The sequence below is a fragment of the Metopolophium dirhodum genome, chromosome 3 (assembly GCF_019925205.1).
Source record: "Metopolophium dirhodum isolate CAU chromosome 3, ASM1992520v1, whole genome shotgun sequence".
NCBI classification, from domain to species: domain Eukaryota; kingdom Metazoa; phylum Arthropoda; class Insecta; order Hemiptera; family Aphididae; genus Metopolophium; species Metopolophium dirhodum.
In genome coordinates this window covers 35,580,760-35,688,636 of record NC_083562.1, presented here as the reverse complement: position 1 = coordinate 35,688,636, position 107,877 = coordinate 35,580,760, and the positions used below count along the sequence as shown (strand labels likewise).

At 35.8% G+C, this 107,877-nt stretch overlaps 24 protein-coding genes across 29 annotated transcripts; 3 read left to right on the top strand and 21 right to left on the bottom strand.

Moving 5' to 3' along the window:
• Positions 1-16,640: 16,640 nt before the first annotated feature.
• LOC132940716 (histone H1A, sperm-like) lies at positions 16,641-17,445 on the bottom strand. Its single transcript, XM_061008428.1, has one exon. The coding sequence runs from the start codon at positions 17,361-17,363 to the stop codon at positions 16,749-16,751; it is 615 nt and encodes a 204-aa protein (XP_060864411.1). The 5' UTR covers positions 17,364-17,445; the 3' UTR covers positions 16,641-16,748.
• A 2,122-nt stretch (positions 17,446-19,567) lies between these two features.
• Positions 19,568-20,005, bottom strand: LOC132940660 (histone H4-like). Its single transcript, XM_061008371.1, has one exon. The coding sequence runs from the start codon at positions 20,003-20,005 to the stop codon at positions 19,568-19,570; it is 438 nt and encodes a 145-aa protein (XP_060864354.1).
• A 2,408-nt stretch (positions 20,006-22,413) lies between these two features.
• LOC132940720 (histone H2A-like) lies at positions 22,414-23,166 on the bottom strand. Its single transcript, XM_061008431.1, has one exon. The coding sequence runs from the start codon at positions 22,835-22,837 to the stop codon at positions 22,460-22,462; it is 378 nt and encodes a 125-aa protein (XP_060864414.1). The 5' UTR covers positions 22,838-23,166; the 3' UTR covers positions 22,414-22,459.
• A 2,446-nt stretch (positions 23,167-25,612) lies between these two features.
• On the bottom strand, positions 25,613-29,814 carry LOC132940715 (histone H1A, sperm-like). Its single transcript, XM_061008427.1, has 2 exons — positions 28,351-29,814; positions 25,613-25,731 (listed from the first exon to the last, which is right to left on the bottom strand). The coding sequence occupies exon 1, from the start codon at positions 29,730-29,732 to the stop codon at positions 29,118-29,120; it is 615 nt and encodes a 204-aa protein (XP_060864410.1). The 5' UTR covers positions 29,733-29,814; the 3' UTR covers positions 25,613-25,731; positions 28,351-29,117.
• Positions 29,815-31,825: 2,011 nt separating this feature from the next.
• LOC132940718 (histone H4-like) lies at positions 31,826-32,374 on the bottom strand. The gene has a single exon (XM_061008429.1). The coding sequence runs from the start codon at positions 32,372-32,374 to the stop codon at positions 31,937-31,939; it is 438 nt and encodes a 145-aa protein (XP_060864412.1). The 3' UTR covers positions 31,826-31,936.
• Positions 32,375-34,782: 2,408 nt separating this feature from the next.
• LOC132940068 (histone H2A-like) lies at positions 34,783-35,460 on the bottom strand. The gene has a single exon (XM_061007477.1). It carries the CDS (start codon positions 35,204-35,206, stop codon positions 34,829-34,831), a length of 378 nt encoding a protein of 125 aa, XP_060863460.1. The 5' UTR covers positions 35,207-35,460; the 3' UTR covers positions 34,783-34,828.
• Positions 35,461-35,619: 159 nt separating this feature from the next.
• On the top strand, positions 35,620-36,000 carry LOC132940659 (histone H2B-like). Its single transcript, XM_061008370.1, has one exon. The coding sequence runs from the start codon at positions 35,620-35,622 to the stop codon at positions 35,998-36,000; it is 381 nt and encodes a 126-aa protein (XP_060864353.1).
• Positions 36,001-37,980: 1,980 nt separating this feature from the next.
• On the bottom strand, positions 37,981-42,155 carry LOC132940714 (histone H1A, sperm-like). Of its 2 annotated transcripts, XM_061008426.1 has the most exons (3): positions 40,914-42,155; positions 40,723-40,838; positions 37,981-38,099 (listed from the first exon to the last, which is right to left on the bottom strand). In XM_061008426.1, exon 1 carries the CDS (start codon positions 42,102-42,104, stop codon positions 41,490-41,492), a length of 615 nt encoding a protein of 204 aa, XP_060864409.1. In that variant the 5' UTR covers positions 42,105-42,155; the 3' UTR covers positions 37,981-38,099; positions 40,723-40,838; positions 40,914-41,489. The 2 variants fall into 2 exon arrangements, with proteins under 2 accessions (XP_060864409.1, XP_060864408.1); XM_061008425.1 differs by having other exon boundaries at positions 40,723-42,155.
• On the bottom strand, positions 42,156-44,746 carry LOC132940719 (histone H4-like). Its single transcript, XM_061008430.1, has one exon. It carries the CDS (start codon positions 44,744-44,746, stop codon positions 44,309-44,311), a length of 438 nt encoding a protein of 145 aa, XP_060864413.1. The 3' UTR covers positions 42,156-44,308.
• Positions 44,747-47,154: 2,408 nt separating this feature from the next.
• On the bottom strand, positions 47,155-47,832 carry LOC132940382 (histone H2A-like). Its single transcript, XM_061007936.1, has one exon. The coding sequence runs from the start codon at positions 47,576-47,578 to the stop codon at positions 47,201-47,203; it is 378 nt and encodes a 125-aa protein (XP_060863919.1). The 5' UTR covers positions 47,579-47,832; the 3' UTR covers positions 47,155-47,200.
• A 2,521-nt stretch (positions 47,833-50,353) lies between these two features.
• LOC132940361 (histone H1A, sperm-like) lies at positions 50,354-54,559 on the bottom strand. Of its 2 annotated transcripts, XM_061007909.1 has the most exons (3): positions 53,287-54,559; positions 53,096-53,211; positions 50,354-50,472 (listed from the first exon to the last, which is right to left on the bottom strand). In XM_061007909.1, exon 1 carries the CDS (start codon positions 54,475-54,477, stop codon positions 53,863-53,865), a length of 615 nt encoding a protein of 204 aa, XP_060863892.1. In that variant the 5' UTR covers positions 54,478-54,559; the 3' UTR covers positions 50,354-50,472; positions 53,096-53,211; positions 53,287-53,862. The 2 variants fall into 2 exon arrangements, with proteins under 2 accessions (XP_060863892.1, XP_060863891.1); XM_061007908.1 differs by having other exon boundaries at positions 53,096-54,559.
• A 4,968-nt stretch (positions 54,560-59,527) lies between these two features.
• Positions 59,528-60,280, bottom strand: LOC132940379 (histone H2A-like). Its single transcript, XM_061007933.1, has one exon. It carries the CDS (start codon positions 59,949-59,951, stop codon positions 59,574-59,576), a length of 378 nt encoding a protein of 125 aa, XP_060863916.1. The 5' UTR covers positions 59,952-60,280; the 3' UTR covers positions 59,528-59,573.
• Positions 60,281-60,364: 84 nt separating this feature from the next.
• Positions 60,365-60,745, top strand: LOC132940658 (histone H2B-like). The gene has a single exon (XM_061008369.1). It carries the CDS (start codon positions 60,365-60,367, stop codon positions 60,743-60,745), a length of 381 nt encoding a protein of 126 aa, XP_060864352.1.
• A 1,979-nt stretch (positions 60,746-62,724) lies between these two features.
• Positions 62,725-66,926, bottom strand: LOC132940362 (histone H1A, sperm-like). 2 transcript variants are annotated; one of them, XM_061007911.1, is made up of 3 exons: positions 65,654-66,926; positions 65,463-65,578; positions 62,725-62,843 (listed from the first exon to the last, which is right to left on the bottom strand). In XM_061007911.1, exon 1 carries the CDS (start codon positions 66,842-66,844, stop codon positions 66,230-66,232), a length of 615 nt encoding a protein of 204 aa, XP_060863894.1. In that variant the 5' UTR covers positions 66,845-66,926; the 3' UTR covers positions 62,725-62,843; positions 65,463-65,578; positions 65,654-66,229. The 2 variants fall into 2 exon arrangements, with proteins under 2 accessions (XP_060863894.1, XP_060863893.1); XM_061007910.1 differs by having other exon boundaries at positions 65,463-66,926.
• A 135-nt stretch (positions 66,927-67,061) lies between these two features.
• Positions 67,062-69,486, bottom strand: LOC132940371 (histone H4-like). Its single transcript, XM_061007924.1, has one exon. It carries the CDS (start codon positions 69,484-69,486, stop codon positions 69,049-69,051), a length of 438 nt encoding a protein of 145 aa, XP_060863907.1. The 3' UTR covers positions 67,062-69,048.
• Positions 69,487-71,894: 2,408 nt separating this feature from the next.
• On the bottom strand, positions 71,895-72,647 carry LOC132940380 (histone H2A-like). The gene has a single exon (XM_061007934.1). The coding sequence runs from the start codon at positions 72,316-72,318 to the stop codon at positions 71,941-71,943; it is 378 nt and encodes a 125-aa protein (XP_060863917.1). The 5' UTR covers positions 72,319-72,647; the 3' UTR covers positions 71,895-71,940.
• Positions 72,648-75,091: 2,444 nt separating this feature from the next.
• On the bottom strand, positions 75,092-79,293 carry LOC132940363 (histone H1A, sperm-like). 2 transcript variants are annotated; one of them, XM_061007913.1, is made up of 3 exons: positions 78,021-79,293; positions 77,830-77,945; positions 75,092-75,210 (listed from the first exon to the last, which is right to left on the bottom strand). In XM_061007913.1, exon 1 carries the CDS (start codon positions 79,209-79,211, stop codon positions 78,597-78,599), a length of 615 nt encoding a protein of 204 aa, XP_060863896.1. In that variant the 5' UTR covers positions 79,212-79,293; the 3' UTR covers positions 75,092-75,210; positions 77,830-77,945; positions 78,021-78,596. The 2 variants fall into 2 exon arrangements, with proteins under 2 accessions (XP_060863896.1, XP_060863895.1); XM_061007912.1 differs by having other exon boundaries at positions 77,830-79,293.
• Positions 79,294-84,261: 4,968 nt separating this feature from the next.
• LOC132940376 (histone H2A-like) lies at positions 84,262-89,318 on the bottom strand. Its single transcript, XM_061007930.1, has 2 exons — positions 89,264-89,318; positions 84,262-84,747 (listed from the first exon to the last, which is right to left on the bottom strand). Exon 2 carries the CDS (start codon positions 84,683-84,685, stop codon positions 84,308-84,310), a length of 378 nt encoding a protein of 125 aa, XP_060863913.1. The 5' UTR covers positions 84,686-84,747; positions 89,264-89,318; the 3' UTR covers positions 84,262-84,307.
• LOC132940657 (histone H2B-like) lies at positions 85,099-85,479 on the top strand. Its single transcript, XM_061008368.1, has one exon. The coding sequence runs from the start codon at positions 85,099-85,101 to the stop codon at positions 85,477-85,479; it is 381 nt and encodes a 126-aa protein (XP_060864351.1).
• Positions 89,319-91,552: 2,234 nt separating the features above from the next.
• On the bottom strand, positions 91,553-92,117 carry LOC132940367 (histone H4-like). Its single transcript, XM_061007920.1, has one exon. It carries the CDS (start codon positions 92,115-92,117, stop codon positions 91,680-91,682), a length of 438 nt encoding a protein of 145 aa, XP_060863903.1. The 3' UTR covers positions 91,553-91,679.
• A 2,408-nt stretch (positions 92,118-94,525) lies between these two features.
• Positions 94,526-95,203, bottom strand: LOC132940381 (histone H2A-like). The gene has a single exon (XM_061007935.1). The coding sequence runs from the start codon at positions 94,947-94,949 to the stop codon at positions 94,572-94,574; it is 378 nt and encodes a 125-aa protein (XP_060863918.1). The 5' UTR covers positions 94,950-95,203; the 3' UTR covers positions 94,526-94,571.
• Positions 95,204-97,722: 2,519 nt separating this feature from the next.
• LOC132940360 (histone H1A, sperm-like) lies at positions 97,723-101,899 on the bottom strand. Of its 2 annotated transcripts, XM_061007907.1 has the most exons (3): positions 100,656-101,899; positions 100,465-100,580; positions 97,723-97,841 (listed from the first exon to the last, which is right to left on the bottom strand). In XM_061007907.1, the coding sequence occupies exon 1, from the start codon at positions 101,845-101,847 to the stop codon at positions 101,224-101,226; it is 624 nt and encodes a 207-aa protein (XP_060863890.1). In that variant the 5' UTR covers positions 101,848-101,899; the 3' UTR covers positions 97,723-97,841; positions 100,465-100,580; positions 100,656-101,223. The 2 variants fall into 2 exon arrangements, with proteins under 2 accessions (XP_060863890.1, XP_060863889.1); XM_061007906.1 differs by having other exon boundaries at positions 100,465-101,899.
• Positions 101,900-102,601: 702 nt separating this feature from the next.
• Positions 102,602-104,488, bottom strand: LOC132940373 (histone H4-like). The gene has a single exon (XM_061007927.1). The coding sequence runs from the start codon at positions 104,486-104,488 to the stop codon at positions 104,051-104,053; it is 438 nt and encodes a 145-aa protein (XP_060863910.1). The 3' UTR covers positions 102,602-104,050.
• Positions 104,489-106,823: 2,335 nt separating this feature from the next.
• On the bottom strand, positions 106,824-107,377 carry LOC132940378 (histone H2A-like). The gene has a single exon (XM_061007932.1). It carries the CDS (start codon positions 107,318-107,320, stop codon positions 106,943-106,945), a length of 378 nt encoding a protein of 125 aa, XP_060863915.1. The 5' UTR covers positions 107,321-107,377; the 3' UTR covers positions 106,824-106,942.
• Positions 107,378-107,877: the final 500 nt, after the last annotated feature.

The following is a 107,877-nucleotide window of genomic DNA, read 5'->3' as shown; positions in this document are numbered from 1 at the left end:
AGGTTTAGACCGGCCCGAATGGGTAAAAAAAAACCGCAAAAATATTAGTAGTTTATTAAGGTATTTTCTTTTTTTTATTTTTGAAAATCTATTAACTGCATTATCTATAAATCAATTTAACCTGATTCATTATAAGTATATAAGTATATATATATCTTATATAAGTATATGATATATTTACAAATTAATATTATCTTAAATTATAATATATTTTTTTTTTTTGCTTGCTTACCGGCTCAAGTTTTGTCTGTTTATTAACATGCTAGAAATTATTTTCGATACTTTTCGAGCAGTTTGCGGTAATTTTATATTTTTAGTCGCACCACCTAACCACCCGTCTATTTTTTTTAGATCATATTTTTCCCAAATTAAAAGATTAATGTAAACATGCGTCACGAAAAAAATTAATTTTAATTTAGGTACTCAACTAAATTAACACAATACGCAGAATAGTTGAATCATACACGACTGTCGCAAGTTATGAAGTCCGTGATCAATGATAAATAATGAGAGCGTCAATCGGTTGTTGTTTTTAGAATTTGTAATCATTTTAGATTTTAGAAATTAAACTATACGATATTATGATACTAACTGTTCATTTTTCTTCACAAAATACACTTACACAAACAAACATACATAAATACATACATACAATGTGTACGTCCCCGCATACGTCTAAATATATTCCAACTATCAATTAGTAAAAATGTATCATTGTGACAATAATTTCTTAGTACATACTATAATATTTTCTGAAAATATTATAAAATTCCCAGACAGCAAATGTTTGACTAAAAATATTATTATAACATTATTATAGGCACGTTTTTGCACTAATAAAATATAATAATGGTAAAATGGCAACAACTGGACACCGGCCCATAGGGCTGCTTTTAAAATCAGACAGGGGCAAATGCCCACCTTGCCCCCCCCAAATGACGCCACTGTTAGTCCTTGGTAACCTATCACAAATATCAATTTTTCTTATCATCAAAAACATGCTAAAAAAAGCTAACAAATTCAAAATATCGAGCATGTATACTTGTTGTTATTAGCTCCATTTTAACCATTTTTATTTTTATAAGCAAATATTTGATTAAAAAGGATAATAAATGCAATAACCTTGTGTATTGCAACCGTTCCGGATATAATTGTACCTGACACCCCTCCCCCAAAAATTATAGTGATTCGACGATTCTGGGTTTCTGTTTAGAAGCTAACGCACTGTTTCGTGTATTTTGAAATAACATTCAATCACATTATTTATTTATTTGTTTATTCAAACATGACAACACAATAATTTAGAAAGAAAAAGACAAAAAACAGATAATAATTTATAAAATAAAACGGAGTGAGATTAATAGATACGTCATGAAATAGCAAATAATAAATTAAGTATAGTATTAATAGTAATTAAACATAGTGTATAAAGTGTAATATAAAATATTAATACATGATGATTCACGCGTAGTAATTAATATTATAATTATAAAAAGACTCAATAGAGTTAAAATTAAATAAATCTACATGTGTAGCAATAGGAACATTAATTGAATAATTAGTTCTATAAAATTGAGTATAAAAAGTATTTTTAGATATATTTGTACATTGTGAGACATACAAATTGATATAATTAAGTAGTTCAATAGAATTAACGAAACCATTAACCACATTATTCCATGACAAAAATTTTTCAGGGGACCACCTATATATATTTCACCAGTAAAATATTACTACATATTTCAATAATGTGAATTTAATGCCAAAGATTGTTGGGTGCAGAATTCGAGTTCAAATTTCGCGCGGCACCGTTGAGCGTCGGAGCACAACGTGCGCCACCGGAGCGTGACGTTTGGCACGGGATGCGCTGCAGTCGTTTTCGTCGTAGCCGTACCCATGACTAAATAGTCATGGCCGTACCGACGGCTCCCGCGGCCGCGATCACGATCGAAGTTATTGTATCGCTATTCGCTATTCGCTACCGTCGGCGTCACTCTTCAGTCCGTATAGTCGCTGTCCGAGTGCCAAAACCGCGTGTAAGTCCCGTTCGGCTTCGTCTGATTGCCGTCCGTCGTTTCACCACGCGAATATGTCGGCACTTCGTTTGTGTGTCGCGTTTACGCGGCGACGACAAGCCCGGTTGTCATCACCAGTTCGCTCTCACGGCCATTGCCGCTCGCTCGTCCGCCCTGTGCAGTGCGAACACGCGGTATCGCGCTGATTGCTTGGCTGTTTGTCGGATCTGGCGGCTGCGCCTGGCGTGCCTATCCGTACAACGCGTTTGCCCGAGAACACACGTCAAACAGACGATTCGGGTAAGACTTGAAATTATTATAATAATATTTAAAACTTAAAATACCGGAAAGCCGTCACTGTCGAATAATTCTAAAATGCTACAATGTCCACGACGGGACGTCTAAAATATAAATTACAATACACGATAAGTACATGGCACTACCGGCTGCCTGACTATCGTCTGTTTATTTATAGATACTTTTGTCCCGCTTTCTGGGGAAGTTTGATAAATAGGCACGCCATGATTTATTCCCGTAAACATTGACATTGTTATAAGTATTACTCGTATTACTGATAATTGATAAATAAACAATAGTTATCTAGGATTCTCGGTGGTTTCTCTATGGCTTCAATTGCGTAAAATACCGATTGTACCTAAATTAAAAATTCCGAAAGGCCCAAGTTGACATTATAGACGGGTTAACCATATGGTTTACTCAATCGTTCGTACTAATATTAATTTGTCCATTACCACGGATCGACCGTCAACAACACTTAATAATGAAACTGCCCCGTGCCCATACGATGGGTTATTTTTAGAATGTATTTATTTTACTTTAAATTTCTCGTTATCGACGGTAATACCCGCACAACGGCTTATAATGATATTAATATAATAATATCCATCGTATTTCTAGCAGGGTCTACTTTTTATAGTTCGTTTCGCAATCAGAGTCCAGAGTACCAGACTATTCGCCGCAATCTTTTCACTGTCTAAACTATTCGCCGCCGGACTATTTGCCGCAATCCTTTCGCCCCCCGAAGTCCGTATATCTGGTGGTCCAGGAGTTTGGTCCAAGTTTATATTTTTAAATAAAACAATTAGATTTGAAGTTTGTATATTTTGAACGTAAAAATTATAAGTGCCCAGTCCAATATAATTTTAATTATATTGGACATTTGGACCCCCGAAATTTCAGTTATGGCCTTGTGACACTTCCAGATTATTAGCCGTGGTCCATCCGGTAGGGACCAGGTTGAGACCTAATTACAGTTAGACATAATTTGAAAACACTATTTTGATAAGTTTATCAAATTTTATAGTTCTCCATGTAAGATGGGGTGGCGTTTTTCAATTTTGTTTTTAACAATAATTTTACAGAAATAGGTATACAAATAATACGAATATATGATTACCCATTTTTTATTTACAGTTGTTTCAGAATGAATAATAACCAATAACCTTTATGGTGGTATTTTAGTATTTATATAGGCACCCTAATAATTAACCCACCATGGTATACATACCTATATGGCTATATTCAAATTAAAAATGTCTGAATGAGTACGCTACATACAAGATTCTTATTTATATTATACTATTATGGAAAAAGCCTCGGAAAAAGCTCTTTGCAATATTATATTGGTAAATATTTACAGGTAAAAAAAAAAATTAATTGATCAACAATTTCAAATCCTTCATTCTACCTACTTACACATTGTTACAAATACATTTTACTAAATACGTTTTTAGTAATGGTTATGAGTAGAAATTATTATTCATTTATTGTTGATTGCCATTGGTTATTTGGGCAGATCAGGTACATGCATGTATCAAATCGAATTTTCGCACATTTGCCTAGGTACCAACGTTAGCACTAAGGAGTTGCACCTATAGCAGGTGCGGATTGCCTCCTTGATATTCTGTTGTACATTGTCCGCGGTCCGACGTAGATATCAGCCACCCTAGTTGCATTTAGTGCAGCGAGTTACACGCAAAAAGAGTTGAACAATCACAATTTATTTTTAAGTATTAATTTTTTACGAGGAACGCAGTGCGCAGGATCAGCTAGTTTATAATATAATTATTTATTTATCAGTCTTTCATATATTTTTTTTGTATAGCACAAAATATAATATAATAATATGGAGTTGTTAAAACTAAATGATACATTTATTTTGAAGTTAAAAGGAGGCCCACTAAGTGTATGGTGTCCCGGGGCCCAATTGATCCTTAATCCGGGCTTGCTCTGGTGAGTTAAATTAAATCATTGTGTTTTGAGTAACATTTTTAATGTGCCAATTAATATTTAATTGATTTAAATAATGTTTATTCATCTGCAGTAGCGTAGATACGGGGCTAGGTGTCTTAACTCCCCCCGCCCATCTCGTAAAGTATTCAAATAACAAAAGAATACCTAATTATTCTGAATATTTTTTTTTATTTTTCCATTCATTTTTAAAATACTGTTTTTTTTTTAACTCCAAAAAACTGTTTATATTTGAGACAAAACAAATTTTTCTATTATAAATCAGGCACATGTCTCGACTAAGTCATGACTCGACACTCATGAAGTCTGAAGAATAGTTTTTTTCTCTTATTTGATTGACGTCCAGTAATTTCTAACCATTTAACTATTCCAAAACTGCTAAAAATTAGAGGGCAAAAATATATTCTAAAAGTAATCGAATATGTTTTTTTAAATGTATTCAAATAGGTACCTACGTATTTGGAATACCTTTAATACTCATTTATTCGAAGACACAAATACACAATTAGGTACACGTTTACACGACTGCCCCCCACCATAAAAAAGGCAGCAATAACTATATTAACTATAAATAATACCTGTATTAATCTATTATGTATTTATGTTTAACAGCAAAGGAATATCATGTTTCTGAAATAATTAATATAAAAATTGTTCGAATATCAATAAAGTTTGACTATTATTTTGATTATTTACAACTTATTTATTAGTGTCGTTCATTATTTTTACATGAAAATATTTTTAGGTACCTACATTCTAATTTAATATCTATAAATCAATTATAAAGATATGTTATCTATTCATCGAAAAATACAAATAAGCTCAAAAAAAGTTTCTAATGAATTATCAAATAATAAGTGTAAGCTAGATTAAATTTCAAAATTATACAAAAAAAATTGGGCATGTAGGTAACCACTCTGCTGTACCTACAGTTAGACAGTGTAGGTAACTCATCATTGAGCACTTTTAATACTTACTTTAATGGATGTGCTAAATTTGAACTTAATGCTAAATAATTATATACCTACCTACGAAAAACAATTTTGAACGGATTATGGACTTGGTTTGTCAGCCTATATTGAGTGTCTATATTACTATGTATATCTTATGATATAATGAAAATGAATAAAATTAAGATAATTCATAACATTTATGTAAAAGTTTTAATTAACAGAAATTATTTAAAATATTGAATAAAGTAGGTAATAAAAATTAAAAATAACCTAAAAAGACCTAATAAATCAAACAATGTCAAAAATTGACTATCTAAATAAACTTAATAAACTTACCTAAAGGATTAGAAATTGTACTTTAATATATTATTATAATTAATTTACTTATTAAGACTTAAGAGGATGTCAGCACATAGGCGGAATTCCATTAAAATTTCGGGGGGGGGGGGGGGGGGGTTCTATCCCACACAAATAAAAAAAAATGGGGCTTTGTTTTGCGGGACTAAGCCCCCTCAAATCCTCCCGATTTCTGTCAGTGTTAGTTCAATATTATTGTTTCCTCTTTCACACGCATCATAGATAAAACGCATTTGCATAAAATCATTTTTTTGACTTTTAAGTAATCATAGAGTAAAATCACCTATTACTAATATTATAGAAGATAATTTTTCTGAGTGTTTGAATATATACGTATTGTACTATTATTTTTTATGGTTATTTGATTTAATTGATATACTGCCCTCCTAGTGGAATAAGCAGTAAGTGCCAAACTTTAAAAATTGAGATTAGTTCATATTTGGTATACCTAATTGGACAATTCGGTGTCTTTTTTTCCTTAGGAAAAATACCGTAACTCCACTAGAAATACAAAGAAATACCTTTAAAATGCATTATAAAATGTCGTATCAACCAAAATATTGTCAAATACTAGGGAAATACTCAGTATATAGCAATTCATAGAGAATAAAGCAGTATGTACAATGGAGATACTGCTTCTTTCATTAGTAAAATAATTTCCCAATGTACCTATATATTGCATAAATACCTACTAATAGCTAAAACGGGTTTGCACTTTGCAGTATGTACACTTTATCGTCTTTATCTTTTATCAATAAATGGTCGCGACTCGCGGTATGAATTAAATAGATAGTTATAAACAAAAACATATTTTATTGAGATAAATCCTCGGATAAATCAGATACCGTGGGACATCTACAACTATTATATTGTGATAGTTACTCTGGAGGTACTGCATTTTTTAAAGTTTCTTTTTCATTTTATACACAACTTGCCAGAGGAGCGCCCTCGGGTTTCTGTTTTATATATGGAGATAATACTAGATATAAAGGCAGTACCTATATCCTTAAAGATGAAAAAAAAAACCAAAATTAATGAACCAAGTATAAAAAAAAACTTTCAAAAAATTAAGGATGCCTACAACTACCTAATAATAGATGAAAAACGTGTGTAAAAATAATGATTTTTGAAAACAAAGAAATTGAAAACCTCATTTTCCCAACAATTCAATTGTTGGACATACTGCCTGTTCCACTAGGAGGTCAGTATAGTAGTATATTTGACTTTTTAAATTTAAAAAAATGTGTAGGTACATAATATTTTAAATGGATATTAAATTGTTTTGGAACAATATTTAGATAAGTGGATATGTAGGGGGATATGTCATACCATCAGTGCCGCATTTAGACATTTTGCACCCAGGTGAAAAAAATTGCTCTTCCCACGGAAAATATGTGAGATAGATCCTCATTAACCTTTTAGATTTTGAGCGAAGAAAAGAATATTTGTTTTACGAGTGCTTTTTTTTAAAAAATATTGTTTAGTAATTGCTTGATTCCTCCTCAAAGATATATTGGAATTTAAGTCACTTAAACCTTGCTAATAATTTATCATATAAGTTGTTTTTTTTTAAACATATGTAGGTACTTCATGAATAAATAAAATAAAATTATATAAAACTATGCAAATAAATATTTTATATTTTTTTGTATATAGTATTTTATAAAATTAATGTAACTATATATAGGACTGGAAGTGGTTAAAGCTATTTAAAAAAGTGACTGAATTTATTCGTAAAAGTGACAAAAAAGTGACCTGCATAAATTTGTTTCATAACAACTTATTAGTTATTAAACATTAATTATCTTTGAATCTCTACATACCTATAGTTTAATTGATTCTTACTTACTTAATTTTGTAGAAAGTACAAAAAATAATGATTATAATAAACACAAAATTGAATAGCAAATAATTAAATAATATTACCTATTTAAATTAATAATGTTTATAATATAGAATAATATTCAAGATCATTGTTTAGGAACTTCCTTTATTTTAATCATAAGTACAAAACTATATAATATAATATTTAAATTTTTCTTCTACTCTGTAGTGTTGCAAATTCTTGAATTACATCATCAAATTGAATATTAGTTGTTATATCAGCTTCAATATTCATGATAGCTAAATAATTTAGCCTTTCTTCAGAGGTACTAGACCTCAGATATGTTTTACTACGTTTTAAACATGTGAAAGACCTTTCCGTCGAACAATTACTAACTGGTGTGCATAACAGCATTCTCAGAGACACATCAATATAAGGATACATACCTATCAAATCATTTTTTCTCAGAAAACTATACATTTCCTGAATGGTTTTAGTGGCCGTATCACCGATAGATAATAAGTAATTATAATAAATATATATAAATATTTGTATATAAATAAATTACATTTAAGCTCATATACAACAGCATTATAAAAAAGGAGACATTTTGGTTTCATTAAAGTTAGTCTTAGTACAAATTGTTTATTTTGTTTATGCAGTCTTATAAATGAAAGGAGCTGCATTTTAGTATCATTTTATTTTTTGTAAATTAGATAGTTTTATTTAAAATATATACCTAATGAATATTTATAAATAATTACCCAACTAATTAAAGTAAATAATATTTAAGAACTTTAATTTAATTTATTTAATAGTTTATTACTTTTTAGTTTTTATCTACGACTTACCCAGGAATGACATTGTAAACAGTCTGCTACTTTTGAAAATGTTTTCTGATCTATCTTCTGAATGTCTATCTCAATTTCCTCAAGGACTTCTGTTTTAAAATATATTATAATTAATTTGAATGCAAATAGGTATATAATCAAAATTATAAAAAATATTAGCTTATTACGAGGCTTATTACCATTGTAAACAGGCTCAGCTACTTTTGAAAATGTTTTCTGATCTATCTTCTGAATGTCTATCTAAATTTCCTCAAGGACTTTAGTTTTAAAATATAGTTCGAGTCAAATACTGTACATGAGCTGTTGGGTATTTACTTACAATATTATTTTAATAATGTATTAATGTTTGTTTATGTTGGCTGTTTGTGTTCAGTTCTAGACTGTGTTTATAGACGCATTGTATCTAGTTAAACGTTTAATTCATAACTTATATGTATATCCTAATGATGGATAGAAATAATATATGATAATAATAATATTTATTAATTCTCCAACATAAAATATATACAAGTTAAATTACTATTAGACAAATTTTTTGTTGGATCACCTTCAAAGCCAAAGGCTGTGCTGAAGGTGAGAGTTCATGCAATTACAATATTAAATAAACATATCAAGAACATAACATAAGAGAAAATAAATAAATAAAGTAGATAATAAACAGTATAAGAAAGTAATAGTGAAATTACAATATAAAAATAAAATAATATAAACTATAAGCAATTCAAATCAAACTAAGGTATTTAATCCTAAAGACATAAGTTTTCTTTTTAATTGTATAAAATTATTAAATTCATGAATGCAAATTTTATATTTAATACTAAAATTAATAAACACAAAATATGGTCCTGACTGACAAAAAGTAGTTCTTAATATAGGCAGGGATAAATTAATATCTTTAACAAATCGTGTGTTATATTTATGTGTAGGAGTACTATTTGTGTTAGTAAATTTAAAAACAACCGCAAAAACATGTATTATATGGAGAGACTTCATATTTAATATTTTACATTCATTATATAATAAAGTTGTTGGAAAGAGTCTTGGCTTATTGAAGATATATTTTACAAGACAATTTAATGTTGTATTTAATTTTTTAATATGAGTTTGATGAGCGTTACCCCAAAATGCTATATCATAAGACACTATTGATTGCACTAGAGATTTATAAACTATTGTTTTTACGTTAACAGTTAAAATATTTTTCAAACATTTAAATACGTAAAAGAATTTTCGAACTGACTTTATTAAATTATCTATATGGACATTCCATTTTAAGAGTTTATTAAAATGTATACCTAGATATTTTACAGAGGATGTTTTATTTATTATAGGACAGACACAGTTATTTACTCCTCTTTTACAAAGAACAGTGTGTAAAATTAATTTATCAAAGTTTAAGTTATTATTATTATTTTTTATTCTAAAATTTACGAAGTTGGATTTGGTAAAATTAAGTTGTAATGAATTATTATCCAGCCAATTCTTAATTAAATTAATACTTATATTGGCTTCATGTTTTAAACTATTCAGACAAGAGTTACTAACAAGGAAAACCGTGTCATCAGCAAAACACAAAACCTTACCTCCTAAATTTAGGTTAAGCAAACCATTAATATAATATATTATAAAAAGTAGTGGCCCAAGAACAGTTCCTTGAGGTACAGAATAATTAACTAATAAGTCATCACTATAAACATCATTCATTTTAACCTTTTGGTATCTATTTCTAATAAATGATTCTAATAGTTTTAATGGAACTTCTCTTATACCACAGTATTCAAGTTTTTTTAACAATAAATTATGATCTACAGAATCAAAAGCTTTTTTCAAGTCTAAAAATATACCAACAACATGCTTTTTTAAATCAAGATTGTCATATATAAATTAGTAGCACAAAATAATGCATCATTAGTAGATAGATTATTCCTGAAACCAAATTGATTATCATTAAAAAATTTATGTCCATTTAGGAAGTTAACAAGTCTGGTTTTAATACATTTTTCTAGAAGCTTAGCGACAGTCAAAGTAAGAGTGATTGGTCTATAATTATTACAACTTCTTATATCTTCTGTTTTATAAAGCGGAATAACTATTGATTTTTTAAAGCTAGAAGGAAAATCACCTATGGAAAAGCATTTATTGAAGATAATAGATAAGGGTAATGATAATATATTAATTGATGTTTTTTTCAAAATAGTATTAGATAACAAACCTTGATAATAAGATGAAAAATCTTTATATTTCATAATCATACTACTTATTTCTATAGGGTCAATAGGGCTTAGAAAAATTGATTTTTCAATATGGCAGTTATGATTAAGTTCCTCAAATGTTTTGTATATAAAACCATCTTCTCTAATATTTGAGGCTATATTGCTTCCAACATTAACAAAAAATGAATTAAAAATATTAGCGATGTCTTTAGAGTTATTGATAATCCTACCCGATTCATGATTGATTTCTCTAATGATTATATGTTTATTAACTTTGGTATTCGAAGCTATTTTTATAAGATCCCACACTTTTTTAATATTATTGCCAGATAATTCTATTTGTGTTTTATAGTATGCATTTCTAGCAGTTTTTATTAAGTTATTTAGTATATTTCTATAAATAAAATAACATTTTCTATAATGAGTATTAAAAGGTTGACGCCTCAATTTATTATACATTTTTTCTCTTACTCTAATAGATGTAATCTAATAGAGAAATCCATGGTTTTAACTTGCACTTTTTATTATTATTACTTCTTTTAGTATGTTTATAAAAACTTGTAGATGCAAAGATTAAATCATTGATTTTATTAATAAAAATATCAATAGAATTATCAACATTTTTATCATCTAGTAGGATATTCCAATCTTCAATTCTAATTAACATATTCAGATGTTTAAAATCAATAGTTTTAAATTCAATATTTAAATTATTGCTAGCCATGGTTTTCTGAATATTTAAATCGTCAATATTAATATTTAATATTAAACTAAAATGGTCAGTAATGCTACTACGTAACACATAAGATGATACTTTTTTAATATTAAAATTTTTTAAAAATAAGTGATCAATACATGTATTAGAATGACTACTGATTCTGGTAGGATTATTACAAGCAGAGTAAAAATTATTGCTGTATAAGATATTCAAATAATCAACAGTTACAATATTATTTGATAATTTATTAATATTAATATCACCATACAAGTTTTGATTAACATTTTGAATATATTGTGATAAATAATTATTCAGAGAAAACAAAAAATCTTTCAAAATATTACTAGGTGATCTATATAGACCGGTCAGATAAAATAAGAAATTGTCTTTATTGATAGTTATTTCAATAGAATTACAATTAGATATAATATGTTTTCAGACATTTTTAATTTTACATAATATGTTACTTACAAATATTGATAATCCATATGATTTATTTAGTTTGCAGAGTGAATGTATAGATTCATAACCGTTAATCATAAAATTAATATCTTCATTCTGCCAAGTCTTGCTCAACACAATAACATCAAAACTATGATTAATAGAATTTAACAGTAATAACAGTTCATCAATATTAGCTTTCATTTTAGATTCTGAGTGAAACGATGAATGTATTGATTTTACAATGATGTGTGTTTTTTTTTTTATTTTTTTTTTATTTTTTTATTTTTGTGTCTGTGTACACGATAAGTAGTCGAAATAATGCTTCGATTTTCGACTTCAGTATCTTGTTCGATGGGAAAGTGAATATCGTTGGTGCATTGGGGAGGTCAAAATTTTAATTTCCCAGTAGTTTTCAAAAGCGATGTGAAAAACAAAAGAAAAATTAAGGAAAAACGGGAATTTTTACGCAAAATCGATTTTTAACAAAATCGATTTTGGTTATTGGTGTAACTCTAAAACAAATGACCGTAGATGCATGAAATTTTCACTGGTTGTTTATATTTGCATTTTCTATACACAATACAATTTTGAAAATAATTTGACTTTTTTTGAACTGTTTACGGACATTGTCAGTTTTCAGTTTTTTTAAATTTTTTTTCTATAAATATCAATAAAATTTTATCTGTTGAGTAAAAAAGCTTGAAAATTTAATAGAAGGCTCCTAGGTTATTGTTTCAAAGGCAGATGAAAAAAATTAAAAATCCTTAGTCACAGTTTTAAATTATAAGCATTTAAAGTTCAAATTTTGACAAAATACGGAAAAATCACGAAAATTAGCAAATTATTTTGATGAGAATTCATAAAAATTTTTCTTTTTAAATCTAAGATTTGAAAATGTAATATAAGATTACTCATAAGTTTGTCTACCTTTATCAAAATAAAAATGTCTAGAAGAAACTTAAATTACATTTTTATGAGCGTCTGAAATTTATATTTTTACAACATTTGATATTTACTCGATTTCTCATGTAACAATTTTCTTATTTTATTGTAATTAAAAAACGAATGACTGTAGATACTTGAAAATTTCACTGAATGTTTATATTAGCATTTTCTATACACCATAAAATGTTGAAAATATTTTGACTCTTTTTGAGCTGTTTACGGACATTGTCAGTTTTCAATTTTTTTAGTTTTTTTTTCTATAAATATCAATAAATTTTCATTTGTTGGGTAAAAAAGCGTGAAAATTTAATATAAGGCTCCTGATATATCGTCCTAATAGCAGTTGAAAAATATTAAAAATACATAGGCACAATTTTTTTTTATAAGCATTTAAAGTTCAAATTTTGACAACATTTATCAAATTTATAATTTATAAATTATTTTGTAGTTAAAAATTTATAAAATGTTTAACTTTTATGGCTAAGGATTGAAAATTTAAAACAAGGCTATACGTAAATAGGTTATATATAAATTACTTTATTCACAATAATATCATCAAATATACTTGGTAAAATCATAGGCTGACTGACCGTTTTCGCTCAGAATCGTTTTTCTTATACAATGATATTATATCATTGAATTCAAATTTAACACCATCCATTATAGTGACCCACTTGTAACCTACTGTACAGCAGAGCGACATCCACTTATCCACCTTTTTTACTAATATTCATACTAAAAATGGAAAGACTATTTACATAGAAATACTTATTTTCTAAACTATCAATATTTACGGTTTGAACATTATTTATATCTTTTAATTCATGTAATAGGTTATTTAAATTGTTAATCATTATAAAATAAAATTACATTTAAAATAATTACAATCACATCCATAACTCACTTATTTTCTAATCAGTATCTAAATCCATTAATTTATGAGAAGTAGTAATTTTTAGTAGTAGTAGTAATAGGTAATAATAATTTGTTAGTTTTGTCTATGTGCTATGTTAGGTTTACTATTAATTGTGTTCAGTGTTTGGTGGCAGACCGGTCCAGGCTACTAAGTGCAAAGGCATATATATTTTTACAAAGTTAAATTATATTTTACCGTTTAAGATATATTATTTAAAATATGGTTAGGTTAGGTTTTATGCCACACGAGCAAATATATACATTTTGAACCATGTTGGGTCAATGTTTTGTAGTTGACTTTTTATTATGTATATTAGGTAAATAATTATTGTAATTTTTTGCTTTTGCAGTAACCATTAACCAATAAACCTTTTTACTAATTAGTTTTATTAGGTATACCTAACTGATAATATTTGTGTTGATCAATGTTGTGTCTTTATGTTTGTCGATACTTCATATTATTTAAATGTTGTTATTTACTAAGAAAACAAGTTGTACAATTTTAAACATTAAATGATCAAACCGAGTAAGTATTGTGTACTAAATTTAAATTGTTCATCTTATGCATGAATTCTGAACATTTTAGATCCTGATGATCCTGCTAATTTATTACCGGCATCCCAGTTAGAACGTAAATATAGGGTTGTTCGAGGCCCATTTCAACCCAAACTTAAATCGTATCCACGAACAATGTTTGGAGATAGATTGCGGTGCTTTAATAAATCTTGGTATGAATAATTATTCAATTGGCTTGAGTACAGTGTGAAACTAGATAGAGCTTTTTGTTTTCCCTGTCGGATGTTCACCAATTCTTCAGGAATAAATGCCGGCTATACAGATTCTGCGCATTCAAAAGTTGGATTTAATGATTGAAAACTAGCTACAACTAAATTTAAAGCACACCAAACCTCAAACACACTCATTTAAATACCATAACTTCATTAACAAACTTTTTGCATTTAAATCCAATAGATATAGTTTTAGATGAAGAGAGAGAACTTATACATAGTCAAAAAGAACAGCAAATATTAAAAAATAGACAAATCATGCAACGCTTAATTGATATAACTCCTCTTTGTATTGGTGGACGTTCATTCCGAGGAAAAAATGAGAAGGAAAGTAGTTACGATAAAGGTCTGTTCAAAGATGTTGTTACACTTTTGGCCAAATATGATCCTCTTCTTAAATCTCACTTAGAATTAGGTCCAAAAAACGCGACTTATTGTAGTGATATAATTCAAAACGATCTAATTATATCCAATAAGTCAAGTTTCTAAAAAATCAGTTAAAACTTAAAATTGAAAATAAAAAATATCAATTATTGCTGACGAGACAAGCGATTTCGGACACCACGAACAGCTATCAATAGTTTCAAGGTATTTTGATGATGTACAAAAATGTCCAGTGGAGCAGTTTGTAGGTATGAACAGAACAATGTCAACTGATCCGCAGACTATTTTTAATGCAATAAATGATGTTGTTAACGACTATGGTATAAAATGGGAGATTTTAAATACAACCATATTAAAATATTTACCGAACATTGAACTTGGAAACGATATTATATTTGAAACGTTATAATATTACTATTCGTTTAGTATTTATGAACTATCGTCAGCGAGATTTTAAAAAAAAAATAAAGTAAATTACTGGACAGATGATGATGCCAAAGATAAAGCTTCATAATGTCATAAACGCAACGGGTGCGTAATAATTTATATTCTGCGCGTTTTTATGTTCACTAATGTGCTGTTGTTATCTTAAACAAATTGTTAATTATCTTTACGTTTGTTACCACCAAATAACTAGAACGGACTATTTCCGTGTTAGTATCGTATTCCAACCAAGTGTTCAGCAGTGAGTTATCATTACTTTGGGTTATAAACGATGTATAGAAAAAAATGGTGGCCCTGAGAAGGGCCTTTTTAAGATGTTTTAAAACTTCAAAAGTAAGTATTGTCAGTATTTTACATTGTTTCTACCCGAAATTTTAACGAGGCAGACTTTATCAATAAATCTCGTCTTAATCGTACTTTACCGAAATCATACAATAAATACGGGAAGGTAAAATGGGAATCTGTTTTATCAATGTGCTTCGATGGTGCAGCAACAATGTCGGGAAGTGTAAACGGAGTTCAAGCTAAATTCAAAAAGAAAAATGATAAAGCGTTCTTTGTTCATTGTCTCAATTTGATTTTAGTAGATTCAGTTGGGAGAGAAAATAGAATAACATTTGATTTTTTCGGTAACATTCAGTTGATCTACTCATTTATTGAAGGCAGTTGCACTAGACACGGCGGTATTTTGGAAACAATTGCAAATTCTTTAAACTTAATGTAATTAAAATGATGTTATTTTTATAAATCGTTTATACGTCACCGAGTTAGCAAATTGTCCGTGTCGATAAATATTTAATTCAATTCAAGTCTAAAATGGTAAATTTGAGCAGCAAAATAAAATAAAAACAAACTTACGCGTAAACACGGACTCTTCCGACGAAACGTAGAGCTGTGTCATATGTATCAAGGACCAGACGTTCAGATGTCCGCCGCCGAAGAAACAGCTGCCTTTGTCCCGCTCCGAACTGAAACTTGAAAGTATCGAAATATTTGATGAAAATAACCCGAACGTAACGAAATGTGCGAGTTTAAGTTATATTATTTACTGCTTAACGACTTGTCTTTCTATTCACGTCTCGGTTTATTATTTTTGTTCGATTGAATTATTTGAACGTCAACACAATTGGCGATTGTCACAGGCGATATAAATATAACATTATAATTTGATAATAAATAATATTCATATCGTTAATAACCATTGTGCGGGTCACGAGGAATTTGGTAAAAACATTCTAAAAATAACTCATCAATGAAAAACCTATAGAAATACCGATACGGGCAATAGTATCTCGACGTAATTAAATGTTATTATTAGTCGGTTATAAATAATATTGAATTTGGGAATTCCTTAACAATAATTGTAACCGATGTTTTCATTTTGATCGATTGCAATATAATCAAACTGCAACTGGGTACGTTTCACCCGTCCATAGTCTGAAACGACCAAACACGCGAACGGACTTTATAAAATATTATTTTCTAAATCACGCGTAATACAATCGTACACAGCTTACTGTAAATGTATGAAATATATTTATTGAGAGAAGTGCGAGTCATAAAATTGGTGGTCCTGAAAAGGACCGTTTTAAGGAAGGAAGAGGGGATAGTATTTTACTACCGCACTACTTCTTTTTGGGAGCTGCGGTTTTCTTGATCGGAGTTTTCTTCGATTTGGGTTTGACGGCGGCCGGCTTTTTCGCTTTGGCTGGGGCCTTCTTTGGTGTAGTCGCCTTGGGTTTCGTCGCAGCGGCCTTTTTCGCTTTTTTGGCTGCTGGTTCACCCGCCGCGGGTTTCTTGGCGGCTACGAGCTTCTTCTTCTTCGGTGTTCCGGCGGCTTTGACTTTTTTGACGATGGATTTCTTCTTCTTGGCTACAACGGCCTTTTTCGGCTTGACCTCGGCGACGGGCAACTTGAAGTGTCCCGAAGCGCCGGTTCCCTTGGTCTGGACGACGGTACCGTTGGCGACGGCGGCTTTCAAAAACTTCCTGATGAAAGGCGCCAGCTTGGCGGGATCGACTTTGTAGTTGGCGGCCAAGTATTTCTTGATGGCCGGTAACGACGAACCTTTCTTCTCCTTGAGCTCCTTGATGGCCGACGTGACCATCACGGCGGTGGTCGGGTGCAACGCAACGGTCTTCTTGACTTTAGAAGCCGACAACTTCTTCTTGGCAGGAGACTTCTTCGCGGCCGGCGATGCGGCGACTGGAGCCGGAGTTGTAGCGACGGTGTCTGTCATGTTGATGATGATATTGTTCAAGTAAATATTAAAAACGATGGATGATTCGCCTGTTCACTGCGGTGATACCAAACGGGTTAAAAAATGTGTAAATATATACAGTGCACCGTGCCAACTAGTAAACCAGTGTGATTCGCGTCGTCGTCCGAGCTACGGTTGTACAATCGTTTTTCACAATATCTCAACGGGAAATGGTGGTAAAAATCTGGCTTTGAACTTTTTGGAAAGCTAACTAAATTCTAAACGATCGCCAATGATTATTGCATCGCCACCCAGTACCACGAAACCACCACGAGTCGTTATTTCCACACTTCCGACCGCGTTTTCGTAAACCGTATTTGAAGGTCTGTCGTATGACTGAAACCAGTCGAAAATTGACAAAAATATTTTGGATGAATTCTCCACGAGTTTCCCGAGACCATAGAATTTGCAGATTTCCAATCGACCGATTTTCCGACGAACAGTGGCTGTTCGAATATGAAGGTTTTAGGACTCTGCTACGGCACGGTGTCACCGGCGTTTCTACCTGAAATTTTAACGAGGCAGACTTTATCAATAAATCTCGTCTTCATCGTACTTAACCGAAATCATGTTGAATACACAATTATAATAACACATTGTCAGAGGACTTCGGTCGAAACTCAGTGCAAATTTGCAACAATTTATGTTCATTTGTATGCACTTTTTGTCAGACCTACCGATGGACCGGATAACGTGATGAGACTTTTGAAAACTGATTTGAATACACTAATATATTTACTTGAGATCGATAACAACACATTTTCTCGTTCCTAAACTCCTATCGATTTTGTTTAAATATTTAATATTTTCCAAAATTTTTAAAATTCAAATAAAATAAATAAATAATCTTAAAACGTGTGCTGATCGACCTCAAGACAAGTAATCGTATTAACAACTGCAAATAAGTGTTCAGGAGTCTCATCGCGTTATATCTGGATAGACGAAAAGTAAAAAAAAAAAAGTAAAAAAATGAACGTGAATTGTTTACAGTTCACCTGCGCAACGTCGTGGCCTGTACGTACACGCATTAATTGTTGTCTCCGTCTTACAAGTGATAAAGTACATGAAAAAATTCACGCAATGCCCTCAATTAATATTTTAATTCGAAGTTTCGTTGTAATTAGTTAAAATAAAACCATGGATTATAATTAAGAATTTCCCAAATGAAATTTTATTTATAACCGCATCAATGATTTAACTTATAATGACATTTAATTACGCCGAGATATTATTATTATTCCCCGTCCCGGTATTTCTATAGAAACTAATTTTCTGAATTTTAGTTCTTACAACAATAATTTACATTTTCTACGTTTTTGGACACCCTTTTTGCCAGTATTCTCAATATCATTCTATGAGGTTTTTCATTGGTGAGTTATTTTTAGAATGTTTTTACCAAATTGTTTGTTATCGACGGTAATACCCGCACAACGGCTATTAATAATATGAATATCTATCGTGTTTATAGTACCTATACTATTATACATGGTCATCATGGTTACTCTATCATATTATGGGAACCGATGTTTCTTGCAATATATAACAATTATAATGTATACAATGAAATTCGAAAAAAAAAAACATTCTAAAAATAAATCATTAAACAAAAACCTCGTGGCTTATTCATGGTAGGTTCACGTAACGAATGACGTAGTGAAATAGTAAATCACCACTGGAATTCACAAAAAATAATCAACTGATCACCAAACCAAACCAGGCAGCAATTTATTCGATAATATCATTAGAATAATAGCTTTAGAACTCGATTAAGCAATTAATATTACAACATTATCCTGGGCTGGAAGAAGCAATGATTGACTCGAAAAATATATTTCTTGAAGCTTTTTTTGTAATATTGAATTCAAAGTCCCGCAATAATATCATAACAAGATTACGGTTACCAACGTAACGGTTATTTCTATGTTTTGACTTAGGGTAGTATTTCAATTGTAATCATGGAAAAACGTTCAAAGAACAATATTATGGATAATCTATTATATTCGGAACGTTATTCCGCGTGTTTTCTTAAACAAATTGGGAATTATCATTGTCGCCACCGAATATAACCAACTTGAACGGAATGTTTTCTTTTATTCTAAGGTTTTATAAACGATATACTATGGTCATATGGTGGCCCTGAAAAGGGCCTTTTTAAGATGTTTTTAAACTTCAGAAGCAAGTATTTAACCTCCGAAACCGTACAGAGTACGACCTTGTCGTTTGAGAGCGTACACGACGTCCATGGCGGTGACGGTCTTCCTCTTGGCGTGCTCGGTGTATGTGACTGCGTCACGGATCACGTTTTCCAGGAATACCTTCAGAACTCCGCGGGTCTCTTCGTAGATCAAACCGGAAATACGTTTAACACCGCCTCGGCGAGCCAACCGACGGATAGCGGGCTTGGTGATTCCCTGGATGTTATCACGGAGCACTTTACGATGACGTTTCGCGCCTCCTTTTCCCAGACCTTTTCCTCCTTTGCCTCGTCCTGTCATTTTGAATGTTGGAAATAGTGTTGGACAACTTGCTCGGATGTGAACTGAACGTTGACTGATACTTTTCTTCAGGTCGCAGTCCCTTTTAACCGTTTCTCTCGACACCGAACCACCAATCGGAACCATGACCGGTTATCCCCCCACCCCCGCCGCTAAAATTCTAAACGTTAAACATCGTCCAATGAGGACGACGCATACTGTTCCCATTTACGTATATATACCGGTCGACAGTGTGTTCGAACCACATCAGTCGTCCGACATCCACGTTTTGCACACCAACTCAGAACAATCTAATCCAGCAGCGCAATGGCACGTACCAAGCAGACAGCTCGTAAATCCACCGGCGGAAAGGCGCCCAGGAAACAGTTGGCCACCAAAGCCGCACGTAAGAGCGCACCCGCCACCGGAGGAGTGAAAAAACCACATCGTTACCGTCCGGGAACCGTTGCCCTCCGTGAAATCCGTCGTTATCAGAAGAGCACAGAACTTTTGATCCGCAAATTGCCGTTCCAACGTCTAGTGCGCGAGATCGCCCAGGACTTCAAGACCGACCTGCGTTTCCAGAGCTCCGCCGTCATGGCGTTGCAAGAAGCCAGCGAGGCATACTTGGTAGGTCTGTTCGAAGACACCAATCTTTGCGCGATCCACGCCAAGCGTGTCACCATCATGCCAAAGGACATCCAGTTGGCCCGTCGTATCCGCGGTGAACGTGCTTAACTTGATCATCGTCATTAGTTATCATACCTTAAAAAGGCCCTTTTCAGGGCCACCAAAACGTAATTATAGTCTGGCGATGGGCACGAATAGTGATTGTGAATATTGCGCTAGCGGCAGTATATTATTATTATTGTTGTACAGATTTTACAAAATAGGAGAATGATAAATAAACAACCCAGGCCAAAATTATGAGATGGGGAATCGAATAATTCAACGGTGTGACAATCTCCACGAGACCACGACGTTACATAATACACGACACTACCAGCCGACTATCGTCTGTTTATTTATGGATACTCTTGTCAAGATTTCCCGCGGAGTTTGATAAATAGGTGTACGCCATTTACCATGTAAACATTGAGATTTTTATTACCGATTATCGATCAATAAACAATAATTATCCAGGATTCTCGGTGTTTACATGGCTTCAATTAAGTAAAACACCGATAGTATCTAATTAAAAATTCCGAAAGACCCATGTTGACATTGTAGACGGGTATAATATGGTTAGGTATAACTTTCGTCAGTCGTTCACGTGTTGATGTTAATATTTTCATTACCACGGATCGACAGACAACAACGCATAATAATGGAAACCATACAAAGGGGTTATTTTTAGAATGTTTTTACAAATGTCTTGTTATCGACGGTAATACCCGCATCACGGTATTTACAATACAGTTAAGTACTAATCGCGATACTTTATCGCGTCGTCATTTCCCAAATAACCGAAAACAGATACCTATTAGAATATTTTTAGAACAACATACTTTAGAATATATTTTGTATTTCATTGTTTAATTGTCAATCATCTGATTACCTCGATAATTCGTGCTATATTCATTTCCGGGTTTATTTGATTGACGTCTTGTCAAATTATACAACATAACTAGCTTATTTTTAATGTCACAATCAGACCAAAAGTGAACAATCGTCATTGTGAGGCTTTAAAATATTTTGGTCTACTTACAGTTAACACCGGGCGATTCTTTTATCAAACAACAACCAATATTTCATAAAGTGTAAATATTTTTTTACATCGTTTCAAATCGCTTATAAAACAACGTTTTTATTAAAAAATTGTATTTTTTATCCTTATAATTTTTTAAGTTTTTCACTTTTTTGTATGACAACATAGGGTTTTAATTTTATATTCCAAAGCAGAGTATTTTACTTGGTATTTCGATACATGAAAATCGAATTTGGGACGAGTAGTTTATGAGTTATAAGTATTTAAAGTTTAGATGAGCGGAGTGGAGTGGTACGGGGTTACCCCGCGAAATGTTTGTCCACTTCTATGTGTCGAAATACTAAGAAAAATATTCTGCTTTGGAATATAAAATTAAAAAACACTATGTTGTATAAAAAAAGTAAAAAACTTAAAAAATTATAAGGATAAAAAATATAATTTTTTAATAAAAACGGTTGTTTTGTAAGCCGCCAGTGGTCAGCGTAGCCGTATTTGAGTAAAATCAGCGTTTAATTCTAAACATTCGTTTGACGACGAGCCAGCTTATGTTGACGGTGTACCCATAGTAATTCGATGGGATAATTTTTTAATACGATTTTTAAGGTTTAAGGCCACCCACAAGTGACGGCTTCTTCCTCGAAATATGAAGGAAATGGAATTAAGGCCCTTCAGAATCGTTATCCAAGTATATTTAATGTAAAATCGTGCCCGATCTCGATTGAAAAATTTCAAGGCATTCGCTTAAAAATCTGAAAGCAACGACAGCTACACGTGTAGTACTAACACAATCTAGTGTATCTGCTGGAAAAAAATTCGGACGGACCGTTTGTTTTAATTTTGGTGGCCCTGAAAAGGGCCGTTTTAAACTGTGTTTGTAGGGTAAGGTAGCAAAGTTAGGCCTTCTTCTCGGTCTTCTTGGGCAAGAGCACGGCTTGGATGTTGGGCAACACACCGCCTTGAGCGATGGTTACTCCGGACAACAATTTGTTCAACTCCTCGTCGTTCCTGATGGCCAATTGCAAATGTCTGGGGATGATACGAGACTTCTTGTTGTCACGGGCGGCGTTACCGGCCAACTCCAAAACTTCAGCTGCCAAGTACTCCATGACGGCGGCCAGGTATACCGGTGCTCCGGCTCCGACACGTTCGGCGTAGTTTCCTTTTCTCAACAGACGATGGATACGACCGACCGGGAACTGGAGTCCGGCGCGGGACGACCTGGTCTTGGATTTGCCTCCCTTCGATTTTCCTGCTTTGCCGCGTCCGCTCATGATTGTAATTGTGCTTGGAATGGTTCAGATTCGATACTAAATGAGACTGATGTGCGATTCGCCTGAAATTTTCGTATATATAGTAAAATTGTGGATAGCAATTCTGTGATTGGACAGAGATAACAACACTACGATACTACGTCACACCGTTCGGTTGACTTTCATTACCAAACGTTGTGGTTTTCGTTCGACATAACCGTGAAACGTACTCGTAGAGAAACTTCTATTTTCCGTTGTTATGGACAAATCGACGATTCTATTTATATCGTCATCACTGTGGGTTTTTACACCAATAAACGAACGGCATGTCGCTTGGGTTTGGTAATATATACCCCCAGTGATGTACTGCCAAATCATCACTCAGTACACAACGTTTCAGTCGTCAACAAGTTTTCTATTTACAACTATTCGAAATGGCTCCAGGAGGAAAATCGGCGGGCAAAGCAATGAAGAAGTCGTCCGGCAAGGCACAAAAGAACATCGCCAAGTCCGACAAGAAGCGCAAGCCCAAGAGGAAAGAATCGTACGCAATCTACATCTACAAAGTGTTGAAACAAGTACATCCCGACACCGGAGTCTCGTCCAAAGCCATGAGCATCATGAACAGCTTCGTCAACGACCTGTTCGAGCGCATCGCCGCCGAATCCAGTCGTCTGGCCCACTACAACAAACGTTCGACCATTACCAGCCGGGAAATCCAAACTGCCGTCCGACTCTTGTTGCCCGGTGAATTGGCCAAGCACGCCGTCAGTGAAGGAACCAAGGCTGTGACCAAGTACACCAGCTCCAAATAAGTCTCCCGTTTTGTGAAATATCATTACTCAACTAAAACGGCCCTTTTCAGGGCCACCAATCGCTATAAAATTTCTGTTCTCTAACAACCATTATTTTTGAACTAAAACTATCGCACGTAGAATATTTTGAACATTTGCAGTGTGTACAGAGCGGGGAGCACTGCGTGATTATCGGGATAATTAAAAAAGAAAACAACGAAAAAAAAATGCCGTCCGGTTACGTGAGAAATTTACTAAAACATCGAGTTCTTCTTTGATAGAATGATATAATATCGTGTGTATTATTATAAATGCGATGGATATTAATAGACGTTGTGCGGGTTTTACCGTCGAAAACACGAGATTCGGCAAAAACATGCTAAAAATAACCAATCTTATGGGCACGGCAAATTTCATTATTATTATTTAACTGTCGGTCGATCCGTGGTAATGAAAAAATTAACGTTAATATATATTTGAGCGACTGTGAGTAATAGCTATACCTAACCAGACTGTAATGTCAACATGGGTCTTTCGGGTTTTTAATTAGGTACAATCGGTATCTTACGTAATTGAAGCCATATAAACACCGAGAATCCTGGATAATTATTGTTTATTTATCGACTATCAGTAATAAAAATATATTTATAACAATGTCAATGTTTACTCGGTAAATGGCGTACCTATTCATCAAACTTCCCCAGAACGCGGGACAAAAGTATCTATAAATAAACAGACGATAATCGGCTGCTAGTGTCGTGTATAATTATAATGTATGTTTTATACGTCGTGGTCTCGTGGATATTGTTGCACTGTTGAATTATTCGATTCCCGACAGTTATCCAAATTAAATAATATAGTCCATCCAAATAACAAAAATGACCATCCGCCAAATTCTGGTTCAAGTGCCACGGTTGTACCAAAAGTACGACAACGGCATTGTAATATTTTTAACATTAAAAAAAGGGTTTTTTTTAATTTTTATTATAACATTATCATAATATCCCAGGTGGCAAGATGACATTTTATTTTATTTATGATAAAAAAATTATATTTTTATTTATATTTTCCACACATCTTACAATATTATTATTAAAATATTTTTACTCTTTTTGAGCTATTTATAGGTACAAGTAAATTTCGAATTTTATTAGATTTTTTTTTTAACCTCAAAACCTATAGATAATAGGTGTAGCTAAATAACACAAAATTACAACGTGCAAAATTTACAATTTCACAAAACGTATCATTGAAATATGTAGTAATATTTTACTGGTGACATATACATTGGTGACACTGATAAGGGCTCAAGAAAAATTGGTTGTTATTGAATAATAAACTCGAATGAAATTTTAAAATACATGACGTAGGTAATGCGTGAAGTTCTGAACATCAGCTGAGTGTCGTCAAACGCTGATTCAACCATATTTTTCAGCAAATAGTCGGGTGAAAAAAAAAATTCGGTGTCCGGTTATTTAAGGATTTTATCGGTCCCTATGATGTATATGGCAAAACATATAATAGTATACTATAAATACGATGGATATTCGTATCATTAATAGCAGCTATTACCGTCGATAACAAGGAATTTGGTAAAAACGTTCTAAAAATAAATCATCAATGAAAAACCTATAGAAATACCGATACAAGCAATAATGTACCGACGTAATTAAAATGTTATTATCATTTAAATCGTTTATACGTCACCGAGTTAGCAAATTGTCCGTGTCGATAAATATTTAATTCAATTCAAGTCTAAAATGGTAAATTTGAGCACCAAAATAAAATTAAAACAAACTTACGCGTAAACACCGACTCTTCCGACGAAACGTAGAGATGTGTCATAAATATTATATATATATATATATATATATTTCATGCCATCAGTGAAGGAACTAAGGCTGTGGCCAAGTACACCAGCCCCAAATAAATCTCTCGTTTTGAAATATCATTACTCAACCAAAACGGCCCTTTTCATTATTTTAATAATATTGTCTATGCATACTATGTAAGCTGTTTTATTTTACTTATGAATTAACAATATTCATTTTATTAATTTAGGTGACAATGATCCAGATGATCCAGTCCCATTGACACACTGCAGTCATACGGTTGAAGAATCTGAAAAAGTTCGAGTCAAATACTGTACATGAGCTGTTGGGTATTTACTTACAATATTATTTTAATAATGTATTAATGTTTGTATATGTTGGCTGTTTGTGTTCAGTTCTAGACTGTGTTTATAGACGCATTGTATCTAGTTAAACGTTTAATTTATAACTTATATGTATATCCTTATGATGGATAGAAATAATATTGTAATAGGTAATAATAATTTGTTAGTTTTGTCTATGTGCTATGTTAGGTTTACTATTAATTGTGTTCAGTGTTTGGTGGCAGACCGGTCCAGGCTACTAAGTGCAAAGGCATATATATTTTTACAAAGTTAAATTATATTTTACCGTTTAAGATATATTATTTAAAATATGGTTAGGTTAGGTTTTATGCCACACGAGCAAATATATACATTTTGAACCATGTTGGGTCTATGTTTTGTAGTTGACTTTTTATTATGTATATTAGGTAAATAAATATTGTAATTTTTTGCTTTTGCAGTAACCATTAACCAATAAACCTTTTTACTAATTAGTTTTATTAGGTATACCTAACTGATAATATTTGTGTTGATCAATGTTGTGTCTTTATGTTTGTCGATACTTCATATTATTTAAATGTTGTTATTTACTAAGAAAACAAGTTGTACAATTTTAAACATTAAATGATCAAACCGAGTAAGTATTGTGTACTAAATTTAAATTGTTCATCTTATGCATGAATTCTGAACATTTTAGATCCTGATGATCCTGCTAATTTATTACCAGCATCCCAGTTAGAACGTAAATATAGGGTTGTTCGAGGCCCATTTCAACCCAAACTTAAATCGTATCCACGAACAATGTTTGGAGATAGATTGCGGTGCTTTAATAAATCTTGGTATGAATAATTATTCAATTGGCTTGAGTACAGTGTGAAACTAGATAGAGCTTTTTGTTTTCCCTGTCGGATGTTCACCAATTCTTCAGGAATAAATGCCGGCTATACAGATTCTGCGCATTCAAAAGTTGGATTTAATGATTGAAAACTAGCTACAACTAAATTTAAAGCACACCAAACCTCAAACACACTCATTTAAATACCATAACTTCATTAACAAACTTTTTGCATTTAAATCCAATAGATATAGTTTTAGATGAAGAGAGAGAACTTATACATAGTCAAAAAGAACAGCAAATATTAAAAAATAGACAAATCATGCAACGCTTAATTGATATAACTCCTCTTTGTATTGGTGGACGTTCATTCCGAGGAAAAAATGAGAAGGAAAGTAGTTACGATAAAGGTCTGTTCAAAGATGTTGTTACACTTTTGGCCAAATATGATCCTCTTCTTAAATCTCACTTAGAATTAGGTCCAAAAAACGCGACTTATTGTAGTGATATAATTCAAAACGATCTAATTATATCCAATAAGTCAAGTTTCTAAAAAATCAGTTAAAACTTAAAATTGAAAATAAAAAATATCAATTATTGCTGACGAGACAAGCGATTTCGGACACCACGAACAGCTATCAATAGTTTCAAGGTATTTTGATGATGTACAAAAATGTCCAGTGGAGCAGTTTGTAGGTATGAACAGAACAATGTCAACTGATCCGCAGACTATTTTTAATGCAATAAATGATGTTGTTAACGACTATGGTATAAAATGGGAGATTTTAAATACAACCATATTAAAATATTTACCGAACATTGAACTTGGAAACGATATTATATTTGAAACGTTATAATATTACTATTCGTTTAGTATTTATGAACTATCGTCAGCGAGATTTTAAAAAAAAAATAAAGTAAATTACTGGACAGATGATGATGCCAAAGATAAAGCTTCATAATGTCATAAACGCAACGGGTGCGTAATAATTTATATTCTGCGCGTTTTTATGTTCACTAATGTGCTGTTGTTATCTTAAACAAATTGTTAATTATCTTTACGTTTGTTACCACCAAATAACTAGAACGGACTATTTCCGTGTTAGTATCGTATTCCAACCAAGTGTTCAGCAGTGAGTTATCATTACTTTGGGTTATAAACGATGTATAGAAAAAAATGGTGGCCCTGAGAAGGGCCTTTTTAAGATGTTTTAAAACTTCAAAAGTAAGTATTGTCAGTATTTTACATTGTTTCTACCCGAAATTTTAACGAGGCAGACTTTATCAATAAATCTCGTCTTAATCGTACTTTACCGAAATCATACAATAAATACGGGAAGGTAAAATGGGAATCTGTTTTATCAATGTGCTTCGATGGTGCAGCAACAATGTCGGGAAGTGTAAACGGAGTTCAAGCTAAATTCAAAAAGAAAAATGATAAAGCGTTCTTTGTTCATTGTCTCAATTTGATTTTAGTAGATTCAGTTGGGAGAGAAAATAGAATAACATTTGATTTTTTCGGTAACATTCAGTTGATCTACTCATTTATTGAAGGCAGTTGCACTAGACACGGCGGTATTTTGGAAACAATTGCAAATTCTTTAAACTTAATGTAATTAAAATGATGTTATTTTTATAAATCGTTTATACGTCACCGAGTTAGCAAATTGTCCGTGTCGATAAATATTTAATTCAATTCAAGTCTAAAATGGTAAATTTGAGCAGCAAAATAAAATAAAAACAAACTTACGCGTAAACACGGACTCTTCCGACGAAACGTAGAGCTGTGTCATATGTATCAAGGACCAGACGTTCAGATGTCCGCCGCCGAAGAAACAGCTGCCTTTGTCCCGCTCCGAACTGAAACTTGAAAGTATCGAAATATTTGATGAAAATAACCCGAACGTAACGAAATGTGCGAGTTTAAGTTATATTATTTACTGCTTAACGACTTGTCTTTCTATTCACGTCTCGGTTTATTATTTTTGTTCGATTGAATTATTTGAACGTCAACACAATTGGCGATTGTCACAGGCGATATAAATATAACATTATAATTTGATAATAAATAATATTCATATCGTTAATAACCATTGTGCGGGTCACGAGGAATTTGGTAAAAACATTCTAAAAATAACTCATCAATGAAAAACCTATAGAAATACCGATACGGGCAATAGTATCTCGACGTAATTAAATGTTATTATTAGTCGGTTATAAATAATATTGAATTTGGGAATTCCTTAACAATAATTGTAACCGATGTTTTCATTTTGATCGATTGCAATATAATCAAACTGCAACTGGGTACGTTTCACCCGTCCATAGTCTGAAACGACCAAACACGCGAACGGACTTTATAAAATATTATTTTCTAAATCACGCGTAATACAATCGTACACAGCTTACTGTAAATGTATGAAATATATTTATTGAGAGAAGTGCGAGTCATAAAATTGGTGGTCCTGAAAAGGACCGTTTTAAGGAAGGAAGAGGGGATAGTATTTTACTACCGCACTACTTCTTTTTGGGAGCTGCGGTTTTCTTGATCGGAGTTTTCTTCGATTTGGGTTTGACGGCGGCCGGCTTTTTCGCTTTGGCTGGGGCCTTCTTTGGTGTAGTCGCCTTGGGTTTCGTCGCAGCGGCCTTTTTCGCTTTTTTGGCTGCTGGTTCACCCGCCGCGGGTTTCTTGGCGGCTACGAGCTTCTTCTTCTTCGGTGTTCCGGCGGCTTTGACTTTTTTGACGATGGATTTCTTCTTCTTGGCTACAACGGCCTTTTTCGGCTTGACCTCGGCGACGGGCAACTTGAAGTGTCCCGAAGCGCCGGTTCCCTTGGTCTGGACGACGGTACCGTTGGCGACGGCGGCTTTCAAAAACTTCCTGATGAAAGGCGCCAGCTTGGCGGGATCGACTTTGTAGTTGGCGGCCAAGTATTTCTTGATGGCCGGTAACGACGAACCTTTCTTCTCCTTGAGCTCCTTGATGGCCGACGTGACCATCACGGCGGTGGTCGGGTGCAACGCAACGGTCTTCTTGACTTTAGAAGCCGACAACTTCTTCTTGGCAGGAGACTTCTTCGCGGCCGGCGATGCGGCGACTGGAGCCGGAGTTGTAGCGACGGTGTCTGTCATGTTGATGATGATATTGTTCAAGTAAATATTAAAAACGATGGATGATTCGCCTGTTCACTGCGGTGATACCAAACGGGTTAAAAAATGTGTAAATATATACAGTGCACCGTGCCAACTAGTAAACCAGTGTGATTCGCGTCGTCGTCCGAGCTACGGTTGTACAATCGTTTTTCACAATATCTCAACGGGAAATGGTGGTAAAAATCTGGCTTTGAACTTTTTGGAAAGCTAACTAAATTCTAAACGATCGCCAATGATTATTGCATCGCCACCCAGTACCACGAAACCACCACGAGTCGTTATTTCCACACTTCCGACCGCGTTTTCGTAAACCGTATTTGAAGGTCTGTCGTATGACTGAAACCAGTCGAAAATTGACAAAAATATTTTGGATGAATTCTCCACGAGTTTCCCGAGACCATAGAATTTGCAGATTTCCAATCGACCGATTTTCCGACGAACAGTGGCTGTTCGAATATGAAGGTTTTAGGACTCTGCTACGGCACGGTGTCACCGGCGTTTCTACCTGAAATTTTAACGAGGCAGACTTTATCAATAAATCTCGTCTTCATCGTACTTAACCGAAATCATGTTGAATACACAATTATAATAACACATTGTCAGAGGACTTCGGTCGAAACTCAGTGCAAATTTGCAACAATTTATGTTCATTTGTATGCACTTTTTGTCAGACCTACCGATGGACCGGATAACGTGATGAGACTTTTGAAAACTGATTTGAATACACTAATATATTTACTTGAGATCGATAACAACACATTTTCTCGTTCCTAAACTCCTATCGATTTTGTTTAAATATTTAATATTTTCCAAAATTTTTAAAATTCAAATAAAATAAATAAATAATCTTAAAACGTGTGCTGATCGACCTCAAGACAAGTAATCGTATTAACAACTGCAAATAAGTGTTCAGGAGTCTCATCGCGTTATATCTGGATAGACGAAAAGTAAAAAAAAAAAAGTAAAAAAATGAACGTGAATTGTTTACAGTTCACCTGCGCAACGTCGTGGCCTGTACGTACACGCATTAATTGTTGTCTCCGTCTTACAAGTGATAAAGTACATGAAAAAATTCACGCAATGCCCTCAATTAATATTTTAATTCGAAGTTTCGTTGTAATTAGTTAAAATAAAACCATGGATTATAATTAAGAATTTCCCAAATGAAATTTTATTTATAACCGCATCAATGATTTAACTTATAATGACATTTAATTACGCCGAGATATTATTATTATTCCCCGTCCCGGTATTTCTATAGAAACTAATTTTCTGAATTTTAGTTCTTACAACAATAATTTACATTTTCTACGTTTTTGGACACCCTTTTTGCCAGTATTCTCAATATCATTCTATGAGGTTTTTCATTGGTGAGTTATTTTTAGAATGTTTTTACCAAATTGTTTGTTATCGACGGTAATACCCGCACAACGGCTATTAATAATATGAATATCTATCGTGTTTATAGTACCTATACTATTATACATGGTCATCATGGTTACTCTATCATATTATGGGAACCGATGTTTCTTGCAATATATAACAATTATAATGTATACAATGAAATTCGAAAAAAAAAAACATTCTAAAAATAAATCATTAAACAAAAACCTCGTGGCTTATTCATGGTAGGTTCACGTAACGAATGACGTAGTGAAATAGTAAATCACCACTGGAATTCACAAAAAATAATCAACTGATCACCAAACCAAACCAGGCAGCAATTTATTCGATAATATCATTAGAATAATAGCTTTAGAACTCGATTAAGCAATTAATATTACAACATTATCCTGGGCTGGAAGAAGCAATGATTGACTCGAAAAATATATTTCTTGAAGCTTTTTTTGTAATATTGAATTCAAAGTCCCGCAATAATATCATAACAAGATTACGGTTACCAACGTAACGGTTATTTCTATGTTTTGACTTAGGGTAGTATTTCAATTGTAATCATGGAAAAACGTTCAAAGAACAATATTATGGATAATCTATTATATTCGGAACGTTATTCCGCGTGTTTTCTTAAACAAATTGGGAATTATCATTGTCGCCACCGAATATAACCAACTTGAACGGAATGTTTTCTTTTATTCTAAGGTTTTATAAACGATATACTATGGTCATATGGTGGCCCTGAAAAGGGCCTTTTTAAGATGTTTTTAAACTTCAGAAGCAAGTATTTAACCTCCGAAACCGTACAGAGTACGACCTTGTCGTTTGAGAGCGTACACGACGTCCATGGCGGTGACGGTCTTCCTCTTGGCGTGCTCGGTGTATGTGACTGCGTCACGGATCACGTTTTCCAGGAATACCTTCAGAACTCCGCGGGTCTCTTCGTAGATCAAACCGGAAATACGTTTAACACCGCCTCGGCGAGCCAACCGACGGATAGCGGGCTTGGTGATTCCCTGGATGTTATCACGGAGCACTTTACGATGACGTTTCGCGCCTCCTTTTCCCAGACCTTTTCCTCCTTTGCCTCGTCCTGTCATTTTGAATGTTGGAAATAGTGTTGGACAACTTGCTCGGATGTGAACTGAACGTTGACTGATACTTTTCTTCAGGTCGCAGTCCCTTTTAACCGTTTCTCTCGACACCGAACCACCAATCGGAACCATGACCGGTTATCCCCCCACCCCCGCCGCTAAAATTCTAAACGTTAAACATCGTCCAATGAGGACGACGCATACTGTTCCCATTTACGTATATATACCGGTCGACAGTGTGTTCGAACCACATCAGTCGTCCGACATCCACGTTTTGCACACCAACTCAGAACAATCTAATCCAGCAGCGCAATGGCACGTACCAAGCAGACAGCTCGTAAATCCACCGGCGGAAAGGCGCCCAGGAAACAGTTGGCCACCAAAGCCGCACGTAAGAGCGCACCCGCCACCGGAGGAGTGAAAAAACCACATCGTTACCGTCCGGGAACCGTTGCCCTCCGTGAAATCCGTCGTTATCAGAAGAGCACAGAACTTTTGATCCGCAAATTGCCGTTCCAACGTCTAGTGCGCGAGATCGCCCAGGACTTCAAGACCGACCTGCGTTTCCAGAGCTCCGCCGTCATGGCGTTGCAAGAAGCCAGCGAGGCATACTTGGTAGGTCTGTTCGAAGACACCAATCTTTGCGCGATCCACGCCAAGCGTGTCACCATCATGCCAAAGGACATCCAGTTGGCCCGTCGTATCCGCGGTGAACGTGCTTAACTTGATCATCGTCATTAGTTATCATACCTTAAAAAGGCCCTTTTCAGGGCCACCAAAACGTAATTATAGTCTGGCGATGGGCACGAATAGTGATTGTGAATATTGCGCTAGCGGCAGTATATTATTATTATTGTTGTACAGATTTTACAAAATAGGAGAATGATAAATAAACAACCCAGGCCAAAATTATGAGATGGGGAATCGAATAATTCAACGGTGTGACAATCTCCACGAGACCACGACGTTACATAATACACGACACTACCAGCCGACTATCGTCTGTTTATTTATGGATACTCTTGTCAAGATTTCCCGCGGAGTTTGATAAATAGGTGTACGCCATTTACCATGTAAACATTGAGATTTTTATTACCGATTATCGATCAATAAACAATAATTATCCAGGATTCTCGGTGTTTACATGGCTTCAATTAAGTAAAACACCGATAGTATCTAATTAAAAATTCCGAAAGACCCATGTTGACATTGTAGACGGGTATAATATGGTTAGGTATAACTTTCGTCAGTCGTTCACGTGTTGATGTTAATATTTTCATTACCACGGATCGACAGACAACAACGCATAATAATGGAAACCATACAAAGGGGTTATTTTTAGAATGTTTTTACAAATGTCTTGTTATCGACGGTAATACCCGCATCACGGTATTTACAATACAGTTAAGTACTAATCGCGATACTTTATCGCGTCGTCATTTCCCAAATAACCGAAAACAGATACCTATTAGAATATTTTTAGAACAACATACTTTAGAATATATTTTGTATTTCATTGTTTAATTGTCAATCATCTGATTACCTCGATAATTCGTGCTATATTCATTTCCGGGTTTATTTGATTGACGTCTTGTCAAATTATACAACATAACTAGCTTATTTTTAATGTCACAATCAGACCAAAAGTGAACAATCGTCATTGTGAGGCTTTAAAATATTTTGGTCTACTTACAGTTAACACCGGGCGATTCTTTTATCAAACAACAACCAATATTTCATAAAGTGTAAATATTTTTTTACATCGTTTCAAATCGCTTATAAAACAACGTTTTTATTAAAAAATTGTATTTTTTATCCTTATAATTTTTTAAGTTTTTCACTTTTTTGTATGACAACATAGGGTTTTAATTTTATATTCCAAAGCAGAGTATTTTACTTGGTATTTCGATACATGAAAATCGAATTTGGGACGAGTAGTTTATGAGTTATAAGTATTTAAAGTTTAGATGAGCGGAGTGGAGTGGTACGGGGTTACCCCGCGAAATGTTTGTCCACTTCTATGTGTCGAAATACTAAGAAAAATATTCTGCTTTGGAATATAAAATTAAAAAACACTATGTTGTATAAAAAAAGTAAAAAACTTAAAAAATTATAAGGATAAAAAATATAATTTTTTAATAAAAACGGTTGTTTTGTAAGCCGCCAGTGGTCAGCGTAGCCGTATTTGAGTAAAATCAGCGTTTAATTCTAAACATTCGTTTGACGACGAGCCAGCTTATGTTGACGGTGTACCCATAGTAATTCGATGGGATAATTTTTTAATACGATTTTTAAGGTTTAAGGCCACCCACAAGTGACGGCTTCTTCCTCGAAATATGAAGGAAATGGAATTAAGGCCCTTCAGAATCGTTATCCAAGTATATTTAATGTAAAATCGTGCCCGATCTCGATTGAAAAATTTCAAGGCATTCGCTTAAAAATCTGAAAGCAACGACAGCTACACGTGTAGTACTAACACAATCTAGTGTATCTGCTGGAAAAAAATTCGGACGGACCGTTTGTTTTAATTTTGGTGGCCCTGAAAAGGGCCGTTTTAAACTGTGTTTGTAGGGTAAGGTAGCAAAGTTAGGCCTTCTTCTCGGTCTTCTTGGGCAAGAGCACGGCTTGGATGTTGGGCAACACACCGCCTTGAGCGATGGTTACTCCGGACAACAATTTGTTCAACTCCTCGTCGTTCCTGATGGCCAATTGCAAATGTCTGGGGATGATACGAGACTTCTTGTTGTCACGGGCGGCGTTACCGGCCAACTCCAAAACTTCAGCTGCCAAGTACTCCATGACGGCGGCCAGGTATACCGGTGCTCCGGCTCCGACACGTTCGGCGTAGTTTCCTTTTCTCAACAGACGATGGATACGACCGACCGGGAACTGGAGTCCGGCGCGGGACGACCTGGTCTTGGATTTGCCTCCCTTCGATTTTCCTGCTTTGCCGCGTCCGCTCATGATTGTAATTGTGCTTGGAATGGTTCAGATTCGATACTAAATGAGACTGATGTGCGATTCGCCTGAAATTTTCGTATATATAGTAAAATTGTGGATAGCAATTCTGTGATTGGACAGAGATAACAACACTACGATACTACGTCACACCGTTCGGTTGACTTTCATTACCAAACGTTGTGGTTTTCGTTCGACATAACCGTGAAACGTACTCGTAGAGAAACTTCTATTTTCCGTTGTTATGGACAAATCGACGATTCTATTTATATCGTCATCACTGTGGGTTTTTACACCAATAAACGAACGGCATGTCGCTTGGGTTTGGTAATATATACCCCCAGTGATGTACTGCCAAATCATCACTCAGTACACAACGTTTCAGTCGTCAACAAGTTTTCTATTTACAACTATTCGAAATGGCTCCAGGAGGAAAATCGGCGGGCAAAGCAATGAAGAAGTCGTCCGGCAAGGCACAAAAGAACATCGCCAAGTCCGACAAGAAGCGCAAGCCCAAGAGGAAAGAATCGTACGCAATCTACATCTACAAAGTGTTGAAACAAGTACATCCCGACACCGGAGTCTCGTCCAAAGCCATGAGCATCATGAACAGCTTCGTCAACGACCTGTTCGAGCGCATCGCCGCCGAATCCAGTCGTCTGGCCCACTACAACAAACGTTCGACCATTACCAGCCGGGAAATCCAAACTGCCGTCCGACTCTTGTTGCCCGGTGAATTGGCCAAGCACGCCGTCAGTGAAGGAACCAAGGCTGTGACCAAGTACACCAGCTCCAAATAAGTCTCCCGTTTTGTGAAATATCATTACTCAACTAAAACGGCCCTTTTCAGGGCCACCAATCGCTATAAAATTTCTGTTCTCTAACAACCATTATTTTTGAACTAAAACTATCGCACGTAGAATATTTTGAACATTTGCAGTGTGTACAGAGCGGGGAGCACTGCGTGATTATCGGGATAATTAAAAAAGAAAACAACGAAAAAAAAATGCCGTCCGGTTACGTGAGAAATTTACTAAAACATCGAGTTCTTCTTTGATAGAATGATATAATATCGTGTGTATTATTATAAATGCGATGGATATTAATAGACGTTGTGCGGGTTTTACCGTCGAAAACACGAGATTCGGCAAAAACATGCTAAAAATAACCAATCTTATGGGCACGGCAAATTTCATTATTATTATTTAACTGTCGGTCGATCCGTGGTAATGAAAAAATTAACGTTAATATATATTTGAGCGACTGTGAGTAATAGCTATACCTAACCAGACTGTAATGTCAACATGGGTCTTTCGGGTTTTTAATTAGGTACAATCGGTATCTTACGTAATTGAAGCCATATAAACACCGAGAATCCTGGATAATTATTGTTTATTTATCGACTATCAGTAATAAAAATATATTTATAACAATGTCAATGTTTACTCGGTAAATGGCGTACCTATTCATCAAACTTCCCCAGAACGCGGGACAAAAGTATCTATAAATAAACAGACGATAATCGGCTGCTAGTGTCGTGTATAATTATAATGTATGTTTTATACGTCGTGGTCTCGTGGATATTGTTGCACTGTTGAATTATTCGATTCCCGACAGTTATCCAAATTAAATAATATAGTCCATCCAAATAACAAAAATGACCATCCGCCAAATTCTGGTTCAAGTGCCACGGTTGTACCAAAAGTACGACAACGGCATTGTAATATTTTTAACATTAAAAAAAGGGTTTTTTTTAATTTTTATTATAACATTATCATAATATCCCAGGTGGCAAGATGACATTTTATTTTATTTATGATAAAAAAATTATATTTTTATTTATATTTTCCACACATCTTACAATATTATTATTAAAATATTTTTACTCTTTTTGAAGCTATTTATAGGTACAAGTAAATTTCGAATTTTATTAGATTTTTTTTTTAACCTCAAAACCTATAGATAATAGGTGTAGCTAAATAACACAAAATTACAACGTGCAAAATTTACAATTTCACAAAACGTATCATTGAAATATGTAGTAATATTTTACTGGTGACATATACATTGGTGACACTGATAAGGGCTCAAGAAAAATTGGTTGTTATTGAATAATAAACTCGAATGAAATTTTAAAATACATGACGTAGGTAATGCGTGAAGTTCTGAACATCAGCTGAGTGTCGTCAAACGCTGATTCAACCATATTTTTCAGCAAATAGTCGGGTGAAAAAAAAAATTCGGTGTCCGGTTATTTAAGGATTTTATCGGTCCCTATGATGTATATGGCAAAACATATAATAGTATACTATAAGTACGATGGATATTCGTATCATTAATAGCAGCTATTACCGTCGATAACAAGGAATTTGGTAAAAACGTTCTAAAAATAAATCATCAATGAAAAACCTATAGAAATACCGATACAAGCAATAATGTACCGACGTAATTAAAATGTTATTATCATTTAAATCGTTTATACGTCACCGAGTTAGCAAATTGTCCGTGTCGATAAATATTTAATTCAATTCAAGTCTAAAATGGTAAATTTGAGCACCAAAATAAAATTAAAACAAACTTACGCGTAAACACCGACTCTTCCGACGAAACGTAGAGATGTGTCATAAATATTATATATATATATATATATATTTCATGCCATCAGTGAAGGAACTAAGGCTGTGGCCAAGTACACCAGCCCCAAATAAATCTCTCGTTTTGAAATATCATTACTCAACCAAAACGGCCCTTTTCATTATTTTAATAATATTGTCTATGCATACTATGTAAGCTGTTTTATTTTACTTATGAATTAACAATATTCATTTTATTAATTTAGGTGACAATGATCCAGATGATCCAGTCCCATTGACACACTGCAGTCATACGGTTGAAGAATCTGAAAAAGTTCGAGTCAAATACTGTACATGAGCTGTTGGGTATTTACTTACAATATTATTTTAATAATGTATTAATGTTTGTATATGTTGGCTGTTTGTGTTCAGTTCTAGACTGTGTTTATAGACGCATTGTATCTAGTTAAACGTTTAATTTATAACTTATATGTATATCCTTATGATGGATAGAAATAATATTGTAATAGGTAATAATAATTTGTTAGTTTTGTCTATGTGCGTGCTATGTTAGGTTTACTATTAATTGTGTTCAGTGTTTGGTGGCAGACCGGTCCAGGCTACTAAGTGCAAAGGCATATATATTTTTACAAAGTTAAATTATATTTTACCGTTTAAGATATATTATTTAAAATATGGTTAGGTTAGGTTTTATGCCACACGAGCAAATATATACATTTTGAACCATGTTGGGTCAATGTTTTGTAGTTGACTTTTTATTATGTATATTAGGTAAATAAATATTGTAATTTTTTGCTTTTGCAGTAACCATTAACCAATAAACCTTTTTACTAATTAGTTTTATTAGGTATACCTAACTGATAATATTTGTGTTGATCAATGTTGTGTCTTTATGTTTGTCGATACTTCATATTATTTAAATGTTGTTATTTACTAAGAAAACAAGTTGTACAATTTTAAACATTAAATGATCAAACCGAGTAAGTATTGTGTACTAAATTTAAATTGTTCATCTTATGCATGAATTCTGAACATTTTAGATCCTGATGATCCTGCTAATTTATTACCGGCATCCCAGTTAGAACGTAAATATAGGGTTGTTCGAGGCCCATTTCAACCCAAACTTAAATCGTATCCACGAACAATGTTTGGAGATAGATTGCGGTGCTTTAATAAATCTTGGTATGAATAATTATTCAATTGGCTTGAGTACAGTGTGAAACTAGATAGAGCTTTTTGTTTTCCCTGTCGGATGTTCACCAATTCTTCAGGAATAAATGCCGGCTATACAGATTCTGCGCATTCAAAAGTTGGATTTAATGATTGAAAACTAGCTACAACTAAATTTAAAGCACACCAAACCTCAAACACACTCATTTAAATACCATAACTTCATTAACAAACTTTTTGCATTTAAATCCAATAGATATAGTTTTAGATGAAGAGAGAGAACTTATACATAGTCAAAAAGAACAGCAAATATTAAAAAATAGACAAATCATGCAACGCTTAATTGATATAACTCCTCTTTGTATTGGTGGACGTTCATTCCGAGGAAAAAATGAGAAGGAAAGTAGTTACGATAAAGGTCTGTTCAAAGATGTTGTTACACTTTTGGCCAAATATGATCCTCTTCTTAAATCTCACTTAGAATTAGGTCCAAAAAACGCGACTTATTGTAGTGATATAATTCAAAACGATCTAATTATATCCAATAAGTCAAGTTTCTAAAAAATCAGTTAAAACTTAAAATTGAAAATAAAAAATATCAATTATTGCTGACGAGACAAGCGATTTCGGACACCACGAACAGCTATCAATAGTTTCAAGGTATTTTGATGATGTACAAAAATGTCCAGTGGAGCAGTTTGTAGGTATGAACAGAACAATGTCAACTGATCCGCAGACTATTTTTAATGCAATAAATGATGTTGTTAACGACTATGGTATAAAATGGGAGATTTTAAATACAACCATATTAAAATATTTACCGAACATTGAACTTGGAAACGATATTATATTTGAAACGTTATAATATTACTATTCGTTTAGTATTTATGAACTATCGTCAGCGAGATTTTAAAAAAAAAATAAAGTAAATTACTGGACAGATGATGATGCCAAAGATAAAGCTTCATAATGTCATAAACGCAACGGGTGCGTAATAATTTATATTCTGCGCGTTTTTATGTTCACTAATGTGCTGTTGTTATCTTAAACAAATTGTTAATTATCTTTACGTTTGTTACCACCAAATAACTAGAACGGACTATTTCCGTGTTAGTATCGTATTCCAACCAAGTGTTCAGCAGTGAGTTATCATTACTTTGGGTTATAAACGATGTATAGAAAAAAATGGTGGCCCTGAGAAGGGCCTTTTTAAGATGTTTTAAAACTTCAAAAGTAAGTATTGTCAGTATTTTACATTGTTTCTACCCGAAATTTTAACGAGGCAGACTTTATCAATAAATCTCGTCTTAATCGTACTTTACCGAAATCATACAATAAATACGGGAAGGTAAAATGGGAATCTGTTTTATCAATGTGCTTCGATGGTGCAGCAACAATGTCGGGAAGTGTAAACGGAGTTCAAGCTAAATTCAAAAAGAAAAATGATAAAGCGTTCTTTGTTCATTGTCTCAATTTGATTTTAGTAGATTCAGTTGGGAGAGAAAATAGAATAACATTTGATTTTTTCGGTAACATTCAGTTGATCTACTCATTTATTGAAGGCAGTTGCACTAGACACGGCGGTATTTTGGAAACAATTGCAAATTCTTTAAACTTAATGTAATTAAAATGATGTTATTTTTATAAATCGTTTATACGTCACCGAGTTAGCAAATTGTCCGTGTCGATAAATATTTAATTCAATTCAAGTCTAAAATGGTAAATTTGAGCAGCAAAATAAAATAAAAACAAACTTACGCGTAAACACGGACTCTTCCGACGAAACGTAGAGCTGTGTCATATGTATCAAGGACCAGACGTTCAGATGTCCGCCGCCGAAGAAACAGCTGCCTTTGTCCCGCTCCGAACTGAAACTTGAAAGTATCGAAATATTTGATGAAAATAACCCGAACGTAACGAAATGTGCGAGTTTAAGTTATATTATTTACTGCTTAACGACTTGTCTTTCTATTCACGTCTCGGTTTATTATTTTTGTTCGATTGAATTATTTGAACGTCAACACAATTGGCGATTGTCACAGGCGATATAAATATAACATTATAATTTGATAATAAATAATATTCATATCGTTAATAACCATTGTGCGGGTCACGAGGAATTTGGTAAAAACATTCTAAAAATAACTCATCAATGAAAAACCTATAGAAATACCGATACGGGCAATAGTATCTCGACGTAATTAAATGTTATTATTAGTCGGTTATAAATAATATTGAATTTGGGAATTCCTTAACAATAATTGTAACCGATGTTTTCATTTTGATCGATTGCAATATAATCAAACTGCAACTGGGTACGTTTCACCCGTCCATAGTCTGAAACGACCAAACACGCGAACGGACTTTATAAAATATTATTTTCTAAATCACGCGTAATACAATCGTACACAGCTTACTGTAAATGTATGAAATATATTTATTGAGAGAAGTGCGAGTCATAAAATTGGTGGTCCTGAAAAGGACCGTTTTAAGGAAGGAAGAGGGGATAGTATTTTACTACCGCACTACTTCTTTTTGGGAGCTGCGGTTTTCTTGATCGGAGTTTTCTTCGATTTGGGTTTGACGGCGGCCGGCTTTTTCGCTTTGGCTGGGGCCTTCTTTGGTGTAGTCGCCTTGGGTTTCGTCGCAGCGGCCTTTTTCGCTTTTTTGGCTGCTGGTTCACCCGCCGCGGGTTTCTTGGCGGCTACGAGCTTCTTCTTCTTCGGTGTTCCGGCGGCTTTGACTTTTTTGACGATGGATTTCTTCTTCTTGGCTACAACGGCCTTTTTCGGCTTGACCTCGGCGACGGGCAACTTGAAGTGTCCCGAAGCGCCGGTTCCCTTGGTCTGGACGACGGTACCGTTGGCGACGGCGGCTTTCAAAAACTTCCTGATGAAAGGCGCCAGCTTGGCGGGATCGACTTTGTAGTTGGCGGCCAAGTATTTCTTGATGGCCGGTAACGACGAACCTTTCTTCTCCTTGAGCTCCTTGATGGCCGACGTGACCATCACGGCGGTGGTCGGGTGCAACGCAACGGTCTTCTTGACTTTAGAAGCCGACAACTTCTTCTTGGCAGGAGACTTCTTCGCGGCCGGCGATGCGGCGACTGGAGCCGGAGTTGTAGCGACGGTGTCTGTCATGTTGATAATGATATTGTTCAAGTAAATATTAAAAACGATGGATGATTCGCCTGTTCACTGCGGTGATACCAAACGGGTTAAAAAATGTGTAAATATATACAGTGCACCGTGCCAACTAGTAAACCAGTGTGATTCGCGTCGTCGTCCGAGCTACGGTTGTACAATCGTTTTTCACAATATCTCAACGGGAAATGGTGGTAAAAATCTGGCTTTGAACTTTTTGGAAAGCTAACTAAATTCTAAACGATCGCCAATGATTATTGCATCGCCACCCAGTACCACGAAACCACCACGAGTCGTTATTTCCACACTTCCGACCGCGTTTTCGTAAACCGTATTTGAAGGTCTGTCGTATGACTGAAACCAGTCGAAAATTGACAAAAATATTTTGGATGAATTCTCCACGAGTTTCCCGAGACCATAGAATTTGCAGATTTCCAATCGACCGATTTTCCGACGAACAGTGGCTGTTCGAATATGAAGGTTTTAGGACTCTGCTACGGCACGGTGTCACCGGCGTTTCTACCTGAAATTTTAACGAGGCAGACTTTATCAATAAATCTCGTCTTCATCGTACTTAACCGAAATCATGTTGAATACACAATTATAATAACACATTGTCAGAGGACTTCGGTCGAAACTCAGTGCAAATTTGCAACAATTTATGTTCATTTGTATGCACTTTTTGTCAGACCTACCGATGGACCGGATAACGTGATGAGACTTTTGAAAACTGATTTGAATACACTAATATATTTACTTGAGATCGATAACAACACATTTTCTCGTTCCTAAACTCCTATCGATTTTGTTTAAATATTTAATATTTTCCAAAATTTTTAAAATTCAAATAAAATAAATAAATAATCTTAAAACGTGTGCTGATCGACCTCAAGACAAGTAATCGTATTAACAACTGCAAATAAGTGTTCAGGAGTCTCATCGCGTTATATCTGGATAGACGAAAAGTAAAAAAAAAAAAGTAAAAAAATGAACGTGAATTGTTTACAGTTCACCTGCGCAACGTCGTGGCCTGTACGTACACGCATTAATTGTTGTCTCCGTCTTACAAGTGATAAAGTACATGAAAAAATTCACGCAATGCCCTCAATTAATATTTTAATTCGAAGTTTCGTTGTAATTAGTTAAAATAAAACCATGGATTATAATTAAGAATTTCCCAAATGAAATTTTATTTATAACCGCATCAATGATTTAACTTATAATGACATTTAATTACGCCGAGATATTATTATTATTCCCCGTCCCGGTATTTCTATAGAAACTAATTTTCTGAATTTTAGTTCTTACAACAATAATTTACATTTTCTACGTTTTTGGACACCCTTTTTGCCAGTATTCTCAATATCATTCTATGAGGTTTTTCATTGGTGAGTTATTTTTAGAATGTTTTTACCAAATTGTTTGTTATCGACGGTAATACCCGCACAACGGCTATTAATAATATGAATATCTATCGTGTTTATAGTACCTATACTATTATACATGGTCATCATGGTTACTCTATCATATTATGGGAACCGATGTTTCTTGCAATATATAACAATTATAATGTATACAATGAAATTCGAAAAAAAAAAACATTCTAAAAATAAATCATTAAACAAAAACCTCGTGGCTTATTCATGGTAGGTTCACGTAACGAATGACGTAGTGAAATAGTAAATCACCACTGGAATTCACAAAAAATAATCAACTGATCACCAAACCAAACCAGGCAGCAATTTATTCGATAATATCATTAGAATAATAGCTTTAGAACTCGATTAAGCAATTAATATTACAACATTATCCTGGGCTGGAAGAAGCAATGATTGACTCGAAAAATATATTTCTTGAAGCTTTTTTTGTAATATTGAATTCAAAGTCCCGCAATAATATCATAACAAGATTACGGTTACCAACGTAACGGTTATTTCTATGTTTTGACTTAGGGTAGTATTTCAATTGTAATCATGGAAAAACGTTCAAAGAACAATATTATGGATAATCTATTATATTCGGAACGTTATTCCGCGTGTTTTCTTAAACAAATTGGGAATTATCATTGTCGCCACCGAATATAACCAACTTGAACGGAATGTTTTCTTTTATTCTAAGGTTTTATAAACGATATACTATGGTCATATGGTGGCCCTGAAAAGGGCCTTTTTAAGATGTTTTTAAACTTCAGAAGCAAGTATTTAACCTCCGAAACCGTACAGAGTACGACCTTGTCGTTTGAGAGCGTACACGACGTCCATGGCGGTGACGGTCTTCCTCTTGGCGTGCTCGGTGTATGTGACTGCGTCACGGATCACGTTTTCCAGGAATACCTTCAGAACTCCGCGGGTCTCTTCGTAGATCAAACCGGAAATACGTTTAACACCGCCTCGGCGAGCCAACCGACGGATAGCGGGCTTGGTGATTCCCTGGATGTTATCACGGAGCACTTTACGATGACGTTTCGCGCCTCCTTTTCCCAGACCTTTTCCTCCTTTGCCTCGTCCTGTCATTTTGAATGTTGGAAATAGTGTTGGACAACTTGCTCGGATGTGAACTGAACGTTGACTGATACTTTTCTTCAGGTCGCAGTCCCTTTTAACCGTTTCTCTCGACACCGAACCACCAATCGGAACCATGACCGGTTATCCCCCCACCCCCGCCGCTAAAATTCTAAACGTTAAACATCGTCCAATGAGGACGACGCATACTGTTCCCATTTACGTATATATACCGGTCGACAGTGTGTTCGAACCACATCAGTCGTCCGACATCCACGTTTTGCACACCAACTCAGAACAATCTAATCCAGCAGCGCAATGGCACGTACCAAGCAGACAGCTCGTAAATCCACCGGCGGAAAGGCGCCCAGGAAACAGTTGGCCACCAAAGCCGCACGTAAGAGCGCACCCGCCACCGGAGGAGTGAAAAAACCACATCGTTACCGTCCGGGAACCGTTGCCCTCCGTGAAATCCGTCGTTATCAGAAGAGCACAGAACTTTTGATCCGCAAATTGCCGTTCCAACGTCTAGTGCGCGAGATCGCCCAGGACTTCAAGACCGACCTGCGTTTCCAGAGCTCCGCCGTCATGGCGTTGCAAGAAGCCAGCGAGGCATACTTGGTAGGTCTGTTCGAAGACACCAATCTTTGCGCGATCCACGCCAAGCGTGTCACCATCATGCCAAAGGACATCCAGTTGGCCCGTCGTATCCGCGGTGAACGTGCTTAACTTGATCATCGTCATTAGTTATCATACCTTAAAAAGGCCCTTTTCAGGGCCACCAAAACGTAATTATAGTCTGGCGATGGGCACGAATAGTGATTGTGAATATTGCGCTAGCGGCAGTATATTATTATTATTGTTGTACAGATTTTACAAAATAGGAGAATGATAAATAAACAACCCAGGCCAAAATTATGAGATGGGGAATCGAATAATTCAACGGTGTGACAATCTCCACGAGACCACGACGTTACATAATACACGACACTACCAGCCGACTATCGTCTGTTTATTTATGGATACTCTTGTCAAGATTTCCCGCGGAGTTTGATAAATAGGTGTACGCCATTTACCATGTAAACATTGAGATTTTTATTACCGATTATCGATCAATAAACAATAATTATCCAGGATTCTCGGTGTTTACATGGCTTCAATTAAGTAAAACACCGATAGTATCTAATTAAAAATTCCGAAAGACCCATGTTGACATTGTAGACGGGTATAATATGGTTAGGTATAACTTTCGTCAGTCGTTCACGTGTTGATGTTAATATTTTCATTACCACGGATCGACAGACAACAACGCATAATAATGGAAACCATACAAAGGGGTTATTTTTAGAATGTTTTTACAAATGTCTTGTTATCGACGGTAATACCCGCATCACGGTATTTACAATACAGTTAAGTACTAATCGCGATACTTTATCGCGTCGTCATTTCCCAAATAACCGAAAACAGATACCTATTAGAATATTTTTAGAACAACATACTTTAGAATATATTTTGTATTTCATTGTTTAATTGTCAATCATCTGATTACCTCGATAATTCGTGCTATATTCATTTCCGGGTTTATTTGATTGACGTCTTGTCAAATTATACAACATAACTAGCTTATTTTTAATGTCACAATCAGACCAAAAGTGAACAATCGTCATTGTGAGGCTTTAAAATATTTTGGTCTACTTACAGTTAACACCGGGCGATTCTTTTATCAAACAACAACCAATATTTCATAAAGTGTAAATATTTTTTTACATCGTTTCAAATCGCTTATAAAACAACGTTTTTATTAAAAAATTGTATTTTTTATCCTTATAATTTTTTAAGTTTTTCACTTTTTTGTATGACAACATAGGGTTTTAATTTTATATTCCAAAGCAGAGTATTTTACTTGGTATTTCGATACATGAAAATCGAATTTGGGACGAGTAGTTTATGAGTTATAAGTATTTAAAGTTTAGATGAGCGGAGTGGAGTGGTACGGGGTTACCCCGCGAAATGTTTGTCCACTTCTATGTGTCGAAATACTAAGAAAAATATTCTGCTTTGGAATATAAAATTAAAAAACACTATGTTGTATAAAAAAAGTAAAAAACTTAAAAAATTATAAGGATAAAAAATATAATTTTTTAATAAAAACGGTTGTTTTGTAAGCCGCCAGTGGTCAGCGTAGCCGTATTTGAGTAAAATCAGCGTTTAATTCTAAACATTCGTTTGACGACGAGCCAGCTTATGTTGACGGTGTACCCATAGTAATTCGATGGGATAATTTTTTAATACGATTTTTAAGGTTTAAGGCCACCCACAAGTGACGGCTTCTTCCTCGAAATATGAAGGAAATGGAATTAAGGCCCTTCAGAATCGTTATCCAAGTATATTTAATGTAAAATCGTGCCCGATCTCGATTGAAAAATTTCAAGGCATTCGCTTAAAAATCTGAAAGCAACGACAGCTACACGTGTAGTACTAACACAATCTAGTGTATCTGCTGGAAAAAAATTCGGACGGACCGTTTGTTTTAATTTTGGTGGCCCTGAAAAGGGCCGTTTTAAACTGTGTTTGTAGGGTAAGGTAGCAAAGTTAGGCCTTCTTCTCGGTCTTCTTGGGCAAGAGCACGGCTTGGATGTTGGGCAACACACCGCCTTGAGCGATGGTTACTCCGGACAACAATTTGTTCAACTCCTCGTCGTTCCTGATGGCCAATTGCAAATGTCTGGGGATGATACGAGACTTCTTGTTGTCACGGGCGGCGTTACCGGCCAACTCCAAAACTTCAGCTGCCAAGTACTCCATGACGGCGGCCAGGTATACCGGTGCTCCGGCTCCGACACGTTCGGCGTAGTTTCCTTTTCTCAACAGACGATGGATACGACCGACCGGGAACTGGAGTCCGGCGCGGGACGACCTGGTCTTGGATTTGCCTCCCTTCGATTTTCCTGCTTTGCCGCGTCCGCTCATGATTGTAATTGTGCTTGGAATGGTTCAGATTCGATACTAAATGAGACTGATGTGCGATTCGCCTGAAATTTTCGTATATATAGTAAAATTGTGGATAGCAATTCTGTGATTGGACAGAGATAACAACACTACGATACTACGTCACACCGTTCGGTTGACTTTCATTACCAAACGTTGTGGTTTTCGTTCGACATAACCGTGAAACGTACTCGTAGAGAAACTTCTATTTTCCGTTGTTATGGACAAATCGACGATTCTATTTATATCGTCATCACTGTGGGTTTTTACACCAATAAACGAACGGCATGTCGCTTGGGTTTGGTAATATATACCCCCAGTGATGTACTGCCAAATCATCACTCAGTACACAACGTTTCAGTCGTCAACAAGTTTTCTATTTACAACTATTCGAAATGGCTCCAGGAGGAAAATCGGCGGGCAAAGCAATGAAGAAGTCGTCCGGCAAGGCACAAAAGAACATCGCCAAGTCCGACAAGAAGCGCAAGCCCAAGAGGAAAGAATCGTACGCAATCTACATCTACAAAGTGTTGAAACAAGTACATCCCGACACCGGAGTCTCGTCCAAAGCCATGAGCATCATGAACAGCTTCGTCAACGACCTGTTCGAGCGCATCGCCGCCGAATCCAGTCGTCTGGCCCACTACAACAAACGTTCGACCATTACCAGCCGGGAAATCCAAACTGCCGTCCGACTCTTGTTGCCCGGTGAATTGGCCAAGCACGCCGTCAGTGAAGGAACCAAGGCTGTGACCAAGTACACCAGCTCCAAATAAGTCTCCCGTTTTGTGAAATATCATTACTCAACTAAAACGGCCCTTTTCAGGGCCACCAATCGCTATAAAATTTCTGTTCTCTAACAACCATTATTTTTGAACTAAAACTATCGCACGTAGAATATTTTGAACATTTGCAGTGTGTACAGAGCGGGGAGCACTGCGTGATTATCGGGATAATTAAAAAAGAAAACAACGAAAAAAAAATGCCGTCCGGTTACGTGAGAAATTTACTAAAACATCGAGTTCTTCTTTGATAGAATGATATAATATCGTGTGTATTATTATAAATGCGATGGATATTAATAGACGTTGTGCGGGTTTTACCGTCGAAAACACGAGATTCGGCAAAAACATGCTAAAAATAACCAATCTTATGGGCACGGCAAATTTCATTATTATTATTTAACTGTCGGTCGATCCGTGGTAATGAAAAAATTAACGTTAATATATATTTGAGCGACTGTGAGTAATAGCTATACCTAACCAGACTGTAATGTCAACATGGGTCTTTCGGGTTTTTAATTAGGTACAATCGGTATCTTACGTAATTGAAGCCATATAAACACCGAGAATCCTGGATAATTATTGTTTATTTATCGACTATCAGTAATAAAAATATATTTATAACAATGTCAATGTTTACTCGGTAAATGGCGTACCTATTCATCAAACTTCCCCAGAACGCGGGACAAAAGTATCTATAAATAAACAGACGATAATCGGCTGCTAGTGTCGTGTATAATTATAATGTATGTTTTATACGTCGTGGTCTCGTGGATATTGTTGCACTGTTGAATTATTCGATTCCCGACAGTTATCCAAATTAAATAATATAGTCCATCCAAATAACAAAAATGACCATCCGCCAAATTCTGGTTCAAGTGCCACGGTTGTACCAAAAGTACGACAACGGCATTGTAATATTTTTAACATTAAAAAAAGGGTTTTTTTTAATTTTTATTATAACATTATCATAATATCCCAGGTGGCAAGATGACATTTTATTTTATTTATGATAAAAAAATTATATTTTTATTTATATTTTCCACACATCTTACAATATTATTATTAAAATATTTTTACTCTTTTTGAGCTATTTATAGGTACAAGTAAATTTCGAATTTTATTAGATTTTTTTTTTAACCTCAAAACCTATAGATAATAGGTGTAGCTAAATAACACAAAATTACAACGTGCAAAATTTACAATTTCACAAAACGTATCATTGAAATATGTAGTAATATTTTACTGGTGACATATACATTGGTGACACTGATAAGGGCTCAAGAAAAATTGGTTGTTATTGAATAATAAACTCGAATGAAATTTTAAAATACATGACGTAGGTAATGCGTGAAGTTCTGAACATCAGCTGAGTGTCGTCAAACGCTGATTCAACCATATTTTTCAGCAAATAGTCGGGTGAAAAAAAAAATTCGGTGTCCGGTTATTTAAGGATTTTATCGGTCCCTATGATGTATATGGCAAAACATATAATAGTATACTATAAATACGATGGATATTCGTATCATTAATAGCAGCTATTACCGTCGATAACAAGGAATTTGGTAAAAACGTTCTAAAAATAAATCATCAATGAAAAACCTATAGAAATACCGATACAAGCAATAATGTACCGACGTAATTAAAATGTTATTATCATTTAAATCGTTTATACGTCACCGAGTTAGCAAATTGTCCGTGTCGATAAATATTTAATTCAATTCAAGTCTAAAATGGTAAATTTGAGCACCAAAATAAAATTAAAACAAACTTACGCGTAAACACCGACTCTTCCGACGAAACGTAGAGATGTGTCATAAATATTATATATATATATATATATATATTTCATGCCATCAGTGAAGGAACTAAGGCTGTGGCCAAGTACACCAGCCCCAAATAAATCTCTCGTTTTGAAATATCATTACTCAACCAAAACGGCCCTTTTCATTATTTTAATAATATTGTCTATGCATACTATGTAAGCTGTTTTATTTTACTTATGAATTAACAATATTCATTTTATTAATTTAGGTGACAATGATCCAGATGATCCAGTCCCATTGACACACTGCAGTCATACGGTTGAAGAATCTGAAAAAGTTCGAGTCAAATACTGTACATGAGCTGTTGGGTATTTACTTACAATATTATTTTAATAATGTATTAATGTTTGTATATGTTGGCTGTTTGTGTTCAGTTCTAGACTGTGTTTATAGACGCATTGTATCTAGTTAAACGTTTAATTTATAACTTATATGTATATCCTTATGATGGATAGAAATAATATTGTAATAGGTAATAATAATTTGTTAGTTTTGTCTATGTGCGTGCTATGTTAGGTTTACTATTAATTGTGTTCAGTGTTTGGTGGCAGACCGGTCCAGGCTACTAAGTGCAAAGGCATATATATTTTTACAAAGTTAAATTATATTTTACCGTTTAAGATATATTATTTAAAATATGGTTAGGTTAGGTTTTATGCCACACGAGCAAATATATACATTTTGAACCATGTTGGGTCAATGTTTTGTAGTTGACTTTTTATTATGTATATTAGGTAAATAAATATTGTAATTTTTTGCTTTTGCAGTAACCATTAACCAATAAACCTTTTTACTAATTAGTTTTATTAGGTATACCTAACTGATAATATTTGTGTTGATCAATGTTGTGTCTTTATGTTTGTCGATACTTCATATTATTTAAATGTTGTTATTTACTAAGAAAACAAGTTGTACAATTTTAAACATTAAATGATCAAACCGAGTAAGTATTGTGTACTAAATTTAAATTGTTCATCTTATGCATGAATTCTGAACATTTTAGATCCTGATGATCCTGCTAATTTATTACCGGCATCCCAGTTAGAACGTAAATATAGGGTTGTTCGAGGCCCATTTCAACCCAAACTTAAATCGTATCCACGAACAATGTTTGGAGATAGATTGCGGTGCTTTAATAAATCTTGGTATGAATAATTATTCAATTGGCTTGAGTACAGTGTGAAACTAGATAGAGCTTTTTGTTTTCCCTGTCGGATGTTCACCAATTCTTCAGGAATAAATGCCGGCTATACAGATTCTGCGCATTCAAAAGTTGGATTTAATGATTGAAAACTAGCTACAACTAAATTTAAAGCACACCAAACCTCAAACACACTCATTTAAATACCATAACTTCATTAACAAACTTTTTGCATTTAAATCCAATAGATATAGTTTTAGATGAAGAGAGAGAACTTATACATAGTCAAAAAGAACAGCAAATATTAAAAAATAGACAAATCATGCAACGCTTAATTGATATAACTCCTCTTTGTATTGGTGGACGTTCATTCCGAGGAAAAAATGAGAAGGAAAGTAGTTACGATAAAGGTCTGTTCAAAGATGTTGTTACACTTTTGGCCAAATATGATCCTCTTCTTAAATCTCACTTAGAATTAGGTCCAAAAAACGCGACTTATTGTAGTGATATAATTCAAAACGATCTAATTATATCCAATAAGTCAAGTTTCTAAAAAATCAGTTAAAACTTAAAATTGAAAATAAAAAATATCAATTATTGCTGACGAGACAAGCGATTTCGGACACCACGAACAGCTATCAATAGTTTCAAGGTATTTTGATGATGTACAAAAATGTCCAGTGGAGCAGTTTGTAGGTATGAACAGAACAATGTCAACTGATCCGCAGACTATTTTTAATGCAATAAATGATGTTGTTAACGACTATGGTATAAAATGGGAGATTTTAAATACAACCATATTAAAATATTTACCGAACATTGAACTTGGAAACGATATTATATTTGAAACGTTATAATATTACTATTCGTTTAGTATTTATGAACTATCGTCAGCGAGATTTTAAAAAAAAAATAAAGTAAATTACTGGACAGATGATGATGCCAAAGATAAAGCTTCATAATGTCATAAACGCAACGGGTGCGTAATAATTTATATTCTGCGCGTTTTTATGTTCACTAATGTGCTGTTGTTATCTTAAACAAATTGTTAATTATCTTTACGTTTGTTACCACCAAATAACTAGAACGGACTATTTCCGTGTTAGTATCGTATTCCAACCAAGTGTTCAGCAGTGAGTTATCATTACTTTGGGTTATAAACGATGTATAGAAAAAAATGGTGGCCCTGAGAAGGGCCTTTTTAAGATGTTTTAAAACTTCAAAAGTAAGTATTGTCAGTATTTTACATTGTTTCTACCCGAAATTTTAACGAGGCAGACTTTATCAATAAATCTCGTCTTAATCGTACTTTACCGAAATCATACAATAAATACGGGAAGGTAAAATGGGAATCTGTTTTATCAATGTGCTTCGATGGTGCAGCAACAATGTCGGGAAGTGTAAACGGAGTTCAAGCTAAATTCAAAAAGAAAAATGATAAAGCGTTCTTTGTTCATTGTCTCAATTTGATTTTAGTAGATTCAGTTGGGAGAGAAAATAGAATAACATTTGATTTTTTCGGTAACATTCAGTTGATCTACTCATTTATTGAAGGCAGTTGCACTAGACACGGCGGTATTTTGGAAACAATTGCAAATTCTTTAAACTTAATGTAATTAAAATGATGTTATTTTTATAAATCGTTTATACGTCACCGAGTTAGCAAATTGTCCGTGTCGATAAATATTTAATTCAATTCAAGTCTAAAATGGTAAATTTGAGCAGCAAAATAAAATAAAAACAAACTTACGCGTAAACACGGACTCTTCCGACGAAACGTAGAGCTGTGTCATATGTATCAAGGACCAGACGTTCAGATGTCCGCCGCCGAAGAAACAGCTGCCTTTGTCCCGCTCCGAACTGAAACTTGAAAGTATCGAAATATTTGATGAAAATAACCCGAACGTAACGAAATGTGCGAGTTTAAGTTATATTATTTACTGCTTAACGACTTGTCTTTCTATTCACGTCTCGGTTTATTATTTTTGTTCGATTGAATTATTTGAACGTCAACACAATTGGCGATTGTCACAGGCGATATAAATATAACATTATAATTTGATAATAAATAATATTCATATCGTTAATAACCATTGTGCGGGTCACGAGGAATTTGGTAAAAACATTCTAAAAATAACTCATCAATGAAAAACCTATAGAAATACCGATACGGGCAATAGTATCTCGACGTAATTAAATGTTATTATTAGTCGGTTATAAATAATATTGAATTTGGGAATTCCTTAACAATAATTGTAACCGATGTTTTCATTTTGATCGATTGCAATATAATCAAACTGCAACTGGGTACGTTTCACCCGTCCATAGTCTGAAACGACCAAACACGCGAACGGACTTTATAAAATATTATTTTCTAAATCACGCGTAATACAATCGTACACAGCTTACTGTAAATGTATGAAATATATTTATTGAGAGAAGTGCGAGTCATAAAATTGGTGGTCCTGAAAAGGACCGTTTTAAGGAAGGAAGAGGGGATAGTATTTTACTACCGCACTACTTCTTTTTGGGAGCTGCGGTTTTCTTGATCGGAGTTTTCTTCGATTTGGGTTTGACGGCGGCCGGCTTTTTCGCTTTGGCTGGGGCCTTCTTTGGTGTAGTCGCCTTGGGTTTCGTCGCAGCGGCCTTTTTCGCTTTTTTGGCTGCTGGTTCACCCGCCGCGGGTTTCTTGGCGGCTACGAGCTTCTTCTTCTTCGGTGTTCCGGCGGCTTTGACTTTTTTGACGATGGATTTCTTCTTCTTGGCTACAACGGCCTTTTTCGGCTTGACCTCGGCGACGGGCAACTTGAAGTGTCCCGAAGCGCCGGTTCCCTTGGTCTGGACGACGGTACCGTTGGCGACGGCGGCTTTCAAAAACTTCCTGATGAAAGGCGCCAGCTTGGCGGGATCGACTTTGTAGTTGGCGGCCAAGTATTTCTTGATGGCCGGTAACGACGAACCTTTCTTCTCCTTGAGCTCCTTGATGGCCGACGTGACCATCACGGCGGTGGTCGGGTGCAACGCAACGGTCTTCTTGACTTTAGAAGCCGACAACTTCTTCTTGGCAGGAGACTTCTTCGCGGCCGGCGATGCGGCGACTGGAGCCGGAGTTGTAGCGACGGTGTCTGTCATGTTGATGATGATATTGTTCAAGTAAATATTAAAAACGATGGATGATTCGCCTGTTCACTGCGGTGATACCAAACGGGTTAAAAAATGTGTAAATATATACAGTGCACCGTGCCAACTAGTAAACCAGTGTGATTCGCGTCGTCGTCCGAGCTACGGTTGTACAATCGTTTTTCACAATATCTCAACGGGAAATGGTGGTAAAAATCTGGCTTTGAACTTTTTGGAAAGCTAACTAAATTCTAAACGATCGCCAATGATTATTGCATCGCCACCCAGTACCACGAAACCACCACGAGTCGTTATTTCCACACTTCCGACCGCGTTTTCGTAAACCGTATTTGAAGGTCTGTCGTATGACTGAAACCAGTCGAAAATTGACAAAAATATTTTGGATGAATTCTCCACGAGTTTCCCGAGACCATAGAATTTGCAGATTTCCAATCGACCGATTTTCCGACGAACAGTGGCTGTTCGAATATGAAGGTTTTAGGACTCTGCTACGGCACGGTGTCACCGGCGTTTCTACCTGAAATTTTAACGAGGCAGACTTTATCAATAAATCTCGTCTTCATCGTACTTAACCGAAATCATGTTGAATACACAATTATAATAACACATTGTCAGAGGACTTCGGTCGAAACTCAGTGCAAATTTGCAACAATTTATGTTCATTTGTATGCACTTTTTGTCAGACCTACCGATGGACCGGATAACGTGATGAGACTTTTGAAAACTGATTTGAATACACTAATATATTTACTTGAGATCGATAACAACACATTTTCTCGTTCCTAAACTCCTATCGATTTTGTTTAAATATTTAATATTTTCCAAAATTTTTAAAATTCAAATAAAATAAATAAATAATCTTAAAACGTGTGCTGATCGACCTCAAGACAAGTAATCGTATTAACAACTGCAAATAAGTGTTCAGGAGTCTCATCGCGTTATATCTGGATAGACGAAAAGTAAAAAAAAAAAAGTAAAAAAATGAACGTGAATTGTTTACAGTTCACCTGCGCAACGTCGTGGCCTGTACGTACACGCATTAATTGTTGTCTCCGTCTTACAAGTGATAAAGTACATGAAAAAATTCACGCAATGCCCTCAATTAATATTTTAATTCGAAGTTTCGTTGTAATTAGTTAAAATAAAACCATGGATTATAATTAAGAATTTCCCAAATGAAATTTTATTTATAACCGCATCAATGATTTAACTTATAATGACATTTAATTACGCCGAGATATTATTATTATTCCCCGTCCCGGTATTTCTATAGAAACTAATTTTCTGAATTTTAGTTCTTACAACAATAATTTACATTTTCTACGTTTTTGGACACCCTTTTTGCCAGTATTCTCAATATCATTCTATGAGGTTTTTCATTGGTGAGTTATTTTTAGAATGTTTTTACCAAATTGTTTGTTATCGACGGTAATACCCGCACAACGGCTATTAATAATATGAATATCTATCGTGTTTATAGTACCTATACTATTATACATGGTCATCATGGTTACTCTATCATATTATGGGAACCGATGTTTCTTGCAATATATAACAATTATAATGTATACAATGAAATTCGAAAAAAAAAAACATTCTAAAAATAAATCATTAAACAAAAACCTCGTGGCTTATTCATGGTAGGTTCACGTAACGAATGACGTAGTGAAATAGTAAATCACCACTGGAATTCACAAAAAATAATCAACTGATCACCAAACCAAACCAGGCAGCAATTTATTCGATAATATCATTAGAATAATAGCTTTAGAACTCGATTAAGCAATTAATATTACAACATTATCCTGGGCTGGAAGAAGCAATGATTGACTCGAAAAATATATTTCTTGAAGCTTTTTTTGTAATATTGAATTCAAAGTCCCGCAATAATATCATAACAAGATTACGGTTACCAACGTAACGGTTATTTCTATGTTTTGACTTAGGGTAGTATTTCAATTGTAATCATGGAAAAACGTTCAAAGAACAATATTATGGATAATCTATTATATTCGGAACGTTATTCCGCGTGTTTTCTTAAACAAATTGGGAATTATCATTGTCGCCACCGAATATAACCAACTTGAACGGAATGTTTTCTTTTATTCTAAGGTTTTATAAACGATATACTATGGTCATATGGTGGCCCTGAAAAGGGCCTTTTTAAGATGTTTTTAAACTTCAGAAGCAAGTATTTAACCTCCGAAACCGTACAGAGTACGACCTTGTCGTTTGAGAGCGTACACGACGTCCATGGCGGTGACGGTCTTCCTCTTGGCGTGCTCGGTGTATGTGACTGCGTCACGGATCACGTTTTCCAGGAATACCTTCAGAACTCCGCGGGTCTCTTCGTAGATCAAACCGGAAATACGTTTAACACCGCCTCGGCGAGCCAACCGACGGATAGCGGGCTTGGTGATTCCCTGGATGTTATCACGGAGCACTTTACGATGACGTTTCGCGCCTCCTTTTCCCAGACCTTTTCCTCCTTTGCCTCGTCCTGTCATTTTGAATGTTGGAAATAGTGTTGGACAACTTGCTCGGATGTGAACTGAACGTTGACTGATACTTTTCTTCAGGTCGCAGTCCCTTTTAACCGTTTCTCTCGACACCGAACCACCAATCGGAACCATGACCGGTTATCCCCCCACCCCCGCCGCTAAAATTCTAAACGTTAAACATCGTCCAATGAGGACGACGCATACTGTTCCCATTTACGTATATATACCGGTCGACAGTGTGTTCGAACCACATCAGTCGTCCGACATCCACGTTTTGCACACCAACTCAGAACAATCTAATCCAGCAGCGCAATGGCACGTACCAAGCAGACAGCTCGTAAATCCACCGGCGGAAAGGCGCCCAGGAAACAGTTGGCCACCAAAGCCGCACGTAAGAGCGCACCCGCCACCGGAGGAGTGAAAAAACCACATCGTTACCGTCCGGGAACCGTTGCCCTCCGTGAAATCCGTCGTTATCAGAAGAGCACAGAACTTTTGATCCGCAAATTGCCGTTCCAACGTCTAGTGCGCGAGATCGCCCAGGACTTCAAGACCGACCTGCGTTTCCAGAGCTCCGCCGTCATGGCGTTGCAAGAAGCCAGCGAGGCATACTTGGTAGGTCTGTTCGAAGACACCAATCTTTGCGCGATCCACGCCAAGCGTGTCACCATCATGCCAAAGGACATCCAGTTGGCCCGTCGTATCCGCGGTGAACGTGCTTAACTTGATCATCGTCATTAGTTATCATACCTTAAAAAGGCCCTTTTCAGGGCCACCAAAACGTAATTATAGTCTGGCGATGGGCACGAATAGTGATTGTGAATATTGCGCTAGCGGCAGTATATTATTATTATTGTTGTACAGATTTTACAAAATAGGAGAATGATAAATAAACAACCCAGGCCAAAATTATGAGATGGGGAATCGAATAATTCAACGGTGTGACAATCTCCACGAGACCACGACGTTACATAATACACGACACTACCAGCCGACTATCGTCTGTTTATTTATGGATACTCTTGTCAAGATTTCCCGCGGAGTTTGATAAATAGGTGTACGCCATTTACCATGTAAACATTGAGATTTTTATTACCGATTATCGATCAATAAACAATAATTATCCAGGATTCTCGGTGTTTACATGGCTTCAATTAAGTAAAACACCGATAGTATCTAATTAAAAATTCCGAAAGACCCATGTTGACATTGTAGACGGGTATAATATGGTTAGGTATAACTTTCGTCAGTCGTTCACGTGTTGATGTTAATATTTTCATTACCACGGATCGACAGACAACAACGCATAATAATGGAAACCATACAAAGGGGTTATTTTTAGAATGTTTTTACAAATGTCTTGTTATCGACGGTAATACCCGCATCACGGTATTTACAATACAGTTAAGTACTAATCGCGATACTTTATCGCGTCGTCATTTCCCAAATAACCGAAAACAGATACCTATTAGAATATTTTTAGAACAACATACTTTAGAATATATTTTGTATTTCATTGTTTAATTGTCAATCATCTGATTACCTCGATAATTCGTGCTATATTCATTTCCGGGTTTATTTGATTGACGTCTTGTCAAATTATACAACATAACTAGCTTATTTTTAATGTCACAATCAGACCAAAAGTGAACAATCGTCATTGTGAGGCTTTAAAATATTTTGGTCTACTTACAGTTAACACCGGGCGATTCTTTTATCAAACAACAACCAATATTTCATAAAGTGTAAATATTTTTTTACATCGTTTCAAATCGCTTATAAAACAACGTTTTTATTAAAAAATTGTATTTTTTATCCTTATAATTTTTTAAGTTTTTCACTTTTTTGTATGACAACATAGGGTTTTAATTTTATATTCCAAAGCAGAGTATTTTACTTGGTATTTCGATACATGAAAATCGAATTTGGGACGAGTAGTTTATGAGTTATAAGTATTTAAAGTTTAGATGAGCGGAGTGGAGTGGTACGGGGTTACCCCGCGAAATGTTTGTCCACTTCTATGTGTCGAAATACTAAGAAAAATATTCTGCTTTGGAATATAAAATTAAAAAACACTATGTTGTATAAAAAAAGTAAAAAACTTAAAAAATTATAAGGATAAAAAATATAATTTTTTAATAAAAACGGTTGTTTTGTAAGCCGCCAGTGGTCAGCGTAGCCGTATTTGAGTAAAATCAGCGTTTAATTCTAAACATTCGTTTGACGACGAGCCAGCTTATGTTGACGGTGTACCCATAGTAATTCGATGGGATAATTTTTTAATACGATTTTTAAGGTTTAAGGCCACCCACAAGTGACGGCTTCTTCCTCGAAATATGAAGGAAATGGAATTAAGGCCCTTCAGAATCGTTATCCAAGTATATTTAATGTAAAATCGTGCCCGATCTCGATTGAAAAATTTCAAGGCATTCGCTTAAAAATCTGAAAGCAACGACAGCTACACGTGTAGTACTAACACAATCTAGTGTATCTGCTGGAAAAAAATTCGGACGGACCGTTTGTTTTAATTTTGGTGGCCCTGAAAAGGGCCGTTTTAAACTGTGTTTGTAGGGTAAGGTAGCAAAGTTAGGCCTTCTTCTCGGTCTTCTTGGGCAAGAGCACGGCTTGGATGTTGGGCAACACACCGCCTTGAGCGATGGTTACTCCGGACAACAATTTGTTCAACTCCTCGTCGTTCCTGATGGCCAATTGCAAATGTCTGGGGATGATACGAGACTTCTTGTTGTCACGGGCGGCGTTACCGGCCAACTCCAAAACTTCAGCTGCCAAGTACTCCATGACGGCGGCCAGGTATACCGGTGCTCCGGCTCCGACACGTTCGGCGTAGTTTCCTTTTCTCAACAGACGATGGATACGACCGACCGGGAACTGGAGTCCGGCGCGGGACGACCTGGTCTTGGATTTGCCTCCCTTCGATTTTCCTGCTTTGCCGCGTCCGCTCATGATTGTAATTGTGCTTGGAATGGTTCAGATTCGATACTAAATGAGACTGATGTGCGATTCGCCTGAAATTTTCGTATATATAGTAAAATTGTGGATAGCAATTCTGTGATTGGACAGAGATAACAACACTACGATACTACGTCACACCGTTCGGTTGACTTTCATTACCAAACGTTGTGGTTTTCGTTCGACATAACCGTGAAACGTACTCGTAGAGAAACTTCTATTTTCCGTTGTTATGGACAAATCGACGATTCTATTTATATCGTCATCACTGTGGGTTTTTACACCAATAAACGAACGGCATGTCGCTTGGGTTTGGTAATATATACCCCCAGTGATGTACTGCCAAATCATCACTCAGTACACAACGTTTCAGTCGTCAACAAGTTTTCTATTTACAACTATTCGAAATGGCTCCAGGAGGAAAATCGGCGGGCAAAGCAATGAAGAAGTCGTCCGGCAAGGCACAAAAGAACATCGCCAAGTCCGACAAGAAGCGCAAGCCCAAGAGGAAAGAATCGTACGCAATCTACATCTACAAAGTGTTGAAACAAGTACATCCCGACACCGGAGTCTCGTCCAAAGCCATGAGCATCATGAACAGCTTCGTCAACGACCTGTTCGAGCGCATCGCCGCCGAATCCAGTCGTCTGGCCCACTACAACAAACGTTCGACCATTACCAGCCGGGAAATCCAAACTGCCGTCCGACTCTTGTTGCCCGGTGAATTGGCCAAGCACGCCGTCAGTGAAGGAACCAAGGCTGTGACCAAGTACACCAGCTCCAAATAAGTCTCCCGTTTTGTGAAATATCATTACTCAACTAAAACGGCCCTTTTCAGGGCCACCAATCGCTATAAAATTTCTGTTCTCTAACAACCATTATTTTTGAACTAAAACTATCGCACGTAGAATATTTTGAACATTTGCAGTGTGTACAGAGCGGGGAGCACTGCGTGATTATCGGGATAATTAAAAAAGAAAACAACGAAAAAAAAATGCCGTCCGGTTACGTGAGAAATTTACTAAAACATCGAGTTCTTCTTTGATAGAATGATATAATATCGTGTGTATTATTATAAATGCGATGGATATTAATAGACGTTGTGCGGGTTTTACCGTCGAAAACACGAGATTCGGCAAAAACATGCTAAAAATAACCAATCTTATGGGCACGGCAAATTTCATTATTATTATTTAACTGTCGGTCGATCCGTGGTAATGAAAAAATTAACGTTAATATATATTTGAGCGACTGTGAGTAATAGCTATACCTAACCAGACTGTAATGTCAACATGGGTCTTTCGGGTTTTTAATTAGGTACAATCGGTATCTTACGTAATTGAAGCCATATAAACACCGAGAATCCTGGATAATTATTGTTTATTTATCGACTATCAGTAATAAAAATATATTTATAACAATGTCAATGTTTACTCGGTAAATGGCGTACCTATTCATCAAACTTCCCCAGAACGCGGGACAAAAGTATCTATAAATAAACAGACGATAATCGGCTGCTAGTGTCGTGTATAATTATAATGTATGTTTTATACGTCGTGGTCTCGTGGATATTGTTGCACTGTTGAATTATTCGATTCCCGACAGTTATCCAAATTAAATAATATAGTCCATCCAAATAACAAAAATGACCATCCGCCAAATTCTGGTTCAAGTGCCACGGTTGTACCAAAAGTACGACAACGGCATTGTAATATTTTTAACATTAAAAAAAGGGTTTTTTTTAATTTTTATTATAACATTATCATAATATCCCAGGTGGCAAGATGACATTTTATTTTATTTATGATAAAAAAATTATATTTTTATTTATATTTTCCACACATCTTACAATATTATTATTAAAATATTTTTACTCTTTTTGAGCTATTTATAGGTACAAGTAAATTTCGAATTTTATTAGATTTTTTTTTTAACCTCAAAACCTATAGATAATAGGTGTAGCTAAATAACACAAAATTACAACGTGCAAAATTTACAATTTCACAAAACGTATCATTGAAATATGTAGTAATATTTTACTGGTGACATATACATTGGTGACACTGATAAGGGCTCAAGAAAAATTGGTTGTTATTGAATAATAAACTCGAATGAAATTTTAAAATACATGACGTAGGTAATGCGTGAAGTTCTGAACATCAGCTGAGTGTCGTCAAACGCTGATTCAACCATATTTTTCAGCAAATAGTCGGGTGAAAAAAAAAATTCGGTGTCCGGTTATTTAAGGATTTTATCGGTCCCTATGATGTATATGGCAAAACATATAATAGTATACTATAAATACGATGGATATTCGTATCATTAATAGCAGCTATTACCGTCGATAACAAGGAATTTGGTAAAAACGTTCTAAAAATAAATCATCAATGAAAAACCTATAGAAATACCGATACAAGCAATAATGTACCGACGTAATTAAAATGTTATTATCATTTAAATCGTTTATACGTCACCGAGTTAGCAAATTGTCCGTGTCGATAAATATTTAATTCAATTCAAGTCTAAAATGGTAAATTTGAGCACCAAAATAAAATTAAAACAAACTTACGCGTAAACACCGACTCTTCCGACGAAACGTAGAGATGTGTCATAAATATTATATATATATATATATATATTTCATGCCATCAGTGAAGGAACTAAGGCTGTGGCCAAGTACACCAGCCCCAAATAAATCTCTCGTTTTGAAATATCATTACTCAACCAAAACGGCCCTTTTCATTATTTTAATAATATTGTCTATGCATACTATGTAAGCTGTTTTATTTTACTTATGAATTAACAATATTCATTTTATTAATTTAGGTGACAATGATCCAGATGATCCAGTCCCATTGACACACTGCAGTCATACGGTTGAAGAATCTGAAAAAGTTCGAGTCAAATACTGTACATGAGCTGTTGGGTATTTACTTACAATATTATTTTAATAATGTATTAATGTTTGTATATGTTGGCTGTTTGTGTTCAGTTCTAGACTGTGTTTATAGACGCATTGTATCTAGTTAAACGTTTAATTTATAACTTATATGTATATCCTTATGATGGATAGAAATAATATTGTAATAGGTAATAATAATTTGTTAGTTTTGTCTATGTGCTATGTTAGGTTTACTATTAATTGTGTTCAGTGTTTGGTGGCAGACCGGTCCAGGCTACTAAGTGCAAAGGCATATATATTTTTACAAAGTTAAATTATATTTTACCGTTTAAGATATATTATTTAAAATATGGTTAGGTTAGGTTTTATGCCACACGAGCAAATATATACATTTTGAACCATGTTGGGTCTATGTTTTGTAGTTGACTTTTTATTATGTATATTAGGTAAATAAATATTGTAATTTTTTGCTTTTGCAGTAACCATTAACCAATAAACCTTTTTACTAATTAGTTTTATTAGGTATACCTAACTGATAATATTTGTGTTGATCAATGTTGTGTCTTTATGTTTGTCGATACTTCATATTATTTAAATGTTGTTATTTACTAAGAAAACAAGTTGTACAATTTTAAACATTAAATGATCAAACCGAGTAAGTATTGTGTACTAAATTTAAATTGTTCATCTTATGCATGAATTCTGAACATTTTAGATCCTGATGATCCTGCTAATTTATTACCGGCATCCCAGTTAGAACGTAAATATAGGGTTGTTCGAGGCCCATTTCAACCCAAACTTAAATCGTATCCACGAACAATGTTTGGAGATAGATTGCGGTGCTTTAATAAATCTTGGTATGAATAATTATTCAATTGGCTTGAGTACAGTGTGAAACTAGATAGAGCTTTTTGTTTTCCCTGTCGGATGTTCACCAATTCTTCAGGAATAAATGCCGGCTATACAGATTCTGCGCATTCAAAAGTTGGATTTAATGATTGAAAACTAGCTACAACTAAATTTAAAGCACACCAAACCTCAAACACACTCATTTAAATACCATAACTTCATTAACAAACTTTTTGCATTTAAATCCAATAGATATAGTTTTAGATGAAGAGAGAGAACTTATACATAGTCAAAAAGAACAGCAAATATTAAAAAATAGACAAATCATGCAACGCTTAATTGATATAACTCCTCTTTGTATTGGTGGACGTTCATTCCGAGGAAAAAATGAGAAGGAAAGTAGTTACGATAAAGGTCTGTTCAAAGATGTTGTTACACTTTTGGCCAAATATGATCCTCTTCTTAAATCTCACTTAGAATTAGGTCCAAAAAACGCGACTTATTGTAGTGATATAATTCAAAACGATCTAATTATATCCAATAAGTCAAGTTTCTAAAAAATCAGTTAAAACTTAAAATTGAAAATAAAAAATATCAATTATTGCTGACGAGACAAGCGATTTCGGACACCACGAACAGCTATCAATAGTTTCAAGGTATTTTGATGATGTACAAAAATGTCCAGTGGAGCAGTTTGTAGGTATGAACAGAACAATGTCAACTGATCCGCAGACTATTTTTAATGCAATAAATGATGTTGTTAACGACTATGGTATAAAATGGGAGATTTTAAATACAACCATATTAAAATATTTACCGAACATTGAACTTGGAAACGATATTATATTTGAAACGTTATAATATTACTATTCGTTTAGTATTTATGAACTATCGTCAGCGAGATTTTAAAAAAAAAATAAAGTAAATTACTGGACAGATGATGATGCCAAAGATAAAGCTTCATAATGTCATAAACGCAACGGGTGCGTAATAATTTATATTCTGCGCGTTTTTATGTTCACTAATGTGCTGTTGTTATCTTAAACAAATTGTTAATTATCTTTACGTTTGTTACCACCAAATAACTAGAACGGACTATTTCCGTGTTAGTATCGTATTCCAACCAAGTGTTCAGCAGTGAGTTATCATTACTTTGGGTTATAAACGATGTATAGAAAAAAATGGTGGCCCTGAGAAGGGCCTTTTTAAGATGTTTTAAAACTTCAAAAGTAAGTATTGTCAGTATTTTACATTGTTTCTACCCGAAATTTTAACGAGGCAGACTTTATCAATAAATCTCGTCTTAATCGTACTTTACCGAAATCATACAATAAATACGGGAAGGTAAAATGGGAATCTGTTTTATCAATGTGCTTCGATGGTGCAGCAACAATGTCGGGAAGTGTAAACGGAGTTCAAGCTAAATTCAAAAAGAAAAATGATAAAGCGTTCTTTGTTCATTGTCTCAATTTGATTTTAGTAGATTCAGTTGGGAGAGAAAATAGAATAACATTTGATTTTTTCGGTAACATTCAGTTGATCTACTCATTTATTGAAGGCAGTTGCACTAGACACGGCGGTATTTTGGAAACAATTGCAAATTCTTTAAACTTAATGTAATTAAAATGATGTTATTTTTATAAATCGTTTATACGTCACCGAGTTAGCAAATTGTCCGTGTCGATAAATATTTAATTCAATTCAAGTCTAAAATGGTAAATTTGAGCAGCAAAATAAAATAAAAACAAACTTACGCGTAAACACGGACTCTTCCGACGAAACGTAGAGCTGTGTCATATGTATCAAGGACCAGACGTTCAGATGTCCGCCGCCGAAGAAACAGCTGCCTTTGTCCCGCTCCGAACTGAAACTTGAAAGTATCGAAATATTTGATGAAAATAACCCGAACGTAACGAAATGTGCGAGTTTAAGTTATATTATTTACTGCTTAACGACTTGTCTTTCTATTCACGTCTCGGTTTATTATTTTTGTTCGATTGAATTATTTGAACGTCAACACAATTGGCGATTGTCACAGGCGATATAAATATAACATTATAATTTGATAATAAATAATATTCATATCGTTAATAACCATTGTGCGGGTCACGAGGAATTTGGTAAAAACATTCTAAAAATAACTCATCAATGAAAAACCTATAGAAATACCGATACGGGCAATAGTATCTCGACGTAATTAAATGTTATTATTAGTCGGTTATAAATAATATTGAATTTGGGAATTCCTTAACAATAATTGTAACCGATGTTTTCATTTTGATCGATTGCAATATAATCAAACTGCAACTGGGTACGTTTCACCCGTCCATAGTCTGAAACGACCAAACACGCGAACGGACTTTATAAAATATTATTTTCTAAATCACGCGTAATACAATCGTACACAGCTTACTGTAAATGTATGAAATATATTTATTGAGAGAAGTGCGAGTCATAAAATTGGTGGTCCTGAAAAGGACCGTTTTAAGGAAGGAAGAGGGGATAGTATTTTACTACCGCACTACTTCTTTTTGGGAGCTGCGGTTTTCTTGATCGGAGTTTTCTTCGATTTGGGTTTGACGGCGGCCGGCTTTTTCGCTTTGGCTGGGGCCTTCTTTGGTGTAGTCGCCTTGGGTTTCGTCGCAGCGGCCTTTTTCGCTTTTTTGGCTGCTGGTTCACCCGCCGCGGGTTTCTTGGCGGCTACGAGCTTCTTCTTCTTCGGTGTTCCGGCGGCTTTGACTTTTTTGACGATGGATTTCTTCTTCTTGGCTACAACGGCCTTTTTCGGCTTGACCTCGGCGACGGGCAACTTGAAGTGTCCCGAAGCGCCGGTTCCCTTGGTCTGGACGACGGTACCGTTGGCGACGGCGGCTTTCAAAAACTTCCTGATGAAAGGCGCCAGCTTGGCGGGATCGACTTTGTAGTTGGCGGCCAAGTATTTCTTGATGGCCGGTAACGACGAACCTTTCTTCTCCTTGAGCTCCTTGATGGCCGACGTGACCATCACGGCGGTGGTCGGGTGCAACGCAACGGTCTTCTTGACTTTAGAAGCCGACAACTTCTTCTTGGCAGGAGACTTCTTCGCGGCCGGCGATGCGGCGACTGGAGCCGGAGTTGTAGCGACGGTGTCTGTCATGTTGATGATGATATTGTTCAAGTAAATATTAAAAACGATGGATGATTCGCCTGTTCACTGCGGTGATACCAAACGGGTTAAAAAATGTGTAAATATATACAGTGCACCGTGCCAACTAGTAAACCAGTGTGATTCGCGTCGTCGTCCGAGCTACGGTTGTACAATCGTTTTTCACAATATCTCAACGGGAAATGGTGGTAAAAATCTGGCTTTGAACTTTTTGGAAAGCTAACTAAATTCTAAACGATCGCCAATGATTATTGCATCGCCACCCAGTACCACGAAACCACCACGAGTCGTTATTTCCACACTTCCGACCGCGTTTTCGTAAACCGTATTTGAAGGTCTGTCGTATGACTGAAACCAGTCGAAAATTGACAAAAATATTTTGGATGAATTCTCCACGAGTTTCCCGAGACCATAGAATTTGCAGATTTCCAATCGACCGATTTTCCGACGAACAGTGGCTGTTCGAATATGAAGGTTTTAGGACTCTGCTACGGCACGGTGTCACCGGCGTTTCTACCTGAAATTTTAACGAGGCAGACTTTATCAATAAATCTCGTCTTCATCGTACTTAACCGAAATCATGTTGAATACACAATTATAATAACACATTGTCAGAGGACTTCGGTCGAAACTCAGTGCAAATTTGCAACAATTTATGTTCATTTGTATGCACTTTTTGTCAGACCTACCGATGGACCGGATAACGTGATGAGACTTTTGAAAACTGATTTGAATACACTAATATATTTACTTGAGATCGATAACAACACATTTTCTCGTTCCTAAACTCCTATCGATTTTGTTTAAATATTTAATATTTTCCAAAATTTTTAAAATTCAAATAAAATAAATAAATAATCTTAAAACGTGTGCTGATCGACCTCAAGACAAGTAATCGTATTAACAACTGCAAATAAGTGTTCAGGAGTCTCATCGCGTTATATCTGGATAGACGAAAAGTAAAAAAAAAAAAGTAAAAAAATGAACGTGAATTGTTTACAGTTCACCTGCGCAACGTCGTGGCCTGTACGTACACGCATTAATTGTTGTCTCCGTCTTACAAGTGATAAAGTACATGAAAAAATTCACGCAATGCCCTCAATTAATATTTTAATTCGAAGTTTCGTTGTAATTAGTTAAAATAAAACCATGGATTATAATTAAGAATTTCCCAAATGAAATTTTATTTATAACCGCATCAATGATTTAACTTATAATGACATTTAATTACGCCGAGATATTATTATTATTCCCCGTCCCGGTATTTCTATAGAAACTAATTTTCTGAATTTTAGTTCTTACAACAATAATTTACATTTTCTACGTTTTTGGACACCCTTTTTGCCAGTATTCTCAATATCATTCTATGAGGTTTTTCATTGGTGAGTTATTTTTAGAATGTTTTTACCAAATTGTTTGTTATCGACGGTAATACCCGCACAACGGCTATTAATAATATGAATATCTATCGTGTTTATAGTACCTATACTATTATACATGGTCATCATGGTTACTCTATCATATTATGGGAACCGATGTTTCTTGCAATATATAACAATTATAATGTATACAATGAAATTCGAAAAAAAAAAACATTCTAAAAATAAATCATTAAACAAAAACCTCGTGGCTTATTCATGGTAGGTTCACGTAACGAATGACGTAGTGAAATAGTAAATCACCACTGGAATTCACAAAAAATAATCAACTGATCACCAAACCAAACCAGGCAGCAATTTATTCGATAATATCATTAGAATAATAGCTTTAGAACTCGATTAAGCAATTAATATTACAACATTATCCTGGGCTGGAAGAAGCAATGATTGACTCGAAAAATATATTTCTTGAAGCTTTTTTTGTAATATTGAATTCAAAGTCCCGCAATAATATCATAACAAGATTACGGTTACCAACGTAACGGTTATTTCTATGTTTTGACTTAGGGTAGTATTTCAATTGTAATCATGGAAAAACGTTCAAAGAACAATATTATGGATAATCTATTATATTCGGAACGTTATTCCGCGTGTTTTCTTAAACAAATTGGGAATTATCATTGTCGCCACCGAATATAACCAACTTGAACGGAATGTTTTCTTTTATTCTAAGGTTTTATAAACGATATACTATGGTCATATGGTGGCCCTGAAAAGGGCCTTTTTAAGATGTTTTTAAACTTCAGAAGCAAGTATTTAACCTCCGAAACCGTACAGAGTACGACCTTGTCGTTTGAGAGCGTACACGACGTCCATGGCGGTGACGGTCTTCCTCTTGGCGTGCTCGGTGTATGTGACTGCGTCACGGATCACGTTTTCCAGGAATACCTTCAGAACTCCGCGGGTCTCTTCGTAGATCAAACCGGAAATACGTTTAACACCGCCTCGGCGAGCCAACCGACGGATAGCGGGCTTGGTGATTCCCTGGATGTTATCACGGAGCACTTTACGATGACGTTTCGCGCCTCCTTTTCCCAGACCTTTTCCTCCTTTGCCTCGTCCTGTCATTTTGAATGTTGGAAATAGTGTTGGACAACTTGCTCGGATGTGAACTGAACGTTGACTGATACTTTTCTTCAGGTCGCAGTCCCTTTTAACCGTTTCTCTCGACACCGAACCACCAATCGGAACCATGACCGGTTATCCCCCCACCCCCGCCGCTAAAATTCTAAACGTTAAACATCGTCCAATGAGGACGACGCATACTGTTCCCATTTACGTATATATACCGGTCGACAGTGTGTTCGAACCACATCAGTCGTCCGACATCCACGTTTTGCACACCAACTCAGAACAATCTAATCCAGCAGCGCAATGGCACGTACCAAGCAGACAGCTCGTAAATCCACCGGCGGAAAGGCGCCCAGGAAACAGTTGGCCACCAAAGCCGCACGTAAGAGCGCACCCGCCACCGGAGGAGTGAAAAAACCACATCGTTACCGTCCGGGAACCGTTGCCCTCCGTGAAATCCGTCGTTATCAGAAGAGCACAGAACTTTTGATCCGCAAATTGCCGTTCCAACGTCTAGTGCGCGAGATCGCCCAGGACTTCAAGACCGACCTGCGTTTCCAGAGCTCCGCCGTCATGGCGTTGCAAGAAGCCAGCGAGGCATACTTGGTAGGTCTGTTCGAAGACACCAATCTTTGCGCGATCCACGCCAAGCGTGTCACCATCATGCCAAAGGACATCCAGTTGGCCCGTCGTATCCGCGGTGAACGTGCTTAACTTGATCATCGTCATTAGTTATCATACCTTAAAAAGGCCCTTTTCAGGGCCACCAAAACGTAATTATAGTCTGGCGATGGGCACGAATAGTGATTGTGAATATTGCGCTAGCGGCAGTATATTATTATTATTGTTGTACAGATTTTACAAAATAGGAGAATGATAAATAAACAACCCAGGCCAAAATTATGAGATGGGGAATCGAATAATTCAACGGTGTGACAATCTCCACGAGACCACGACGTTACATAATACACGACACTACCAGCCGACTATCGTCTGTTTATTTATGGATACTCTTGTCAAGATTTCCCGCGGAGTTTGATAAATAGGTGTACGCCATTTACCATGTAAACATTGAGATTTTTATTACCGATTATCGATCAATAAACAATAATTATCCAGGATTCTCGGTGTTTACATGGCTTCAATTAAGTAAAACACCGATAGTATCTAATTAAAAATTCCGAAAGACCCATGTTGACATTGTAGACGGGTATAATATGGTTAGGTATAACTTTCGTCAGTCGTTCACGTGTTGATGTTAATATTTTCATTACCACGGATCGACAGACAACAACGCATAATAATGGAAACCATACAAAGGGGTTATTTTTAGAATGTTTTTACAAATGTCTTGTTATCGACGGTAATACCCGCATCACGGTATTTACAATACAGTTAAGTACTAATCGCGATACTTTATCGCGTCGTCATTTCCCAAATAACCGAAAACAGATACCTATTAGAATATTTTTAGAACAACATACTTTAGAATATATTTTGTATTTCATTGTTTAATTGTCAATCATCTGATTACCTCGATAATTCGTGCTATATTCATTTCCGGGTTTATTTGATTGACGTCTTGTCAAATTATACAACATAACTAGCTTATTTTTAATGTCACAATCAGACCAAAAGTGAACAATCGTCATTGTGAGGCTTTAAAATATTTTGGTCTACTTACAGTTAACACCGGGCGATTCTTTTATCAAACAACAACCAATATTTCATAAAGTGTAAATATTTTTTTACATCGTTTCAAATCGCTTATAAAACAACGTTTTTATTAAAAAATTGTATTTTTTATCCTTATAATTTTTTAAGTTTTTCACTTTTTTGTATGACAACATAGGGTTTTAATTTTATATTCCAAAGCAGAGTATTTTACTTGGTATTTCGATACATGAAAATCGAATTTGGGACGAGTAGTTTATGAGTTATAAGTATTTAAAGTTTAGATGAGCGGAGTGGAGTGGTACGGGGTTACCCCGCGAAATGTTTGTCCACTTCTATGTGTCGAAATACTAAGAAAAATATTCTGCTTTGGAATATAAAATTAAAAAACACTATGTTGTATAAAAAAAGTAAAAAACTTAAAAAATTATAAGGATAAAAAATATAATTTTTTAATAAAAACGGTTGTTTTGTAAGCCGCCAGTGGTCAGCGTAGCCGTATTTGAGTAAAATCAGCGTTTAATTCTAAACATTCGTTTGACGACGAGCCAGCTTATGTTGACGGTGTACCCATAGTAATTCGATGGGATAATTTTTTAATACGATTTTTAAGGTTTAAGGCCACCCACAAGTGACGGCTTCTTCCTCGAAATATGAAGGAAATGGAATTAAGGCCCTTCAGAATCGTTATCCAAGTATATTTAATGTAAAATCGTGCCCGATCTCGATTGAAAAATTTCAAGGCATTCGCTTAAAAATCTGAAAGCAACGACAGCTACACGTGTAGTACTAACACAATCTAGTGTATCTGCTGGAAAAAAATTCGGACGGACCGTTTGTTTTAATTTTGGTGGCCCTGAAAAGGGCCGTTTTAAACTGTGTTTGTAGGGTAAGGTAGCAAAGTTAGGCCTTCTTCTCGGTCTTCTTGGGCAAGAGCACGGCTTGGATGTTGGGCAACACACCGCCTTGAGCGATGGTTACTCCGGACAACAATTTGTTCAACTCCTCGTCGTTCCTGATGGCCAATTGCAAATGTCTGGGGATGATACGAGACTTCTTGTTGTCACGGGCGGCGTTACCGGCCAACTCCAAAACTTCAGCTGCCAAGTACTCCATGACGGCGGCCAGGTATACCGGTGCTCCGGCTCCGACACGTTCGGCGTAGTTTCCTTTTCTCAACAGACGATGGATACGACCGACCGGGAACTGGAGTCCGGCGCGGGACGACCTGGTCTTGGATTTGCCTCCCTTCGATTTTCCTGCTTTGCCGCGTCCGCTCATGATTGTAATTGTGCTTGGAATGGTTCAGATTCGATACTAAATGAGACTGATGTGCGATTCGCCTGAAATTTTCGTATATATAGTAAAATTGTGGATAGCAATTCTGTGATTGGACAGAGATAACAACACTACGATACTACGTCACACCGTTCGGTTGACTTTCATTACCAAACGTTGTGGTTTTCGTTCGACATAACCGTGAAACGTACTCGTAGAGAAACTTCTATTTTCCGTTGTTATGGACAAATCGACGATTCTATTTATATCGTCATCACTGTGGGTTTTTACACCAATAAACGAACGGCATGTCGCTTGGGTTTGGTAATATATACCCCCAGTGATGTACTGCCAAATCATCACTCAGTACACAACGTTTCAGTCGTCAACAAGTTTTCTATTTACAACTATTCGAAATGGCTCCAGGAGGAAAATCGGCGGGCAAAGCAATGAAGAAGTCGTCCGGCAAGGCACAAAAGAACATCGCCAAGTCCGACAAGAAGCGCAAGCCCAAGAGGAAAGAATCGTACGCAATCTACATCTACAAAGTGTTGAAACAAGTACATCCCGACACCGGAGTCTCGTCCAAAGCCATGAGCATCATGAACAGCTTCGTCAACGACCTGTTCGAGCGCATCGCCGCCGAATCCAGTCGTCTGGCCCACTACAACAAACGTTCGACCATTACCAGCCGGGAAATCCAAACTGCCGTCCGACTCTTGTTGCCCGGTGAATTGGCCAAGCACGCCGTCAGTGAAGGAACCAAGGCTGTGACCAAGTACACCAGCTCCAAATAAGTCTCCCGTTTTGTGAAATATCATTACTCAACTAAAACGGCCCTTTTCAGGGCCACCAATCGCTATAAAATTTCTGTTCTCTAACAACCATTATTTTTGAACTAAAACTATCGCACGTAGAATATTTTGAACATTTGCAGTGTGTACAGAGCGGGGAGCACTGCGTGATTATCGGGATAATTAAAAAAGAAAACAACGAAAAAAAAATGCCGTCCGGTTACGTGAGAAATTTACTAAAACATCGAGTTCTTCTTTGATAGAATGATATAATATCGTGTGTATTATTATAAATGCGATGGATATTAATAGACGTTGTGCGGGTTTTACCGTCGAAAACACGAGATTCGGCAAAAACATGCTAAAAATAACCAATCTTATGGGCACGGCAAATTTCATTATTATTATTTAACTGTCGGTCGATCCGTGGTAATGAAAAAATTAACGTTAATATATATTTGAGCGACTGTGAGTAATAGCTATACCTAACCAGACTGTAATGTCAACATGGGTCTTTCGGGTTTTTAATTAGGTACAATCGGTATCTTACGTAATTGAAGCCATATAAACACCGAGAATCCTGGATAATTATTGTTTATTTATCGACTATCAGTAATAAAAATATATTTATAACAATGTCAATGTTTACTCGGTAAATGGCGTACCTATTCATCAAACTTCCCCAGAACGCGGGACAAAAGTATCTATAAATAAACAGACGATAATCGGCTGCTAGTGTCGTGTATAATTATAATGTATGTTTTATACGTCGTGGTCTCGTGGATATTGTTGCACTGTTGAATTATTCGATTCCCGACAGTTATCCAAATTAAATAATATAGTCCATCCAAATAACAAAAATGACCATCCGCCAAATTCTGGTTCAAGTGCCACGGTTGTACCAAAAGTACGACAACGGCATTGTAATATTTTTAACATTAAAAAAAGGGTTTTTTTTAATTTTTATTATAACATTATCATAATATCCCAGGTGGCAAGATGACATTTTATTTTATTTATGATAAAAAAATTATATTTTTATTTATATTTTCCACACATCTTACAATATTATTATTAAAATATTTTTACTCTTTTTGAGCTATTTATAGGTACAAGTAAATTTCGAATTTTATTAGATTTTTTTTTTAACCTCAAAACCTATAGATAATAGGTGTAGCTAAATAACACAAAATTACAACGTGCAAAATTTACAATTTCACAAAACGTATCATTGAAATATGTAGTAATATTTTACTGGTGACATATACATTGGTGACACTGATAAGGGCTCAAGAAAAATTGGTTGTTATTGAATAATAAACTCGAATGAAATTTTAAAATACATGACGTAGGTAATGCGTGAAGTTCTGAACATCAGCTGAGTGTCGTCAAACGCTGATTCAACCATATTTTTCAGCAAATAGTCGGGTGAAAAAAAAAATTCGGTGTCCGGTTATTTAAGGATTTTATCGGTCCCTATGATGTATATGGCAAAACATATAATAGTATACTATAAATACGATGGATATTCGTATCATTAATAGCAGCTATTACCGTCGATAACAAGGAATTTGGTAAAAACGTTCTAAAAATAAATCATCAATGAAAAACCTATAGAAATACCGATACAAGCAATAATGTACCGACGTAATTAAAATGTTATTATCATTTAAATCGTTTATACGTCACCGAGTTAGCAAATTGTCCGTGTCGATAAATATTTAATTCAATTCAAGTCTAAAATGGTAAATTTGAGCACCAAAATAAAATTAAAACAAACTTACGCGTAAACACCGACTCTTCCGACGAAACGTAGAGATGTGTCATAAATATTATATATATATATATATATATTTCATGCCATCAGTGAAGGAACTAAGGCTGTGGCCAAGTACACCAGCCCCAAATAAATCTCTCGTTTTGAAATATCATTACTCAACCAAAACGGCCCTTTTCATTATTTTAATAATATTGTCTATGCATACTATGTAAGCTGTTTTATTTTACTTATGAATTAACAATATTCATTTTATTAATTTAGGTGACAATGATCCAGATGATCCAGTCCCATTGACACACTGCAGTCATACGGTTGAAGAATCTGAAAAAGTTCGAGTCAAATACTGTACATGAGCTGTTGGGTATTTACTTACAATATTATTTTAATAATGTATTAATGTTTGTATATGTTGGCTGTTTGTGTTCAGTTCTAGACTGTGTTTATAGACGCATTGTATCTAGTTAAACGTTTAATTTATAACTTATATGTATATCCTTATGATGGATAGAAATAATATTGTAATAGGTAATAATAATTTGTTAGTTTTGTCTATGTGCTATGTTAGGTTTACTATTAATTGTGTTCAGTGTTTGGTGGCAGACCGGTCCAGGCTACTAAGTGCAAAGGCATATATATTTTTACAAAGTTAAATTATATTTTACCGTTTAAGATATATTATTTAAAATATGGTTAGGTTAGGTTTTATGCCACACGAGCAAATATATACATTTTGAACCATGTTGGGTCTATGTTTTGTAGTTGACTTTTTATTATGTATATTAGGTAAATAAATATTGTAATTTTTTGCTTTTGCAGTAACCATTAACCAATAAACCTTTTTACTAATTAGTTTTATTAGGTATACCTAACTGATAATATTTGTGTTGATCAATGTTGTGTCTTTATGTTTGTCGATACTTCATATTATTTAAATGTTGTTATTTACTAAGAAAACAAGTTGTACAATTTTAAACATTAAATGATCAAACCGAGTAAGTATTGTGTACTAAATTTAAATTGTTCATCTTATGCATGAATTCTGAACATTTTAGATCCTGATGATCCTGCTAATTTATTACCGGCATCCCAGTTAGAACGTAAATATAGGGTTGTTCGAGGCCCATTTCAACCCAAACTTAAATCGTATCCACGAACAATGTTTGGAGATAGATTGCGGTGCTTTAATAAATCTTGGTATGAATAATTATTCAATTGGCTTGAGTACAGTGTGAAACTAGATAGAGCTTTTTGTTTTCCCTGTCGGATGTTCACCAATTCTTCAGGAATAAATGCCGGCTATACAGATTCTGCGCATTCAAAAGTTGGATTTAATGATTGAAAACTAGCTACAACTAAATTTAAAGCACACCAAACCTCAAACACACTCATTTAAATACCATAACTTCATTAACAAACTTTTTGCATTTAAATCCAATAGATATAGTTTTAGATGAAGAGAGAGAACTTATACATAGTCAAAAAGAACAGCAAATATTAAAAAATAGACAAATCATGCAACGCTTAATTGATATAACTCCTCTTTGTATTGGTGGACGTTCATTCCGAGGAAAAAATGAGAAGGAAAGTAGTTACGATAAAGGTCTGTTCAAAGATGTTGTTACACTTTTGGCCAAATATGATCCTCTTCTTAAATCTCACTTAGAATTAGGTCCAAAAAACGCGACTTATTGTAGTGATATAATTCAAAACGATCTAATTATATCCAATAAGTCAAGTTTCTAAAAAATCAGTTAAAACTTAAAATTGAAAATAAAAAATATCAATTATTGCTGACGAGACAAGCGATTTCGGACACCACGAACAGCTATCAATAGTTTCAAGGTATTTTGATGATGTACAAAAATGTCCAGTGGAGCAGTTTGTAGGTATGAACAGAACAATGTCAACTGATCCGCAGACTATTTTTAATGCAATAAATGATGTTGTTAACGACTATGGTATAAAATGGGAGATTTTAAATACAACCATATTAAAATATTTACCGAACATTGAACTTGGAAACGATATTATATTTGAAACGTTATAATATTACTATTCGTTTAGTATTTATGAACTATCGTCAGCGAGATTTTAAAAAAAAAATAAAGTAAATTACTGGACAGATGATGATGCCAAAGATAAAGCTTCATAATGTCATAAACGCAACGGGTGCGTAATAATTTATATTCTGCGCGTTTTTATGTTCACTAATGTGCTGTTGTTATCTTAAACAAATTGTTAATTATCTTTACGTTTGTTACCACCAAATAACTAGAACGGACTATTTCCGTGTTAGTATCGTATTCCAACCAAGTGTTCAGCAGTGAGTTATCATTACTTTGGGTTATAAACGATGTATAGAAAAAAATGGTGGCCCTGAGAAGGGCCTTTTTAAGATGTTTTAAAACTTCAAAAGTAAGTATTGTCAGTATTTTACATTGTTTCTACCCGAAATTTTAACGAGGCAGACTTTATCAATAAATCTCGTCTTAATCGTACTTTACCGAAATCATACAATAAATACGGGAAGGTAAAATGGGAATCTGTTTTATCAATGTGCTTCGATGGTGCAGCAACAATGTCGGGAAGTGTAAACGGAGTTCAAGCTAAATTCAAAAAGAAAAATGATAAAGCGTTCTTTGTTCATTGTCTCAATTTGATTTTAGTAGATTCAGTTGGGAGAGAAAATAGAATAACATTTGATTTTTTCGGTAACATTCAGTTGATCTACTCATTTATTGAAGGCAGTTGCACTAGACACGGCGGTATTTTGGAAACAATTGCAAATTCTTTAAACTTAATGTAATTAAAATGATGTTATTTTTATAAATCGTTTATACGTCACCGAGTTAGCAAATTGTCCGTGTCGATAAATATTTAATTCAATTCAAGTCTAAAATGGTAAATTTGAGCAGCAAAATAAAATAAAAACAAACTTACGCGTAAACACGGACTCTTCCGACGAAACGTAGAGCTGTGTCATATGTATCAAGGACCAGACGTTCAGATGTCCGCCGCCGAAGAAACAGCTGCCTTTGTCCCGCTCCGAACTGAAACTTGAAAGTATCGAAATATTTGATGAAAATAACCCGAACGTAACGAAATGTGCGAGTTTAAGTTATATTATTTACTGCTTAACGACTTGTCTTTCTATTCACGTCTCGGTTTATTATTTTTGTTCGATTGAATTATTTGAACGTCAACACAATTGGCGATTGTCACAGGCGATATAAATATAACATTATAATTTGATAATAAATAATATTCATATCGTTAATAACCATTGTGCGGGTCACGAGGAATTTGGTAAAAACATTCTAAAAATAACTCATCAATGAAAAACCTATAGAAATACCGATACGGGCAATAGTATCTCGACGTAATTAAATGTTATTATTAGTCGGTTATAAATAATATTGAATTTGGGAATTCCTTAACAATAATTGTAACCGATGTTTTCATTTTGATCGATTGCAATATAATCAAACTGCAACTGGGTACGTTTCACCCGTCCATAGTCTGAAACGACCAAACACGCGAACGGACTTTATAAAATATTATTTTCTAAATCACGCGTAATACAATCGTACACAGCTTACTGTAAATGTATGAAATATATTTATTGAGAGAAGTGCGAGTCATAAAATTGGTGGTCCTGAAAAGGACCGTTTTAAGGAAGGAAGAGGGGATAGTATTTTACTACCGCACTACTTCTTTTTGGGAGCTGCGGTTTTCTTGATCGGAGTTTTCTTCGATTTGGGTTTGACGGCGGCCGGCTTTTTCGCTTTGGCTGGGGCCTTCTTTGGTGTAGTCGCCTTGGGTTTCGTCGCAGCGGCCTTTTTCGCTTTTTTGGCTGCTGGTTCACCCGCCGCGGGTTTCTTGGCGGCTACGAGCTTCTTCTTCTTCGGTGTTCCGGCGGCTTTGACTTTTTTGACGATGGATTTCTTCTTCTTGGCTACAACGGCCTTTTTCGGCTTGACCTCGGCGACGGGCAACTTGAAGTGTCCCGAAGCGCCGGTTCCCTTGGTCTGGACGACGGTACCGTTGGCGACGGCGGCTTTCAAAAACTTCCTGATGAAAGGCGCCAGCTTGGCGGGATCGACTTTGTAGTTGGCGGCCAAGTATTTCTTGATGGCCGGTAACGACGAACCTTTCTTCTCCTTGAGCTCCTTGATGGCCGACGTGACCATCACGGCGGTGGTCGGGTGCAACGCAACGGTCTTCTTGACTTTAGAAGCCGACAACTTCTTCTTGGCAGGAGACTTCTTCGCGGCCGGCGATGCGGCGACTGGAGCCGGAGTTGTAGCGACGGTGTCTGTCATGTTGATGATGATATTGTTCAAGTAAATATTAAAAACGATGGATGATTCGCCTGTTCACTGCGGTGATACCAAACGGGTTAAAAAATGTGTAAATATATACAGTGCACCGTGCCAACTAGTAAACCAGTGTGATTCGCGTCGTCGTCCGAGCTACGGTTGTACAATCGTTTTTCACAATATCTCAACGGGAAATGGTGGTAAAAATCTGGCTTTGAACTTTTTGGAAAGCTAACTAAATTCTAAACGATCGCCAATGATTATTGCATCGCCACCCAGTACCACGAAACCACCACGAGTCGTTATTTCCACACTTCCGACCGCGTTTTCGTAAACCGTATTTGAAGGTCTGTCGTATGACTGAAACCAGTCGAAAATTGACAAAAATATTTTGGATGAATTCTCCACGAGTTTCCCGAGACCATAGAATTTGCAGATTTCCAATCGACCGATTTTCCGACGAACAGTGGCTGTTCGAATATGAAGGTTTTAGGACTCTGCTACGGCACGGTGTCACCGGCGTTTCTACCTGAAATTTTAACGAGGCAGACTTTATCAATAAATCTCGTCTTCATCGTACTTAACCGAAATCATGTTGAATACACAATTATAATAACACATTGTCAGAGGACTTCGGTCGAAACTCAGTGCAAATTTGCAACAATTTATGTTCATTTGTATGCACTTTTTGTCAGACCTACCGATGGACCGGATAACGTGATGAGACTTTTGAAAACTGATTTGAATACACTAATATATTTACTTGAGATCGATAACAACACATTTTCTCGTTCCTAAACTCCTATCGATTTTGTTTAAATATTTAATATTTTCCAAAATTTTTAAAATTCAAATAAAATAAATAAATAATCTTAAAACGTGTGCTGATCGACCTCAAGACAAGTAATCGTATTAACAACTGCAAATAAGTGTTCAGGAGTCTCATCGCGTTATATCTGGATAGACGAAAAGTAAAAAAAAAAAAGTAAAAAAATGAACGTGAATTGTTTACAGTTCACCTGCGCAACGTCGTGGCCTGTACGTACACGCATTAATTGTTGTCTCCGTCTTACAAGTGATAAAGTACATGAAAAAATTCACGCAATGCCCTCAATTAATATTTTAATTCGAAGTTTCGTTGTAATTAGTTAAAATAAAACCATGGATTATAATTAAGAATTTCCCAAATGAAATTTTATTTATAACCGCATCAATGATTTAACTTATAATGACATTTAATTACGCCGAGATATTATTATTATTCCCCGTCCCGGTATTTCTATAGAAACTAATTTTCTGAATTTTAGTTCTTACAACAATAATTTACATTTTCTACGTTTTTGGACACCCTTTTTGCCAGTATTCTCAATATCATTCTATGAGGTTTTTCATTGGTGAGTTATTTTTAGAATGTTTTTACCAAATTGTTTGTTATCGACGGTAATACCCGCACAACGGCTATTAATAATATGAATATCTATCGTGTTTATAGTACCTATACTATTATACATGGTCATCATGGTTACTCTATCATATTATGGGAACCGATGTTTCTTGCAATATATAACAATTATAATGTATACAATGAAATTCGAAAAAAAAAAACATTCTAAAAATAAATCATTAAACAAAAACCTCGTGGCTTATTCATGGTAGGTTCACGTAACGAATGACGTAGTGAAATAGTAAATCACCACTGGAATTCACAAAAAATAATCAACTGATCACCAAACCAAACCAGGCAGCAATTTATTCGATAATATCATTAGAATAATAGCTTTAGAACTCGATTAAGCAATTAATATTACAACATTATCCTGGGCTGGAAGAAGCAATGATTGACTCGAAAAATATATTTCTTGAAGCTTTTTTTGTAATATTGAATTCAAAGTCCCGCAATAATATCATAACAAGATTACGGTTACCAACGTAACGGTTATTTCTATGTTTTGACTTAGGGTAGTATTTCAATTGTAATCATGGAAAAACGTTCAAAGAACAATATTATGGATAATCTATTATATTCGGAACGTTATTCCGCGTGTTTTCTTAAACAAATTGGGAATTATCATTGTCGCCACCGAATATAACCAACTTGAACGGAATGTTTTCTTTTATTCTAAGGTTTTATAAACGATATACTATGGTCATATGGTGGCCCTGAAAAGGGCCTTTTTAAGATGTTTTTAAACTTCAGAAGCAAGTATTTAACCTCCGAAACCGTACAGAGTACGACCTTGTCGTTTGAGAGCGTACACGACGTCCATGGCGGTGACGGTCTTCCTCTTGGCGTGCTCGGTGTATGTGACTGCGTCACGGATCACGTTTTCCAGGAATACCTTCAGAACTCCGCGGGTCTCTTCGTAGATCAAACCGGAAATACGTTTAACACCGCCTCGGCGAGCCAACCGACGGATAGCGGGCTTGGTGATTCCCTGGATGTTATCACGGAGCACTTTACGATGACGTTTCGCGCCTCCTTTTCCCAGACCTTTTCCTCCTTTGCCTCGTCCTGTCATTTTGAATGTTGGAAATAGTGTTGGACAACTTGCTCGGATGTGAACTGAACGTTGACTGATACTTTTCTTCAGGTCGCAGTCCCTTTTAACCGTTTCTCTCGACACCGAACCACCAATCGGAACCATGACCGGTTATCCCCCCACCCCCGCCGCTAAAATTCTAAACGTTAAACATCGTCCAATGAGGACGACGCATACTGTTCCCATTTACGTATATATACCGGTCGACAGTGTGTTCGAACCACATCAGTCGTCCGACATCCACGTTTTGCACACCAACTCAGAACAATCTAATCCAGCAGCGCAATGGCACGTACCAAGCAGACAGCTCGTAAATCCACCGGCGGAAAGGCGCCCAGGAAACAGTTGGCCACCAAAGCCGCACGTAAGAGCGCACCCGCCACCGGAGGAGTGAAAAAACCACATCGTTACCGTCCGGGAACCGTTGCCCTCCGTGAAATCCGTCGTTATCAGAAGAGCACAGAACTTTTGATCCGCAAATTGCCGTTCCAACGTCTAGTGCGCGAGATCGCCCAGGACTTCAAGACCGACCTGCGTTTCCAGAGCTCCGCCGTCATGGCGTTGCAAGAAGCCAGCGAGGCATACTTGGTAGGTCTGTTCGAAGACACCAATCTTTGCGCGATCCACGCCAAGCGTGTCACCATCATGCCAAAGGACATCCAGTTGGCCCGTCGTATCCGCGGTGAACGTGCTTAACTTGATCATCGTCATTAGTTATCATACCTTAAAAAGGCCCTTTTCAGGGCCACCAAAACGTAATTATAGTCTGGCGATGGGCACGAATAGTGATTGTGAATATTGCGCTAGCGGCAGTATATTATTATTATTGTTGTACAGATTTTACAAAATAGGAGAATGATAAATAAACAACCCAGGCCAAAATTATGAGATGGGGAATCGAATAATTCAACGGTGTGACAATCTCCACGAGACCACGACGTTACATAATACACGACACTACCAGCCGACTATCGTCTGTTTATTTATGGATACTCTTGTCAAGATTTCCCGCGGAGTTTGATAAATAGGTGTACGCCATTTACCATGTAAACATTGAGATTTTTATTACCGATTATCGATCAATAAACAATAATTATCCAGGATTCTCGGTGTTTACATGGCTTCAATTAAGTAAAACACCGATAGTATCTAATTAAAAATTCCGAAAGACCCATGTTGACATTGTAGACGGGTATAATATGGTTAGGTATAACTTTCGTCAGTCGTTCACGTGTTGATGTTAATATTTTCATTACCACGGATCGACAGACAACAACGCATAATAATGGAAACCATACAAAGGGGTTATTTTTAGAATGTTTTTACAAATGTCTTGTTATCGACGGTAATACCCGCATCACGGTATTTACAATACAGTTAAGTACTAATCGCGATACTTTATCGCGTCGTCATTTCCCAAATAACCGAAAACAGATACCTATTAGAATATTTTTAGAACAACATACTTTAGAATATATTTTGTATTTCATTGTTTAATTGTCAATCATCTGATTACCTCGATAATTCGTGCTATATTCATTTCCGGGTTTATTTGATTGACGTCTTGTCAAATTATACAACATAACTAGCTTATTTTTAATGTCACAATCAGACCAAAAGTGAACAATCGTCATTGTGAGGCTTTAAAATATTTTGGTCTACTTACAGTTAACACCGGGCGATTCTTTTATCAAACAACAACCAATATTTCATAAAGTGTAAATATTTTTTTACATCGTTTCAAATCGCTTATAAAACAACGTTTTTATTAAAAAATTGTATTTTTTATCCTTATAATTTTTTAAGTTTTTCACTTTTTTGTATGACAACATAGGGTTTTAATTTTATATTCCAAAGCAGAGTATTTTACTTGGTATTTCGATACATGAAAATCGAATTTGGGACGAGTAGTTTATGAGTTATAAGTATTTAAAGTTTAGATGAGCGGAGTGGAGTGGTACGGGGTTACCCCGCGAAATGTTTGTCCACTTCTATGTGTCGAAATACTAAGAAAAATATTCTGCTTTGGAATATAAAATTAAAAAACACTATGTTGTATAAAAAAAGTAAAAAACTTAAAAAATTATAAGGATAAAAAATATAATTTTTTAATAAAAACGGTTGTTTTGTAAGCCGCCAGTGGTCAGCGTAGCCGTATTTGAGTAAAATCAGCGTTTAATTCTAAACATTCGTTTGACGACGAGCCAGCTTATGTTGACGGTGTACCCATAGTAATTCGATGGGATAATTTTTTAATACGATTTTTAAGGTTTAAGGCCACCCACAAGTGACGGCTTCTTCCTCGAAATATGAAGGAAATGGAATTAAGGCCCTTCAGAATCGTTATCCAAGTATATTTAATGTAAAATCGTGCCCGATCTCGATTGAAAAATTTCAAGGCATTCGCTTAAAAATCTGAAAGCAACGACAGCTACACGTGTAGTACTAACACAATCTAGTGTATCTGCTGGAAAAAAATTCGGACGGACCGTTTGTTTTAATTTTGGTGGCCCTGAAAAGGGCCGTTTTAAACTGTGTTTGTAGGGTAAGGTAGCAAAGTTAGGCCTTCTTCTCGGTCTTCTTGGGCAAGAGCACGGCTTGGATGTTGGGCAACACACCGCCTTGAGCGATGGTTACTCCGGACAACAATTTGTTCAACTCCTCGTCGTTCCTGATGGCCAATTGCAAATGTCTGGGGATGATACGAGACTTCTTGTTGTCACGGGCGGCGTTACCGGCCAACTCCAAAACTTCAGCTGCCAAGTACTCCATGACGGCGGCCAGGTATACCGGTGCTCCGGCTCCGACACGTTCGGCGTAGTTTCCTTTTCTCAACAGACGATGGATACGACCGACCGGGAACTGGAGTCCGGCGCGGGACGACCTGGTCTTGGATTTGCCTCCCTTCGATTTTCCTGCTTTGCCGCGTCCGCTCATGATTGTAATTGTGCTTGGAATGGTTCAGATTCGATACTAAATGAGACTGATGTGCGATTCGCCTGAAATTTTCGTATATATAGTAAAATTGTGGATAGCAATTCTGTGATTGGACAGAGATAACAACACTACGATACTACGTCACACCGTTCGGTTGACTTTCATTACCAAACGTTGTGGTTTTCGTTCGACATAACCGTGAAACGTACTCGTAGAGAAACTTCTATTTTCCGTTGTTATGGACAAATCGACGATTCTATTTATATCGTCATCACTGTGGGTTTTTACACCAATAAACGAACGGCATGTCGCTTGGGTTTGGTAATATATACCCCCAGTGATGTACTGCCAAATCATCACTCAGTACACAACGTTTCAGTCGTCAACAAGTTTTCTATTTACAACTATTCGAAATGGCTCCAGGAGGAAAATCGGCGGGCAAAGCAATGAAGAAGTCGTCCGGCAAGGCACAAAAGAACATCGCCAAGTCCGACAAGAAGCGCAAGCCCAAGAGGAAAGAATCGTACGCAATCTACATCTACAAAGTGTTGAAACAAGTACATCCCGACACCGGAGTCTCGTCCAAAGCCATGAGCATCATGAACAGCTTCGTCAACGACCTGTTCGAGCGCATCGCCGCCGAATCCAGTCGTCTGGCCCACTACAACAAACGTTCGACCATTACCAGCCGGGAAATCCAAACTGCCGTCCGACTCTTGTTGCCCGGTGAATTGGCCAAGCACGCCGTCAGTGAAGGAACCAAGGCTGTGACCAAGTACACCAGCTCCAAATAAGTCTCCCGTTTTGTGAAATATCATTACTCAACTAAAACGGCCCTTTTCAGGGCCACCAATCGCTATAAAATTTCTGTTCTCTAACAACCATTATTTTTGAACTAAAACTATCGCACGTAGAATATTTTGAACATTTGCAGTGTGTACAGAGCGGGGAGCACTGCGTGATTATCGGGATAATTAAAAAAGAAAACAACGAAAAAAAAATGCCGTCCGGTTACGTGAGAAATTTACTAAAACATCGAGTTCTTCTTTGATAGAATGATATAATATCGTGTGTATTATTATAAATGCGATGGATATTAATAGACGTTGTGCGGGTTTTACCGTCGAAAACACGAGATTCGGCAAAAACATGCTAAAAATAACCAATCTTATGGGCACGGCAAATTTCATTATTATTATTTAACTGTCGGTCGATCCGTGGTAATGAAAAAATTAACGTTAATATATATTTGAGCGACTGTGAGTAATAGCTATACCTAACCAGACTGTAATGTCAACATGGGTCTTTCGGGTTTTTAATTAGGTACAATCGGTATCTTACGTAATTGAAGCCATATAAACACCGAGAATCCTGGATAATTATTGTTTATTTATCGACTATCAGTAATAAAAATATATTTATAACAATGTCAATGTTTACTCGGTAAATGGCGTACCTATTCATCAAACTTCCCCAGAACGCGGGACAAAAGTATCTATAAATAAACAGACGATAATCGGCTGCTAGTGTCGTGTATAATTATAATGTATGTTTTATACGTCGTGGTCTCGTGGATATTGTTGCACTGTTGAATTATTCGATTCCCGACAGTTATCCAAATTAAATAATATAGTCCATCCAAATAACAAAAATGACCATCCGCCAAATTCTGGTTCAAGTGCCACGGTTGTACCAAAAGTACGACAACGGCATTGTAATATTTTTAACATTAAAAAAAGGGTTTTTTTTAATTTTTATTATAACATTATCATAATATCCCAGGTGGCAAGATGACATTTTATTTTATTTATGATAAAAAAATTATATTTTTATTTATATTTTCCACACATCTTACAATATTATTATTAAAATATTTTTACTCTTTTTGAGCTATTTATAGGTACAAGTAAATTTCGAATTTTATTAGATTTTTTTTTTAACCTCAAAACCTATAGATAATAGGTGTAGCTAAATAACACAAAATTACAACGTGCAAAATTTACAATTTCACAAAACGTATCATTGAAATATGTAGTAATATTTTACTGGTGACATATACATTGGTGACACTGATAAGGGCTCAAGAAAAATTGGTTGTTATTGAATAATAAACTCGAATGAAATTTTAAAATACATGACGTAGGTAATGCGTGAAGTTCTGAACATCAGCTGAGTGTCGTCAAACGCTGATTCAACCATATTTTTCAGCAAATAGTCGGGTGAAAAAAAAAATTCGGTGTCCGGTTATTTAAGGATTTTATCGGTCCCTATGATGTATATGGCAAAACATATAATAGTATACTATAAATACGATGGATATTCGTATCATTAATAGCAGCTATTACCGTCGATAACAAGGAATTTGGTAAAAACGTTCTAAAAATAAATCATCAATGAAAAACCTATAGAAATACCGATACAAGCAATAATGTACCGACGTAATTAAAATGTTATTATCATTTAAATCGTTTATACGTCACCGAGTTAGCAAATTGTCCGTGTCGATAAATATTTAATTCAATTCAAGTCTAAAATGGTAAATTTGAGCACCAAAATAAAATTAAAACAAACTTACGCGTAAACACCGACTCTTCCGACGAAACGTAGAGATGTGTCATAAATATTATATATATATATATATATATTTCATGCCATCAGTGAAGGAACTAAGGCTGTGGCCAAGTACACCAGCCCCAAATAAATCTCTCGTTTTGAAATATCATTACTCAACCAAAACGGCCCTTTTCATTATTTTAATAATATTGTCTATGCATACTATGTAAGCTGTTTTATTTTACTTATGAATTAACAATATTCATTTTATTAATTTAGGTGACAATGATCCAGATGATCCAGTCCCATTGACACACTGCAGTCATACGGTTGAAGAATCTGAAAAAGTTCGAGTCAAATACTGTACATGAGCTGTTGGGTATTTACTTACAATATTATTTTAATAATGTATTAATGTTTGTATATGTTGGCTGTTTGTGTTCAGTTCTAGACTGTGTTTATAGACGCATTGTATCTAGTTAAACGTTTAATTTATAACTTATATGTATATCCTTATGATGGATAGAAATAATATTGTAATAGGTAATAATAATTTGTTAGTTTTGTCTATGTGCGTGCTATGTTAGGTTTACTATTAATTGTGTTCAGTGTTTGGTGGCAGACCGGTCCAGGCTACTAAGTGCAAAGGCATATATATTTTTACAAAGTTAAATTATATTTTACCGTTTAAGATATATTATTTAAAATATGGTTAGGTTAGGTTTTATGCCACACGAGCAAATATATACATTTTGAACCATGTTGGGTCAATGTTTTGTAGTTGACTTTTTATTATGTATATTAGGTAAATAAATATTGTAATTTTTTGCTTTTGCAGTAACCATTAACCAATAAACCTTTTTACTAATTAGTTTTATTAGGTATACCTAACTGATAATATTTGTGTTGATCAATGTTGTGTCTTTATGTTTCTCGATACTTCATATTATTTAAATGTTGTTATTTACTAAGAAAACAAGTTGTACAATTTTAAACATTAAATGATCAAACCGAGTAAGTATTGTGTACTAAATTTAAATTGTTCATCTTATGCATGAATTCTGAACATTTTAGATCCTGATGATCCTGCTAATTTATTACCGGCATCCCAGTTAGAACGTAAATATAGGGTTGTTCGAGGCCCATTTCAACCCAAACTTAAATCGTATCCACGAACAATGTTTGGAGATAGATTGCGGTGCTTTAATAAATCTTGGTATGAATAATTATTCAATTGGCTTGAGTACAGTGTGAAACTAGATAGAGCTTTTTGTTTTCCCTGTCGGATGTTCACCAATTCTTCAGGAATAAATGCCGGCTATACAGATTCTGCGCATTCAAAAGTTGGATTTAATGATTGAAAACTAGCTACAACTAAATTTAAAGCACACCAAACCTCAAACACACTCATTTAAATACCATAACTTCATTAACAAACTTTTTGCATTTAAATCCAATAGATATAGTTTTAGATGAAGAGAGAGAACTTATACATAGTCAAAAAGAACAGCAAATATTAAAAAATAGACAAATCATGCAACGCTTAATTGATATAACTCCTCTTTGTATTGGTGGACGTTCATTCCGAGGAAAAAATGAGAAGGAAAGTAGTTACGATAAAGGTCTGTTCAAAGATGTTGTTACACTTTTGGCCAAATATGATCCTCTTCTTAAATCTCACTTAGAATTAGGTCCAAAAAACGCGACTTATTGTAGTGATATAATTCAAAACGATCTAATTATATCCAATAAGTCAAGTTTCTAAAAAATCAGTTAAAACTTAAAATTGAAAATAAAAAATATCAATTATTGCTGACGAGACAAGCGATTTCGGACACCACGAACAGCTATCAATAGTTTCAAGGTATTTTGATGATGTACAAAAATGTCCAGTGGAGCAGTTTGTAGGTATGAACAGAACAATGTCAACTGATCCGCAGACTATTTTTAATGCAATAAATGATGTTGTTAACGACTATGGTATAAAATGGGAGATTTTAAATACAACCATATTAAAATATTTACCGAACATTGAACTTGGAAACGATGGCCGGTAACGACGAACCTTTCTTCTCCTTGAGCTCCTTGATGGCCGACGTGACCATCACGGCGGTGGTCGGGTGCAACGCAACGGTCTTCTTGACTTTAGAAGCCGACAACTTCTTCTTGGCAGGAGACTTCTTCGCGGCCGGCGATGCGGCGACTGGAGCCGGAGTTGTAGCGACGGTGTCTGTCATGTTGATGATGATATTGTTCAAGTAAATATTAAAAACGATGGATGATTCGCCTGTTCACTGCGGTGATACCAAACGGGTTAAAAAATGTGTAAATATATACAGTGCACCGTGCCAACTAGTAAACCAGTGTGATTCGCGTCGTCGTCCGAGCTACGGTTGTACAATCGTTTTTCACAATATCTCAACGGGAAATGGTGGTAAAAATCTGGCTTTGAACTTTTTGGAAAGCTAACTAAATTCTAAACGATCGCCAATGATTATTGCATCGCCACCCAGTACCACGAAACCACCACGAGTCGTTATTTCCACACTTCCGACCGCGTTTTCGTAAACCGTATTTGAAGGTCTGTCGTATGACTGAAACCAGTCGAAAATTGACAAAAATATTTTGGATGAATTCTCCACGAGTTTCCCGAGACCATAGAATTTGCAGATTTCCAATCGACCGATTTTCCGACGAACAGTGGCTGTTCGAATATGAAGGTTTTAGGACTCTGCTACGGCACGGTGTCACCGGCGTTTCTACCTGAAATTTTAACGAGGCAGACTTTATCAATAAATCTCGTCTTCATCGTACTTAACCGAAATCATGTTGAATACACAATTATAATAACACATTGTCAGAGGACTTCGGTCGAAACTCAGTGCAAATTTGCAACAATTTATGTTCATTTGTATGCACTTTTTGTCAGACCTACCGATGGACCGGATAACGTGATGAGACTTTTGAAAACTGATTTGAATACACTAATATATTTACTTGAGATCGATAACAACACATTTTCTCGTTCCTAAACTCCTATCGATTTTGTTTAAATATTTAATATTTTCCAAAATTTTTAAAATTCAAATAAAATAAATAAATAATCTTAAAACGTGTGCTGATCGACCTCAAGACAAGTAATCGTATTAACAACTGCAAATAAGTGTTCAGGAGTCTCATCGCGTTATATCTGGATAGACGAAAAGTAAAAAAAAAAAAGTAAAAAAATGAACGTGAATTGTTTACAGTTCACCTGCGCAACGTCGTGGCCTGTACGTACACGCATTAATTGTTGTCTCCGTCTTACAAGTGATAAAGTACATGAAAAAATTCACGCAATGCCCTCAATTAATATTTTAATTCGAAGTTTCGTTGTAATTAGTTAAAATAAAACCATGGATTATAATTAAGAATTTCCCAAATGAAATTTTATTTATAACCGCATCAATGATTTAACTTATAATGACATTTAATTACGCCGAGATATTATTATTATTCCCCGTCCCGGTATTTCTATAGAAACTAATTTTCTGAATTTTAGTTCTTACAACAATAATTTACATTTTCTACGTTTTTGGACACCCTTTTTGCCAGTATTCTCAATATCATTCTATGAGGTTTTTCATTGGTGAGTTATTTTTAGAATGTTTTTACCAAATTGTTTGTTATCGACGGTAATACCCGCACAACGGCTATTAATAATATGAATATCTATCGTGTTTATAGTACCTATACTATTATACATGGTCATCATGGTTACTCTATCATATTATGGGAACCGATGTTTCTTGCAATATATAACAATTATAATGTATACAATGAAATTCGAAAAAAAAAAACATTCTAAAAATAAATCATTAAACAAAAACCTCGTGGCTTATTCATGGTAGGTTCACGTAACGAATGACGTAGTGAAATAGTAAATCACCACTGGAATTCACAAAAAATAATCAACTGATCACCAAACCAAACCAGGCAGCAATTTATTCGATAATATCATTAGAATAATAGCTTTAGAACTCGATTAAGCAATTAATATTACAACATTATCCTGGGCTGGAAGAAGCAATGATTGACTCGAAAAATATATTTCTTGAAGCTTTTTTTGTAATATTGAATTCAAAGTCCCGCAATAATATCATAACAAGATTACGGTTACCAACGTAACGGTTATTTCTATGTTTTGACTTAGGGTAGTATTTCAATTGTAATCATGGAAAAACGTTCAAAGAACAATATTATGGATAATCTATTATATTCGGAACGTTATTCCGCGTGTTTTCTTAAACAAATTGGGAATTATCATTGTCGCCACCGAATATAACCAACTTGAACGGAATGTTTTCTTTTATTCTAAGGTTTTATAAACGATATACTATGGTCATATGGTGGCCCTGAAAAGGGCCTTTTTAAGATGTTTTTAAACTTCAGAAGCAAGTATTTAACCTCCGAAACCGTACAGAGTACGACCTTGTCGTTTGAGAGCGTACACGACGTCCATGGCGGTGACGGTCTTCCTCTTGGCGTGCTCGGTGTATGTGACTGCGTCACGGATCACGTTTTCCAGGAATACCTTCAGAACTCCGCGGGTCTCTTCGTAGATCAAACCGGAAATACGTTTAACACCGCCTCGGCGAGCCAACCGACGGATAGCGGGCTTGGTGATTCCCTGGATGTTATCACGGAGCACTTTACGATGACGTTTCGCGCCTCCTTTTCCCAGACCTTTTCCTCCTTTGCCTCGTCCTGTCATTTTGAATGTTGGAAATAGTGTTGGACAACTTGCTCGGATGTGAACTGAACGTTGACTGATACTTTTCTTCAGGTCGCAGTCCCTTTTAACCGTTTCTCTCGACACCGAACCACCAATCGGAACCATGACCGGTTATCCCCCCACCCCCGCCGCTAAAATTCTAAACGTTAAACATCGTCCAATGAGGACGACGCATACTGTTCCCATTTACGTATATATACCGGTCGACAGTGTGTTCGAACCACATCAGTCGTCCGACATCCACGTTTTGCACACCAACTCAGAACAATCTAATCCAGCAGCGCAATGGCACGTACCAAGCAGACAGCTCGTAAATCCACCGGCGGAAAGGCGCCCAGGAAACAGTTGGCCACCAAAGCCGCACGTAAGAGCGCACCCGCCACCGGAGGAGTGAAAAAACCACATCGTTACCGTCCGGGAACCGTTGCCCTCCGTGAAATCCGTCGTTATCAGAAGAGCACAGAACTTTTGATCCGCAAATTGCCGTTCCAACGTCTAGTGCGCGAGATCGCCCAGGACTTCAAGACCGACCTGCGTTTCCAGAGCTCCGCCGTCATGGCGTTGCAAGAAGCCAGCGAGGCATACTTGGTAGGTCTGTTCGAAGACACCAATCTTTGCGCGATCCACGCCAAGCGTGTCACCATCATGCCAAAGGACATCCAGTTGGCCCGTCGTATCCGCGGTGAACGTGCTTAACTTGATCATCGTCATTAGTTATCATACCTTAAAAAGGCCCTTTTCAGGGCCACCAAAACGTAATTATAGTCTGGCGATGGGCACGAATAGTGATTGTGAATATTGCGCTAGCGGCAGTATATTATTATTATTGTTGTACAGATTTTACAAAATAGGAGAATGATAAATAAACAACCCAGGCCAAAATTATGAGATGGGGAATCGAATAATTCAACGGTGTGACAATCTCCACGAGACCACGACGTTACATAATACACGACACTACCAGCCGACTATCGTCTGTTTATTTATGGATACTCTTGTCAAGATTTCCCGCGGAGTTTGATAAATAGGTGTACGCCATTTACCATGTAAACATTGAGATTTTTATTACCGATTATCGATCAATAAACAATAATTATCCAGGATTCTCGGTGTTTACATGGCTTCAATTAAGTAAAACACCGATAGTATCTAATTAAAAATTCCGAAAGACCCATGTTGACATTGTAGACGGGTATAATATGGTTAGGTATAACTTTCGTCAGTCGTTCACGTGTTGATGTTAATATTTTCATTACCACGGATCGACAGACAACAACGCATAATAATGGAAACCATACAAAGGGGTTATTTTTAGAATGTTTTTACAAATGTCTTGTTATCGACGGTAATACCCGCATCACGGTATTTACAATACAGTTAAGTACTAATCGCGATACTTTATCGCGTCGTCATTTCCCAAATAACCGAAAACAGATACCTATTAGAATATTTTTAGAACAACATACTTTAGAATATATTTTGTATTTCATTGTTTAATTGTCAATCATCTGATTACCTCGATAATTCGTGCTATATTCATTTCCGGGTTTATTTGATTGACGTCTTGTCAAATTATACAACATAACTAGCTTATTTTTAATGTCACAATCAGACCAAAAGTGAACAATCGTCATTGTGAGGCTTTAAAATATTTTGGTCTACTTACAGTTAACACCGGGCGATTCTTTTATCAAACAACAACCAATATTTCATAAAGTGTAAATATTTTTTTACATCGTTTCAAATCGCTTATAAAACAACGTTTTTATTAAAAAATTGTATTTTTTATCCTTATAATTTTTTAAGTTTTTCACTTTTTTGTATGACAACATAGGGTTTTAATTTTATATTCCAAAGCAGAGTATTTTACTTGGTATTTCGATACATGAAAATCGAATTTGGGACGAGTAGTTTATGAGTTATAAGTATTTAAAGTTTAGATGAGCGGAGTGGAGTGGTACGGGGTTACCCCGCGAAATGTTTGTCCACTTCTATGTGTCGAAATACTAAGAAAAATATTCTGCTTTGGAATATAAAATTAAAAAACACTATGTTGTATAAAAAAAGTAAAAAACTTAAAAAATTATAAGGATAAAAAATATAATTTTTTAATAAAAACGGTTGTTTTGTAAGCCGCCAGTGGTCAGCGTAGCCGTATTTGAGTAAAATCAGCGTTTAATTCTAAACATTCGTTTGACGACGAGCCAGCTTATGTTGACGGTGTACCCATAGTAATTCGATGGGATAATTTTTTAATACGATTTTTAAGGTTTAAGGCCACCCACAAGTGACGGCTTCTTCCTCGAAATATGAAGGAAATGGAATTAAGGCCCTTCAGAATCGTTATCCAAGTATATTTAATGTAAAATCGTGCCCGATCTCGATTGAAAAATTTCAAGGCATTCGCTTAAAAATCTGAAAGCAACGACAGCTACACGTGTAGTACTAACACAATCTAGTGTATCTGCTGGAAAAAAATTCGGACGGACCGTTTGTTTTAATTTTGGTGGCCCTGAAAAGGGCCGTTTTAAACTGTGTTTGTAGGGTAAGGTAGCAAAGTTAGGCCTTCTTCTCGGTCTTCTTGGGCAAGAGCACGGCTTGGATGTTGGGCAACACACCGCCTTGAGCGATGGTTACTCCGGACAACAATTTGTTCAACTCCTCGTCGTTCCTGATGGCCAATTGCAAATGTCTGGGGATGATACGAGACTTCTTGTTGTCACGGGCGGCGTTACCGGCCAACTCCAAAACTTCAGCTGCCAAGTACTCCATGACGGCGGCCAGGTATACCGGTGCTCCGGCTCCGACACGTTCGGCGTAGTTTCCTTTTCTCAACAGACGATGGATACGACCGACCGGGAACTGGAGTCCGGCGCGGGACGACCTGGTCTTGGATTTGCCTCCCTTCGATTTTCCTGCTTTGCCGCGTCCGCTCATGATTGTAATTGTGCTTGGAATGGTTCAGATTCGATACTAAATGAGACTGATGTGCGATTCGCCTGAAATTTTCGTATATATAGTAAAATTGTGGATAGCAATTCTGTGATTGGACAGAGATAACAACACTACGATACTACGTCACACCGTTCGGTTGACTTTCATTACCAAACGTTGTGGTTTTCGTTCGACATAACCGTGAAACGTACTCGTAGAGAAACTTCTATTTTCCGTTGTTATGGACAAATCGACGATTCTATTTATATCGTCATCACTGTGGGTTTTTACACCAATAAACGAACGGCATGTCGCTTGGGTTTGGTAATATATACCCCCAGTGATGTACTGCCAAATCATCACTCAGTACACAACGTTTCAGTCGTCAACAAGTTTTCTATTTACAACTATTCGAAATGGCTCCAGGAGGAAAATCGGCGGGCAAAGCAATGAAGAAGTCGTCCGGCAAGGCACAAAAGAACATCGCCAAGTCCGACAAGAAGCGCAAGCCCAAGAGGAAAGAATCGTACGCAATCTACATCTACAAAGTGTTGAAACAAGTACATCCCGACACCGGAGTCTCGTCCAAAGCCATGAGCATCATGAACAGCTTCGTCAACGACCTGTTCGAGCGCATCGCCGCCGAATCCAGTCGTCTGGCCCACTACAACAAACGTTCGACCATTACCAGCCGGGAAATCCAAACTGCCGTCCGACTCTTGTTGCCCGGTGAATTGGCCAAGCACGCCGTCAGTGAAGGAACCAAGGCTGTGACCAAGTACACCAGCTCCAAATAAGTCTCCCGTTTTGTGAAATATCATTACTCAACTAAAACGGCCCTTTTCAGGGCCACCAATCGCTATAAAATTTCTGTTCTCTAACAACCATTATTTTTGAACTAAAACTATCGCACGTAGAATATTTTGAACATTTGCAGTGTGTACAGAGCGGGGAGCACTGCGTGATTATCGGGATAATTAAAAAAGAAAACAACGAAAAAAAAATGCCGTCCGGTTACGTGAGAAATTTACTAAAACATCGAGTTCTTCTTTGATAGAATGATATAATATCGTGTGTATTATTATAAATGCGATGGATATTAATAGACGTTGTGCGGGTTTTACCGTCGAAAACACGAGATTCGGCAAAAACATGCTAAAAATAACCAATCTTATGGGCACGGCAAATTTCATTATTATTATTTAACTGTCGGTCGATCCGTGGTAATGAAAAAATTAACGTTAATATATATTTGAGCGACTGTGAGTAATAGCTATACCTAACCAGACTGTAATGTCAACATGGGTCTTTCGGGTTTTTAATTAGGTACAATCGGTATCTTACGTAATTGAAGCCATATAAACACCGAGAATCCTGGATAATTATTGTTTATTTATCGACTATCAGTAATAAAAATATATTTATAACAATGTCAATGTTTACTCGGTAAATGGCGTACCTATTCATCAAACTTCCCCAGAACGCGGGACAAAAGTATCTATAAATAAACAGACGATAATCGGCTGCTAGTGTCGTGTATAATTATAATGTATGTTTTATACGTCGTGGTCTCGTGGATATTGTTGCACTGTTGAATTATTCGATTCCCGACAGTTATCCAAATTAAATAATATAGTCCATCCAAATAACAAAAATGACCATCCGCCAAATTCTGGTTCAAGTGCCACGGTTGTACCAAAAGTACGACAACGGCATTGTAATATTTTTAACATTAAAAAAAGGGTTTTTTTTAATTTTTATTATAACATTATCATAATATCCCAGGTGGCAAGATGACATTTTATTTTATTTATGATAAAAAAATTATATTTTTATTTATATTTTCCACACATCTTACAATATTATTATTAAAATATTTTTACTCTTTTTGAGCTATTTATAGGTACAAGTAAATTTCGAATTTTATTAGATTTTTTTTTTAACCTCAAAACCTATAGATAATAGGTGTAGCTAAATAACACAAAATTACAACGTGCAAAATTTACAATTTCACAAAACGTATCATTGAAATATGTAGTAATATTTTACTGGTGACATATACATTGGTGACACTGATAAGGGCTCAAGAAAAATTGGTTGTTATTGAATAATAAACTCGAATGAAATTTTAAAATACATGACGTAGGTAATGCGTGAAGTTCTGAACATCAGCTGAGTGTCGTCAAACGCTGATTCAACCATATTTTTCAGCAAATAGTCGGGTGAAAAAAAAAATTCGGTGTCCGGTTATTTAAGGATTTTATCGGTCCCTATGATGTATATGGCAAAACATATAATAGTATACTATAAATACGATGGATATTCGTATCATTAATAGCAGCTATTACCGTCGATAACAAGGAATTTGGTAAAAACGTTCTAAAAATAAATCATCAATGAAAAACCTATAGAAATACCGATACAAGCAATAATGTACCGACGTAATTAAAATGTTATTATCATTTAAATCGTTTATACGTCACCGAGTTAGCAAATTGTCCGTGTCGATAAATATTTAATTCAATTCAAGTCTAAAATGGTAAATTTGAGCACCAAAATAAAATTAAAACAAACTTACGCGTAAACACCGACTCTTCCGACGAAACGTAGAGATGTGTCATAAATATTATATATATATATATATATATTTCATGCCATCAGTGAAGGAACTAAGGCTGTGGCCAAGTACACCAGCCCCAAATAAATCTCTCGTTTTGAAATATCATTACTCAACCAAAACGGCCCTTTTCATTATTTTAATAATATTGTCTATGCATACTATGTAAGCTGTTTTATTTTACTTATGAATTAACAATATTCATTTTATTAATTTAGGTGACAATGATCCAGATGATCCAGTCCCATTGACACACTGCAGTCATACGGTTGAAGAATCTGAAAAAGTTCGAGTCAAATACTGTACATGAGCTGTTGGGTATTTACTTACAATATTATTTTAATAATGTATTAATGTTTGTATATGTTGGCTGTTTGTGTTCAGTTCTAGACTGTGTTTATAGACGCATTGTATCTAGTTAAACGTTTAATTTATAACTTATATGTATATCCTTATGATGGATAGAAATAATATTGTAATAGGTAATAATAATTTGTTAGTTTTGTCTATGTGCGTGCTATGTTAGGTTTACTATTAATTGTGTTCAGTGTTTGGTGGCAGACCGGTCCAGGCTACTAAGTGCAAAGGCATATATATTTTTACAAAGTTAAATTATATTTTACCGTTTAAGATATATTATTTAAAATATGGTTAGGTTAGGTTTTATGCCACACGAGCAAATATATACATTTTGAACCATGTTGGGTCAATGTTTTGTAGTTGACTTTTTATTATGTATATTAGGTAAATAAATATTGTAATTTTTTGCTTTTGCAGTAACCATTAACCAATAAACCTTTTTACTAATTAGTTTTATTAGGTATACCTAACTGATAATATTTGTGTTGATCAATGTTGTGTCTTTATGTTTCTCGATACTTCATATTATTTAAATGTTGTTATTTACTAAGAAAACAAGTTGTACAATTTTAAACATTAAATGATCAAACCGAGTAAGTATTGTGTACTAAATTTAAATTGTTCATCTTATGCATGAATTCTGAACATTTTAGATCCTGATGATCCTGCTAATTTATTACCGGCATCCCAGTTAGAACGTAAATATAGGGTTGTTCGAGGCCCATTTCAACCCAAACTTAAATCGTATCCACGAACAATGTTTGGAGATAGATTGCGGTGCTTTAATAAATCTTGGTATGAATAATTATTCAATTGGCTTGAGTACAGTGTGAAACTAGATAGAGCTTTTTGTTTTCCCTGTCGGATGTTCACCAATTCTTCAGGAATAAATGCCGGCTATACAGATTCTGCGCATTCAAAAGTTGGATTTAATGATTGAAAACTAGCTACAACTAAATTTAAAGCACACCAAACCTCAAACACACTCATTTAAATACCATAACTTCATTAACAAACTTTTTGCATTTAAATCCAATAGATATAGTTTTAGATGAAGAGAGAGAACTTATACATAGTCAAAAAGAACAGCAAATATTAAAAAATAGACAAATCATGCAACGCTTAATTGATATAACTCCTCTTTGTATTGGTGGACGTTCATTCCGAGGAAAAAATGAGAAGGAAAGTAGTTACGATAAAGGTCTGTTCAAAGATGTTGTTACACTTTTGGCCAAATATGATCCTCTTCTTAAATCTCACTTAGAATTAGGTCCAAAAAACGCGACTTATTGTAGTGATATAATTCAAAACGATCTAATTATATCCAATAAGTCAAGTTTCTAAAAAATCAGTTAAAACTTAAAATTGAAAATAAAAAATATCAATTATTGCTGACGAGACAAGCGATTTCGGACACCACGAACAGCTATCAATAGTTTCAAGGTATTTTGATGATGTACAAAAATGTCCAGTGGAGCAGTTTGTAGGTATGAACAGAACAATGTCAACTGATCCGCAGACTATTTTTAATGCAATAAATGATGTTGTTAACGACTATGGTATAAAATGGGAGATTTTAAATACAACCATATTAAAATATTTACCGAACATTGAACTTGGAAACGATATTATATTTGAAACGTTATAATATTACTATTCGTTTAGTATTTATGAACTATCGTCAGCGAGATTTTAAAAAAAAAATAAAGTAAATTACTGGACAGATGATGATGCCAAAGATAAAGCTTCATAATGTCATAAACGCAACGGGTGCGTAATAATTTATATTCTGCGCGTTTTTATGTTCACTAATGTGCTGTTGTTATCTTAAACAAATTGTTAATTATCTTTACGTTTGTTACCACCAAATAACTAGAACGGACTATTTCCGTGTTAGTATCGTATTCCAACCAAGTGTTCAGCAGTGAGTTATCATTACTTTGGGTTATAAACGATGTATAGAAAAAAATGGTGGCCCTGAGAAGGGCCTTTTTAAGATGTTTTAAAACTTCAAAAGTAAGTATTGTCAGTATTTTACATTGTTTCTACCCGAAATTTTAACGAGGCAGACTTTATCAATAAATCTCGTCTTAATCGTACTTTACCGAAATCATACAATAAATACGGGAAGGTAAAATGGGAATCTGTTTTATCAATGTGCTTCGATGGTGCAGCAACAATGTCGGGAAGTGTAAACGGAGTTCAAGCTAAATTCAAAAAGAAAAATGATAAAGCGTTCTTTGTTCATTGTCTCAATTTGATTTTAGTAGATTCAGTTGGGAGAGAAAATAGAATAACATTTGATTTTTTCGGTAACATTCAGTTGATCTACTCATTTATTGAAGGCAGTTGCACTAGACACGGCGGTATTTTGGAAACAATTGCAAATTCTTTAAACTTAATGTAATTAAAATGATGTTATTTTTATAAATCGTTTATACGTCACCGAGTTAGCAAATTGTCCGTGTCGATAAATATTTAATTCAATTCAAGTCTAAAATGGTAAATTTGAGCAGCAAAATAAAATAAAAACAAACTTACGCGTAAACACGGACTCTTCCGACGAAACGTAGAGCTGTGTCATATGTATCAAGGACCAGACGTTCAGATGTCCGCCGCCGAAGAAACAGCTGCCTTTGTCCCGCTCCGAACTGAAACTTGAAAGTATCGAAATATTTGATGAAAATAACCCGAACGTAACGAAATGTGCGAGTTTAAGTTATATTATTTACTGCTTAACGACTTGTCTTTCTATTCACGTCTCGGTTTATTATTTTTGTTCGATTGAATTATTTGAACGTCAACACAATTGGCGATTGTCACAGGCGATATAAATATAACATTATAATTTGATAATAAATAATATTCATATCGTTAATAACCATTGTGCGGGTCACGAGGAATTTGGTAAAAACATTCTAAAAATAACTCATCAATGAAAAACCTATAGAAATACCGATACGGGCAATAGTATCTCGACGTAATTAAATGTTATTATTAGTCGGTTATAAATAATATTGAATTTGGGAATTCCTTAACAATAATTGTAACCGATGTTTTCATTTTGATCGATTGCAATATAATCAAACTGCAACTGGGTACGTTTCACCCGTCCATAGTCTGAAACGACCAAACACGCGAACGGACTTTATAAAATATTATTTTCTAAATCACGCGTAATACAATCGTACACAGCTTACTGTAAATGTATGAAATATATTTATTGAGAGAAGTGCGAGTCATAAAATTGGTGGTCCTGAAAAGGACCGTTTTAAGGAAGGAAGAGGGGATAGTATTTTACTACCGCACTACTTCTTTTTGGGAGCTGCGGTTTTCTTGATCGGAGTTTTTCTTCGATTTGGGTTTGACGGCGGCCGGCTTTTTCGCTTTGGCTGGGGCCTTCTTTGGTGTAGTCGCCTTGGGTTTCGTCGCAGCGGCCTTTTTCGCTTTTTTGGCTGCTGGTTCACCCGCCGCGGGTTTCTTGGCGGCTACGAGCTTCTTCTTCTTCGGTGTTCCGGCGGCTTTGACTTTTTTGACGATGGATTTCTTCTTCTTGGCTACAACGGCCTTTTTCGGCTTGACCTCGGCGACGGGCAACTTGAAGTGTCCCGAAGCGCCGGTTCCCTTGGTCTGGACGACGGTACCGTTGGCGACGGCGGCTTTCAAAAACTTCCTGATGAAAGGCGCCAGCTTGGCGGGATCGACTTTGTAGTTGGCGGCCAAGTATTTCTTGATGGCCGGTAACGACGAACCTTTCTTCTCCTTGAGCTCCTTGATGGCCGACGTGACCATCACGGCGGTGGTCGGGTGCAACGCAACGGTCTTCTTGACTTTAGAAGCCGACAACTTCTTCTTGGCAGGAGACTTCTTCGCGGCCGGCGATGCGGCGACTGGAGCCGGAGTTGTAGCGACGGTGTCTGTCATGTTGATGATGATATTGTTCAAGTAAATATTAAAAACGATGGATGATTCGCCTGTTCACTGCGGTGATACCAAACGGGGTTAAAAAATGTGTAAATATATACAGTGCACCGTGCCAACTAGTAAACCAGTGTGATTCGCGTCGTCGTCCGAGCTACGGTTGTACAATCGTTTTTCACAATATCTCAACGGAAATGGTGGTAAAAATCTGGCTTTGAACTTTTTGGAAAGCTAACTAAATTCTAAACGATCGCCAATGATTATTGCATCGCCACCCAGTACCACGAAACCACCACGAGTCGTTATTTCCACACTTCCGACCGCGTTTTCGTAAACCGTATTTGAAGGTCTGTCGTATGACTGAAACCAGTCGAAAATTGACAAAAATATTTTGGATGAATTCTCCACGAGTTTCCCGAGACCATAGAATTTGCAGATTTCCAATCGGACCGATTTTTCCGACGAACAGTGGCTGTTCGAATATGAAGGTTTTAGGACTCTGCTACGGCACGGTGTCACCGGCGTTTCTACCTGAAATTTTAACGAGGCAGACTTTATCAATAAATCTCGTCCTTCATCGTACTTAACCGAAATCATGTTGAATACACAATTATAATAACACATTGTCAGAGGACTTCGGTCGAAACTCAGTGCAAATTTGCAACAATTTATGTTCATTTGTATGCACTTTTTGTCAGACCTACCGATGGACCGGATAACGTGATGAGATGAAAACTGATTTGAATACACTAATATATTTACTTGAGATCGATAACAACACATTTTCTCGTTCCTAAACTCCTATCGATTTTGTTTAAATATTTAATATTTTCCAAAATTTTTAAAATTCAAATAAAATAAATAAATAATCTTAAAACGTGTGCTGATCGACCTCAAGACAAGTAATCGTATTAACAACTGCAAATAAGTGTTCAGGAGTCTCATCGCGTTATATCTGGATAGACGAAAAGTAAAAAAAAAAAAGTAAAAAAATGAACGTGAATTGTTTACAGTTCACCTGCGCAACGTCGTGGCCTGTACGTACACGCATTAATTGTTGTCTCCGTCTTACAAGTGATAAAGTACATGAAAAAATTCACGCAATGCCCTCAATTAATATTTTAATTCGAAGTTTCGTTGTAATTAGTTAAAATAAAACCATGGATTATAATTAAGAATTTCCCAAATGAAATTTTATTTATAACCGCATCAATGATTTAACTTATAATGACATTTAATTACGCCGAGATATTATTATTATTCCCCGTCCCGGTATTTCTATAGAAACTAATTTTCTGAATTTTAGTTCTTACAACAATAATTTACATTTTCTACGTTTTTGGACACCCTTTTTGCCAGTATTCTCAATATCATTCTATGAGGTTTTTCATTGGTGAGTTATTTTTAGAATGTTTTTACCAAATTGTTTGTTATCGACGGTAATACCCGCACAACGGCTATTAATAATATGAATATCTATCGTGTTTATAGTACCTATACTATTATACATGGTCATCATGGTTACTCTATCATATTATGGGAACCGATGTTTCTTGCAATATATAACAATTATAATGTATACAATGAAATTCGAAAAAAAAAAACATTCTAAAAATAAATCATTAAACAAAAACCTCGTGGCTTATTCATGGTAGGTTCACGTAACGAATGACGTAGTGAAATAGTAAATCACCACTGGAATTCACAAAAAATAATCAACTGATCACCAAACCAAACCAGGCAGCAATTTATTCGATAATATCATTAGAATAATAGCTTTAGAACTCGATTAAGCAATTAATATTACAACATTATCCTGGGCTGGAAGAAGCAATGATTGACTCGAAAAATATATTTCTTGAAGCTTTTTTTGTAATATTGAATTCAAAGTCCCGCAATAATATCATAACAAGATTACGGTTACCAACGTAACGGTTATTTCTATGTTTTGACTTAGGGTAGTATTTCAATTGTAATCATGGAAAAACGTTCAAAGAACAATATTATGGATAATCTATTATATTCGGAACGTTATTCCGCGTGTTTTCTTAAACAAATTGGGAATTATCATTGTCGCCACCGAATATAACCAACTTGAACGGAATGTTTTCTTTTATTCTAAGGTTTTATAAACGATATACTATGGTCATATGGTGGCCCTGAAAAGGGCCTTTTTAAGATGTTTTTAAACTTCAGAAGCAAGTATTTAACCTCCGAAACCGTACAGAGTACGACCTTGTCGTTTGAGAGCGTACACGACGTCCATGGCGGTGACGGTCTTCCTCTTGGCGTGCTCGGTGTATGTGACTGCGTCACGGATCACGTTTTCCAGGAATACCTTCAGAACTCCGCGGGTCTCTTCGTAGATCAAACCGGAAATACGTTTAACACCGCCTCGGCGAGCCAACCGACGGATAGCGGGCTTGGTGATTCCCTGGATGTTATCACGGAGCACTTTACGATGACGTTTCGCGCCTCCTTTTCCCAGACCTTTTCCTCCTTTGCCTCGTCCTGTCATTTTGAATGTTGGAAATAGTGTTGGACAACTTGCTCGGATGTGAACTGAACGTTGACTGATACTTTTCTTCAGGTCGCAGTCCCTTTTAACCGTTTCTCTCGACACCGAACCACCAATCGGAACCATGACCGGTTATCCCCCCACCCCCGCCGCTAAAATTCTAAACGTTAAACATCGTCCAATGAGGACGACGCATACTGTTCCCATTTACGTATATATACCGGTCGACAGTGTGTTCGAACCACATCAGTCGTCCGACATCCACGTTTTGCACACCAACTCAGAACAATCTAATCCAGCAGCGCAATGGCACGTACCAAGCAGACAGCTCGTAAATCCACCGGCGGAAAGGCGCCCAGGAAACAGTTGGCCACCAAAGCCGCACGTAAGAGCGCACCCGCCACCGGAGGAGTGAAAAAACCACATCGTTACCGTCCGGGAACCGTTGCCCTCCGTGAAATCCGTCGTTATCAGAAGAGCACAGAACTTTTGATCCGCAAATTGCCGTTCCAACGTCTAGTGCGCGAGATCGCCCAGGACTTCAAGACCGACCTGCGTTTCCAGAGCTCCGCCGTCATGGCGTTGCAAGAAGCCAGCGAGGCATACTTGGTAGGTCTGTTCGAAGACACCAATCTTTGCGCGATCCACGCCAAGCGTGTCACCATCATGCCAAAGGACATCCAGTTGGCCCGTCGTATCCGCGGTGAACGTGCTTAACTTGATCATCGTCATTAGTTATCATACCTTAAAAAGGCCCTTTTCAGGGCCACCAAAACGTAATTATAGTCTGGCGATGGGCACGAATAGTGATTGTGAATATTGCGCTAGCGGCAGTATATTATTATTATTGTTGTACAGATTTTACAAAATAGGAGAATGATAAATAAACAACCCAGGCCAAAATTATGAGATGGGGAATCGAATAATTCAACGGTGTGACAATCTCCACGAGACCACGACGTTACATAATACACGACACTACCAGCCGACTATCGTCTGTTTATTTATGGATACTCTTGTCAAGATTTCCCGCGGAGTTTGATAAATAGGTGTACGCCATTTACCATGTAAACATTGAGATTTTTATTACCGATTATCGATCAATAAACAATAATTATCCAGGATTCTCGGTGTTTACATGGCTTCAATTAAGTAAAACACCGATAGTATCTAATTAAAAATTCCGAAAGACCCATGTTGACATTGTAGACGGGTATAATATGGTTAGGTATAACTTTCGTCAGTCGTTCACGTGTTGATGTTAATATTTTCATTACCACGGATCGACAGACAACAACGCATAATAATGGAAACCATACAAAGGGGTTATTTTTAGAATGTTTTTACAAATGTCTTGTTATCGACGGTAATACCCGCATCACGGTATTTACAATACAGTTAAGTACTAATCGCGATACTTTATCGCGTCGTCATTTCCCAAATAACCGAAAACAGATACCTATTAGAATATTTTTAGAACAACATACTTTAGAATATATTTTGTATTTCATTGTTTAATTGTCAATCATCTGATTACCTCGATAATTCGTGCTATATTCATTTCCGGGTTTATTTGATTGACGTCTTGTCAAATTATACAACATAACTAGCTTATTTTTAATGTCACAATCAGACCAAAAGTGAACAATCGTCATTGTGAGGCTTTAAAATATTTTGGTCTACTTACAGTTAACACCGGGCGATTCTTTTATCAAACAACAACCAATATTTCATAAAGTGTAAATATTTTTTTACATCGTTTCAAATCGCTTATAAAACAACGTTTTTATTAAAAAATTGTATTTTTTATCCTTATAATTTTTTAAGTTTTTCACTTTTTTGTATGACAACATAGGGTTTTAATTTTATATTCCAAAGCAGAGTATTTTACTTGGTATTTCGATACATGAAAATCGAATTTGGGACGAGTAGTTTATGAGTTATAAGTATTTAAAGTTTAGATGAGCGGAGTGGAGTGGTACGGGGTTACCCCGCGAAATGTTTGTCCACTTCTATGTGTCGAAATACTAAGAAAAATATTCTGCTTTGGAATATAAAATTAAAAAACACTATGTTGTATAAAAAAAGTAAAAAACTTAAAAAATTATAAGGATAAAAAATATAATTTTTTAATAAAAACGGTTGTTTTGTAAGCCGCCAGTGGTCAGCGTAGCCGTATTTGAGTAAAATCAGCGTTTAATTCTAAACATTCGTTTGACGACGAGCCAGCTTATGTTGACGGTGTACCCATAGTAATTCGATGGGATAATTTTTTAATACGATTTTTAAGGTTTAAGGCCACCCACAAGTGACGGCTTCTTCCTCGAAATATGAAGGAAATGGAATTAAGGCCCTTCAGAATCGTTATCCAAGTATATTTAATGTAAAATCGTGCCCGATCTCGATTGAAAAATTTCAAGGCATTCGCTTAAAAATCTGAAAGCAACGACAGCTACACGTGTAGTACTAACACAATCTAGTGTATCTGCTGGAAAAAAATTCGGACGGACCGTTTGTTTTAATTTTGGTGGCCCTGAAAAGGGCCGTTTTAAACTGTGTTTGTAGGGTAAGGTAGCAAAGTTAGGCCTTCTTCTCGGTCTTCTTGGGCAAGAGCACGGCTTGGATGTTGGGCAACACACCGCCTTGAGCGATGGTTACTCCGGACAACAATTTGTTCAACTCCTCGTCGTTCCTGATGGCCAATTGCAAATGTCTGGGGATGATACGAGACTTCTTGTTGTCACGGGCGGCGTTACCGGCCAACTCCAAAACTTCAGCTGCCAAGTACTCCATGACGGCGGCCAGGTATACCGGTGCTCCGGCTCCGACACGTTCGGCGTAGTTTCCTTTTCTCAACAGACGATGGATACGACCGACCGGGAACTGGAGTCCGGCGCGGGACGACCTGGTCTTGGATTTGCCTCCCTTCGATTTTCCTGCTTTGCCGCGTCCGCTCATGATTGTAATTGTGCTTGGAATGGTTCAGATTCGATACTAAATGAGACTGATGTGCGATTGCTTTGCTTTGCTTTGGGAGGGGCGGCTATGCCGTTTACTATTCCAGGCTTGTGCCTCTACTAGTGGATGGATTTTGGGGTTGATTGGTAGGTTCAGTTATGTTAGTCAGTCCAATTTAATGGGTATGGTTTGAGTAAACGTTTGGTGGTTGGAGGGGAGTGGGTTTTACCTAAGAGGCGGATATGATCGTATTCGGAAAAAGAGTTTTTGTAGAACATTGTTTTTGATTGAGAGCAAATGGAATTTTGAATAGATTTGAAGTTGGCTGATTTTAAAAGGGCCGAGTTTCTAACGATAGTGGGCATACCGGTTATCGTGCGTATGCCGATGTTTTGGACGGATTCAATACGTCTCCAATGGGAGGGGCCGATAAAGGGTGCCCAGGAAGAGCCAGTATATGTAAGTATAGGGGTCACGTAGAGTTTAAGTATGTTAAGTTTTGTTTTCAGCGGAACGGGACTGGTACGGTTAAGTAAGGGGTAAAGCATACCACGGAC

Bases quoted from the DNA above. Each gene is read 5' to 3' on its own strand.
- LOC132940719 (XM_061008430.1), bottom strand. From the start codon at position 44,746: ATGGTTCCGATTGGTGGTTCGGTGTCGAGAGAAACGGTTAAAAGGGAC.
- LOC132940068 (XM_061007477.1), bottom strand. From the start codon at position 35,206: ATGAGCGGACGCGGCAAAGCAGGAAAATCGAAGGGAGGCAAATCCAAG.
- LOC132940363 (XM_061007912.1), bottom strand. From the start codon at position 79,211: ATGACAGACACCGTCGCTACAACTCCGGCTCCAGTCGCCGCATCGCCG.
- LOC132940371 (XM_061007924.1), bottom strand. From the start codon at position 69,486: ATGGTTCCGATTGGTGGTTCGGTGTCGAGAGAAACGGTTAAAAGGGAC.
- LOC132940373 (XM_061007927.1), bottom strand. From the start codon at position 104,488: ATGGTTCCGATTGGTGGTTCGGTGTCGAGAGAAACGGTTAAAAGGGAC.
- LOC132940659 (XM_061008370.1), top strand. From the start codon at position 35,620: ATGGCTCCAGGAGGAAAATCGGCGGGCAAAGCAATGAAGAAGTCGTCC.
- LOC132940714 (XM_061008425.1), bottom strand. From the start codon at position 42,104: ATGACAGACACCGTCGCTACAACTCCGGCTCCAGTCGCCGCATCGCCG.
- LOC132940376 (XM_061007930.1), bottom strand. From the start codon at position 84,685: ATGAGCGGACGCGGCAAAGCAGGAAAATCGAAGGGAGGCAAATCCAAG.
- LOC132940715 (XM_061008427.1), bottom strand. From the start codon at position 29,732: ATGACAGACACCGTCGCTACAACTCCGGCTCCAGTCGCCGCATCGCCG.
- LOC132940380 (XM_061007934.1), bottom strand. From the start codon at position 72,318: ATGAGCGGACGCGGCAAAGCAGGAAAATCGAAGGGAGGCAAATCCAAG.
- LOC132940716 (XM_061008428.1), bottom strand. From the start codon at position 17,363: ATGACAGACACCGTCGCTACAACTCCGGCTCCAGTCGCCGCATCGCCG.
- LOC132940378 (XM_061007932.1), bottom strand. From the start codon at position 107,320: ATGAGCGGACGCGGCAAAGCAGGAAAATCGAAGGGAGGCAAATCCAAG.
- LOC132940367 (XM_061007920.1), bottom strand. From the start codon at position 92,117: ATGGTTCCGATTGGTGGTTCGGTGTCGAGAGAAACGGTTAAAAGGGAC.
- LOC132940718 (XM_061008429.1), bottom strand. From the start codon at position 32,374: ATGGTTCCGATTGGTGGTTCGGTGTCGAGAGAAACGGTTAAAAGGGAC.
- LOC132940360 (XM_061007906.1), bottom strand. From the start codon at position 101,847: ATGACAGACACCGTCGCTACAACTCCGGCTCCAGTCGCCGCATCGCCG.
- LOC132940362 (XM_061007910.1), bottom strand. From the start codon at position 66,844: ATGACAGACACCGTCGCTACAACTCCGGCTCCAGTCGCCGCATCGCCG.
- LOC132940660 (XM_061008371.1), bottom strand. From the start codon at position 20,005: ATGGTTCCGATTGGTGGTTCGGTGTCGAGAGAAACGGTTAAAAGGGAC.
- LOC132940657 (XM_061008368.1), top strand. From the start codon at position 85,099: ATGGCTCCAGGAGGAAAATCGGCGGGCAAAGCAATGAAGAAGTCGTCC.
- LOC132940379 (XM_061007933.1), bottom strand. From the start codon at position 59,951: ATGAGCGGACGCGGCAAAGCAGGAAAATCGAAGGGAGGCAAATCCAAG.
- LOC132940361 (XM_061007908.1), bottom strand. From the start codon at position 54,477: ATGACAGACACCGTCGCTACAACTCCGGCTCCAGTCGCCGCATCGCCG.
- LOC132940381 (XM_061007935.1), bottom strand. From the start codon at position 94,949: ATGAGCGGACGCGGCAAAGCAGGAAAATCGAAGGGAGGCAAATCCAAG.
- LOC132940382 (XM_061007936.1), bottom strand. From the start codon at position 47,578: ATGAGCGGACGCGGCAAAGCAGGAAAATCGAAGGGAGGCAAATCCAAG.
- LOC132940658 (XM_061008369.1), top strand. From the start codon at position 60,365: ATGGCTCCAGGAGGAAAATCGGCGGGCAAAGCAATGAAGAAGTCGTCC.
- LOC132940720 (XM_061008431.1), bottom strand. From the start codon at position 22,837: ATGAGCGGACGCGGCAAAGCAGGAAAATCGAAGGGAGGCAAATCCAAG.